This window comes from Phocoena phocoena, chromosome 15 (assembly GCF_963924675.1).
Source record: "Phocoena phocoena chromosome 15, mPhoPho1.1, whole genome shotgun sequence".
Taxonomy (NCBI): Eukaryota; Metazoa; Chordata; class Mammalia; order Artiodactyla; family Phocoenidae; genus Phocoena; species Phocoena phocoena.
In genome coordinates this window covers 59,423,194-59,540,708 of record NC_089233.1, presented here as the reverse complement: position 1 = coordinate 59,540,708, position 117,515 = coordinate 59,423,194, and the positions used below count along the sequence as shown (strand labels likewise).

The 117,515-nt window shown below is 50.9% G+C and overlaps 1 protein-coding gene across 1 annotated transcript; it reads left to right on the top strand.

The window, feature by feature from the left end:
* Nucleotides 1–53,397: 53,397 nt before the first annotated feature.
* LOC136135389 (tyrosine-protein phosphatase non-receptor type substrate 1-like) lies at nucleotides 53,398–92,928 on the top strand. Its single transcript, XM_065893270.1, has 8 exons — nucleotides 53,398–53,476; nucleotides 71,189–71,542; nucleotides 77,576–77,896; nucleotides 78,482–78,811; nucleotides 80,623–80,733; nucleotides 83,769–83,793; nucleotides 90,217–90,256; nucleotides 92,674–92,928. Exons 1-8 carry the CDS (start codon nucleotides 53,398–53,400, stop codon nucleotides 92,926–92,928), a joined length of 1,515 nt encoding a protein of 504 aa, XP_065749342.1.
* Nucleotides 92,929–117,515: the final 24,587 nt, after the last annotated feature.

The window sequence follows — 117,515 nt, the reverse complement described above, 5'->3', positions numbered from 1 at the left end:
CCAAGAGATCTTGTCTCAGTTGCTGGCTTTATGACTAGACACCTTCCAGCTGTGTGGACGGGGCAGGTCACTCCCCCTCCCTGAGCCTCCATTTTCTCAACGGTAACAATCACGTCACCATGTGGTCCTCAAAGTGAGGTCCTGGGGACAGCAGCGTCAGCATCACCAGGGGACCGATTAGAAATCAAAGTCTCAGGCCCCACCCCACATACACTGAATGGAAATTCTGGCTGTGGGGCCCAGCATTCTGGGTTTTAACAAGTCTCTCAGGTGACGCTGGTGCTCCCTCGAGTGTGAGAACAGCTGGTAGAAAGTGAGACTTAAATGAATTGAGATGTGCAAAGCCCGGGCACGAACCTGCTTTCCCTGCAGCTTCCCAACCTCTGTACATGACAACTCCATTCTCGCTCAAGCCAAAAAGCCCGCAGTCATCCTGCATCAGGGCTCTCCTACCCCAAGCCTGCAGCTGAACCTTTAAAATGTATCCAAAAGGTCCCCCTCGTCACCACCCCCTCCACCCCAGCCTCCATCGTCTGACACTCACATACCGCAATAACTTTCCAGTTCACCTTCCTGGTCTCGCTCACTGCAGCCCCTCCTCACCCCAGCTGCCCAAAGCATCCTCTTAAGAACGAAATCAGATTATTCCACTCCTCCATTCAGAACCTCCGATGATTCCAACTCACTCCAAAGAAAATCCTACTGGACGCTGCTGGTCTGATACCCACTGACCCCTCCACCTCCTCCCCGCCAACTCCCTCCCCTCGCTGGCTCTGCCCCAGCCACGAGGACCTGCCCTCTACTCCTCCAACATGCCAGACACACTCCCACCTCCGGGCCTTGGCTCTAGCTGTTTCCTCTGCCACAAAGCCTTCTCTGGATATGCTCACATGGCTCACACCCTCACTTCCTTCAGATCACCATTCAAATGTCACCACCTCAGAGAAGCCTTCTCTGACCCTGCCATCAGGCACTGTCCCCACATCCTGCTCTGTTTTTCTCCATAGCACTTATCAGCACCTGACATACATCTCTATTGTTTTCCTATTTATCGTCTGCCTCTCCCCACTCAGAGGGAGGTCTGTGAGGCCAGGGACTGCCTGTTTTGTTCACTGCTGTATCCCCAATGCCTGGAATATTGCGTGCACAGAATAGGCCCTTAATAAATATTTGTCAAGTGAATGAATGAATAAATAAATTTTTAAAGCAACAACAACCAAAAACAGGTAAATGCTGTTTCCTCTCCCTGCTCCTACTGTCAATGCTTTGGCCCGGGGCCCTGGCTGCATCCAGCATGAGCCTGCCCCATGGGCACTCCCAAGAGTTACACTATAGAAAGATCCCAGGATTAAGGACTGGGGCTCTTGAGTTCCACTCTGGAATCAGCAGACCTGTGTTCACATCTCTGCTCTTCCACTGTCTAGCCCTGTGGGCAAATCATATCATTTCTCTGGTTCTCAATTTTCTCATCTCTAAAATGGGGATGGGGCTTTCCTGGTGGCGCTGTGGTTAAGAATCCGCCTGCCAATGCAGGGGACACGGGTTCGAGCCCTGATCTGGGAAGATCACACGCCACAGAGCAACTAAGCCCGTGCGCCACAACTACTGAGCCTGCGCTCTAGAGCCTGCGAGCCACAACTAATGAAGCCTGCACGCGTAGAGCCCGTGCTCCGCAAAAAGAGAAGCCACCGCAATGAGAAGCCCGTGCACCGCAACAAACAGTAGCCCCCGCTCGCTGCAACTAGAGAAAAGTCCGCACGCAGCAACAAAGACCCAGTTCAGCCAAAAATAAATAAAAGAAAATAAATAAATTTTTTTTAAAATTAATTAAATTAAATTAAATGGGGATGATGCGAATAATGTGTACCTTACACCTTAAAGGGCTGTTGCAAGGACTAAATAAGGGACAAGTGAAGGGTCCAGCACTATACCTGCTACCAACTAAGCACTCGTTACATAGAAATTGCTATTGTTTTTCTTTCTTCTACCCAAATAGCCAATGGCCTGAGGTATTTGGGCAGCAGGAGGGTTTATTAAGAGTATAACTGGCTTCAGGGAAAGGGGGCCTGGGTTTGAGTCCTAGGAGCCGCCATCTTGCTATGTGACTTTGCGTGAGTCACTAGTCCTCTCCGGGCCTCCATGTCTCCATCTGAGCAGTGGGAGTAAGAGGTGTCGCAGGCGGTAGTCTTGATGGTCCTTTCAGCTTCCTCCCCAGGTCCTTCTGGAGAAACAGCCCCTAAGGCTGGGCTCACCGAACCCTCTGTGTGGCCCACACCGTGGAGGCCCCTGGGCTGAGCGGTCTGGCTCAGCTACACGCTGTCCTCTCTCACCATCTTCACTGGCTCTGTGGTGGGGGAGGTGGGGGTGGAGGGGCCGACAGGGACAAGAGGCAGTACCAGGATGTGGCTGAGAGGAGCGGAACTCCAGATCTAAACTGGAACTCTACGTCTTGGGGCAAGTCACTTAACCTCTTGTGCCTTGGTGTCCTCATCTGTAAAATGGAGATAATTGATTGGGAGGATGAAATAAATTGCTATGTGCAAAGTATTTAGGCAAGTGGTTGGCACAGAATAACAGCTATTATTAGCTATTATTATTACTAATAGCCGCAGCCAGTCTTTGAAGACCAGGCCCATGCTAAGCGTTTTACAAACGCTGATTTGATTCGCACAAAAACCATATGACAATTTGGTCACCATTTTAGAGATGAACAAGTTTGGCTCAGAGACTTAAGCCACTTGCCCTAGGTCACACAGCTTTCAGATGGAGCTGAGTTTGAACATAGTGCTCCCTCAAGCCAGCCACTCGCCATGCTGTTTCCCTTAGCTCTCTGTTTTACTGATGGGAAACTGAGGCTCAGAGAACTCAGTCTGGGCTGGAGTCCTGCTGGGCCTTTCACCAGGGCATTCCTGAATCCAGGCAACCTGGTAACTGGAGGCAGCGCTATGGGGCCATTCTTACTTTCATTAATGGAGAAGGAAACTGAGGTTCAGGAGACAAAGGAGCTCTCCAAGGCCACTCAACATGCGGGCAGAGACAGGACCCAGGTCTGGTTCCCTACTAGCTGGATGGCAAGGTCTCTGAGGAAAGAGATCCCAGCACCCACTTGGGCAGCAAGCCCCTCCTTCAGCCCTGCAACCCCCTCTCCTTCTCCCATCCCTCTGCTTTATGACCTGTTTTATGAGCCCGGCCTGGCAGCTTCCACGTTGCCATGGGAACCAGCCCTGTGCAGGCTCCTGGCAGCTCTATCTGAGATTGGCAATTTTAAGTCAGGAGCCAATCGTGGGGTGGGGGTGGGGGGCGCGTCCGAGGATTGGGGTTATGGGACCCCAGGGATGCATGGTGCCTGCCTGCCCCTCTGCTCTGCTCCAGCTCCCATGTGCCAAGGAGCTCAGGGACTTCACAGCTGGGAGACCATGGAGCCGTTAGAGCCCTGGAGGGGACTGGAGCTGGCTGGGAAATGAGATGGGCCACCAAGTGGGGTCATGGAAAGCTAACAGAGCTAGAAGGGTGGACACACATGCTCAGGCACACACAGAGACGCAAGGACAGCCAACACAAAGGTCCTCACAATGGTATACATAGACACACACAGACTCAGACACACACACAGAAGCAGAGATACGCACACAGCAGCCTCAGGAAAAGGCATACATAGACACACAGAAATCCAGAGGGATGCTCAGGTGCCCAGACACACGGACATCCAGAGGCACATAGAGGACACCCAGAGACACATGCAGGCACACACAGACACACAAAGGGATATACAGACACACACACCTCACCAGCTCTGTGAGCCAGGCACACTGGCCAACCTCTCCAAGACCTAGTCTTGCAAACTGTCAAGTGGGTGTCATAATCCCCAGCTTGTGAGGATAGGGAAGGAGTAAGGGGCAAAATGCTTACAAGTGCTTAGATGTCTTCATTCATCTGCTCAAACAATACAGACTGAGCACCTACTATGTGCCAGGTATCTCCTCTGAGCTGCTAGAGAGCTAAAAAGGACCAGCTTAGGAAGCTCACAGGCTAGTCAAGGAGAGAATAAACATAAACACACAAACAAAGCAGTTTTAAATTGTGAGACTTGCTATGGAGACAATAAAACAAAATAAGAGTGACTCCGCAGAGAAATGAGTTAGGGTAGTCAGGGAAGGCTTCTCTGAGGAGGCAATATTAGTCTGAGATGGATGTGATGGAGTTGGCCATGCAATGGTGTAGAAAAGACCAGTCCAGCCAGCAGGAACAGCATGTGCAAGGGCCATAAGGTCCAAAGGCAGGGCTCCATGGGTCCAGGGAGCACCAAGAAGGCCAGTGCAGCTGCTGCAGAGGGAGAGGGGCAGGTGATGAGGCTGAGGAAAACCGGGGGCCAGATCAGGCAGGGCCTTGAAGGCCAAGTTATGGACCGTGGGTTTCATTACACATGAGGTGGAACCCACAGAAAGGTTTCCTTCGGGAGATGACCTGGTCATAACTGCATTTTAATAGGCTACTTGGGCTGCTGGAAGGAGACTGCCTGGATGAGGCAAGACTGGACATGGGGAGCCCAAGGTGGGGCTGTGGCAGCATCCAAGCAAGGGATGACTGCAGGCTGGACCAGTAATGGCAATGGCAGTAGAGAGAGATGGTCCATGAAGTCACACATTTAATGCATTTTTATTGGGTTTCTACACTGTTCCAGGCACTGGAGACACAGCAGCAAACAAAACAGACAGAAATCCCTGCCCTCTTGGGGTGTAGGATCTAGAGGGAAGACAAAGGTCGATGAGTAAATAATTATAACAGAATACATCAGCAGGTGATGGTGGTGCTGAGCGCTACGGAGAAAAACAAAGCAGGGAAGAGAGGGGTGGAGAGGTCAGGGAGGGATGAGCCGGTCTGCAGTTTTAAACCTGAGTTTTGGGAAAAGCTTCACTGAAAAGGTGACATTTGAGCAAAGATCTTAAGGAGGTGCAGGAGTGAAATTGGGGGTCAGGGGAACAGAGAATTCCAGGCAGAAGGAACAGCAAGTGCAAAGACCCTGAGGCAGGATCATTCCAACGTGTTTGAGGAAAGCAAGGAGGTCCATGTGACTGTGGTGAAGTCAGATGTGGGGGGAAGCAGGCAGATCACTGCAGGGAGAGGAGGAAGGAGAGAGGAAGGAAGAGAGGGTGGGGCTGAATGGTTGGGAGAGATCACAGGACCTGGATGCCTACGCTGGGGAGGGCAAGAGCTCCAGGTCACCATGGCCCATCTCCATTCTGCCCAGGGGGCCCTGGTGCAAGGAAACAGAATCTCCTCCATTCATCCCCAAACCTTCATCAGCCATAAAGCAAAAAAGTAGGGGGAGGAGGGAAAAGATGTCTCCATGAAAGGAAACCAGTTAGAGGGTACCCTCATCCAGGACAGACTCCTGCCCAGGTCAGAAGGAACTTCTCGTGGCTTTGTCAGAACTCCCACTGCCCTCAAGAGCAAAGAGGGAGGTAGTGGCAGCCACATCGTCGGAATCAGGAGGACCTGAGTGGAGCCTGCCTCCAAAACAAGTCACCCCATTTGCTGCTGGCCTGACCCTACTCTCCCTGGGGAGAATAGGAGTGTGTACATACAGGACAGGACCCGGGAGTTCAAGGAACGCTGGTCGCTCACATTTAATCTCCTGAGCAGGTATCTTAAGGTGGACTGGGGCTGGGGGTGTGACCTCCATGGACTGGTCTGATGGGGCCTCAGAAGGCACAAAACAGGGCGCATGGCCCTCAACAACTTGTCTTCGGGCTCCCCAGCCTTGACACAGTGCAGCAGGTGGTTCTCAGGGGTGAGCCCCTAAGCTGCAGGTGAGCAGAATGGATTTCCCGTGTGGCAGGTGGTTAATAAGGGTACTGCCTCGCGTGGCTCTCCAGGGCCCAATGCCCTAGGCTGGATTTCAGGCTCATTAGCATCTTGGAACAAACACCTCTTCGCTGCCCAGCCCTGACTGATGGGAGCTGGGGTGCTGGAGGGGGACTCACAGTGCCACGGTCCACCCACCAAGTCAGCCCCAAGGCAGACGCCGGTTCAAGGCAGCTGGCTGAGAAGCCCTCCCTCCCTCACATTCTTATCTGTCCAGAGGGGACCATAAGCCTTGCTCACCTGCCTCCCAGAGCTGGGTGAAGTGAATTAAAGGATGGGAGTGAAAGTGTCTGAATAATTAAAGAGTCGGGAGGGCCTCTGCCTGCCCCCTGGAGGGATCCAAGGTGAGTGAGGAAAAGTGCCCTGTGCCTGCTGCCCCCCACCCGCTTCTGCCCTTCCCTGGGGCCCCTCCACCAGCAGCCCAGCAATTCTGTTCTGTAAGACACTAGATCAGAGAATGACCATAGGATCCAGCAATTCCACTTCTGTGTATAAATCCAAAAGAACTGAAAGCAGGGACTCAAACAGGTATTTGTATGCCGTGTTCACAGCAGAATTATTCACAACAGCCAAAAGGTGGAAGCAGCCCAAGTGTCCATCGACAGATAAAAAGAGGTAAACGATATGTGGTCTATACGTACAATGGAATGCTATGCAGCCTTAAAAAGGAACTTCTGACACCTGCTACAGCGTGGATGAACCTTGAGGACATGGTGCTAAGTGAAATAAGCCAGCCACAAAGAGACACGTACTCCGTGATTCCACTTACATGAGGCATCTAACGTAGTCAGATCCCTAGCGACGAATAGTAAAATGCTGGTCGCCGGGGCAAGGGGGTGGGGAGTATAGGGAGTTATAGCTGAATAGGTACTGAGTTTCAGATTTTCAAGATGGAAAGTGTCTGGAGATTGATGGTGGTGGTGGTGGTTACACAGCAATGTGAATGCACTTAATGCCACTGAACTGTACACTTAAAAATGGTAAATTTTAAGTTATATACATTTTACCACGATAAAAAAATTGCAGGCACATACACACACGTGCAGACACACACACACACGCGCCACCACCACCACCACCACCACCAGATCAAGCCTCTGCTCAAGATCCTTCTGTGGCTCTCACCACACGTCCCACAGCCCTGCATGCTCTGCACCCCAATCTCTCTGCCCAGTCTCCTACCCCTCCCCTCGCTCATCCGCTCCGGCCCCACTGGGCTCCTTGTCCTTTTTCCAACCCACTAATTTCATGCCAACCTTAGGGCCTTGACACCCGCGAACACTTTTGCCAAGAAGGCTCTGCCCCAGAAATCTACAGAGCCTGTCCCTTCTCATCTTCCAGCTCTCACATCAAATTTCACCTCCTTAGAGGTGCCTCCTGATCACCTGGACTAACAGCACCCCCAGCCCCACTCCTTTCATTCTTTATCCCTTTACCTGAATTTATGTCTCTTCACAGTATCCATCACCACCTGAAATCACACTTTATACTTATCCACTCTCTACTTGATTAGAACGTCAAGTCCGGAGGGCAGGAATCTTATGTGAGTAGCCCTAGAACAATACGTGGCACATAGTAGGTGCTCAGTAAACAGCTGTTGCATGAATGGAGGATGGATGTACAATATTTGTTTATGACATACACGTTTTGTTATGTAGGTGCAGGCCTGGAAGTATTCCCACAGGCCTACAGTGGTGAACCAAGGAGAGTGGGCAGAAGGGGCTGCAGGCCGTGCCTGGCAAAGGACCTTCCGTGGTTTACTCAACGCACCCAGGTATTGCCTGACACTTACAGTGGAGATTATGGTCATGTGGTACCTCTGTAATTTTTTTTTAAAGAGCTCCGAGATAGCGATGCTCTGTTCCACATAGTAAGTGTCCAAGTGTAATGTTCTCACCTCACCTCCCAGCAAGTCCTCAGGTTGTTATGATCACCCTCATTTCACAGTGAATCTCATTCTCCATCCCCCTGACAGTCCCTGCGCTCCTGTTACACGCCAGGAGTGTGTAACCATTCTTGGCTCAGAGACACCACAGTGTAGAAACAATCCTGTCTTCACAGAGCTTTAGTGGGGAGGCAAGCAATAAACACATAAGTAAAACTTGTCTGCAGGGGAAGGACTCTATGGATGGTGTAAAGGGGTGACAGGTGAGAGTAGGAGATCAGGGAAGGCAGTGGAGGAGGGGCTGCAACTGAAGGAGGGAGACCAGGCAAACCTTCACTGGGAAGGTGACATTGAAGCAATGACCTGAAGGGGCCAAGGAGGGAGCCATGTGGATCCGTGCAGGCAAGGGTAAGCGCAAAGACCCCAAGGCAGAAGCATCCCAGTCCCCTGCATGCTGGAGCGCTAGCCAGGAGGTCCCTGGGGCTGGGGGCAAGCTTGAAGGAAGGGAAGCTCAGAAACGTGAAGTCCTTTGCCTCACAAGGAGGAGGGCCGCCTGTCTGACTGTAAAGTCAGGGCTCTTAACTGCAACGGGCCTGACACTAGTCCTAGAACAGGAAGCCGTAGGGGTTGAGCACGTCGTAGGTGCCAGGCACTGCACTAGGTGCACTGGGGAATCACAGGGGTGAAGCCCCTTCTCCTGGGGCTGCCGCTCCAATGGAGGGTGGAGACGAGCCTGTGAGAAGTCAGCAGAGAGCCAGGCAGATTTCTACAAGAATCACGTGATTGTTTTTTCCATTTCTGTGTGTGTTGAGGGGGGTACACGTGCACACAGCACGCGTGTGCCTACCTCCAAGTGTGTGTCTGCCAGAGCCCACATGCTCCTGCACAACCGTGCAGGGGTCTCGAGTTCGATGGCAGTGTGCTTAGCCCTCTTCATCCGGGTGAGTGTGAGGGAGTGGGCTCCTCGTGTTGCCCTTGTGTTCGCGAATCCTGGAAGGGCTCCAGGTCCATCCTGGGGCTCGTACCTGTGCCTGCACATCTGAAACTGGGAGTGTGTCACTGCACATGTGTGTCTGGGTGTGTGGAGTGGTTCTGTCTCTGGAGCATGACTCCCTGGGTTGGAATCTAGGTTCTGCCATTTATTTGGTACGACCTTGGCAAATCACCTAACCCCTCTCTGCCTCACTTCCCCATCAGTAAAATGGGGACGTTAATAAGACGCACCCCATACAATTGTTGTGAGGATCAGATAAATTAATATATGCGGAACGCTTGGAACAGCACCTGGCAGATGTGAAGAGCAATGTGGGAGCTGTTATTACATCAGGGCTCTGTCTGCATGTGTGCATCTGAGTGCATGTCCTGTCTGTGTATCTGTCTGTGGGCACAGCCTCAGTCTTATCCCTGCATTCGCTACCTTCCTCTCTGGCCAATGAGAGCAAATGTGCCGGCTGGGGTGGGGGCCTGGGGAAGGACTGGCAGGAGGGGGCTCCCACCACAACCTGGCCAGCTGGACTTTTCACAGCCCAGTGACTCTGTTCCTCTGAATGGCCAAGCGGCTAGATGGGCAAGCAAAGGAGGGGCCCCTCCTCTGGGTTTCCCCGAGCCTGTGCTAGAGCCATCTCTAGTCCTGACCATAGGGCCTGGACTTATATGTCTGATGCCCCTCAGGATTGGGGGATCTCAGAGGGCAGGGTCATGTCTGAGCCACCTCTGTGTCCCCACATCACAGCATTCACTCTTAGTGACAGCTGACACTCACTGAGAGCTTGGCTGAGTGTCAGGCCCTATACTCACACATGGCCTAATTCTCTGAATCCTCACATTGGTGTATTGAGATTGCTCCTCCCATTATTCCCATTTTACAGATGAGGAAATTGAGGCCCAGAGAGATGAACTGCTTACTAAAATCACACAGCTGGTAAGTGGAGAGACCAGAATTCAAACCAGGGTGTCTGGCTCCAGAAGCTGTAATCTTTTGTCATGTCTCTTTTACTGAGTTAAATTTACTAATTAAGTATATATTAAGTGAGTGAATCAACGACCAAGAAAAGAAAGAATGAAGTTTAGCGTGGAATGAAGAGGCTAAGAAAAAGGTGGATAGTGATTCTGGCAGAGGAAGGGACCAGCTTGGCTCCCTGCTGGGAAGCCCTGGGGATGGGAGAGGAAGGTGGATGGGGCCAGATGGTGGGGGTCTGGAAGACCAAGCAGAGGGGCTTGAATCTGAGCTGGCTCTGCTATTCTGAGACCTGACCACAGTGAAGTGCCACGGGGACAGGCCACCTGGATCCTTCCTTGTGGATAAATTGGTGAGCTGAGTCCAAGCCTCTAGGAGAACTCATGGCTGAAGGTGGAGTCACAACAGAGTTGGTTAGAACAGAAGTCCTGCTGTCAATCTGAGGTTGGGGCCACAGTGCCCTTGCTTCCTGGCCAGGGGACATTGGGGCAAGTCAGTGAGCTTTAAGTTTCTCATCTGAATCAACTTGTTGAAGAGGTAAAAGTCATTAGCCCAATGCCTGACACAATAAATGTACTCAATAAATAATCATTTACTATCTAGCAAGAACTTTAAAGTAACTGTAATACGTTGATCAAAGGATCTAGTGGAAAAGGTGGACAACATGCATAAGCAGATGGGGCGTTCAGGAAGAGATGGACACTATTTAAAAAAAAGAGCTGACGGGGCTTCCCTGGTGGCGCAGTGGTTGAGAGTCCGCCTGCCGATGCAGGGGACACGGGTTCGTGCCCCAGTCTGGGAAGATCCCACATGCCGTGGAGCGGCTGGGCCCGTGAGCCATGGCCGCTGAGCCTGTGCGTCCGGAGCCTGTGCTCCGCAGTGGGAGAGGCCACAACAGTGAGAGGCCCGCGTACCGCAAAAAAAAAAAAAAAAAAAAAAGAGCTGACTGGAAATGCTAGAACCATGCTAGAAGAGAAACTACCACAGTGGAAGAATTCTTTTGATGAGATTATCAGCAGACTATACCCAGGAGAGAAAAGTGAACTTGATGGTGGGTCAAGAGTAATTCTCCAAACTGAAAATAAAAATTCATAGCGTAGTCTTCCCAGATTTGTTAAGACGGTTGAAGCCCAGAGACAGAAACACGATGCTCAGCGGTATCATTCCTTCAGTCATTTAACAAATATGTATTGAGCTCCTAATATGCATCAGACAGTGTTTTCAGACTAGGATCTCAATAGTGATCAAGAGGACAAAGGCCCCTGCAATCATGGAACACACGCCTCAGGAGAGAGACAGACTAATAAATAAGTAAAACATATAGTTTGTTACATGATGATATGTCCTGTGGATAAAAACACAGGAGGGGGTCAGAAAGAGTAGAGGGAGATACAACTTTAGATAGGATGGTCAGGGAGTCCTCAATAGGAAGGTGATATTTGAGCAAAAGTCCAAAGGAGGTAATGGAGAGAACCATGTGATTATCTGAAAGAGCATTCCAGGCAGAATGGATGGTTGGTGCAAAGGTCCTGGGGCATGAATGCTTACAGTAAGTTAGTGGAAAAGCCAGAAGGTCAGGGTGGCCAGAGCTGAGTAATCAAGAATGATAGGAAACAAGGTCAGAGAGGTAAATGGGAGGTGAGGGCCACCAGTAGGGAAACAGATGATAATGTTGGGATTTTTACTTCAACTGTGAGTAAGATGGGATCCATTGGAGGATTTTGGTCAGAAGAGTGGCAGGATCTCTCTGTGAAGAACGGACTGGAGAGGGCCAGGTGGAAGCAGGGAGGCCAGTGGGAGGTCTCCAGTAACTATCCAGGTAATATTATAGCACCTGGAACAAAGGTGATGGCAGAGGAGGCAATGGCAGGCTTTAGATTGGGGGTGCATTTCGAAGGATGGGCTGATGTCAGGAGCGTGGTAATTGTTATTGTTGCTGTCATTAGGGCCCCTCACAAGCTTTCTCAGGGAGTCCCCGCCTAGACAAGCAGGAGCAAAGGTGCCCACCTGGTTCCTCCTGCCAGGAGAATCTCATTGATCTTGTTGGGTGGCCAATTGCCAAGAACCATCTCCCGGTGCTGGGTGGGGCAGACGCCTAGCCCCCCCAGGGAGCCCCGAGCTAGAGGCAGGCTCAGGTGTGCTCTGCGCAGCCCCAGCTCCACAACGGCAAGGCTGAGTTGTTTACTCAGAATCAGCAAAGGTCAACAGCAGATTCATCTGAAGAAGCTGGTCCCTGCAGTGCCAGGCAGCCCCCTTCTCCCCCTAAACCGTCATGGAGAGAGGAAGCGGACAACCTCTCCAAGACACCCCCAAACGCTCAGTTCCCGGGCCCCTCCCCCTCCTTCTCCACAGCACTGCTCATTCTGGCCCCTGCCCCCACCTGGCTGGCTGTCACGGGCTCCTTGACGGTGCCTCTGCATCCATCCCACCCTCTTCCATCCATCCCACTAAGGGCAGGAGAGGGGCCTTTCTGAAAAATACATCAACAGCATGGAATCCTCTTCTCACTTTTCTATGCTCAGCAAACTCCCACTGGTTCATCAATGCCCTCTTTTCCAGAAGGTCTTCCTCGGCTACCCCCAGGCTGGGTTTTCCTCTGACTCCTACAGCCCCTGCACTCACTCCTCCTTATTCCATTCACATTGTGTTACAAAGACTAGACAAACAGGCAGGCGTGTGCCTGCCCACCATCCACGGCAGACATCACTGTATGGTCAAGGCGCTCTTCCGCACTGAGCATGGATATGGCCTCAGGATCACAGCATTCTAGGACTAACAGTGCTAGAAAGAGGTGAACAGATAGGATAAAACCTTTTATTTCATCTCCAGTTGTTAATCATATGCACTACACACACACACACACACACACACACACACACACGTGCACGCACCATCACCTTTAGACAATTGCTTTCTGGAGGGCAGGGTTAAATGTCCTATTCATCTTCCTCTCTCTCTCTAGGACACCACCGAGGGTCTGGTACTGAGGAAGTGCTCTCAAAGGCTCATCCTACACCAGCCCTGACTGCGGCCTGGGACGGCTCGGAAGAACATCACGGACAAACTGGCCCTCTCTGCACATTTCAGATGAGACAACTGAGGTCTGGAGAGAAGGCATCAGCCCAAAGCCACCCAGAAAGACAAGCTGTACCACCCAGGACTAGGACTCCAATCACCTCCACCTCCTCTGCACAGCTGAGGCTCTCTGTGCTACACCGAGCTTCCTGGAATTTCCTTTGTACCAAATTCCAATTAGCATTTGTGTCTGATCCCTTTGACATTGGACTTCCCTCGGAGGAAACACACAGACCATTTGGGGAAATTTGAGGGAATCAAAACCTTTACCCTTTCTCGACTCTCTTTGTAACTTTGTCTACATTAACTGTTAATTTCCATCTCATGTTAAAAGCCAAGGTCTACAGTGTAGGGGTTAGGCTTGACAGGTCCCAGTGATGACCCATGTCCCGTAATAAAAGCCCTCTGGGGACAATATGTCCTGGAAATGCTATGTGAGATCTTCCCCATTGTGAAGCTTCACATTACACATTAGCATATATGTAAAAGAATCTAACTGAAGCCAAAAAAAAGAAAAAGCTTGTCAAACTTTGCTTAATCTTGTTCTTTAAAGTTATTTAACCACACAACTTTTTTTTCAAAGTTCTTCTTTGCGTCTCTATCGGTTACGATTCTTTGAGTTATATCAGAAACCTCAACTGAGCTCATTTAATACAATAAGGAGAGTATGCTAGCTTTTGTGACTGAAAAGTCTAGAAGTAATGAGGGCCTCCGGTATAGTTGGATCAAGGCCTTGGCTCCATTTCTTGGCAATTCCCTTTGGATCTCTATCCCCTCCCCTGTGCATTTGTCAGCTTCATCCTCAGTTTGGCTTCCCTCATGGAAACAAAAGGGCTGCAGCAGATCTGGGCATCACATCTGAGTACCCCATGGCACAGAAGAGGAGCCTTCTCTTCTCCCCATTATGGACTGGATGTCCTCACCCTATTTAGACCAAGTGTTCATCCCTGAGCCAATCACCAGGCAAGAGGGATGAGCCTCAGCCAAGGAGAGGCCACCCCAAGGATGAACTTAATGTCTTCCACAAAGCCCATGGCAATGTCCCCTCCCTGTTAACACTCATCCCACCCACCCACACCCCTTTTTTCCCAGCTAAGAAAACTGATTTTTCCCATGGCACTGACGTTCCACTGTTCTCAAGGAGAATAGGTCCCTACCTGAGCCCTGAGGGTGAAACTTGATTGTTCCAAAGGGCATATAACCTTATTCCTCTTCACCAGCAAATTAGTTCTGGAATGGCTGTATGACTTGGTTCTGGCTCATGAGATGCAATTAAAAATCTGCTAGGTGGGGCTGCTAGGAAAGCTTTTGCCTTTTTGATGTAAAGAACAGACCTGGCTGGCATATCCCTTTGCCCCATTACCATTCCTTTTTCTTCAAACCTAGTATGAGGATTTGATACCTGGAGGTGTGGCAGCCATCTTGGGACTACGAGGCAACAACCATGAAAACAAATGCCACTGTGCCAGAGATGGCAGAACATAAAGATTGAGCCCGAGGCACAGAGAGCATCATTGGGCAGCTGTGCATACCCTGGACTTCTATTTTAAGTAAAAAATTAGAAATTCATATTTGTTTAAGCCAAAGACATTCTTAACTGACACAAAGCCAAGTCATTTTTTGCAAACTAGGACTTGTGAGAGCATAAAGACACAGGCTTGGAGACACAGCTCAAGTTTAGTCAAATTCCAGATACTTTCTTAAACACATTCTGCTCCGGGGATGTTTGTGAGAGAGCAGATCATCGAAGCCTTCCACTCCAGCACAGAGTTGAGTAGGGTGTCGGGAGCCACGAAGCAGCAGGCTACAGAAGGGGGCCACTGCCTTATCTACTGCCATTGCAGGACACCCCAGGGTTGCTTTGGGGCTTATTTCAGAAAGTTTTAGTTATGACAACACAAAAGCACATTCTTGAATCCAGATACCAAGTTGGGGTTCAGCGAAATCTATCCATAGCCTCAAACTTATCTCCCCTTTCCGTCCCAGTCATCTTACTTCTAGAATCTCCCTTGAGAAAATAACCCAAAATCAGAGCAGAAAAAGCCAAGAACCTGCCATCATAGCCACATATACAATAGCAGAAAAAAAAAAGAAAACTAGATAAACATAAATGTCCTAAAAGAGGGGAATGATTAAGAAACTAATGGACTATTATATGGACATGAAAATGATGTTTACAAAGTTTGCAATAGCAAAGGGAAAATAGTCATGACATTTGTTAATAAAAAAGCCAGTTCTAATATCATATATATATATATATATGTATGTATATATGGTATGATCTCAATTATATAAAAATTGCATTGGAAAAAATAAACCAGGAAAAAGTGTACTGATGTGTTAATAGTGATTGTGCCTGGTTGGGGTATCATGGGTATGTTTTGGGGGAATTTCTCCTGCTGTTCTGTATTTTCCCATTTTGCCTATATGTTCTACTTTTGTAAGCAGAAAGAATAAAATTGACTTTTCTTTTTAAAGCTTCCAGGACCCTCTACTGTGTGAGATCATTGCTGTCATCTCCCCTCCAGTAAAGCAGATAATCAAGGGCTTCCTAGAATGGGTGACCCCCTTCTGCACTGAGCCAAAATAAAAACAGCTTCCAAACCTGGCGTATTTGATTAATAGCTTGACATTTTTTCAACAGGCAAAGGGAGTGGTGGGAAAAGGGGAAGATCAACACCCTATTTTTAAATGGTGACGTGAGCTCACAGGAACTAAAGACAAGAAGAGGTACACACCATTCCAGGCCTTATGCAAAGCTATGCAAATGAGACACACTCCCTGGCTAAGCAAGAATTCTGGGTCTGAGTTCGCACCTGGAATCCCGGGTCTCACTGAGCTGAGCGGGAAGGCAAGAGGGAGAGGAGGGAATAGTGATGACCATCATTGTTGAACACCTACTAAGTGCCCAGCTCGCAAAGCACTTTCACAGACTGCAGCACTTCTGGCCCTCACCACATCTGTGCTGTAGGTAAAAAAATCATCTCTACTTTACAGATGCATCAAGTGGAGTTCACAGAGGCAACAGCCAACTCCAAAGCTGCTGGTGTTTGTGACCAGGCTAGGCAGCCCTGGGGAACAAAGAGTGTGGCAGCTCTGAGGGTGTCAGTCCTCAATGGGGAGGAGAGGAGGGCAGAAGAGAGATGCAGGCTGCTGAGGGCCCACGGAGCACAAAGGTCCAGAACCCCTGGATGCGATGCCATTAGGCTTGCAGGTGGGATGCATGCAGCGACGTTGGTCCCCACCTGGCCTTTGTGCTCTCTATGCCTTCTGCCTGGAACACCCTCCCTCGCTATACCTCCTCAGTCAGCTTTTCGCTCCAAGGTCACCTTATCAGAGGGGCCTCCTCTGACTACTCTACCTAAAAAAGCATCACCTGCCCGTCTCTCCCACCCGCAACATCTATACCCTGGCCTGCCTGGTTTCTTCTCATAGCACTTCTCACCTCTCTGACTTACATAAATGTTTGCTTATGGCAAGAAAGTGTGCTCCATAAGAGGAAGGAGTTTAGCTTTTGGGTTCACTTCTGTGTTTCTAACACCTGGTACATACTTGATATTCAAGGCATATGTGTCAAAAGAAGTAAGGAATAAATAAATAATGAATGAATGAATCTCAACTGCTCCAGAACCAAGTTACACACCTTAGACAATGACCCAACAATAATAATAACATCATTATTAATGGTACAGTGTTATTATAACTAACATTTCTAAGCACATATTTTTACATTCCTTTCCTCATTCAATCCCCACATCAACGATCCAAGGCAGGAAACATAATTATCCCCGTTAGACAGCTGCGGAGACTGAGGCTCCAAAAAGTCAGGTAAACGGCCCAGAATCAGAGAAAGTAACCAGCAGAGCCAGGTCTTGAGTCAAGCATGTCTGATTCTAGAACATACTTCTCTACCCACCACGCGGTGCCCCATGTGAATGCCACCCAATGAGAGGGCAGGTGCTACATCCGCATTATTCATCACTGTATTCCCCGTGCCTTGCAGCGAGTAACTTGCCCTGGATGAGTATTAGTTAAATAAATCAATGTTTCTCACAGCACAGTCCCTGGACCAGCAGCAACAGCATCACTGGGAACCTGTTAGAAATGTTGGTTCTCAGGTCCCACAGCAGACCTCCTGACTCACACCAATATGTGCTGGAGTGTGAGAACCACGGGGATAAATGAACGGGGGCCTGCAATCTATTGCCCCATCCCTAACGCAGGGCTGATTACCCGGTAGGGTCATAGTGACGGTAAAATGAGAATCTCACCCAGCACTGGATCTGGCAGGGGTTCAAGCTCTCCTGATTCCCTCCCACACACAATTGGAGGAAAAGTTTTCAGCTATAATTTCAGGCCTTTGATTTCGGCCTCATCTGGCCGAGAAGATGCCAGCTTGTCAGAAGGAGCAGAGAGCCGGGAGGATCTAGTATTAATTACCATGTAAGTTGATTAAGAGCCTACAGGGCACTGCAGCTGGGGAGCTTGGGAGAAACTCCACTCCTGCCTGGAAGCGTAAATGATTAGCAACATTATGAAAGGAAATATTCATCCTGTAGCAGCCCTGAGCAAACCCCTCCAGGGGTGGGTAATTTTCCTTTCCCACGATCTCTCTGGGAGAAGGCAGCTGCTTCCAGAGCCCGGGGCAGGTTTGTTGGGGCAGGAGGGTGGACTATTTGGCCTCCAACCAGCCTGCAGGCCTGGGGTGGATGGATAAACTAGAGAGCACACGCTCCTCCACCCAGTTCTAGGGAGCAGAGATGCCCAGCCTGGCCTCTTGAGACAGCAGTTTAAGGTGCCGAGATCTTTCTGAGTTCTTGAGAGATAGAGGCAAACTGGATTTAGATGTGTCAAATCTCCTAATTTTTAAATCTGGTTAAGACAAATTCTGGGTTGGCAACTGTTCTAGCTACTCAGCTGCCAGTGTCAGGTTTAATCCTTTCGACAACCCCATCTCCATCTTCTCTATGAAGAAAGTAAAGGCTCACCACTCACCAGCGAGTCGGGATCCAAGCCCATCTGTAGCTGGGATCCAAGCCCCCACCTGTGCTTCCTGAGCCCTTGCTTGCTCCAACAGACCACTCAGGCACCCTGTCCATGTGCTTTTCTGAAAATATTTCAGAAAGTCTGTCCTTGCCCAGTCCAGGCTACACCCCTCCAAACTCTGTCTCACATCAGATACAGCATAGAAACGCTTAGTTCGACAACACATCTAGGTGTTCGGATTTGAACACCTGGCCATCCCACCTATACTGTATTCCTGGAGGTAATTCCCTGCTCCTCCCAGAACCAAGTGCCCATGAACCAGCTCCACTCTCCCACGGGGCCTGCTTCTTGCCTTTGACCCCATGTTTCCCAGAGTGTCAAGTGAGACTGACCAATTACCTCTCACTTTGCACTACAGAACTCTATTCTTTCCTGCCACTGACTAGGTTCAAGCTTTAAGCTAGACTCTACCCTTCTCTGGGACTCGATTTCTTCTCTATGCCAAAGAGAAGAATTCTTGGCTTTGGACCCAAGACGCAAGTTCCTGACCTCATTAGTTCCACAATTAAGCCACTGACCAAATCATTCCTAAACTCTGAAGCGAGAAGATAGACTTCATTGGTGGTGATGATGACATTGATGACGATACCAGGTACTAACATTGTTTTGATGCTACCTATGTGTCAGGCACTTAATGTGGATTATCTTGTTTAATCCTCACGCCAACCGTACGAATGAAGTGGTATTGTAAGTGCCATTGCATAGAAGATGAGGTCAAGGCTGAGAGTGGGAAATGAGTCCAGAGCCCACTCTGAGCCACCACCCTGATGTCCACCCTGCATCCTCTCCCATCGCCCCAAAACATGAGGCTTGTTGGCCCCCTCTAAATTTCTCCATCTATAGTCCAGACCACACCAGGTCTGAGACTGGGGGCTGAGCAAGCTGCTCTGTTTCCCAGGAAACCATTTTGAGCCCTGAGGACTTATTAAGGAGTCCATGAGTTCAGGGATGAGATTTCAAACTGGTACAGCGGACCACAGATCCCCAGAGAGGGAGTGAGCTCCCCATCCCTGCCAGCGTACAAGCTGAGAAGAGGCAATGAATTTGGGAGAATGTTGTAGCAGGGATTCCAACATCAGATGAGGAGGCAGAGGGGATAAGCTAAATCTGTAGCTTTCTGGGAGAAAACAGTAGTGAAGAGGCAGCTGCCTGCGTTCAGATTCTACTTACTTTGCTGTGTGACCTTGAGCAAGTTCCTGAACTTCTCTTTGCTCAATATCCTTGCCTTTAAAGTGGAACTAGTAACAGGCCCTACTTCGTTGCACTGCTGTAAGATTACACAAATTAATATGTCTGAAACATTTAGCAGAGCACCTGGCACGTGGTAAATCTTTAAAGCATTAGCTATTACTTCCAAACTTTTAATTTTAACTTGGGAGTGCTCTTCCAGTCAAAATTTCCGCGGATGCCAATACGGGAAATAGATCAAAGAGAAGCTGCCTGCCTGAGGAGGTGGGGGCTGGGGGCCCAGGAGCTCTGTCGGATCTACCGCCCTTCCCACAACAGTCTCAGCACCACATCAAGGGTCTGTGGGGCCAGTGTGACAACCACAGCTTATGCCACAGCAGGCCCTCCGCCCCAGAGGCTCAGAAAAGCTCTCTGCCTCTCAAAAACCATGGCGTTCCACCACCACATGTCACAGAGGGGGAAACAGAGGCCCAGATAGGAGTGGGAGCTTGCTGAGGTCACAGCCAGTGGAGGGACGTATTCCCCCGGGGAGGGCAGAGGGGCTCCCCAGCCCCCTTCTCAGAAAAAAACAAACACCGGGTCACAGAGGGGCCAAGGCCTCGTGGACACACCTGCCCCAGTGCGGACCCTCCCACTGTGGGAAGCTGGCTCCGGGGACAGTCGTTGCCTGCTAGGAAGTCAGCAACAGGAGGTAATTTCTGGAGAAGGAAGGAGGGTTGGCAGGAGACCGGGAGAGAGAGAGGGGCACGGAGCCTGCCATGGGGCGGCTCACACCTCCCAGAGCACAGAGGGGCTCTGCCAGCGCCAGACACCCGGCCTGGGAGGTAGGGACCTGGAGTCAGCAAGCCCAGAAGAGCCCCCAAATTGGCAAGGTTTCCCCTCCCCTGGACGCTGCTGCCGTCCACAGCGAGACCCACTCTCAGGGAAGGGATGATCACTGGCTGCCTGAGGTGTTGCGTCCGAGTCCCATCAGGGGAAGCCTGTGATGACACTCGGGTTCCAGACCCTCCTTATACAGAGGAGACTCCAGCCCAGAGAGGGGCAATGGCTTATCCAAAGTTACACAGCAGGTGGGGGTAGAGCTGGGCCCACCTCCTCAGACATTTGGGGTCTTTCAACAATAATGAAAACATTATTGTTTTCACCGGCATAAAAGCCTTATCCTAGGAACTGTGGTCATGATAATGATAACAACAATAATTTAAGAGCTACATTTTTTGAATCCCTACTATAGGGCAGGTACAATTCTAAGTTCTCATAAAACAAACCCATGGGGAAGGACCATGATCCCCACGAGGCTCATCAAAATAAGAGACCCTGAGGTCACACAGTTGGTACTCAGTGGAGCAGTAGTCACACAACCCACATCTTGGTCAATACTCTGTGGGGAAAGGGCCTCTCTAGAAGTTCAAGCATTAGTGTGCATGGGTACACACAGGGAACTTCAGGGCTTGGGGAACCACCCTACAGCTGTTGAAACTATGTATGGGCAGCTGCTTTCCACACAGATGACAGCTCCTCTCACAGTGGCTACCAAAAAAGAACCCCAGAAAACTAATTTTCCCAGCTTCCTTTTTGGCCAAGAGTAGCATATGACAGTGATCTGGCCAATAGATTTAGGTAAAGTCCCAGAGGCAGCATTCCTCCACAATTAGAAAGCCCTTTCCTTTGCACTTATCCCTACCCCTTCTTCCTACATGGAACAAAGACACAATGCCTGAGTTGTGGCAGTCATCTTGGAACCACGAGGCACCAGGAATGAGGACAAAGGGCTACACGCTAAAGATGGCAAAGACACTGGCAAGCAGAACCTGGCCACCAGTGACAGCAGTGAGAGTCACACTGGTCCCAGTGGCCCTCCCTGGACTTCCTGCCATAGAGGGCAACAAGCACCAACCGGGTTATACCTCAATAGTAGGGTTTCTGTTATATGCGGCTGAGTATGTTCCTACCCCTCCTAATGATGGGCATGAGATGGGATCCACGGCCTGGCTGACCCCAGACTCACGCTCCCACCATGGAATCACACTGCTTTCAGGGGCCACTCTTTCTGCCTCCCTCTCTCCCCAAATGCACTAGCGTAAGCCTCTGCTCACATCAGGCTCAGAAAACTGAGCAACTGCCTCTCAGGCCACATTGTCACCAGCCACCAGGCTGACTGATGTGAACCCAGTTGAGAACTGAGAGGAACAGAGTGGGGGGTCTTGCCCTGAACCATGAAAATTCCAAGTATCCAGCAAACTGAACCTCCAGGCAGCGCATTTGACTGGGCTCACAATTACCACCTGCAACCACCCTTCATCTGACCGTTAAACAAACATGTATTATGGGCAGGCTGAGTTCCAGGTGCTCCCAAGTGAACATACCAGCCAAGCCCCACCGTCAGAGCTCACGTCAGAGGCAGACAGTAAGCAAGTGAGCGATGCGTTCCTCTTGATGCCACCCTCGGCTCTACAAGGCACTTTACGGTTTACATCACCTAACTTCATCCCCTCAATGACCCTGCAGAATAGGGACTATTTTACAGATGAAACAGAGGCACCGAGCGGGAACTAAGAGGAGACTTCCCCACAAGCACCCAGCCTGTCCAAGAGGCAACAAGATTTGAGCCTAGCTCGGTCTGGCTGCAACTGTCCCCAGCAAGGTGTGTCTTCTGTCCACCAGAACAATCAAACAGGCCCCTGCAGACCCAAAATAAAGTCGGGCTGGGATGCAGTGTTGCCAGCTACACAGCAACCCCCCGCCAGCTGGTGGTGCCTGACGGTGCTTTCATTATTCATCCCCATTGAATGTGCAGGCCCAGGGCTTCAGCCATGCTTTTCAGAGCTCGCCCATGGGGCAGCTGGGTAATGAGTCCAAGCCTGTCAGGAAGCTTGGGATCTGTCACCCACAGAATGTTCCCTGGTCCTCCCACAGCCACCCCGTCAGACAGAGTGGAGGATGACAAGAAGCCAGGACACTTCAAAGACACCAGGGCCCGGGGTGGGTTGCAGTTTTGATGGCCTGATTTCCATTCCTTGCAGGGCAAGATCTTTCAGACTTTGGGCTAAGCAGACTGTCAGGCAAGTCGGGAGGGTTGGTGAGGGGTGGGAAGGTCATTTCTTCAGGGGAATGGGTGGGATACAGTGACTCAAAGAAGCACCAGACAGGGAGAAGATCTCCTTTTTCAACATGGACAGAGCCAAGCAAACCTAGCTTAAATGTTGGCTCTGTTGTTTGCTAGCTGTGTGTCCTTGGATGAGCCACTCACCCTTTCTGATCAGGTACCTTGAATACAAAATGTAGAGTCACTCATATCATAAATGAGCATTGGGCCCATAATATGTTCCAGGCACTGGGGATACAGCAGTAAGAGTAACAGACAAGTACCTGACCTCACAGTGGGGCTTTTGTAAAGATCGGAATGCATATGTCTAAAGCATTGGGTCCCATACATAATAAGGACTCAATGCATGGTCATTATTATTACTTGTATTATTATAGAGAATATAGGTTTAATATATACAATTATTTTCTCTAACTCACCCTATATGGTCATTTTTTACCACAGCAGAAAAGAATTCCCCCATGCCACATACACAGGCACACGTGCACACACACACACATACACACACACACACAAGCACCAGCCATTCTGAAGGAATTTATTTCATCTTTCAAAATTGCCTCTGACATTCATTTTCCCTAGCCTGTGAGGTTTTTGCCCCATTCATTTCCCCTAAGTCCTAACTTATCCTAACTTGTCCTAACCTAGCCTGATATTTAGCAGGGGACAATAAATGTTTTCTTCACTCACTCATTCATTCAGTTGACAAACATTTATTAAGACCTACAGTGTAGGGCTTCCCTGGTGGCGCAGTGGTTGAGAGTCCGCCTGCCGATGCAGGGGACACGGGTTCGTGCCCCGGTCCGGGAAGACCCCACATGCCGCGGAGCGGCTGGGCCTGTGAGCCATGGCCGCTGAACCTGCGTGTCCAGAGCCTGTGCTCCGCAACGGGAGAGGCCACAACCGTGAGAGGCCCGCGTATCGCAAAAAAAAACAAAAACAAAAAAAAACCCCCAAAAAACAGACCTACAGTGTGCCAGGCCCTGTCATGATCAAGACAGACAGAGTCCCCACCCTCCTGGAGTTTACATCCTCTAAGGGAAGACAGACAGAAAGTACACTATACCCCCAGGCGTAGGAGAGAGTGTAGTAGACGGGTTGTTTCAGATGACTGGTGAGGGAAGGTCTGGATGAGAAGATGACATCTGAGCAAAGACCTGGCGGTGGGGGGAGTGGAGAAGGGGGCCTTGTGGACTTCTGGGGAAAGAGACCACCAGGCAGAGGGAAGGGTAGGTGTCAAGGTCTAAGGCAGGAAGAAGGCTGGCAAGGAAAGGGAGCCCAGGGCAGGCTGCCCTGGGTCCCCACCCTGCCGCAGTGGGCAATCAGGCAGAAGCACACAAACAGGCACCAGTGATGCCTGGCAACTCCTTAGACTCACTTAGAGTCCTGGGGTGGGGGCCTGAGGGTTACCTCAGACTCCAGCCCCTCCCTGATGAATTGGGAGAACAGGGACCAGAGAGGGAAGGGGCTTCCCAAGGTCACACAGTCAGCTATGGCTGGTCGGACCAGGTCTCACACGTCCTAACTCCAGCCAGTGTTGTCTCCACAAAACCACTCATTTTCTTTCTGGCTGTCAAATTAAGGGGTCTGGGAAGATCCCAGGAGACACAGGGGGTCACAGAGGTTCAGAGACGGACAGGAGAGAGAGAAACTCGGCCTCCCTCCGCCCCCAGTGGTGCTTGTCCTGCCGCTCAGAGAACCGCGGGGAACTGAGAGGGATGCGCCCCCATCCTGGCTCTGCATCTGGGAACCATGGTTACGGCTCCCTTTTGATTGGCAGGGGGTCTGGAACGACTTCGAGCCACGCCCTGGTTCCTAGATGTTGTGTCCGAAGCAGGAACGAGGGCCAGGGGACAAGCCGAGGGTCACCAGTTGCCCCGTGATACCACTCGCTTCACCTTCCCCTCCCAAGCCGTTCATCCGGGCACCCTGCACCACCGCGAAATCTTTTTTGGAGCTCTGAATTAAAAATAAATTTGCAAGCACATAACCAGATGTTACATGGGGAAAAGATAAATAACTCAGCCTGTCAAGGAACTGCCTCATCTCAGTCAACCCTCTCTCTTTCACAAGGTTTTAATTTTTAATTTCACAGCGGTAACTATAGCAACCTGCAAAAATAATATATTCCAAAGCAAAACAAGTTTCTTGGCTCTGGCTCAGCATCTCTGTGTTCCCTCCTTCCCTCCTCTCTACCAACTTCATGCAGGTCTGTGCCCTGAGTTGATGAATGTTCTCAGCTTTGAACTCTCTCAATCGTTAAGTAATTAATGCATTCATTTACAGGTATCTCTTGCCACCCACGCCCACGCCACTCAGTTCAGGGGGCAGGATGCTGGACAATGGATTCAGAATCGAGAGGGATGCCATGTTATCCTCATCTATTTGGTTACTAAGTTTTGAGTAAATAGGAGCAAGAGTTTGGCTAGCGAGGGATATCTGTATTCACTGGAAACCTAATTTGTTCCAGGGTCAGTGCTGGGCATCAGGGAGAGAATGTTGAGGAGGGACTGAGCTCGCCAAGGGGAGACAGACATTTAAACAGATGATTATAAGAAGGCAAGACAAGTCTTGAATTAAAGGGGTGAATAATGTACCAAAGAGCACAAAAGAAGGGGGGGGGTATTGATAGCTAGGGTGGTCCAGGAAAGCTTCAGAGAGGAGGTGACTTCTGAGATGGGTCCTGCCGGATGAGTAGAAGTTTTCTGAGTGATCAAAATAGGAAAGGGCATGCCAGGCAGATGGAACAGCAAGTGCAAAGGCAGAGACACGAGAGACACGTTCACAGGGCCCAAGCACCGGGTGAGGGTAGTGCCTGAATGGGATGCTGGAGGGGCCGATGGAGCAGAAACACAGAGAGCCTGGGACGCTGTGCTTAGAGGCAAGGGGAAATCAGCAAAGTAGTGGGGTGAACAACACGTATTTTTAAAGGGTGACTTTGGGGACAAGTATGGGGAATGGATTGGAGGGGAGAAAGCCTGTGGGGTATGTGAGTGGGAGAGGCCAGAAGTGGGTGGTGGCTACAGGGAAGAAGAAGAGGGTGGATGTCTTAATTTGGGTTCCATGAGAAGCAGACCCTGAGCCAAGGATTGGAGCTGATGTGGGAGGGCGATCCCAGGAAGCGCTGATGGGGGCTGGGGAAGTGAGACAGACAAGGGGAGGGAAGGAAGCCAATGAGTGGTTGTTATCAAGCCAATTACCACCTGAGCAGCTGGGGCTGAGCCCTGCTGGGGAGTTCAGGGAGCCAGTGCCCAGGATGCCTCAGAGTCGTGCCCCCTGAGGGCAAAGGAGCTGGAGTATTTAAATACCAATTCCTATATTAATTGGCTGAGGGCTGCTCCCAGGAGACATCAGTTCCCTGGTACTTCTGACCTGCCATGCATGCTGGAGATTAGAGCAGGCTCCAGGGGCCAGAGAAAGTGCCCACAGACTCCTGTGCTGGCAGCTGGACGAAGGCCAGTGTGCCCTGAAACAAGGAAGAAAGGCCCAGGGGCCAATGGTGGGGCCTCCCCAGCTTCTGCCCCAGTATGTATGCACAGTGGACGAGCCCGACATCCGGGAGGGTGGGCAGGGACACTGGCACACGCAGCCTGGTACGGGGATAAGGCAACACGCCCCGAGGAAAGACGGACCCAGGGACGTGCTGGATCAGGCCGGCTAAGGCTGGTCAAGTGGAGACTGACCAACGCTGGACAGCAGGCCCAGTGCAGCCCTCAGGACCCACAGCGGGTGGGCCAGACCTTCCTTCCAAATGGAGAGTCCTGTCTCAGTGAAGCAGAGCTGCCCCCTCAGTCCCTGATTAAAAGTGGAACGTGGCAAGAAAATGTATCGAGTGGGAAAAATGCATGTTCAAGGGTGTGTTCTTGCAGAAACATAGCAGGGATGTATGACCTCAGGGGAGGGACATTACCTCTCCCGGCCTCAGTTTCCTCATCTGTAGTAAGGTGTGGTTCCCAGAAGTGCCAACCGCATAGGCTTGCTGTAAAGACATAATTAGATGATGCATCGTGATGCCTAGAAGTCACCTAATAAATATTACCTGTTATTATCGGTTTTTTTGACAGTATTTTTTGAGCATGGCACACATGCTAGGCCCTGGGGCACAGCGGTCATCCACGAGACATGGTTCCTGCCCCCACCCTCGTGCTGCCTACGGCCTCATGGACGTGCTGAAATGCTTTATATAGAATGTTAAAGAAAGCAGGATAGGAAATTATGCATAAAGGATGAGTCTAATTTTGTTTAAACACACACACTCACAAAGGCCCAAGGGATATACACCAACATGTAACGACAGTTAACACTAGATGGTGGAATTGAAAGTGGCTTGCATTTTTACAATTCTTTCCTCTGTGTTTTTTTTTTTCTTTTCTTTTAAAATTTCACAGTGGGTTGTATTATCTGAATAGTCATTTTCTGAAAAGAAAGGAAAACAAACATGCTTCTTTCTCGGACTCCCTGCCCCTCACAAATTTTATCTGCTTCTTCGGGAAGCAGGAGCTCCCCCCATTAGCAGACACTTGCTGGTTCTTCCCAGGGTTCTGGGGCCTGGCCTAACCCCCACTGTCGGGAAAGGGGGTGGGGACCACCGTGAGAGCCACAATCCTGCATCAGTGAGCGGAGAGCAGGAGTCGAGCTCGGGGTCTGAGGACAGTGGTCTGTGCTTGTCCGTCTACCTGTGACTGGGGAGGCAAGGTGTCCAATGCTGAGGGTGGGCGCTGGCACCTGCATGTGCCGGCAGGCCCAAGCTCCATTCGCTTTCTCCAAAGCTCATATCTGTTCACCTCTTGACTTCCATGTCTCCTTCTACTGATTCTGAACTTAAGTGGGGGAAAAAGAAAAGTCATGTTGACACTATAAAATCACATGGTCCAAATCTGGCTCCTAGAAATTGGCAACTAATAAGGATATTAATTAGCCACTGATTTTTCTCAAGTTTCCTGTCCCCTTTGACATCTAAGACAGTGTGATAGGCCTAGCACTCTTGGAAAGTTCTAGTAAGGTTCCCTCTAGTAGACTTGATGGTATTATCTGTCTGGGTCACTTTTTTGAGAAAATGACACCTCCCCCACACCACATGGGCTTCATGGGGCTTCCATCAAGACCACCCAAACAAGGGTGGTTGCAGGTCCCAGGGAGGACCAAAGTGATTTCCTGGGCTTGGTATGGAGACATACACATGGGTATATGATGTGTGGAGGAAAGTGCCCTCTCTTCTGCCAGGCCTACTGATCTCGGGGCACCTGTGAGTGGCCATCTTCCCTGCCACATATTGAGAGCCTGCTCGTAGGATAAAGCCAAGAACAGATGAGTGTGTTGAGTCCCTCTGTCCAGCTATTCCTGAAAATGCCTTCCTCAACCAGAACCAATAGATTCCTTTTTTTTTCTAAGTGAGTTCAAGTTGGGTTTTTATCAACTGAATCTGAAAGAATCCTGACTAGCATCATGGAGTGGACATCTATTGGTTAGAAGTTTGAGACCGCCCTCAAATCCACACCCCCTTCCTAACCATACACCACTCCTCGTTCACTCCTAGGTCACTACCTGGATCCCCAAACAGAGCAGGTGAGTTGGTCATAAGTCCCTTCCAAGCCTGCCAATAAAACCTCCTACATGGTCCTCCACACCCTGTCCTTTCCTCTCCTCTGCTGGGGGATGCAGAAGACCCAGAAATCCAAGAATCCCAGACCCCAAAGGATGACAGAGGCACCGGGGGGCAGGGCCTGGACCTCTGAATAACTGTGAAGACTTGACCCACGTAGGGCGGACATGAGTGAGAAGTAAACATTATGGTGTTAAGTCCTTAAGATCCGGGGGCTGTCTGTTACAGCAGCCACCCTGCCCTGACCAATACAGTACAGCAACACTTTGGAGATCGTACCTGAGAGCTACGATCCTGCGAGAGGCTCAGAGCTTTGCAACCGCAAATACGTATTGGGCTCCTATTCTGTGCCTGCGTGGCCCCTGGGTTTCTCTTTACTCGACCCACTATTGCCTCCTTCCTCATCTGTCTTCTCCACCTGGACCATAAGCTCCCCAAGAGCCAGGTCCTCATCTGCCCTCTTTCTCTATACTGGGTCCCTGGGATCTAGCCTAGTGCCAGGCTTGATAGATATTGATTGATGGGCTTTGCAAAATGACCAGACGCACAAAATTGTTGTGAGGCTTAAGTGAGGCTCTGATGGTAAGGCTATAGGACACTCAGTAGGTCCTCAGCCAATAGCCCCAGAGTAAAAGGGAGCTATCTAAAGACACATGTGTTCTGGGGAAGGCTTTCAGAGGGAAGGTGAGGACTTGTCCTACCCCAAACCCTTCAGAGTCAGTTCTCTCTGGTCCCTGGCTGGCCCCAGACTCAAAATGGGAGACGGAGCCTGGGCAGAGCAGGGGACGGGAGGGGACCCACTGCTTCTGTGAGGGAGCCCCAGCCCCAGAGTGTTTGGGCTGTAATAATGGTAAGGCGACACTTCAGAAAATCATATTCCAAAGGCTTTTGCTGTGCCAGCAGACTTCTCACCCTTGCCTCGGCGTAGAGGTGGGTGTGGAATGACTGATACGCTTCTGAGGTAAGGCTTCCCTTTCACAGCTTGAAATCTCATCTCAGGAAAGGTTAACTCCTTGTACCCAGTCCTACTTACTGGAGACAGGCTCCAGGGATCTAGAAGAAGACTCCTAGGATGACGTTCAAGGTGCACGCCAGGGCTGAGGATGAAGGCAGGCACCCAAGAAGCATAGTGTAGTAGCTAATAGCTTGAGCTCTGGACTAGAGAACCTGGCTTCCAATCCTACCACTGGCTTCTTATTAGCTATGGGATTTTATGAGATTTATGAGATTTTATTTTACTAATTAGATGAGTCTCAGTTTTCTCATCTATGAAGTAGGATGATAGTAATAGTAACCACACTAGAGGGTTGTTGGGAAAATTAAATGAGTTAATACAAGACAGGTTCATGATACCCTGTGACCACCGGGCCTTTCTCTGGTGGTGGTGGTGGGCGGTGTGAATTTCATGTCTTTACTCTTGTGGCACCGCAAACCAATTACAAGCTCTGATTTCATTAACCCTGTGATTGCCCTATGCTGCATTTTGGATCTTTGGGATTACATGATTGGATCTTTGGGGTTACACTTACTATGTCCCCAAAGTCGGGCAGTAAATCCTTCCTTCCTATGGGGGAGATGGGCACCCACCATATCCCTTTACTTGCTTTGTGATCTGCCTTCTCTGAGCCTCAATTTCCTCATCAGCAAATAGAGGAAATGACTTGCAGAGGGATGATGAGGATAACATGAGATCATTGTTGCTATTCGTATTTATTCAACAATTGCTCTTGTTGAGCACCTACTATGTGCCAGGCGCTGTTCTAGACTCTGGGGATATAGCAATGAACAAAATAGACAAGACCCCAGTCCTGATGGAGTTGACATTATCATAGGGGCTGCCAGACACTAAATAAATAAGTAAAATCACTTAGCATATAAGGTGGTGATAAGTGTTGTGAAAAAGTAATAATTAAACCAAGAAGGGGGATAGGGAGTGAGGTGAGGAGGCCATGCAATTTTAAATAGGATGGCCAGGGAAGGCCTCTCTAAAAGGAATTTGGCAAGGCGAGGAGGTCACGTACCTATCTCAGGGAAGAGCTTTGCAGGCAGAGGGGCCATGAGTGTGTGGCTGGAGCCAAGTGAGCAGGGGAGACGGACAGGAGGCAAGGTCAAAGGAGCGGCGGGGGTCAGCAGGACAGGGCGCTGCCAGCTGCTGCAGGGACTTTGGCTTTTCTCCACCTGCACCGGGAGCCAAGGGAGCAACTTGAGCACAGGAGGGCTCGACCTCACTTTCATCTTACTAACAGAGTGGAGCCCAGGTGGCCAGACGAGATTGCAGCCACCTCGTCCCCTCTGCGCGGGCACCTGAGGGGGCCCATGAACTCTGCCCACCCGGGCAGATGCTCTCTGCTCACTCGGCCCTCCGGACCTCCTCAGCCCCACCGGCAAGCCCACTGCTGGCTCCCCACACCCCACCCTTCGTGCTCTGGTCCCACTTCCCTCCCCCACTCCTACTTGTCTTCTGGCCTAGGCTACACCCACCTCCTCTGGGAAGCCACCCAGAGCCCTAACCTGCCCTCATCCCTCCCTTCCCAAAGAACCAAAAAGCAGGTCAGGGGACAGGTCTTAGCACTGAAGCACAAGGTTCAAATCCTCCCTTCTTAGAATTCCTATGCCTCAGTGCTCTTCATCTATAAAATGGGGGTAATAATAACAGACTCACCCTCATGTTAGTGGACTCCCAAAGGTCCAATCCTGTAACATGCAGCATGGGGAAGTCATAGAGTTAACGAACATCATCTCACACCAGTCAGGATGAACATCAGAGCTTTAATTGGTCTGCGCTGTCACAAGAGTAAAGACACGACACTCACACTACCCACCACCACCCAAGGCTCACTTCCTAACCTCCCCCACCCTACTTCCCACTCAGCCTAGGACCAACTACATTTCAGAACAGGTGCTGGGCCAAGGCTGGCTGTTCCTCACCACTCAAATTATGCTCACCACCTGCGGAGAAGGGTAATGAGTCCATACGTGAAGAATCCTTGGGGGTGTACCCAGCGTGTTTGGTGAATGTCAGCTGCCGTCACAGCACCCATCGCACCATGTGGGAAGGACCTCCTTCCCCCTCGGCTTGCCTCCAACCTGTGAGAAAGATGCAGGTAATGGCCACGTGTGTCACCAATGCCTGGTATACAGCAAGGGCTCAATAAATGCTCCTTGGAGGCAACCAGAGCACAGCTAGATGTGGGTGTGTGTCCTGGTTGTACCATTTCTGGGTGTTTGGTCTGGGGCGAGTCTACTCTGAGCCTCTGTTTCCTCATCTGTAAAATGGGAGGACCCATTCCTCCTGGCAGGGTGAATGGGGCACCCGCCAGGGCTCCCGTGCCTCAGCTGTGTACCTCACCAAGGTACCCAGAGTATCCCTGGCAGACGGACACAATGGTCCATCAGAGCCAGGGCAGCACCCGGGCAGAGAAGATGGTGTGAGCACTCAGGAATCCCAGGTTGGGTTCCAGATAAGACCTGGTGAGACTCGCAGGGGCTGAGGACCCATAGCAACAGATGGGAGTGTGAGTGAGTCGTTGTTTCTGCCCCAGCGATGATTCTGGGTTTGGTAGGTTTTCCCTGGGCTCAGAGAAGAGCAGGACTCCCTGGGAGCCTCTGCCCCTCCCTTGCCCCAGTTTAGGGCAAAGAGCCCCAAGAAACCCACCGTTAGTGAGGACCTTCTATACTGTCCCTGGGCTTCTAGATGCTTCCTGACAGCTAACTTCCTGACCATAATTGACAGTTACTGAGCACATACTAGCAGTAGGTCTGCTCTGTACACATCTCATATTCCATCTCGGATGAGGCCTCACAGCAGCCCTCGTAGCTCTGTCTTTCTAGTATCTCCAATTTGCAGGTGAGGAAACTGTGCCAGGGCCACACAGTAGTAAGCGCTGGAGCCAAGATTTGGGCCCATGTCTGAGACCCTGCTCTGTCCACCTGGCGGGAGACTGAAAGCAGACAGGCCACCAGCCTGTGGCTCCTGAGCTGGAGTGGTCGGCGGGTAGAAGGAGCTCCACTGCGCCTCAGAGCTGAAGCCTGACTCTCCACCCGGTTTCTCCTCCCCCTCAGTAGCTTTCTGCTGAGAGAGCCTGGCCTGATGGTTAGAGCCATGACCTCTTCCAACGCCAGGCACCGGGGTGCAAAGCCTGCCTCTGCCCTTTGTTCTCCATGCCTCACTTTCCTCGTCCAGAATGGCAGCGACAGGACTGCCTCATTAGGCTGTTGTGAGGGTCGAGCTAGGGCTGCGTTTAGAGTGATGGACAGTCCATGGTCAGCAAAGCCCGCCCTGGTCCCACCAGATCCTGGCCCTTCTCTTAGTCTGCAGACTCCTCGCCACATGTCTCTTCCTGCCTTACTCCTCTCCTGCTCTCTGCCTTCTCTTCTGAGGCATATATGTCTTGCTTTGAAAAGCTTCTCTTTGTCACTTTCCTCTCTTTCTCACTCCCTTCTGGGTCCTAAATCCTGGCTCTGCATTACATGTTGCATAAACTTAAGCAGAGGGCAGAACAGCCATCCTGACAGGGGACACCTCAAACTTTGCTCTCGAGAAAATTCTCCTGGGAAATTCACTAAATGCAGGTTCCTGGCCCCACTCCAGCGATTCTGACTCCATAGGTCCAGGGTAAGGCAGGGAACCTGCATTTTAACCAGGACCCTCTCCCGCCACCTCCCAGCTGAGATAGGGTGGCTCTTGGGCTATACTTTGAGAAGCACTGCAATTGCCCTCAGTTTCCACATCTGTAAAATGGTAGTAAACAGAACCCACCTCCCAAGGTTGTAAAGAGGAAACGAAATGATTTGTCTGGAAAATAGTGCATGCTTCTTCATTTTTTTCTGTCTTGGCTTTTGTATGATTTCTTTTGTCTCTGTCTTTCCCATTCTCTGTTTCTGGTGTTTGCCTATCTCTCCCACCCTCTACCTGGAAGTGAACCTGACTCCAGAGCCAAAATGGAAGAACTGAAAAAGAGTGGCCTTTCTGTAAGGGCTGGGGGCCTCAAGACCATCCAAATGGCCCACCAGCTCCTCCCTGCCTGGCACTCCGGCTGTCCCCCAAAACAGAGCATCTCCCGCCCCTGCAGCCCCCCCAGCAGCAAAGCCCAGGGAAGATGGGGGGAGCCATTGTGCAGGAATGGCCCTGCTGCTATGGAAACCAGTGCTTAGGAACAGCTCAGAGCAGATCCATTGGGGAGGAGCCCGGCCTTGGGGGAGGGGGAAAGGCCAAACTGCACCTTGGACTCTGCCCTCCCATTACCTGCCCTGTGACTCTGGGCAAGTCACTTAACCTCTCTGAGCCCTCTCTCCCTCACCAGGGTGGGAGCAACAGCCCCCATTAGCAGTGGACGATAACAGCCTCAATGACTGAACGCTGCTGCAGCTTTCAAGCCTGAAGACACGCCAAACTGCGGTTTGTTTTCATTACTACGAGCTCGAAATATTCTAGTGCCAGCTTGCTGTGCGACCTCATGCCACCCGAGGGTCACCAAACGATTTCCATGATAGAATTCCGTCTCGCAGAGGCGCAGGTCCGCTCTGAGTCACCCTTGGACACGCACGCACACGCACCAGCCACCGAGCTAAGCTCCCCAAACACCCCGTGATCCCAGTTGAGAAACAATCTGCGAGGAAGGGAAGAAGTGAGTGGGCAGTCTGCGCAGTGACTCCATCCACAGCCCCGGTGCTTGCAGCTGCCCTGCAGCACCAGGGCCCTTGTCTGAAGGCTCATTTCCCCTCCTCTCCCATCCCCGGCGCCCCGGGCTCCTCAGGCCTCCAGCCCTGTGTCTGGGTGCATCAGCCTGAGGCCCCCAGCACCAGCCTGAAAGTCTTCCCAGGGATGCTGCCCTGTCCCCCTGCTCCCTGGCATCACCTCCTGGACTTGGTCCCCACGAGGGGCTGGGAACTGCCCTCCCTCCCCGCGCTGAGGGTCACGAGGCCAGGGCTTTCCCCATCTGTGCCTTAGCTTCTTCCCACACAGTGCCCACCACGCTCCCACACACACCCCAGCACAAGGCCAACGTCGGTCCCACGGACGCCTGGCCATACTCTGAACAAGCCTCCTTGCCTTTGCACACATTCCTCCAGAACTCTCCAGGATCCTCTGCATGCCACCACCCCTCGTCACTAACCTATCTAGATTTCCAGAAGACACTGTGACTTGCCCAAGGTCACACAAGAAGTGTGTGCCTGAAGACCCTGTGTCAGATCCCAGATCTCAGCGGTACACTGAGTCCAGCTGCTCCAAAGAGCATCCATGCATTCACACAGCCAGCCAGGCATCTGTGTGTTTGTTTTCCCAGCAAACATTTATTATGCCCCAGGCAGGCTGCTCAGTGCTGGGGACCCAGCCATGAACAAGGCCAGCAGAGAGAGTATGCAGCCCAGAGAAGCAGACAGATGCTAACCAAGTAATTACAAGTGTGATGGATGCCGCGAAGGAAAAGCAGGGAGAGTCCTGGGAAGGGCCGGGAGGGGGCCACCAACGGCTCCTATTTGTACAAGGTTTTACTCCGGGGCATGGTCCTCCAAGCCCCTGTATCCACACCTCTGGGAAGCCTGTTTCAGCCCCCTAGACCTGCAGATCAGCAGCACTGGGGAGAGATGCTTCCTCCTGAACACATGCCCAGGGAAAACTGCTCTGAGGTGTGAGGAACACAACTTAAGGGGCCTGGAGGGAGTGGAGGGGTACGTGTTTTCTAATCACCCACCACGTCCTGAGCTCATCTGCCTCTTGCCAGGCCTCTGAGATAGAGAGAATAGCCTCAGTTTACAGATAAGTAAATTGAGACCCAGAAAAACCCAGTGACTAGTGAGTGCAGAGCAAGGATAACAGCCCAGGCCTGTCAGACGCTAGATCTCCAGAAAGGTCCTCAGAGATGGTCCTGCTCCTGGGTGCCCAGCCGCAGCCCTGCTGAATGTGAAAGAGCAAACAACCAGCCCCCAGTGAGCCCCAGGTTACTGATACAAGGCACCACCTGTACTTCACAATAGAGTATCTTCATAAGACGGTGATAGGAGGCTCTGGCATCAGAATGAGTGGTATCTGACCAGGTGCCTCTGTGTACCAGCTCTGCGGCCTCAGGCAAGTGGTCTCACCTCTCTGAGCTCAGTTTCCCTATCTGTAAGATGGAGATGATGATGGTGGGACCACTGCCGGGTGGTTGTGAGGAGTTTCACCCCTCTGGCTCCATCGCCTTCCCTCTCCCTCTCCATCCCTGCACTCCAGCTGTTCTGGCCTCCAGGCTCTTCTCAAACATGCCAGGTCCTCTCCCTGCTCAGCGCTTTGCACATGCTGTTCCCTCCTCCTGAACACTCTTCCTCTAGATGTTCACATTGTCTCTCTCACTCCACTGCATCCTTTGGGCCTCTGCTCAAGTGTCATCTTTTCAGAGAGACACTTGCTCATCCTTCCAGCAAAAACAGTCCCTGCACCATCACCTGTGTCCCCTCAAGCTGCTTTATTTTTCTCCCTTGCGCTGTCTCCAGCTTTTACGTCTCCCTGTGTGAGAACGTAGGCTGCATAGAGGCAGAGACGTAGTTTTGTTCACTGCTGTTTCTCCAGTCAAGTTGACTAGGGCCACCCAGGCACATGGCCTCGTGTATCCTCATGGCCTGTGCAGACCCCGGCAGCCCAGCATTCCACCTTTAGCCTGGGCGGACAGCAAGGCCCAGGCGGAGCGTGTTCGCTGCTCTGAAAACCTACTCAGGCCTCCTCAACCACAGCTAAGGCTCTGGGGACAGGAGCAATGAATCCCCCGGGGCCCCTCCCTGAGTGCCCTGGAACCGCCAGGCAGTGGAAAACCAGGCCCAGGCTTGGCAGGGTCTTGGCAGGGGCTCGGTGCCAAGGGGCAAGGCCCTGCCAACCTCGCTCCCCAAACAGCAACTGATTGTCCCAGCAGCTCCCAAGTCCCCTGAAGACCTCCCAGCGGCCACTCTCTCACAGGGACACTCACTCTGAAAGGGGCCGGTATCTTGGTTGCTTCCGGCCACGACAGGGCATGGTGGTCCCAGCCTCACAGGAGATCCTGGGACTTCCAGGCCTGCTGGGGACTCACAGCCTGGTGCTTGGTGGAGAGCAGGCGGGGACAGATCCCGGGTCCCGCCTGTCCTCTTGGCATTTGTATGCAGGTGCAGGCCCCAGACATGAGCTGGAATCAATCGTCAGAAAATAAAACACTCAGGGAGAGCAGGCCTCAGAAAACAAACGGCTGCAGGGTGAAGGTAACACCCACCCTGGCTTGCTGAGCCCTCACTGTGCCTCTCTCTCAGGGCGCCTCTGGATAGAGAAGCCTCCAACCCTCACAACAGGGAGGTGGGATCCCCACTTTACAGAGAGGAGAATGGGGCCCAGAGACGGGAGGCCACTTACCCGGAAGAAGGAAGTCAGGATTAGAACCCAGGCCTCCTGGCTCAGAGGCAGGGCTTTGACTGCTCTGCCACATCCCCAAATTTCCCTGCTAGTGCAGAGGACGCCGGTGAGGAGGGGCTGGTTACAGGAGTCATGTTTCCATGGCAAAGCTCTCCTTCATCACCCTGTAGAGCAGTGGGTTTGAGTCTGGCCTCAGACTACCTGCTTCAGAATGGAATGCAGAGAACTTGCTAAAAACTTACTCCCAGGCCCATCCCAGAACTGCTAGGCTGACTAACCTGCCTCTCTCACACAATTCTAATTGATTCTGATGCTCATCTGAGTTTGAGAACAACTGGCTTAGAGATAATTCTGACCTAGACAGAACTAGCTTTTTAATCGTTAGGTGAACAGACCTTTAGAAGAGTAGCTTATGTGGGATGTGGAGTAATAATAAGAGCTAATGTTTATTGAGCATCTACCATGTGCTAGGTACTTTTCTAAGTACTTTATGTTTGTTTCATTCTCAAAACAACCCCATATAGGAGGTAATATTATTATTTTGCCCATTTTACAGATGAAAAGGCTGAGGCACAGAGAGCTTAAGTTCCATTATACAAGGTTACACAGCTACAAAGTGGCAGAGCCAGGATCTGAACCCAGATCCACTCAGGTGGAGGCTCCAGAGCCTGCCCTCTTACTGCTAAGCTAAAGTCAGAGTCCCATCTCCAACTGCCGACCCCCCACCCCCACCCCACACACACACACCACCCCAACCCCAGCCTTGTCCTGGAGCTCAGTCTGGTGAGAAAGGAAGAAGCAGGCACAAGTTGCCACTTCGTGAGGATGTTCACTAGGAGAGGGGCATGCATGGGCTGGGGAAGCACAGGAAAGGGACCCCAACCCAGAACGGGGAGTTTGTTGGAAAAGCCTCCTTAGAGGATGCCCTTGAGAGTTGGGCTCTGACAGATGAGCAGGAGTTTGCCAGGCAGATGTGGCGAGAATGGTGCTCTTACACAAAGACCAGGAGGCATATTCGGAGAAATGCCATGTGACAGCCACAGGGTCCGGGGGGAGTACTTGATGACTTAGAAAGGACTTCAAGTCCTGGTTAAGGAGTTGGACTGCATCCCAAGGACAGCCAGAGTGCCCCTGAAGTGTGGAGGACACACTCTCGCATTTGGAAAGCCTGGCCTATGGCCTGGAGAGGCCGGATTGAAGTCAGAGACACTGGAGGCAGGAAGACCCTCGGCTCAGGGGTCGGGTGGGGCTGAGCTGGGGCAGCAACAGCGAGAATGGGGCAGATGGGCTGCTCGGAGAAACACTTCTGAGACAGACCAGGCGGGACTGGGGCTGGGTGGCTATGGAGAAGGAGGGAGGCAAACAAAGGGTGTGGGAACGTTCTGGAAACTGGGAGGACAAAGACACCCAGGAGAAGAGCAGGTGGGGGAGACAGTGAAGTCCTTTACAGGCACTTTGAGTCTGAGGCCCTGTGGGGCAGCCAGGAGGAGCGTCCAGGAAGAAGGTGGGGTTACTTGGGTGGGAGTCATCAGGGTGGACGGAGCTTCAAAGCTGATGATGGGTGAGGTCACCCACTAGAGGTGAAGTGAGGGGGGAGAGGCTTCACCCACACTGGGTGTCCCACCCAGACCAGACCTCTCCCCTGCACACCGTCACACACTTTCTCTCCTCCCCACATCCTCGACTGGGGATGGGTTGGGGCGGGAGGGATGAATGGGAGGGGAAACCATCACTTGTCCTGCTGTCTGTCCTCTGAGAGTCACACAGTCATCTGGAGGAGATCTGTCCGTCTTGTCTCTGGTGAACTTCCAGGTGTCTTGTACATGCTTGAGGCACTAAACGTGAACTAGACCAGGTGATTCTGGTAGTGTGGGGTCACGGGATGGAAGCGTCCAAGGGAGTGAGGTTTGGGGGCTCTCCTACCCCCACCACACCCCACACTCACACATCCACGTTCCTGTGCTCCCGAGCGAGGGCACAGAGTCCCACCTACGGACAGTTAGCAAGTTGCCCCATCTTCATCTATACATAGAGATGCCAACAGTACCTAATAGAGAAACAGGCTCTAAAGGGATCACACAGATAAAGCCCTAAGGAATGAACGGGAGATGGGGCCAAGCTGTGGAGTGCATGTCCAGACAGACCCTAACTGGACACCGTTTGAGGGTGACACAGACTTCCATCTCCAAGTCTGTACAATGGGGGTCGGAACTGCACACAGTCATGTGAAGACTGAATATGCAAAAGGCCAGCACACAGTGGGCTTCCTGTATGGTAGCTAGAAGAAGGGTTGGTGCCTCCTGACCCTCCTTCCTGGACCCGAGCACTGGACGGACTTCTGGGGTGTCCCCCCCCACCTGGTCTCAGATGGAGGCTGGAGCAGGAGGCCCATGGGCTCGGTCGCAGGGAGAGCTGAGCTGTGGAGCTGGCTCTGGCAACAAAAGGTATTTGCACCAGATAATGGATAAAGTGTCTTGTTATTCCATTAACTTGTATAACAATGACTGCGGCAGAGAGAAGGGAGTGATGGAAACCCACAGGGTGGGCAGGAAATAAGATCGCTGATCAGCAATCAGACTGGGGGCTTCCAGGGGCCTGAGAAGCCTCGACAGGAGCTGCAGCAGGTGGCCTTTGGACAGAGGGGTGTGGGTGAGGCTGGGCTTCAATCCTAGACCCTCAGCCCCAGCTTCAAGGCAAGAGACCCAGCCGGCGGCAAAATCAAAAAGCACATCCCTGGCACCACCTCGCCAGCAGTCGGCGGCAGGTCACAGGAAGAGGGAAAAGCAAGCACAGAGCCCTGGGTTGGACTTGACCAGCATGTTCGAGGACAGGAAGGAGTCCTGTGTGGCTGAAGCAGAGTGGGCAGTGGGGATGGTACCACCTCAGGATGGAGAGGACTGAGGGACAGGGCGTATTGAGCGATGCCAGCCGTAGGCCTTGGATTTGATTTTAAGCACTATGGCAGGCCCTGGAGGTTCAAAAGCAGGGAAGGGACGTGATCCAATTTAAATTGTTGAAAGGCTTCCTGGAGGCTGGTTGGGGATGGATTGCAGAAGAGCTGAGAGGAGGCTGATACAGCATCCCGGCGTGAGCAGATGGTGGGCAGTGAGGGTAGCACTGAGGTGGAAAGAGACAAATGGACCAGAATTGGGTTCTAAAGGTCAACAATTGTCGTAAATGGATAAGGGGGTGAGGGAAGGAGGGGACAAGGATGAAATTAGATTATGGATGTGGGTAAAGGGTTTATTTAACATGGCACCTTGCATATAGTAAGTGCTCGATAAATGTTGCCCATTGTAAGAGCAGAATGTTCTGCACCAAGCCCAACCTGCCACCCAGACCCACCCTGCTGACTCTGCCGGTGGAGTTTCTGGTCTCAGTTTCCTGGGTTGGGCCAGATGACCTCTAACAGGAGAAGGAGGATTCTCCACCCTGGCAGGGGTCGGGCAGTCATGCTGTGCAGTAAGTGCAGTGGCAGCGTGAACACTGGGCGAGGACTTGCCCGGACTTGCCCAGGGTCATTGGGCTTGCCAAAGGAAGAGAAAGACCTGGAAACCAAGTCTCCTGACTCTGAAACTCCCCTCTGGGATCTGAAAAGTCAACGATTCCCAGGTATGAATTCCAGCAGCACCTTCCCCCAGCATCTGCTGAGAAACTGGCTCTGAAGTTCATTTCCTGACCCTTCTCTGGACCCCAAGGCTTCAGCAGTACCAGCAGCCCAGCCTCAGAACCTTTGTGTTTGCTGTACCCTCTTCCCTAGCCCTCCCATGACTGTTCCCCACTCTCTCGCCCCAGCAACCCCGCAGAGGTCTGCTGCAGAGCAGGCCGGCTTCACAGTCTACAGGATTTCCCGGTGCTGGGCAGGTGCTTGAGCAAACCCAAGGGTCAGGTCATTACCATTGCCTCATCCCCTTCCACAGCCCACTTGGAAGGACTCCCCAGCCCTATGTCAAGAGAGGCTGGCACAGCTGCCAGCACCCACTCTGTGGTGCCACCAGCCCTCATGTGGCCTGGCCCTGGCCTCTGGGGGCGGAGCCACACAGGATAGACCCACCTTTCCTGCTGGCTCACAGCCCAGGCGGAATCCCCCTTTCTTCCCTCTTGCCCAGCTCGGATGTGAGTCAGGGAAGGTCCCACTGACATTTTTCCTCTCTCCTCCTCCCCAGCCCACGAGGGCATGAGGAGGCACAGCCCTATATGGCAGGGAAGAGAGGTGGAGCCAGCTGGAGCCAATGCCCAACCTGCCTTGCCTGGTAAGGCCATCCAGGAGCTCCAAGCCAGTGGGCATTCCTTCCTCCTACCTCTGAGGCTACCACCTTACGCTGGCCCCAGACTCAGGATATGGGCTTTACACTTAACCCCAGAGCGGTCCTGGCCTCACTCAGGGCCAAGTTCAGACAAGAGGCAATCAGGGGCTTAAGTGGCTGCCAGAGAAGGCTAGCTGTCTAGTTATTAAACGTTAAGTGGCAAGAGCCTAGGAACGTATAATTGCAAATGAGACTTTGAAGCAGATGTTCCCAACAGCTTGGACCAGCACGTGTAGTTGGGACCAAAAGGGGATTGCACATCACCAAGCTGGGCTGCTGGCAACTGCCCTGTGTTTACTGGGCACCTGCTGGGTGCCAGGCTCTGAATTGGATGCTGCAGGTAAACATTGACCAGACATGACCTCGGCTTCAAGGGGTTCCTCGTCTAGTAAAGAAGACAGACAACGTAAGCAAAGACCCATAGCCTAAGGTGGTAAGTTCTGGGTCCCAGGGAAATACCTGTAAGGGGTTGGAGAATAGAGGTTTCTGAGGAGAAATTGTGAAGGATACTTTCAATCAGTTAGTCATTCAACAAACATTTGTTGAAAACCTGTGTGCCAAACATTGTTGTAGATTCTGGGAAATAAAGTATTACATAAGTCAAACTTTTTCCTTCATGGCACTTACAATTGAGTGGGAGCTTGCGCTCCATGGATGAATGAGTTTGCACCCTGAAGAAGAGGCAGAGGGGAACAAGCCCATGCCAAGATTTGGAGGCATGAAGATGTAAAATAGATTCAAGGTGAGTAGGAAGTTCAGTGTGGCTGGTCACACGTGGGAGGGAGAGATGGGATGGCTAGTAGTTGGGGCCTGAAAAGCTGCCACGCCAAAGAGTTTGATTGAGTCCTGGAGTTCAAAGTGAGTGGAGTGAGCTCCCTCAGGGACCATCCATGGCTCCCAGGATCCCTGGGATGGGACATAATCTGACCCTTTAAGCTGTCATCTTGAGAAGTGATGAGAGGAAGGAGACACCTCAGCGGACATCCTGGGGAGGGTGGCTGCCTGGTTGGTGCCCACTGCTCCCCAGACTGGGTTACTGAGCCTCCACCGCTGAGGCCATCAGAGGAGCCCCGCCCCTAGGCTTTCCTCACACCTGCAGCCTGTTACACAAGTTCCTGAAAGGCTGAAAACATTCCCTGGGAACAAAGGCGCGTTTGTCTCGGATCCTGCAGAAGGTGGAGGGGTAGTATGAGCCCAGACCATTCAGGAGACAAGTCCTTGCGAGGGAAGATTCCAGTTCAACATCCCCAAAAACGCCCCAGCTGACTGGGCCTCTCTCTCCACTGCTCTGCCTGATGTTGGGGGGGTGCGGTGGGGGGCGGTGTCAGGGTGGACTGGATGAACCTTCAAAGTCATTCCCTGGCCATGATTCTATACAAAGAAAAGCAAGAGAAGGGGGAGGGAGAGGAGAACAACATTTGAAGATGCTAAGATCCCAAGAGGATTAGAGTTCTTGAATATGCTTCTAAGAGTCTAGAGTTGCATGAGGCTGAGATTCTAGAAACCTATAGATGGAAAATTCTAGGATTCTAGGATCCTGTGATTCTAAGACGCTAGGTTGATTAGGGGAAAGAAAATGTCAGCCATCGTGTCCTCTTAATAAAAACCATGCGTCTGGAGAGAACCCCAACCCTAACTCCAAAGCCAAGGAGGCTTGTTTTCCCCTTTCTGCCTTTAAATTGCCTTCTCTCCTCCTCAGTGCTGCTCATCTGCATACCCCCCCACACACACAGTCCCTCCTCCAAGCCTGGCAGCCACACATTTGCCATCTGCATGTAACCCAGTGATTAGCGCAGCCCCGCCGAGCAGGATAGGAGGGGTGTGGAACCCTTGCTGCCTGCCAGTCAGACGGCCTTAAGTCGACCAGGCTTCAGGGAGTTACCAGGCTCCCTGAAATGGCTGAGCAGGGGAGGGGAGACACACTCATGCAGACACACACACACAGAGCGAAACACACAAAGAAAGGCCCCAGGCACACAGGCACACAGAGACACAGAGAGAGACATGCACACCACACGTGGACATCTACAGACAGCATACACTCACACATGTGTAATACACACAATGCAAACAAACCAGAGGCAGACACACGACCCTACAGTGACACCCGCCCAAACACACAGACATGCAAAGACTCAGAGAAAGACATGCACAGCACACACGGATATTTGTAGTGCAACACACACACACACACACACACACACACATCCATAGAGACGCGCCACAACAGTAAAACACACAGTGGCAACTCACACATACACATATGTACAGACAAACACATGCAAACAAACACAAACAAATAGATGTACAATATATAGATGGACACACTCCCAGGAGGACACAGCACTGAGATGTTAGTATACCCTCCAAATGAGGAATGATAGGAATGTCACCCTTCCCATCCCCCCTCATCTCTCTGCCACTCCCACTCATACACGGGACATTATTGAAGGCCTACTATGCACACAGCCTAGCTTTGGGCCCTTGGGAGATTGCAGAGCTAAGACACATGAAGTGGGAGGGAGCAGTTCAGTTAGGTTGTGGGAGCTCAGAGGAGCTGAAACACAGGTAGGCACCGAGTTCAGGAAACTGTTCCCAGAGCTGTACAAACTGGATTGCCCATAAAGGTAGTGAGCTCCCCACTGCTAGTGGCAATCTAGTGTAACAGAGAGGTTTGCATGTCAGATGAGAGAGGGAGTGATGGGGGAACTGAGGACTTTGAAATTCTTTCCAGCTCTAATAATCTCTATTTCTATCAGTTCCACCGGGCTTTAAATCTGTCATCTTCAAAAATGTTTTAATCATATTCCCTATCAGTAAAAACATTTTAAAAATGCACCCCAATGTACATTTATTTGTGTATTTTATAAATGTACTATATACTTTTAGACTAATACATACTTCATAGACAGACACGAAAATAGAAAAATTTGAACTAATAAGATCAAAATACATCTTTTTACACACCTTAAAGAACAGGCAGAATTAGAGGGAGTGATGTTTAACATTTATTGAGTACAGCAGGGCTGGAGTGTGGACCCCAGCAGGCTGGCTCTGGAGTCCATTGCTCCCCGCAAGCTCCCAGGGAAGGGGTGGGGCTTGCCTGGGGCGGGAAAGAGCCACTGGTTCTTGTGAGCAACAGTTACAAGTTTCAGGCCCTCAGGCTCAAAGGACACCCCAAGGATTTAGGCTTGAAACTGAACAGCAGGTAGGATTCTCAGGCCACGGGCACAGTTGGGCACCTGCTACTCAAAGTGTGGTCTGTGGACGAGCATCTACAGCTTCACATGGGAGCTTGTTAGACATGCAGAGTCTCAGGCTCCACCCGGACCTACTGAGTCAGAATCTACATTTAACTGGGTTAAAGTCTGGGAAGCCCTGGTTGACGGTAACCTCCTCTGGTCTGTGAGCCTATCCATTGGGATGAGGGGAAGCAAGTTCACCCTTGGTCATTCTGGGGACTCCCTCCTCTCCAGAGTTTGCTCAGTTCCAGAGTCTTAGTGAGTCCCAGGAAATCTGAGGTGGTTTCCAGGAATCTGTCTACACTGCTTTTCCTGTAACTCCAAGTGAAAGCTGCGGGCCTTGCCGTGCCTGTGAGGCTGTGAGCCCTGCTTCCTCTCCAAGCTCACCTCCCCACCCCAGCCCACACAGCTGCCCATGTCCTTGACCGTGCCACCCCAGGGTCTTTGCACTGGCTGTTCCTTTCATTTTGTCGCTCTCCCTCTCACATCCTTCAGGAAACTCCATTCCCTGAGCAAGACCTTCACTGCCGCCCTGCACAGGATAGCAGCACCCCTCACCACCATCAGTCTGTGTCCCTCACCCTGCTTCCTTTTTCTCAGCAACTACCGCTGCCCACATGGCATGCAGGGTATTTCATGACTCATGCGTTCATTTTCCCATCTCTCCCACTAGAATGTAAATGCCTCCAGCACCCAGCACAGCCCCTGGACCAAGGTAGCTGCTCAACAAATACCTGTTGACTGAATGCAGGCCATGAGAGTTGTCCCACTCCAGGGGTCCGCTAGCTCAGCAGCGCTGTGGGACTACAGAGCCTGTGTGGCGAGGCCAGAGGCCTTGGAACCCGGGTCTGGCCTCCCAGGGCCACCAGGAGGCCTGCCCTGAGGACTTGTCCACGCCCCACCCCCATCCTGTCGGGGGAAGGGCAGCACCCTCTCCCATCTGGGACCCACCAGCAGCCACATGAAATATATCTGCCTCCCTCCAGCCTCTCCCACTTCTCTCTGGCAACTTCTTCAGTTTCAGACTTTACAAAAACCAAGAAGCTCTTACTCTGGGCACCCTTCTGCCAAATCCCTACGATAGCTGTTTACTAAGTCCCAGTATTTGCTTGAAACTGGGGAGAAGAAACACTAGGAGGACAAACACAGACTAATACCTTCCAATTTGGCCTGTCAGCATCTAGGTGGGGAGACTTTGGGTCACCCTGTTTCCCTCTCTTCCCCTCAGTCTTCTTATCCATTCCATGGGGACCATTATTACTTTCTTTCTGGTCAGGGAAGAGGGTGGATTGTGGACAAAGATGAGGAGTAAAGGATTTGGTATCAGAAGATCTGGGTTCATCACCTTGCTTCCACTGGCCCGATATGTCGCCCAGCAGTTTCTGCCTCTCCTGGAGCCTCTGTTTGCTCATCTGTGCAACTGGGTAGACATAAGTGGAACGAACTCCAGCTGGGCAAGGCTGACATGCAAGCCCCGTCTTTGCAGAGCATGGCTGTGAGGCTTCCATGGGGTAAGAGGCCAAGGAGCTCTGGAAATGAGTTCTGGACGGACCTCCATCCCACCGCCCTCCTCCCTCCAGGGGCAGTGGCAGCGTGGTACCAGCATGGACACCCGCTGCCCTGAGGCCACAGTGCCAGCTCATCAGAAGCTGGGAGCAGGGAGTGTGGTGTGTGTTGCTTCACCTTCCCCTGAGAGCCAGGCCATTTCCTGCCCAGGGACAGATACTTCCTCTTGGGAACAGGAATGAGGCCAACTGGAGTCCTGGCCTCCCCGCCTAGGAAGGAAACCCAAGTTCAAGGAGGACATCTGTTTCTTGAGGAAACTCAGGCCAAGCGGGGGCAGGGGGCAGAGGAACCTGCACCCCTCAGGGGAGCCGCCAGCGCCTGTGGACAGAGCTGCTCCCTGCCGGGCTCCTTTCACTCTGTCAGCAGCTGGTGCTGGTGCGGAGGCCCCGCTCTGCACAGACAAGTCTCCAGGTGCTAGACAGCAAACACAGAGACCCGCATGGAGCTCGAATGGGGTGGGGGAAAGCTCCAGCGACCAAAGAGTATGTCGTAGTTACATACCACCAAGAAAAATAAAGTGGGTTGCAGGGTAAGAAATGATAGGACACTTTTAGAAAGAGTGGTCAGGACAGGCTTCTCCCAGGAGGGGACATCTGAGCAGAGACACAATGAAAGAGACGGGGCAAGCCGGGTGGTTAGCTGGGGAGAGTGGGTTCTAGGCACAGGGAGCAGGAAGTGCAAAGGCCCTAAGGCAGGCACCTGCTGGGTGTATTTCTGGAATACGGAGAAGATGAGTATGGCTGGAGTGGAGCGAGCTGGGGGAGAGGGGGTAGGCGAGTTTGGAGACGGAGGAGTGGGTGAGATCACAAGGGGCCTTGTAGGTCACACGGAGAACTTTGGGGTTTATTCCAAGAGATAAGAGGCAAGGCTTTTGGAGGTTTTGACTGAAGGAAGGACAAGATGAGGAGTCCAGTGAGAGACAGGAAACCAGTGAGGAGATGGAAGGAAGCAGGTGGGAACAGAAGATAATACGGGTGGTAAGAAATGATCAGATTCTGGCTATCTTTTGATGGTTGAGCCAAGAGGACTGGCACGCAGGACTGTGAGTGGGGTGGGGGCGAGGAACAGAGGGTTCAAGGAAGACAGGAAGGTATTTCGCCTGAGCAACTGCAGGAATGGAAGAAGATGGGACAGAGGCAGGTGCCAAACCGGCTTCTCACTGCCATTTGCACTCTCCCCCTCTCTCTCTCTCTCTTTCTCTCTCTCCCTCCCCCACTCCCTTTATATCCATTAATCCTGCCCTCAACCTGTTTCCAGATGAGGAAATGGAGGCTGAGATCCACCCAAGATCACACAGCTAGTGAGGGACAGAACCTGGAGTTGAAAGCACACCTCCCAGCCACCGAACTGTATTGTCCCATCACAACTGGAAAGAGACTCATCTGCTGATTCATTATTTCATTCACCAGATACTTTCATGCCTGCAACACGTCAGCAGGCGTGGTGCTCAGGCACCACAGAGAGGCCTGGAAATCAGCAAGCCCCTCCATGGTGATGGAGACCCAGGGAGTGTGCTGTGGGGCTTCCAGGCTCACAGCAAAGTACTACAGAAGTCAGAATGTGCAGAGGTTTGGAGCAGGGGCTGGGGAATGAGAACTCCTGGATTCAAAGTCCAACTCTGCAACTCACATGCTGTGTGCTCTTGCACAAGTCCCTTAACCTCTCTGCGCCTCGGTATTCTCATCTGTGAAAGGGGGATAAGAACGGTGTCCACATAAGAAAGTTGGAGTGAGAGAAGCGTGAGAGAATCCACTGAAATCCTTCAGGCTTGGGGCTTAGTTGACAGTCCTACATTTTAGCTGTGATTAGTATTATCATCGGGCAGAGTCAGCACTTGAACACAGGTCCCCCAGTACACGCTGAGCCAATCAACTCTGTCCTGATGCGACCCTGCAGGGGACCCCCACCCAGAGGTGTAGGGGGAGGCTAGGCTCTGCACAGCTGGGCTCAGCTTCGGGCAGAGCCAGATCCCCAGAGCTTGAGAACAGCGTTTAGGGCCTGGCAGTGCCGTCCCACCCCTGACGAACTCAGGCGAGCTTCCTGCCTGCCAAGTCGCTCAGTCGCTGACTTCCCCTGGAAAGCACTAATTACAGCACGGCTCCCCCAGGCCCTGGCTCTGTGATCTGTCAGGGCCCCGCAGCTTTGGGGCAATAGCTGCAGTCTCTGAACCAGTACTGTTGCCCCCTCTGCTCTCCCCGGGGCTGGGAGGACAGAAAACAGAGGGATAGACAACAGGAAAGCTGAAACTGGGCTCACGAAACAGTCCCACCCGTCCATTCAGTGGTTCTTTGAGAACCACTGGACCAGCAGCAGCAGCATCACCTGGGACCTTGTTAGAAATGCAGATTCTCAGATCTTACCTGAGACCTACTGAATCAGAAACTCTGGGGGTGGGGCCCTGGGATCTATGGTTTAACAGTCCTTCCAGGTGAGGATGATACCGATACCTGCTCAGCTCTGATTCCTGTTCAGCTGTGGCCGGAAGGTGGGGGCTGTGGAAAGGTGATTATAAAGTAGGGTGCGTTGAAGTACAGGCTCAGAGAAACTCCTTCAAATCCAGACTCTGCCATGTCTTAGATGTCTTACCATGTGATCTTGGGCAGGTCACTTTTGTAATTGAATAGATATTTACTGATAACCTACTGTTCACTGTTAAGGCCCTGGGGCCGCAGTGCTGGGAGAAGACAATGACAACAGCCAACATCTTTTCCCAGATTAACTCATTTCCCTTACAAGAGACCTTTCAGGTCTGGTTCCATCAATCCCTGAATCTGGGTAAGTGAGGCACAGATGGGCACAGTAACTTGCCCCACAGCTGGTCCGAGGCTGTGCTGGGGTTTGAGCCATAGGATGTGCTCCCACGGCCCGGCACTGGTCCCCAGGGCTAGGCTGACCTGCAGCTAGTTAAGGAGATGGACAGCATGCAATGTAGATGCACAACGCTGGCAAGCTGTGATGCATGCAATGAAGACAAAAGAAAGTAGGGAAGGAGGTAGAGCACATTGGGGTGGGGGGAGATGACTTTTATTTATTCATTTTTTTAAACATCTTTATTGGGGTATGATTGCTTTACAATGGTGTGTTAGTTTCTGCTTTATAACAAAGTGAATCAGTTATACATATGTTCCCATATCTCTTCCCTCTTGCGTTTCCCTCCCTCCCACCCTCCCTATCCCACCCCTCCAGGCGGTCACAAGGGAGATGACTTTTAAAAGGGTGGTCTGGCAAGGTGACCTGTGAGCAGAGACCCCTCTAAGGCAGCTTAGAGGAATTATGAGTACCTAGGTGTGGTTTGAAAATGTCGCAAAAATATGCCTGTAAAGCATAGGAGATGCTGAACAAATGGGAACTGTCGGTATTATTTGGAGAACTGAGTTCGAATCCTAACCGGCTTGGTCACTCACTAGCTGTGTGTCCCATGTCCCGAGCAAGTCACTCCATCCCTCTGAACTGCAGTTTCTGTGACCTCTGGAGATGAACTACCTAGGGGTCAGAGAACAGAGCCAGACAGTGAGGACAGTCCCTCCTCCGACCCCCACCAGCTTCTCTCCGGCCCCTCAGCAGCTCCTCTCTGGGGCGGTTGGTTCCCCGATGAGGCTGCCCAGGAGTCCTTGCTGGTTTTATTTTTATTGCTCTGGCTCCACAGCTGAGGCCTCTAACTCCAAATGGCTCCTCTTGCCCAGAAAAATAGGTCGTTGGCAGCTCCAGCCTCATGACAGGCTCCACACAAAGGTGGCTGGCGGGCCTGTGTGCTGACGCCAAGCCCAGGGTGACGGGAAGCGAGGAGCAGAGCCCACAGGGCTGGTGCCCAGCAGCACTGGGTCCCTGCAGGTTCCTGCGTGCCCTGGCAGTGACCCTGGTCCAGTTGCTCTCTGTCCCTGGGCTTGTTTCCTCACCTCTGGAGACACAGTGGGGTTGCTAAGGCTTCGAAGACATCAAAGGGCCTGGTACACACGGGGCACCATCACCCCACCTGCGGAGGCAAACTCCAGATATGCTCCCACCACAGTTGCTTTCACATTTGTGCCACCACTGACCCCTCGAGGAGGGGTAGACCTTGTTATTCCTGTTTCACAGATGAAAAGACTGAGGCTCATAAAAAAATTTTCCCCAAGTCCAATGAGTCAAATAGGCAGTCTTGACTTCAAGGCCCTGACCCTCCCCTCCACACACTCATTCAAATCTTCTTTCCACCGATGCTGGACAACAGGAGAGGGACGTGGGCTGACCTCTGGCTGCTGAGTGGAGAACAGACAAGGGTGGGAAGAAGGAGCCCAGGTGGGAGATGATGGAGGCTCAGACCCAGGTGGTAGCAGGGAGGGGTGAGGGGTGCTTTGGTTCTGGATGTGGAGGGAAGGTCCAGCCCGGGGATGTGCTGACACATTACTCCAGGGAGTGAGAGAGTTGAGGACCGATGCCTGGATGGAGTCACCTCTGGCTCCAGCTCACATTTTCCAGGTCTTTGCCCAAATATCACCTCTTCTGAGGCCTCACCTGACGCCCTCCTCTCTCATTAGCCCTGGGCCCCTTCCCTGCTTTATTTACCCTGCAGCCTATCCCCATCCCACAGACTAGCTATTTTAGAGACTGACTTGCTTGCCCCACCAGAACGTCAGTTCCTTGGGGTGGGGTTTTTGTCTGTTTTTCCTAACTGCTGCATCCCCAGTGCCCAGCCCAGTGCCTGGCACACAGCAGACGCTCAATAAACATGGATAAGCGTGTGAATGAATGAGATAGGTGCGAAGGCAGTTTTATTTTAATCTGGGGCAGCCCAAGATGCCTGCTATGAAGGGGGCTGATTCACCTCAATTATCGGCCATAATCTGTGTGACCTCAGGCAAATTGTCCCCCCACCTCAGTATATTCAGCTGCCCATTGGTCTCAATGACCTCCCAGCCCTGACAGTCAGCCACGGGTGACTTTTATGTGGATGCTGGGTCAGGAGAACAAGGCCAGGGCCCCCACCTGGGGCGGAGGTGAGGGTGTTGGGAAGTCCTGCTGGGCGCCCTGGTCTAAGGTGCTACATATAAATAGCAGCTGGTTCCACTATTATCCTTCCCTAATCCGCAGTTTCCTAATCCTGGGCAGGTGTGTGTGTGTGTGTGTGTGTGTGTGTGTGTGTGTGTGTGTGTGTGTGTGTGTGTAGTGAACAGCAGAGCCTTCTGGAAGCCCAAACCAGAGGCTGCCTCATCTCTGACCTTCAGTAGAGGCCCCGGCCCCCACTTCCACCCAGATGGATTTGGGGGATGGATTTTCCCAGAAGCCCCACTGGTCACCTTCGTGGTCTCAGTCACATGTGGCCTTGAACAGCTAGAGACTCCCTACCGTCACCTCAGATACTAGGAGGATCCCAGAAAAACTCCTCACTGGTGTCCTGATTCCACACTCCCTGCCCTCCAGCCCACTCTCCACTTATAGCCAGAGTGGCCTTTTAAACACATAAGTCAGACCATGCTTAACACCCGCCAACGATTTCTTTCCTGCAGAATAAATGCAGGCACTTTACCAAGGCCTGCAAGGCCACCCAGCTGGACCACTCTCCCCCATCCTTCACTCGTTCCCCTCCAGCCAAGCTGGCCCCTGGGCCTTTATATGTGCTGGTCCCTCTTCCTGGAACAAATCCCCAAATCCTCACCTTGCTGCCCCTCTTTGTGATTCAGCTCCCAGCTTCTCGCGAGGCCTTACCCTTATCTAAATGAGTGCACCCTTCTCACTGTGTAAGCTTGACCTTCTGTTGTTCATTAATTATTTCTGCTTGTCTACCTATCTGTCTCCCCACTAGAATGTAAATTCCTTGTAGACAGGGACATGGCGTGGGTCACTGCTGTACTCCCCCACCCAAAGAAAAGAAAATCCCCTTGCACTTCAAATACTGCCCAGGTCCCTGTGGGTTCCCAAGGACTGCTGTCAAATGCTTGACTTATTTATCAAATGCTATGTGGCACTTGGTACATGCCAGGCACTTTTTAAAGTGTTGTATAAATATTAATTTATCTAAACCTCACACCAGTCTTTTTAGGTTGCTACTCCTATTGGCCTCATTTTAGATGAGGAAACTGAGCCACAAAAATGACAAGGTATTTTCTCAAGTCTTCACAGCTCACAAGAGGTGGCTGGCAGGATTTGAACCTAGGCAGCACCCTGCCTGCCTCCTTGTCTTAGCATCATACAAGGACCAGGCACTCGACAGGGAGGCTGGGGTAGGGTCCGGGGAGGCGGGGGAGAAGTGGGGGCTGTCACCGTACAAAGATCTTTAGCCTGGGAATCAGAAATTCAAATCTGGTTTCTACCCAGGCCTTGCTGTGTGGCCCTGGACAAGTCCCCTCCCTCTCTGAGCCTCAATCCCCACACAGTTTATAGAACTGGCCTTTCTCCCACCTTGCTTCATATCTTCCTAATGGCTTTTTGAAGCCAAACGGCTATTGTTATTTACAATTAGCAGAGGGTCTTGGTCTCCCTTCCCTCCCACAGTCTGGAGCCTTCTTTGGCCAGGTGACCAGAGGATTCCCACCTGCTATCTCTGGCCTGGCTGCTATTGGGTACACAGCTTTCCCTCAAAGAAGGGGAGAAACAGAGAGAGAGATTGAGAAAGGGAGGATGGTTGCTTTTTTCTCACCAGCAGGCTCTGTCCTGTCTCCAGGCCTCTGGCCCCTGCTCTCCTCCCATCCCCTCATCTTCCTCACCACCGGCCATCTTCCTGAAGCCCAGGCCTTCAAGTTCCCCCTGGCCCCGCACCCCTGCCTGGGCCTTCCGCACCCCTGAATCAGCCGTCCTTGACAGAGAGGAACCTCGCTAAAAGAGCCCACTTGCCCAGGGAGGCCCGGACCCTTCCCTTCGGGTTTCCTGGCCACAGCCCCTCTTCTACTCCCTCTCCTCCCCGCGAGCTTTTCCAGGCGGTACTGAAGTCCTTCCTACACACACGCTATTTTTGTACCATCACTCTCTCCTTCCTCCCCCCTTCCCCCTACCTTCACTTACTTCCTGCTTTTCCTTCACCTCGGCCCAGCTCTGAAAGAATCGGGGCCCCTCTGGCCCTCACCCACCCCGAGAGGGGCCTTCGGCTTTGGGGCACAGGAGCAGGGCCACTGGGGAGGGGCGAAAGGCAGGCTCCCCCTTCATTCACTCCCCCGCTCCTTCGCCGCCTCCAGCCTCCCGCGGCCGGAGTCCGGAGGCGAGGGGAGGCCGGCCGCAACTTCCCCAGTCCACCTTAAGAGGACGATGTAACCGGCTCGCGGCGCTGACCTTAGAAAAACAAGTTTGCGCAAAGTGGAGCGAGGGGCCCGGGCTGTGGGCAGCCCCGGCGGCTCTTCCACCGTCTCGCAGCCCTCGCCGGCCCGGCGGCGCAGGTCCGAGCCCGGCTGGCCGAGGGAGGGGGTGAGGGGGAGGCGGTGCGGGGCCCGGGGCCGCCGCGCGGGCTTCTTAACTGGCATATTGTCGGAGCCCGGGCTCGTCCAGTCCTGAGCCGAGAGGGGCGCCCCCGGCGGGGGCCGCAGCCTGGGCCCGGGCCGGTGTGCGGGGGTGCAGGGGCCGCGCGCGCCGCCCTCCCTCCCGGGGCGCGCAGCCGGCGGGCGTTCGGCTGAGGTGCCGGCCGGGCTGGAGCCCCGCAGCTTCCCGCGCGGCCGGCGGGAGGAGGGGGAGGGGAAGGAGGGCGGGGGCCGTGGCCGGGACTGTGGGCCAGAGGAGGCGAGCCACGGCGCCGCAAGGAGCCCGGGCGGGGCAGGTGGGCAGCGGCGGGGGCGGCCGGGCCCGATGCCCCTCGCCCTGCCCTCGCGTCGGTCCTCCCTCTCCCGCGCTGTCTCGATCTGCGCGCCGCCTTGCTCACTCCGAGCTCGCTCGCTCGCTCGCTCTCTCCCCCTCTCTCGCCTCTCTGTGTCTCTGGCTCTCTGCCTGGCTCCCTTGGGTCTGTTTCCCTCTCCTGCCGCTTCTTTCGGGCCGTCCCTGGCTTCGTTTCTCGCGTGCTTGGGGTCTCTCCCCCTCTCCGCCTCTCGATCTCTGCGGGGGGCGGGGGGTTCTCCGAAAATCGCGGCGCTGACGGCGGCTCCTAAGCCGCTCCAGGCACCCGTACCGGGGAGGTGGCGGGGGGGGGGACCCGGCCGCGAGGAGAGGAGAGGGGGGAGCCTTAGTCATTTCCCCGCTCCAGTCCGCGCCCGCCCGAGCGCGCACTCACGGCCGCTCTCCCTCCTCGCTCCGCAGCCGCGGCCCATGGAGCCCTCCCGCCCGGCCCCCGGCCGCCTCAGGCCGCTGCTCTGCCTGCTGCTCGCTGCGTCCAGCGCCTGGTCAGGTAAGCACCCCCACCCCCCACCGCTGCCGTCCCCAGATTGCGGGTTCAGGCCTCTCAGACCGCCACTCGGCTAATGTCGAGCAGTATGGGGGAGAGGTGCCCCGTAACCAGGGTTACAGATGCGGAAACTGAGGCCCAGAGAGGGACAACGACTTGCCCAAGGTCACACAGCCAAGGATGGAACACAGTCTCTCTCGACTCTGACTGTGCGGCACTATGCTGGGCACCAGGACAGACCCAGATGAGTTGGTTCACCAGCCCCTGCCCAATCTGTTGGCGGAGGCAGGCTGTCAGAAGCTTTCAGAGCAAGGCGCCCCCGGCTTCTCTAGAAGCTCTTATGTTTCCCACATGTTTGACTTCAGGGTCTAAGAGAAGGGGCAGAGGTCCTTCCAGTACTGACGGGATGGAACAGAAGCAATGTTGCAATTAGGGAAGAGTGAGCTATCCCTCTTGTGCGCAGAGTAAAACAGTGTTAGTATGGGGGAGAGAGAGGACGGGAGGCCAGGGTAACCCTGGGGTGAGCTGCTGCAATCCACAGATCCTGATGTGGAAACGGCGGATTGTCCCCGTGGTTGCCAAAGCCTCTCGCTGGATGGTCTTGCTCCCTGCTGCTCTCCGGCCCCTCCTCCTTCCTCCTCCCTTCCCCAGGCTTCCAGGCAACTCCCCGCAGCTCAGGTGCTCTGTGGGGCTGTTACCTGTGGCTCTGAGTGTGTCTTTTTGTTGGCCTACATCAAACACCTGGCTGTATCCAGCAGGCGGGCTCAGAAGTCTACCGTGTGTTCGCCAAGGGGTGAGGTCACCATTCAGGAGCCCTGCTTCTTAAAGGGGTTTTGCAGCACCCTGAGTATCCTGGGAGGGGGTGGGAGGTGGAGAAACTGCGTTAAAGGAGTTGTTGGAGGGAGAATGGGGATCTTGTTTTTTTGGCTCCTTGAAGCTGTGTTGTCAGCAGAGGGGTCTCTGCACCTCCCCTCCCCTGAGGAAGGAGGTAAAGATGAGCTCAGTATGCACCTCCCCCCTCCTGCATTTGCCTAGAGACTGGTAACCATCTGATAGCTGTGAGAAACAGAGAACTAGCAAACAGTGGGTGGAGGGAGTGGTGGGGGTGGACAGCAGCTTCTCTCTGGCCCACAGTTTCCCCTGATCCCCGGAACCCACGCAGGCATCCCCCCACCTCTCCTCTCCCAGTCTTTCAATTACAGTTGGGTCCTCGCTGGACAAGAGGAAGTCCTGATAGATTTCATGGCTCTCTGGTGAGCCGGTGGCATCTCTGATCTACTCCTTCCTGCCTGAGCCAGCCATTTACACCCAGCAAAAGTCCAAGGCCCTGCCCTGCCATCCTTCCTGGCCTGGAAGTGCACGAGGGTCTCTCTCAAGTGCTTAATTTTCCTGAAGCAGGGAACTGGGTCCAAGTTAATTTCTAAATGTCTATTCCAGACCCTTCTCTAACCAGGACCCTGTGGTTCCATCCCTGGCAAATGAGGGGTGATGCTGATTAATAAGTGGGCAGCTGCCTTTCCCAGGGCTACCTGGGAACACCAACACCCTTCTCGGGAGGAAATTCTCCCCCTGTTGCCTATAAAAACAATCTATAAAATGGTAAAGTTTAGGCCATAAAACTTCTGTTCCAATCCATTCAGCATCAATAGCCTGAAAACATGGGAGCAGCAGACGGGCAAAGATTAACTTTGAAATAAATAAATCTTAGGAGGTAAGAATAAACTTCTTGGTTGAGGGTGGTGGGGAGGGGGTGCCACCGCCAGAGCTCAAGCATCCCAGCATCCTTCACTCGGTTCTACGGGGTCCTGGTCACCCTCGCCCGTGGCATGGAATTCACCTGGTTTGGCTGAAGGATGGGTCTTCAGACCCTTCTCTCAGGGCTCCAGGCATGGACTTTATGACAAAGCAGAAGAGAGGCAGGACAGAAAGGCAGGTAGGTAGAAGGAGGCAGTTGTCCAATTTTCTAAGAACATGGATTTGTTTGAGAAACTCAAATGTCAGGCTTAGGAAGACAGCTTTGGATTGAATGACTACTAGTGTCTCTGGCAGAACTGTCAGCCTGGGAAGTGTCACATGATTGCTATGGTTTCACATGATCACCGTTTGGAGGGGGCTGGTCATGTGAATTATCTTGGTTGGGGGAGACAGGGAAAGAAGTCTCTAAAGATTGCTCTCAGCACAAATGCTGCCAAAGGGAAATTCTGAAAAGAGGCTGGTGAAGTCACCAACCTGTGTTCTTGGAGCCAACGTGAGGCCTGTTTCCGCAAACAGCTTCACGGAGGGAGATTGTGAGGCTGGCAGAAGGGCAAGGGGCCGGGGTGGGGGCAGCTGGGCAGCCGGATTCTGCAGCACAGCAGCGGTGCCTGACACTGAGCCTGCAGGCTCCTCACTTTGGCCCCACCTAGGTCTGGTGACCTCTGGGACCCCTGCTGAACAGACTTCAGATAAACCCCCATTCACTCCTCGCTCTGACTTGGAGAAGGCCAGGCCAAAATGGGGGTCAGGCTTTGGGGGACAGCTGGCCCTCTGCTGAACCTCTCACCTGTCGGAAGAGGGTAGCGTGCTGGTGACTCCTCTGTACTTTCCTAAGTGGTGAAGTTCATCTCACTTCCTCTTTCACAAGGAGAGAAAGGGGGGCGGAGTGCTTGGCCCCAAAGATCAGTCTGTGGAAGGTCCTTCAAGGCCTTGGTGTTCTCTGGGTACTTTCTTGCCATTAATTATTCCTTTACCAACCCCGTGGAGACTCGTGGTGTGATTCATTCCTTTACTTGCTGTCATCCAGCACGTATGAAGTCCTGATGGGAACCGTGTGTTGAGAGAAGGGAGGAGAACCAATGTTCCTTGAATGTTACCTGTGTTCCAGGCTGTGTGCTGAGCGCCTCATCTGTGTAATCCCATCAATCAGCGAAGCAAAGCATGAGTTGGCTGTTATCCCCATTTTGCAGATGAGGAAAATAAAGTCCAGAACTGGGGAAGTAACTTGTCCAAGCAGTAAGTGGTAGGGAGCCTGGATTTTGAATCCTGGCCTCATGGCTAGGCAGCCTTTGAGGGAAGAAATTCAATGACTTAATCAGGGTTACTTAGTCCAAGCTGAAGAGAACCAGAGGGGCCCCCACCCAGCTCAGACAGAGGTTTGTGGAAGGGTTCCTTCTGGGGCAGAAGTTGTTAACTGAGCCATGGTCATTTCTCTGAAAGCGCCCAGAGGATGCAAGCACTGGCAGCCCCTTGGTCCTCATAAACAACAGCTCTGGGAGCAGTGTGGCTCCCGTCAGAGCCCCCGATCTGGACAGCCGAGCTCTGGAGGACCCAGAGCTGGAATCTTCCTCCCTGCATCTTCCTGGTGCCCTTTGCGACAGATGGAGAGGGGGTGTGTGAGAGGAAGGCAGTCTAAAACTGTTGTACAGATCCCACACACGCTCGCTTGCTGCTTCCAATGGCTCCGTGCGACAGATTATTTTCTTATTTGTAGTCCTGGACTGATGGAAGGTGCCCCCCGCTCCGCCTCTTTTGAATGTGCTCAGATTTCTGGTCTGTCAACACAATTCTAATCATGTCACTCCCCTGCTCAAAACTGTTGAGTGGGTCCAAGTTTTCTTTTTTTAAAAAAAAAAAAACCTACAACAAGGCCTGGGCTCCCTCCCTGACAGGCCCTATTCCTCAGCTACATGCTTTCCAAAGAGCTGACCTGTTGAGATGCTTCTAAACGACCAGGCTTCCTCCCTGCAGCCAAAGCTTTCCTGGCAGCTCAAGTGCATTGGCATCTAAGAGACCCTGAGAAGGCCTGCAGTTGTAGAAGCCCCAGCCAGGCCTTGTTTACTCCAGGGTTCCCTAGACATATGAACAAGAAGCATTGGGTTTGTTTAATGCCCATTAACACGCAGCCTAACCCAGTTTGGTAAATGCCTTTGTACAAATCCACACCCTCAGCTGAACTTTCTCATCTCTGTGCCTTCACTTATGCTGTTCCTGCCACCAGAGATGCCCTTCCCTGTACGTCCCTATCTTCATATGTCGGAATCCTACTCAGCCTTCCATTTGTGCTGCCTCGTGTTCCGTGGGATCTCTTCCTCCTCTGAACATTCACCCCAGGATTTATCTAAAGCTACTCATCACTTTCCCCTTGCTTTATCACATATGAGTGCATGTTTAACTCTGGTTCACATAGTGGTTCTGCATTGTAGCCTCTCCACGTACAGACACAGCATACCCTACTTGGACAATTTATTGAGCTCTGTGTTTCGGTTTCCTCACCTGTAAAATGGAGTTGACATCAACAACTGTATTTCAGACACTAAGTCAGCCAACCCATGTATAACACTTGAAGCCACGCCTGGCAGGTAGTAAGTGCTCAGTACCAGTTTACTGCACGTTACGTTCAACCAGTGTTGTAATCGTCATTGTTTCGTTCTGTTGGGTATTCTCACCTATGGGAGTGGGACTGGTGTTGGAAAGCACCCAGCACAGCTCCTTGCACACAGTAGGTGCTCACAGAACAACAAAAGCTGTTGAGAGCGAACACGAGATTGACACTTTTCCCTGTGGCTTTTGTGCGGTTGGGGAGGACAAGTTGCGCAGAGACCGACCGGCTGGTGTGATGGAATAGTTACTGGGACTGAGCGGCCGCCATGGGCACCGCCATGGGCACAGCCTGCCTCTAGGTGTCTCTGTCCGGATCCACAGGGCTGGAATTGCCGATTCCTAGATCAGGAAAGCAGGAGGGGGCCTGAGAGAGCCATCAGTCAGCACCTCTTTGCACAGCTGAGAAAACTGCAGCCCTGAGGGAGGAAGGGACCGGCCAGGCTCACACAGCAGGTCCCTGGCAAGGCCTGGGTGGCATGCCAAGCCCCCTGTCATCCAAGCCAAGGCTCTTTAAAACTGAGCTGTGCTGGAAGTTTCCATCGTTAAAGCTAGAAATCTGACAGGATCCCAAATTCCCTGGAAAATACCAAAGTAATAATAATGGGAAACATTGTTTCTGGCCACTTACTGGGCTCAGCACTGGGCATGTATGATCCCAGTGGGACTCACAGTTACCCTGGGTGATGTGCATGGTTGTAATCAAATCCATCTGACCAGTGAGGAAACTAGGCTCAGAGAAACAGACCAACTTGCTCAAGGCCACACAGTAAGTGGCAGAGTCAGGATGACCATAGCACCCATGATGTACACTCACTAGGCATCACCTCGTCCTGACAGGTAGAAACACCGAGGCCCTGGGGTACTGGCGTCCTGCCCTCTTGGCACTCCTCGCATATTTCTGTCAATCAGTGTATCCTTCTGGGAGGCAGAGGCGGCGGGTGTTCCCAAGATGTGTTTCTGTCCCATACTGAAGAAGGAATCATCTGTTTTCACAACTGAAACTGCTTTTCTGTTAACTTGGGCGTTCCTGGGACAGGTCTTTTGATGGAGCCCTCCACAAGGTGGATTTTCTCTGCCAGGTGTCCTGCCAGGCCCTCAGTCCAGAGAGATGCAGAACAGCTGAGGTGGAAGCTGGCCATTATACAGAATTGGTTCTTTGTGTCTGTGAGATTTCCTGGCACGTCCGACTGGGGGCGCAGAGTGTGAGATGGCTGCAGAGTAAGCCAGGAGCTGAGGGAGATCAGGTGCCCAGATCAGGGGGAGATTGGAAGCCAGGAGTGAGGGATGAGCCTTTAGGCTAGGGGCCCGGAGCCGGAGCGTGTGGGTGACGATGCCACAGTGGGTTCTAGTGCCCTCATCCTTCAGAGCCCACATTGTCCTCCAGAAGTGGCGGCCCATGCTGGAAAAAAGTAGTGCGTGGTGTGCTAGGGACTAGCTGAGCTGTGAATCTGTGCTGCCTCTTCCTTATCTTTCTATTTTGGAAAATTTCAAACATTTGCGAGATGAGGAATGGTGTGAGGAACCCCAGCTTCAACAGTCATCGGCCATTCATGTTTCACCTGCCCCTCATTTTTCTGGGGGTGGGGGCAGGAGGGAGGATTGTAAAGCAAATGGTAGACATCAGGCATCATTTCATCCATCAATGCTTGGATGTGTGCCATTGTCTAATCCTTACAGTGAGCCAGAAAGCATAGAATCCTTCATCCCTATTTTATGGATAAGGAAACTGAGAGTCCCCAAAGCTGAGCTGGACTCCTCCCAAGGCCACATAACCAGTGAGAGTTAAATAAAGCTGGATCCAAGGCTTGGTTTACTCAGCCATTTTTCTGTCCTTATTATGGTCATTTTAATTACAAATATTCATTCAACAAATATTTTTGAGCATCTGTGTGCCAGAGGTGGCTCTAGGTGCTAGGGATACAACTGCAAACAGACAAAAATACCTGCTCTCATGGCACTGACACTAGTGAGGAAGGAAAAACAGACCCAGGTAAACATTATGTCAGGTGGAGACAAGTGCCGTGAAGAGAACTAAAGCAGGTCGAGGGAATAGAAGGTTGAGTGGGGAGAGAGGGAGGGCCTCTCTGAGGAGCAGAGGCCTGCATAAAACTGAGGGAGCAACCATGAGAATATCAGGGGAAGAGCAGGCCACACAGAAGGAGAAGCAAGTGCAAAGGCCCTGAGGCTGGGATGGGTTAACTGTGTTCCAGGAATAGCCAGTGAGTCTGGACTTAAGGGAGATAGGCAGTAGGGGAGTTAGGAGAGGTCAGGGCCAGACCAAGTAGGATCTGGTTCACTGAGCACTTGACATTGAACATGTGAGGTCATGTGGTATGGTCACTACTCTGTACATCATCTCATTTAATTCTCACCACACAGTTCTATAAGATGGGAACTATTATTATACCATTGGACATATGAATAAAGAGAGATTCAGAGAGGTGAAGTGACTTGCCTAAGGTCACACAGCTTATAAGTGCAGAGGTAGGATTTGCGCTCAGACCACTAAACACTGTAGCATCCTCATCACTGCTTTCCTGTTTTCACTCTTACCCCCTCCAGTTTCTTTACCCATAGCAGCTGGAGTGAATCAAATCCTCTTCGTCCTTCTCCAAACTTTTCAGTGGTTCCCACTCTGCCCTTAGAATAAAATCAAACTCCTTACAATGATCCATGAGACATGGCATTTTCTGGACCACATCCGTCTCTCCAGCCCCAACCAGTACCACACTTGCCTTCCTCCATGGGCTTCAGCCACAGCAGTCTTCTTTCTGGCCTTCATGTGCACCAGCTGCTTTCCTACCCCAGGGCTTTTGCACTTGCTGTTCTCGCCTATTGGAACACCTTCCTTGGTCTTTGCATTCTTCAGGTTACAGTTGCAATCTCACCTCCTCGGAGATGCCTTTTACAACTGCCCCATTCTAAAAGTGGTTCTGCTTGTTATTCTCTATCGTGGCACCAAATTCGTTTGCACTCCTAACCGTTTCTATATTTGTTTAATTATTTCAGCCCTGTCTCCCCCACTAGACTATAAGCTACATGAGAGTAGGAACTATGTCTTATTCACTGCTGGGCCTCCTGGGACCTTACACAGGGCCTGGTAACAGTAGGCAAATTAATACATATTGGTTGAATGAAGAAAGACACTCATTTTAAAAAGGGAGCTCAGAGCCATGAGGTCCCACAGGCAGTAACCTGGCTGGAAAGCAAACCTGTGCTCTAACCACTACACAGTCCTACCTCTGTAACGGGGGCCATGACCACACTGCAAACCCCTGCCTATCGTGCTGAAATAGGGATCCCTGAAATATCAGGAAGCACAAGATATCAGTGCCAGCTGGGATGGAGGTAGGGGCCCAGAAACCCTGGAATTGGTACTTAAACTCTGGCTATATAGAACAGCTTGCCCCAGTGTATACACCCTGGTGAACGAGCAGGTAAACCGTGAAACGTGACACAGTTCGTGCTACGCCCTTTTGGCCTTGATTTGGTTTGGAGGGCCTGACTCGGTGCCAGCCTCACCCAGTGGGTCCTTCATTGCACAAGGCTGTGTGGTGCAGTGGGTGAAGTTGTGGGTGGAGTCAGACTGCTCCGCAGCCCTGTGACCTCGGCCAAGTGGCTGTACCTCTCTGAGCCTCAGTCTTGCCCTCTGTGAAGTGGGGGTGATGACAGCCTGTGTTGCTGGGTCCCTGCGGAGGCTGGTGAAGCCTGTCGTGCTCCTGATAATAGCCGTGCTCAATGCTCATTAACCATCATTACTATTCCTGTTCTCTCTGTGTGATCACCATTTTATGGTTGGAGCTCTACAGAGCAGGTGGAGGTCCTGCTCCATCACTTACCAGCCAGGACTTGGAACTCAGTACACTGCCCCTCTGGGCCTCAGTTTCCCCTTCTGTGAAGTGGAGGCTCAGCTTAGCTGCTCTCCTGCTGGTCCCTTCCAGCTCAGATGCTCCAGCCAGGATGCCTCTCTCACCCTTCATCTTGATGGTACCCCAGACCCCCTCTCTAGCAGGGGAGGCAGTGGAGAGGTACCCACTTTGCGGCACATTCCTGAGTGAATCCAGCATGTGCTACTTCTTGGCTGTGTGCTCTGGAGCAGGTGTCTTGCCCTGCTCTGAGCCTCAGTTTCCTCATCTGTAAAACGGAAATGCTACCACTCTTTCCTCCTGCACAGGGACTGTTGAGGGTTAAGGGAATTAAGAGCTGTGGAAGGTGCTTTTGTGAACTGCAAAAAGCACTGTAAAAGGCATCAGCGGATAGTGTCAGCTTGGGGAAAAATCTTGTCCAGAGACTGTCTGCTGTGGGCAGCATCGTTTAATAAATGTGCGTTCCTTTTAAGGGGGCCTTTATCTCAGCTGGGAAAATGTGTGTACGTCCTTGGTAGCCTGAGAATCCAGAATCCTGAGCCAGAGGGGACCCAGTCACAGGGGGAAGAGGTCGCACGTGACTGACCTCAGTGTTATGAGTCCTGCCTCTCAGGGTCTCAGCTTCCTTACCTGTAGGAAGGGGCTGGTGACGACAGCACTTGCTTCACTAGGCCGTCATGACAGTTAAATAAATGAGGGCTCCCTGTTATGTGACCTCATCCACACGTTGTACCCATGACGCCATGGCCGGGCAGCACCAGGGCCTGTCCTAGAGTAACAGCTGGGCCTGGAGGTTGGAAGGGCACCGCCTGGGTTCTCAGCCTCTCCAAGCCTCACTTCCGGTCTTCAGTTTCTCCCTCTGCAAAATGGGGAGGTGGGAAGGAGGTCCTTAGGTTGTCAAGGACGTGGATGGTGGGTGTTAGTGCCCCTGCATGCTCTCCCAGCCTCACCTGGGCCCCACCAGGCCTGGCGAATATGAAGGGTGCTTACAGCACACACGTATCCATAGTTCTTTCCCTGCTGCTTTGCAAAGAGGGCTGCGCTGCGAGCATTTCTTCGTTGCCTCCAGATCCCGTCTAAACCTAGCAAATGCTCACCAGGGCTCTGACCCTCCCTGCCCACCCCCCCGGCCTCCCGCAAACAGCGCATATAGCCTGCCCACAGGTCCAGCTCCAAGTGGTCTTGTGCAGACATTGGGGCAGAGCTAGTTCTGCCTCAGAGAGAATCCTTAGCTTCTCAGGCTTAAGGCTGGGATCCTCTGTCATCCTCTTCATCCTTAAATATCCACTGCATGGTGACACTGCCCTGCGCGAGTGCTTCCTCTGTGCCAGGAGCAGCACTGAGCTCTTTACACACATTAGCCTGTTTCATCCTAGAAGAGCCCTAGTGTTATTATTATTATTATCATCGTCATCATTCTCATTCTACAGATGAGAAACCAGAAGTCCAAAGGGGTTAAGACACTTCCTGCGGTCTCATGAGTGGCAGAGTTAGAATCCAAACCAGAATATGCATTCAACAAATGCCAGGCACTGGTATAAACCTGAAGGAAACTGCAGGGAACAAAACTAAATCCCTCTCAAAGGGCTTATAAGTGAATCTAGGGTAGGGAGATAGATGCTAATGAAATTGACAAATGCTTGTAATATGTCAGGTGATATGTATTGTAGATACAGGGTGATATGTGTTGTAGAAAAATAAAGCAGAGCAAGGGACGTCAAGGGGGGTAGTGTTTTATATACCATGCCAAGGAAGGCCTCTTAGGCCAGAAGGAGGTGAGGCACCCAACATGCAGATATCTATGGGATGAGAGTGCCAGGCAGAGAGAATGGCAAGTGCAAAGGCCCTGAGGTGAGTAGAGAATCTGGCATGGTTGAGAGCAAGACTGCAGGGCCCTGGGGGCCACCGCAAGGATCCTGAGTCTCACTCTGAGTACAGTGAAGGGTGCAGGAGGGTTTTGCACAAAGGAATGATGTTACCTTAGGTTTTAGAGGCTCCTCTGGCTACAGGGGAGGATACATGTTACACAGAGGTGAGGTGGAGCAGGGAAGCCGGTTTGGAAGCTGAGATAACGATCTAGGTGAGGGACAGTGGTGCAGTAGAGGTGGTAGGGAGAGGTCAGAGTCTGGCCAGATCTTGGAAGGTGAGCCAGCAAGCTCTGCTAATAGCTGGCTGTGGGTCAGGAGAAAGATGGGAGTCAAGGAAACGTACAGATCTCAGGCCAGCTCTTCCAACCACTGAACATTTGGCCTTGGGGAGAGAGACGATGGTACCCCATTGTTTACAGGTGAGAAAGTGGAGGCTTAAAGAAAAGTGACTCTACCAAGTCACTCCACTAGGGCTGAAATATAAGGTCTTCTGGCTCCAGAGCCCAAGCTATGGACTGTCCTGGCACCTTAGGAGTTTACCTGCTGCATGGAAGGGGCTACCAGGGTCTGCCCTTTCGCTGCAAGGGTATGGACAGTACCCAGTTCTCTGAGTTGCCTGGAGTGGGGGTGAAGGAGAAAGTACCCTGGGCCCACTGGGCCCTCCCCCACTTTATTCACAAGGCCATGTGTATCCTCTTTTGTGCTGGTTCCAAGGCAGGTGCTAGTTTCCACCGCAGAACCTGGGGCATCTCCGCCCAATGGGTACCAGTAGACCGCTCCCAGTGATGACCTGCTGTTCAGATGGTAACTGAAGCCATCCTTTCAGGTGCTAGGTTAGCCCAGTCCCTAGCTAGCCCTTCCCCAGCTTGCTCACAGCCATTGAGCATGTCCCAAAGACTGTGCCCTGGTCCTTGAATTGTGCCAAGCCCTTTTCTCTCCTCCTCACCTTTGTGCAGAGGAAGAAAAGTTCCACCTTCTTGAATGCCTTCCCTTCTCCCCAGCCTCTGTCAGCTTTCAGGATGCAGCTCAGGGACCACAACCTCCAGGAAGTCTTCTCAGATCTCACCCCTCTTCCAATACCCTATCCCCAAGCCTCTTCTTGCTCACCCATCACCCTGCACATGATCACTGCCTGTGTCCGGGACTCTGCCCCACGATGGTGGGGATCCATCTTACTTGGCTCTGTGTCCTGTGACATCTAGGACAGGGCCTAGCAATAGAGTGAGGTTTGAAAGGGCATGAATGAATCATTCTGACTCCAGAGGAAAATCAGTGCCTAGCTGAATCAGAGCCCCAAGCTCCCCAGATGGGAACTGCAGAGTCTACACAGCCATCACCCATGCAGCCCCCTCCTGAACGCATCCTGGGGACCGTCTGCCCCACCCAGGGTCATGAGCTTCAGCAGGGCATTTCCAGGCTGGCTTCTTTACCACTGTGCCCTACGGCTAGCACCCAGTCAGTAGGTGCTCAGGAAAGGTTTGAGTCTCTGGTCAAGGGCAGGACCCTGTGCCAGGGGCCACGCATCACTTTCCCACCAGGAGCGAGATTTGAGGGAAGCATCTCCCCTGCCCTGCTTCCTCTCTCACCACGCTGTATGTGCCAGGCATGTTCACCACTGGGTACACTCACACACTTGGGTGCATGGACACACGGTGTACACAGACAGTGGTCTCCACACACGCTGGGCCCCTGCTCCCCAGCACTTAAAGCACACACCCCCTCACATTCACACTCATGTATACAGCATTTCCATCGCACACGTGCCCTCCCTGCACGCACACACACACACACTTGTGCGCACGTCCCGCTCCTATCCTCCCCTGCCCACACACATACTCTATGCACCCACATGCTCACACCCCTCCCCGATATCTGTCTGTTCACACCTTAGGTGCAGACAGACCCTCTCATGCCACCAACAGGTTCACACCCACATTCAGATACTCTCCTGGGCACAGTTCACGCCCCGCTCCTGCCGCGGTCCCTGGTCCTCTTCTGACACACTTCTGAGCTGCGCCAGAGCACGTTCCTGCTCACACGAGCGCCTTGTGCACATGCCCACCCATGCACACGTGTGTGAACACTTGTTCTTGGCGCACTTGTGCACTCGTGTACCCACTCCTGCATCTGCCCTCTTTCACTCCTGTGTGCATACTCCCATCCACGCCCCTGCACTACACACTCTCGTACGCAGACACCAAAGATACCAAAGGCAGCACCTGATGAGGTGCTGCTGTGTTGGGGGGATAAACCAGCAGCCCCCTGAGGATGGCCGAAAACGATCGAGGTCAGGAAAGGGGGATGCTGAGCTGTCCCGGCTGTGGGGGCCGCGGTGGATGCCATCTTGGGATGCCGAGCCCTGGGCACTGCCAGACCTCCGGCCATAGCCTCCCAAGCCCCGGGGTCCTTGAGTTTGTGGAAATCTGAGGGGTAACCTCCAGCCTGTCCCCAAGACCCCTGCCCTGGTGACCCACTGCTTCCAGGAGCAGGCAGGCTCCCATGCAAGTGGCAGTGAGCACCCATCAGGGGAAGGCTGGCTCTTGGGAAATGTGCGTTTCAGCTTTGCCTCTGCATCTTTATGAAGCAGGAGGGATCACACCCAGAGATCACAGTGGCCCTGTTTCCCTCCCGGCAAGTTTCAGTTCTAAGTTGATTTGTTTGTTCCATTAGAAAAGCATCCATGCTTATTTTTTCACTTCTGATGAAATTGTTTTCATCTTTTCTTAATCTCAAAAACTACACATGATCGTTGTATTAAAAAAAAAATCAAATATTTTTCCAAGTCCAATGGTCAGGTTTCAGTCCCCATCTTATTTCATCTCTCGCACCCTCCTTGGCCTATTCGTGGAGGACAAAGTGGGTGCGGTGGGGGGAAGCAGGTCATGGGGAGGGGGCAGGAGATGGGGTCAGAGGTGCCAGCAGGAGTCCCTGTCTAAAGGGTTGAGGCTCAGTCCAAATGTAGCGTTAGGGTTGTTTCTTTAAAGTCTATCTTGTCTGCTCGTGTGCAAGCCCCATGAGGCCAGGACACAGCCGTTCTGCAGCCCTGAGCTGAGGGCCTGGCTCACAGCAGATCCTGGTAATTCATCACTGTCCAGCCATGCTGTGAGCTCCCTGCATCCTGTGGACAGAGTTCCTCGTACAACAAGTACACGGGGCAGTTCCACCCACTGTGCTGACTTCTTCCATTAGATAACTTACGTGTTTTATTTCATTACTTAATATTCTTCCAAAAGCAACAAATGTTCACTACAAAAAAGAGAGAGAGACTTCAATATATTATTTGCTATAAAATAGAAAATATGCCTATCCCCGTGTCCACCCTGGTCCACGCTGGTCCCATTTCCCAGTCGTAACTTACCTCAACATCATGATGTTTATCATTCTAGGCCTTTTCTCTAGACGATTAGATCAGTCAGTCTGCAGATGTTTATTGAGCATCTGTTCTGCGCCAAGCACTGTATTTTCTTATTACCAAATGGGATACTGTAAATATTCTTTAATAGGCATCCAGTTTAGAAAATCTGAAAATACCCAAAATAGAAGGAAAAAAAGGAAAAACCCATTAGATTCATGATCCAAAGAGAGTTGTGTTTTATAGCTTTGTAGTTGTTTATACCTTGCAGTTGTTTATCTGTACGTAGTTTTAGTTTACAATGTCATGATCATACTGAAAGCAGTTTTCCTGCTTTTTTATTGCACAAGTAACACAAACAGAAGACGTAAAAGCAAAATCCCTTGGAAGTCTACTACTCACAGTTAATTACTACTAATCTTTAATATCAGATATACATTTTTTTCAAAACTAGAAGTTTGGGATCACACTGAAAACATCACTCAGGAACTGACTCTGATCTTGTAGTCTATTTCTGTGTCCATAATTATAATCCTTACATGTAGGCTTGGTCATCACGTGGGTTCATCATCAGGGGATCAGCAGCCTCCTTTTCTTGGAAATTAGAATATTTCCAATTTTTTATTTTTATAACAACACCTGAATGAATGAAGCAAAATGTTTGCACATATCCTTAGTAACCTGAGTATGATTTTACATATTTATTCACTCATATTTTAACAACATCAAAACGTTGATCACAGTTATCTTTGATGGTATTCTATGAGCTTATTATTTTCCTTTTATACTTTTTTGTTTTCTCTAAATGCTTTGCAATAAACAGATTTTATTTGCTAACCACAGTATCATTTAAAATTATGCCATGCAAAAATTTCCAGACTGCTACAGTTTCACAGTGATGGTTTTTTATGGCTGCCTGTAATTCCATCTAGTGGACAGGCTACTGTTCACTTAACCTTCCTCTGTCATTGGCCACTTGGGTTTTTTCCCAACTTTTTCAAGATCATTACATGGGAACCCCACTCCATATTCGGGGTCATGTCCTCATGGAACAGCCCAGCAAGGGCTGGAGAACAGGTTTCACACCTGTGGTACCTCCTGCCACACCGCTTTCCCAAAAGGATGTGCCACTCTCCACTCCCACCAGCATCACGTGACGATGCCCAGCTGCCCTCCTCTCCCAGAGACAGTTCAGGCCGCTAAACCATCGCTTTCTCTGCCAGCGTGATGACCCCAGGCCCAGAACCGCGGGAGTGATTTTTAACAAGGCCGATTCCCAGAACAGAACCTGCCGAGAAAAAGAAAAGCGAGCAAGCGAGGGAAAGACTCTGCTGGAAACACACACACACAAGCAGATTAAAATAATATTTGGCACTTCTGTCGCACTTTTAAAATTCTTCAAACGCTTTATAAACACTAGCTAATTAATTAAGCCTCCTAAATCTGGCTGCAGTTGGTAGAGAGAGCTCGAGAGGAGCTAAAAAAGGCGGGGCGGGGGGGGGCAGCCCCACACAACTCCAGATTTTATTGTGGCCTCCTGGCTGTGACTGCAGGCCTCCGGCTGCACAAGAATAGCCCTGCCCCAGCCGCAGGCCTGGCTCCGCACCTCCTCTTCTGCTCCCGCCTCCCTCGCCAGCTGCTGACTCACAGCCCTGTGCGGTGGTATTGATAAGGATAATAATAACCACCATTGATTGCGTGTCTATGGGCCAGGCACAGTCCCGGGCTCCAGGCTCGCCGTCTCCCAGACCTGCCTGTGACAGCCCCTTTAACAGATGAAGAAAGAGCCTCAGGGAGAGGATTTGCCCAGGAGCAAGTGAAATCCCTCCTTCCTTCATTAATGCGTTCATTCAACGTGTATTTATCAAGGGCCCGGTGTGTTCCAGGCAGTGTTCTAGGTAGGGGACTGGAAACACTTCCTTGTGGATCCTTCATCCTGCTTGGGGGGAACATGACAATCCAGAGAAAATCAAGTCTATAATAATGTATCTGTGATAATAACGGGAACAGAAACTAAAGTTTAACCAGCACCTGTGCTGCAGGCACTTATGTCCAACTGTGTCCTCATGACTGTCTTGGGGGTGTGGGTGCCAGTACCCCACTTTGTGGGTGACAGAGTGGAGGCCCAGGGAGGGCGGGGGCTGAACTGGCTGAGGGTGGACCGTGCTCTCACCCAAGCCTGCTGGCCCCAGCGCCCGTGCTTCCTGCCAGTGGCATTTCTAGTCCAGTCTCCAATGTGGAATGCAGCCCTTCGGGAGTGGTCCTGGCTGGATGCTCTTGGCAGCTGTTGATGCTGCCTGGGATCTCTCGAGGTCCCTGCCTGCCCCTGTGGGCCTCCTCCGTGTGCCTCTCACACACCTGGTCAACCGTTCCACCCCAAGCCCCTGTCCTCTGCAGACAGTGGTTTCTTCCCTGCACCATGAGGGTCAGGCTGTCCTCAGGCTGCCACTCTGCATTTCCACTCACTGGCCATGAGAAACGGGCAATCCCTGGCATGGGAGTCAGGGCTGGGACCACAGGAAGGGGATGAGAGGCCTGTCCCGAGGCCCTGGGCTTACCTGCAGTGAAGGAGTCTGTGGCTGGGTAAATACACAAGGTCTCTCTCCAGCTCAGCCAGAGGTGAGGGGCTGCTCGGGGCATCAGCTGCAACCCTGTCCAATGTACAAGGCAAGGCGGCCTCGGTCGGGACAGGACAGGGTCACATCAAGGGCCAGTGGAGCAACCAGGCAGAGGCCAGTTGGCCCATCTGCACCTCTGCCAGGCTGCTGCCACTCCGTGTCTGTCTTATTCTCTCTTCCCCCCGCCTCCTTCTCAGTCTCTCACTCCATCTCTGTCTGTCTGCCCCTCCCTCTGCCCGTCTCTGTGGTTCTCTCTCTGTCTCTGTGTGTGTGTGTATGTGTGTGTTTCTCCAAGGTCTTCATGATCTGTCCTTTCTGCCCACGCCGCACCTTGTTCAGAATCAAGGCCCTGGCTGCACCTCCCTCCGAGCCTCTACAGCACCTCTCACAGCATCCTCACCAGGCCTGTCCATCTTCCTCCTGTGTCCCCCTCCCTCCCAGCCTCCTCTACTGGGAGTCCCTGCTCATGTGCCCCAGTCCTCTCCAATATGGGGCTCGGGTCCCTCACCACCGCCAGCCTCTAGGACCCCTTCCAGCTGTCCAGCCTGGGAGCCCTGGAGGCCCGACCTGGGTCCAGCCCCTGTGTGTCCCGGCACCCAGCCTGGGCCTGGCCTGAAGGAGCATCAGCGAGATCTGGTGGGAGTGAAGTTTGAGCAGCTGACCCTCCTCATTTATTCATTGTGTGATGGCAGTAGGTTCCCCTGCGCCCAGCTTGGTGCTAAGTGACTTCTGCGTGTGATCTCATTTTCTTTTCGGAACACGCAGAGGCCTGGGGGTGGTCTACCCATCTTGTAGACGAGGAAACTGATACTAAAGCAATGCATAATCAGGTCATGGGTGAATAAAAAGTGAGCCAGGTCTCAAACCAGTTCAGATGGCTCCAAAGACCAGACCCTTCTTTTTGACACTGTCCTGGCCTAGGCATGTTGTTTGTTCCTACTAGAGATCCATGGAGACGGGCCCATAGTAACTGACAGATAAGGAGACTGAGGCTCAGAGGGCAGTAAAGGGACCTGCCCAAACTAAAGGTATCAAGCAATAGCAAGTGTGCAGTTATCGAGCATACTCACGGGCCTCCCTATGGGATCTTCACGGTCGCCTGAGTGATAGCCAAGGTCACACAGCAATAAGCCTTGAGCCGGGACTCACACCCAAGTCCTTGTACTTCACAAGTCCACGGCCCGGACGAGCCCCAACTGCTGAGTACTTTTCCAGGGCCTGCTTCCTGAGCCAGACCCAAAGCAGAATCTAAACTCCTTCTAGAGCCCCCCGCACACCATGGTGCCACCTACCTCTGAGCCTTTGCCCAGGCTGCTCCCCCTCTCAGGAACACTGTGCCCCTTTCTTTATTCCTGGTAAATTCAGATTTGAATTGAGAGCCCAGTTCAGACATGACTTCCAGAGCAGGCTCGAGTACTCAAACCTACTCTCTGCCGCATCATTTAAGCTGTCTGTGCCTCACTTCCCTCTCTTGTATTAGGGTCTCACGTTACAGGCTCATTGTGCGGGTTACATGTGATACACGTGCAAGGTGCTGAGGTCAGGTGTGACTCATGGTGCGCTAGGTCAATGAAAACTTGTTGATAAACACTTGAGAAAACGTACAGGATCACCTAAGGATGAATAAGTAACTGGATTGTGTTTCCCTCCAGGAGTGGCAGGTGAGGACGAGCTGCAGGTGATTCAGCCTGACAGGTCAGTTTCAGTTGCAGCAGGAGAGACGGCCACTCTGCGCTGCGACGTGACCTCCCTGCTCCCCGTGGGGCCCGTCAATTGGTTCAGGGGCACAGGGCCACACCGACAGTTAATCTACAGTCTCAAAAATAGCCCCTTCCCTCGAGTAACAACTGTTGCAGATACTACAAGGAGAAACAACATGGACTTTTCCATCCGCATCAGTAACATCACGCCAGCAGACACCGGTATGTACTACTGTGTGAAGTTCAAGAAAGCAAGCCCTGACGTGGAGATTAAGTCTGGACCAGGCACTCATCTCACTGTGAGTGGTGAGTATGGCCTGGGTCTCTTTTGTCCCCCTGGTCTGTGACAACAAGTCAACAAGAATGCCCTCCACCCTTTGAGAAAAAAGAAAAAAAAAAAGGATCAAGTGCGGCAGTGGGTGTTTATATCATGATCTGATTTCACTCCCTTCTACAGATCAGGGAAACTGAGGCCTGCAGAGGTCATGCTACTTGCCAAAGGCCCCACAACTGGTAAAGCTGGGAAAAGTCTGGAACCCCAGTCTGCCTGGCTCCACAACCCTTGCCTTTTCCATCCCGTCTAGCCCTTTGGTTCCAGGGATGAGGGAACTGGAGGTCTGAGCGACTTGCCCCATCACAGCCCAGGTATCACCTCCTGCCTCCAGAGAGTGCTCCCCTCAATGTGGCTGAGTCTTCTCTTTATTTAGCACCTATTGAGCACCTACTGTGTACCAGGCCCTACTCCAGATGTTATGGAAGCAGCAGTGAACAAAGCAGACAAGGCTCTTCTCCCGTGGAACTTATGTTCTCTGCCCTTCCAAAGAGAAGTCTATCCAGGGCAGGGTTTCTTTATTTCCTCTTCAGAAACATCACACTGAGAAGAAATTCCTAGAGGCATAGGTTCAGTGTTTACTCTGATGGCCCAGGCTAGAGGAGATGCCCAGAGGTTGGGTGTTTCCTGGGGGTCTGTTGGGAAAACCCTCCTGCGATTCAGGGACTGACTCACAGAGTCACTGAAGCCTCCCAGCAGAACTGGGTCATCTCAGAATGTCCCTCCCCAGAGAAGAGTTTCCCCATGTGGGTGACTTAGGGGCTGCCCCATTGAGGTAGCAAAGGCACTCATTAAGAGTTTTCTGGCAAGGACCCTGGATCCTCTTCCTAACTCCTGAATCCCGGACTGTGACACAGGGAGGACCTTATACACCATCCAGTGCAACCCCCAACGTACACATGGGGAGCCTGAGGCCAAGATGTGACAGGGACCTAGACCGCAGTCACATGGTCAGTGAGGGAATCCTTCCAGAACCCAATCTGATTCCAGGCCAGACTCCTTCCTGCACCACCATTGGAACTGGTTTCATGGAAGAGCCTGGCACATAGAGGGGACAAGATTAAAGCTCCTTGAATTAACCATTGAACAGGGAGCCTTTTCATAGGTTTCCCCAAGGTTCAGAATGCCCCTCACATTCAGGCCCTGAGGCCCAAGGTGACTGGGAACCTCTCCCTATTTTTAGCCACAATTCCCTCATTCCATATCAGCACCTGGAGCTGCCCAGTGTTTCAACAGCTGCAAAGCACTCAGCATATGGAGACAGCGTCTGTCAGTCTTTTGTTGACAAATATCAAGTTGTTCCCAAACTTAGGATATTAGAACAGCACTGCAGTGGATAATCTTGTCCTGCATCACTCTACGCAAGTGGGAGATGCCGCTGGAAGTGGCATTGCTAGATCATGGACTATGCATATTTTAATTCGTGTGGATATTGCCAAATTTCCCTCCTAGATGTGGTAGCAATCGAATCTCCCCATTACCCCTGGACATAGGGAAGGTGCCTTTATCCTGACTTTGCAGCTATTACTAAACTTCCCAGGTGGTGGTTCCCTTGCTCAGCCAATCACAGCTAGTAAGTGGCTCCACCACCACTCAGATCTGCTGCCTCCCAGGAGGCTGCTCGTCCTCTTCCCCAGGCCGCCTGCCCAGAGGATTCCCTGGATGAGAAGGGAGTGAGGGGAGGGGACCAGGGAACAGCAGCCTGACAGACGCTGAATGTTCCTCATGGCCTTTTCTCCCTATAACCAGTGCTCAGAAGGAAGGGCTGTCTGTTTTCCCTTCCACAGATAAGGACACTGAGGCTCAGAAAGGGATGTGGCTGGTGAGCAGGTAGGGGAGCCAAGACTGAACCCCCAGCGTCTTGACTCACACCCTGCTCTCTGCACCCTCACTGTGCTTGTCAGAGTTTAGAGGAAGCTTCAACCCTCTCCTATAAAATCCTGTATTGTTCTGTTCTTCAGTAGTAACTAGGAGAAAAAGTCCCGTGTGAGAGGCAGGACTACCTTTACAAGCAGATCAGACAGATACTACAGTGTCTCGTGATGTCCTGAACATGTTCCTAAAAGACACACTTAAAAGCACCAGGAATCTTTTTTCCACCATTGTTGTGATCTTGCTTCTTCACTAGGCCTCATGGGGGAGCAGCTCCGGGAAGTGTAGCGTGGACAGCCCAGAGAGGGGCCAGTGCAGTCCCAGCAGCACCATGCACGCCCATTCCTGGCTCTGCAGGCCGAGGATGAGGAGGGGGAGGTGCTCCCTAGAGGGCGCTGGGGGCCCCGCGCGAGCGAGAGTTCATATTCTAGACTCAGGTGTCAGGGGCCCATGTCTTCCCTTGTTGCTACAGGGTCCCCAGGCCTGGGCACTCAGAGGCCACTCCTCCCTGTAGCTGCTTGAAGTCAAGAATCTCAGCGGGAAAAGGGGAGGGTGGTGGTCAGTGTGGGGGCTTGTGAAGGTGGGGTGCTTGCTCTGCTGATGGCCATGAAGGCTTGGAGGTGACAGGAAACACTTCTGGGACACAGTGGGTGGGGAGGGTGAGGAGACAGTCCCTCCATTTCTCTCAGCCTCAGTTTTCTCATCTGTAAAATGGTGATCATCATGGTCTCCTTTCAGGAGAGTTGGAATGAGGTGCTCTGTCTAAATCACCAGCACAGAGTAGGGGCCCCCCAGTCGAGGTGTTTTTTTCAAGGCTGTGACCCAGTTCCCTGTACTGGGCCCCATTTCCTCACGTGTAGAAAGAGGATAATCACACAGCCTTTGCATTATGTCCTGAGGGTACAACGACCTGGTGACAGGACAGCCCCTCAGGGAGCGATGGTGCTGGCCTCCCAGGCTGTGTGATCTTGGGCATATCTCAGTTCCCTCTAGTCCTCAGTTTCCCCATCTGTGCAGTGGTGGTAATCACGCTGCCTTTCAGGGGTCTGTGATGACTCGAGAGCATCTGGGAAGGCCTGGATGGGGTGGACTGGGTATCACTGAGCTCAGTGCACAGCAGTTGAGAGCCTGGGCCGAGCCCCCCCTGCCTGGGCCTCCATCCCAGCTCTGCCCCGTCCCGGCTCTGGGACCTCTGACAAGTCCCTCCCCACACTGGGGCTCAGTGTCCTCGTCCATCAGTGACAGCACCGCCCTTATAGAGCTGCTGCAGGGACTGAATGAAGGATACATGTCAAGAGCTTAGAGCAGAGCCTGGCACCCGGAACGTGTTCCACCAACGTGAGCTCTAATGTGCTGGAGCCAGAGGACCTCAGATGGGTCACTTTCCCTCCAGGACCAAGTACAACTGGAGTTGGGGTGGGGCTGGGTGCCTTCCAACCTCAGCTGCTCATTTGAATCACCTGGGAGACAGTGAAGAGCTCCCGCGACCCTATCCGCACCCTAGAAATTCTGATTTAATTGGCCAGACGTGGGCCTGGGCAGGTGAGCGTTTTAACTCCTGTGGAGGACGCTCGTGCCCAGCCTGGACAGAGGAGCCCTGATCTACATGTCCTCTGAGGTCACAGAGGGAAGGCTGTGGTTTTTCCCTGACAAAGGTGGGTCCCCCGTGGCGCCTGAGTTGTAAGAACAGTTCTTCCGGGTGTGGGTGCTTCAGAATAGTCCAGGACAGTGACAGCTTTTAGGAGGCCCAAAGAAGTCAGCCTGAGTGGAGAGGCAGAGACACCTCCCCGGTGAGCTCATCTGGGCTGAGAGGGGCTTCCTGTCCACTCAGACCACCCTATTCAAACCCGAGCTTCATCTCTGGGGAAACTTTCCCATATTTTAAACACGTGTGTGTGTGTGTGTGTGTGTGTGTGTGTGTGTGTAAACAGGTGCTAGAATCCCTGTAGACTCTGTGCTCAGCCCTCCTGCCTCAGTACACCACAGTGACACTGACCAAGTCTAACGTGTTCCCTCCTTTCAAAATGCTTCCAGCTTCTGTAAAGGGCTGACCTGCAGGAAAATGCCTATGATCCCTTGTGTGTTTTGAAAGCCGGTTCCCCCACATTTTTCCCTGAGGGGATTATTTTTAAAAAGGGGGAGAGAATCATTATTTGGTGGTTTCCTGCTCCTTTATTCATGTGGATTTTTCATGGCAACTGCAGGGAACAAGATTTGAGACTTTTCTTGCTTTTTCCATAATACTTTTGTTTTGCCTTCCTACTTAGAGAATAAATACATAGTTTCAGACGTAGGAATGACCAGATCTTATGATTAAGATGTTATTGTATTATTGATTAAGCAACTATATGCCAGGCTCTGTGTTTTACATACATCCTCACTCATCTTACCAAGTGGTGCTTTATCCACTTTGTCTAGAATCAGACACTGAGGCTTAAGAATAAAGATCAGAGACCCTAAAATCAGTCAGTCCTGTGTGCAGTGAGATGAGCTCTGACCTTTCCTCGCTGGGTGACCTTGGCCAGCTGCATCCTCCCTGAGCCTCATCCCATAAATGGGGCCACTCTCGAGCTTCCCTCTCAGGACTGATGTGGGGAATGAGAGAGCTGAGGTTCCTAGAGGAATCAGCCAAGCTCCAGGCTCCCCAAAACTCTCTATAAGTGCTAACTGATCACAGTGTCTGCTCCCTTTACTTACGTCCAGGATGCTGGTGTTTTTATGACTTGATTTATTCAAGTAACACCTCCTTACTATGTCCTCAAAATGTCTGATGAGTTTTAGGAAGCAAGTTAAATATTTACAAATGCAAATATTTATAATAGTTGCTGTCTGCCAACTTTTACAGGAGGTGTTACGTAATAACGAACAATTTGGAAACACCCTAGAGGACCCTTCTACAGGGAGAAACTGCCCTCACTTTTTTTTTTATATATATAAATTTATTTATTTATTTATTTATGGCTGTGCTGGGTCTTCGTTTCTGTGCGAGGGCTTTCTCTAGTTGCGGCGAGCGGGGGCCTCTCACTATCACGGCCTCTCTTGTTGCGGAGCACAGGCTCCAGACACGTAAGCTCAGTAGTTGTGGCTCACGGGCCTAGTTGCTCCGCGGCATGTGGGATCTTCCCGACCCAGGGCTCGAACCCGTGTCCCCTGCATTGGCAGGCGGATTCTTAACCGCTGCGCCACTAGGGAAGCCCCTGCCCTCACTTTTGATTTGCTGATTTGTGTACATTTTCAGGACACAAGAGGTGCTTCTGCTGCTTCATAGGCCTGTGTCTATGTCTCTTCTGATTTAATAACAATTAAGAAATTAACCACCTTTGGTTTCTTAGCACTCAATGATCTTTGTTTCAACCTAAAACTGACCCAGGAGAGGAACCCAGATTCAGGAAAACATCCCTTTGCTCCCTTCCTTTCAAATTCAAGGATTGGCACATTAGTCCTACTGGAATATTTGTGGAAAGAATGAAAACTATGCAGTAAATTCATAAACACCTGAAGGGACAGCTCTGGATATAAATACAGTCTGGGTTAAAGAGGGATCTGTGTTTGTTTAATTTTGAGAATCATCTTGTGTTTTACTCATAGCAAAAATCCTCCCACTGCCTGATTTAACCCTCACTGCATCCCAGGAAGGGTAATGCCTGCTGTCCCCTTTCACAGACGAGGAGCTGGGAGGTGCCATGGCCACAGCTCTCGTTGGACGGTCAGCCTGGTTCAGCTTCCATGTGGTCCCGCTATGACCCCGCTTCCCCTGCATTTATTTCTGGAAACACTTCTCCGAACTTACCTAAGTTTTCCAGGGGGAGCCCAGCTAGCAACAGTTAATAGGAGAGTAAGACCAATCTGTACTTTTGTTCCTTTGCCCAAACTGGTGGGAAATCACCTGGCAGATGTAAGAAGGTGGACTTTGAACTCAGGCCTGGAATTCGATGTCAGCCCTGCCCCTGACTCAGAGTCACGTCTGGGAACCTGTGTGTCTCCTCTGTCAGATGAGGTTGATGACACTGCCCTCCCAGAACTATTTGAAGAATTTAAAACATAACATGTGTGGTGGTTCTTAACTGTGTCACATTTTTATCATTAGTGATGATAATGGCAATCATGTTCATCATTTATAAATGTTCCTTTTGTAGCCAAACCCTCTCCTCCTGTGGTATCAGGCCCCACAGTGAGGGTCGCACCTGAGCAGACAGTGAGCTTCACCTGCAAATCCCACGGGTTCTCCCCCAGAAACATCTCCCTGAAATGGTTCAAAAATGGCAATGAGCTCTCAGCCTCCCAGACCGACGTGGAACCAGAGGGAAACAACGTTTCCTACAGCATCTCCAGCACAACCAAGGTGGTGCTGGCCCCGGGGGATGTTCGCTCCCAGGTCATCTGCGAGGTGACCCACATCACCCTGCAGGGAGACCCTCCTCTTCGTGGGACAGCCAACTTGTCTGAGACCATCCGAGGTAGAAGCCCCTCACGCCAGCCTAAGCCCACACCTGCCCTCAAGGCCCCAGCCTGTTCCTCCTCCCTGCTTTTTGCTCCAGGCCTCAAATTGCCTGGAATCTCCTTCCTGACAGTCCTGCCCCATCACCAGGCTCCTAGATGAGCTGGTCACTAACTACTGTTTTAACGGCAGCTGCCAGGTGGACACCCATCATGTGCCAAGCACTGTGCTAAGTAGTTTCCTTTACTTTATCAATAGTTTCTCCAGCTACTGAGCACCTACTATCAGCCAGGCCCCTATGTGCTTGGTGATTCCGTATATTTTGCTGCAGTTATTATATTCCAACTGCATGCCAGAGGCTGTGCTTGTAGATGGCACACGTTATTAACCTACTAGGAGCCCAGTCCTTGAGCACCTACTGTGCGCCCTGCAGTGTGCTTATGATTTCATTTATATGCAAAGAGACCCTCGGTGTTTGAGCACCTGCTGCGTGCCTGACTCTGTCCTCTGGTGACTCCCTTGCTGTGCTGGAAGCTGTTATCCAGCCCCTCTCCTGTGACCTGTTGCTTCCATAAGGTCAGAGCTTCTGCCTATGCTGTTTCAGTTCCGCCTACCTTGACGATTACCCAACACCCCAGGGTGGGGAACCAGGTGAATGTCACCTGCCAGGTGAACAAGTTCTACCCCCAGCGCCTACAGCTGACCTGGTTGGAGAACGGAAATGTGTCCCGAATGGACATGGCCTCGACCCTCATAGAGAACAAGGACGGGACCTTTAACCGGACGAGCTCGCTCCTGGTGAACTCATCTGCCCACAGGGAGGCTGTGCTGCTCACCTGCCAGGTGGAGCATGACGGACAGCCGGCGGTCACCAAAAACCACACCCTGGAGGCCTCTGCTCCCCAGAAGAACCAGGATGCAGATCAACGTATTGGTGAGGCCTCCACTCCAACTGACCCAGTTCTTTACCTTTTTTTTAATACTAAAGGTAGTAATTCATGCTTTTTATAGAACAATCTAGAAGTGAATAGATGTAAAATAGAACTTTAGAGTGAGTTCCCGCCCCCAAACCCCACACCCCCAAGAGTGACCACTTGTTAGAGTTTGGTATATTCTTTACAGATCTTTTGACATAAATATCCATGAAAGAAAGAAAGTAGGGAAGGAGAGAGATCGTCCAGTCCATAGCATCCTACCTCTTGCTTTCTTTCACTAACAGTGATTGTTTTCACCGTTCCATGTCCGCCCTCCTCACTCTGGCTTGCTCTTTCTTTCCTGGGCCTTGTCTCCCTGGCTGCCATCGCAAGGGTGCCCCACTGGGAGGAGGGATGGGGGCTTCAGGGTGTCTGTGGCTTACCTCAAGTAAAATCAATGCTGCACTAAATGTCCTTGTACACATTCTGTTACATGCACAGCTATTTCTGTGGGACGATTCCCAGGGAACATTTCTAGGCCCATTTAAGGTGATGGTGACGCTGCCATCCTTCTGGGAGAGTGAAAGGTGTCAGCCCCCATCCAACCTGTTGTCGATGTGTCTCCCTTCTTTCTTCAAAGCGGCAGCACCTAGTTGGCGTTTTGGTACCACTGTGGAATGTTCCATCACCTGTACGCTTGTATGTAGCGACCCCTTGAATGGATTAGAATAGAGTCCATTTCCTTCCTTCATGCATCCTTGAAGGAAACAGCTCTAAAGAAGCCTTGGGGCCTGTCACGGTGCCCTTTGGTGCCACCAGTGGCTGGTTTTCACAGGATGAGCTCTGCCCCTGGAGACAGCTTGTGTGGATCCACTCCGCCTGTCACAGTCTTGCTGGGGAGCTTGGACAAGTCAGTGCCTGTCTCTGGGCTGCTCTGCCTGCTTCTGGCAATGTTGAGGGAGGTGACCCTGGTGATCCCCCAGCTTTGAGTCTCAGCTGCTAGGACCATAGCTGTCGCAGCATTATAGCTTCAGGGCTGGGTATGCAGTAGACACTCAAGAAATACTTTTAGAAAGGATGAAAGAGTGAATTAGCTGGTTGATGTGCGAGCAGGTTTAGTTAGTGAGGTAATCCTCAGAGCTATCCAATGAGGTAGAGATTACTATTGGCCTCAGTAACATAAGCCAATGTGTGAGGGGGGCTTAAATGACCTGCTCAAGGTCACACCACAGAGGACAATGATTTGAACCCACGTGTCTGAGACCTGCTCCCGGCCTCCCACTGTGCCCTCATGTGGGGTCCCCTGCCTGTGCCCGGCGCCACCCCTTCCCTGTCTCCGTGTTCCATGTCCTGGGCTCAGCACTCCTAGGCCCAGGCCCTGGGCACGGGCCAGGGCACAGTCTCGGGGCTCTGCATGTCCAGACGCACGTCCAGCACTCCTCGCCACCCCTGCCCCCTCCCTGCGCTGTGTGATGCCCCAGCTATGATTAGGAGCTCCCTGTGTGGCTGTCCCACGGCTCACTTAGATGAGGAGGAACATATGTCTGTTCCTCGGGAGGGAGATTCCCGCCCATGCCCTGCAGCTGGGCCTCTCCGAGGCTGACGGCAGCGTTTTCCCCCCTGTTACCTCAGCACGGTTTTTGCACTGCCGGTGGGTAACCCATGAGGAGAGGTGTGTGCAGACCCATGGACGTGCCCATGTGGCCTGAAATGTCTGAGCCAGATGTTTTCCGTTAATGAAGCCTGCCTCGTGGTGAATAGGGGCAGTGGGTTTTCCTTTTTTGTTGTTTTAAATTTTCCTACAAGAAGCCTCTATTTTGTGTGGTCCTAGACAAGGCTGACAACTGGAACAGTATCTTCATCGTGGTGGGCATAGTGTGTGCCCTGCTGGTGGCCCTGATGATCGCCGCCCTCTACCTCCTCCGAATCAGACAGAAGAAAGGTGGGTGCATCTCTCAGTTCCTCCTTATGAGTTTGCCCCTGGGCTGTCCTTCCCAGAGGGGGAGGCCTCATGCAGTTTAAGCCATAAAGATGTCCAGTTACTCCCGGTAACAAGAAGTCCAAAGGTAACAGTGCCATGGCTGTGTGGGCCCTTCACCAGGCTGGAATCTGGGTGGGTCAGCACCCCCGCAGCCATCACTGCTCCAGGCCTCACATCCTCATGGGACCAGTACCAAGGTGGCAAGCAGGGAGATGCCAGGGTGGCAAGAGGGCCTCAGGGAGGAAACAGTGTTTCCCAGGAGCCCCAGGCAGACTTCTGCTTTCCCCTTACCTGTCCAGGTTACATGCCCAGCACCCTGGCAGGAGGCTAGAAGGGAGTGGGGATAATACCACAACTTACTTCTGAGGCCGTTGGGAGGATTAAATGGCTGACTGTGGGTACAATGTTAGTAAGATGCCCAGCACACAGCAAGTGCTCAATAAATGTTAACTCCTCTCGTCAGTATTGTACATGAGCTGGAAACATGAGCCACCTCCCTGGAAAGCTCCCTTCACTGCGGCAAGATGTGTGGCCTTGGACTGCAGCAGGAGGGTATAAGTTCAAATCCAGGACATCGTCCCCTTGTTTGCATGCCCATGCATGTGCGTGGGCAAGCACGTGTGTGTGTGTGTGTGTGTGTGTGTGTGTGTGTGTGTGTGTGTGTGTGTGTGTAGTTGTTGCTGTAGCCAGACCTCTGACTCTAGAGTCAGACAAACTGGGGTTCCAGACCCTTGTTTTATGCTCTAAACAACTTGGCCTCCATTTCCTCACCTGTAAAATGGGCGTGGCAGTGCCTGCCTTGGAGGCTAGTTATGAAACAAATAAGCTCATGTGAAACAGCAGCTCTGACACATTCTCAGACCTAAAAAGATACATGTTCTCTTTCCCACTCTTGAAGGAGACTATTTTAAGCCAGTGTTTCTGAAACTTTTTTGGCTACAAGTGATAGAAATACATTTCATGTCTCAACCCAATGCACACACACCCCATCTATAAAATTGGAACTCTGATATTTTCCTTTTTGTCATATTTTGTACTATATTCTTTTAAAAATGCCGGTTTTGACCCACCACATGCCGCAGCTTATAAAGTGCAAAGTGTGGTCCCGAGCTGTGCTTCTGCACCCAGACCTCCAGGCAGAGCTCAACGGGCGTGTTGTGCATCAGCCACGCACCCCTCCTGCACCCCCTTTCCTCTGGTCCCCAAGTTTCCCTCCCCGCTGGGCTGGCTGGAGGGACTCAGCTCTGAGACACTGCCTGAGCCTCCAGCTCCCGCCCAGGAGGGCTGGCGTCAGGGCCTGCATCTCTGGAATCCAGAATGACGCCAGATGATCTACAGGGTGGTTTCCCTAACATTCCTGGCGCCCCCGCACAGGAAGGACTCCTCCTCAGGTGGGGAAGCAGGGTCCGTTGCCCACCAAGAGCGACAAGCCAGCCCTTGGATGGAGCGTTCACGGTGTCCACTAGTGTCCCAGTCCCCTTTGGAGCCTCATCCCTGGCCACCACGTCAGGCTCCAGCACATGTGAGCTCATTACCATGGGCCTGGGCATCAGTGACCCAGTGTTCCGGAGAGGGAGGGGGGTTGGAGGACTGCAGATCCTGGTGAAGGCCACCCAGCCCTGAGTGGTGCGTCTGCTTGTGTGCAGAGCCCAGCTCTCACACATAGGCTCTAGAGACAGTGACAACTGGCCCTCAGTCAGATCTTCTGGTGTGCCAGGCACTGTTCACAGACCTAACCCCACTTTACAGATGAGGAAACTGAGGCATGAGAAAGTTATAAAACTTGCTCAGGGTCTCGCAACTGGTGAGTGCTGAGGCCAGGATTCACACCTGGACAGTGGGTCTCCAGGGACTTTGTTTGAGACCACTCTGCACTTCACCTCCATCCTAATGAGACACCCCTTCTCCCTCATTGGTCCCTGGAGGTATCTCATCCTCTACCTCATACTCACAGTGAAATATCCTAATTTCAGCTCTGTCACTTACCAGTGGTGTGACCTTAGGGAGTCATCCAGTGTCCTTGGTATAAAACGGAGATGATTGGTCCCATCACTGGACTCCCTGAGACGACTCATGACCCAGCACTTGGCAACCCATCATCTTCCATTCAAATGCTAGATGCTGAGCTGCAGCATCTAACTGGTGTCACTCACCTAAACATCCAGTACTTGCCCAGGCACCGAGCGTTAATCTGGCAGTGAGAATTCTTGCATTGTGGCAGCCTCCAGCCTGTTAAAATGCGGTGCAGAGCACATTTGCCTGTGCATGTTGCTTTTTAATTACAGTTTTACAGCAAAATGAGAGTCAACTGGTGGCTGATCCCCAGTGGCTTCTCTGTGGGATGCCCCATATCACAGGCTTAAAATCTCTGAGCCAGATGGACCCTTTCTTTCCTCCCAAGATCCTTTTTTGGAAAGTGGTGAGATGAAAATGGATGTCCAGCCCAACCCTGTGAGTTAAAGCACTGAAATCCAAGCTCAGAGAGGGAAAATGACCCACAGAGGGTCACACAGCAAGTGAGTCGGTGGCAGAAGTGGGATTCCCATTTACTCCCCTACCTAGCAGACCTGCTAAAACCTGTTCTCCAGCAGTGAAGGGCCCTGATGGGGGCCCAGGCTTGCTGTAGGGTCTCTGGTAAGGTGTGTGATGGATGGAAGTGAGGCTCAGACAGAGGTAGGGCAGTTGACCCCTCCCAGGCTGAAGGCTGCTTTGGGATCTGACCTTTGGCAATTCCCAGAGATGGGAAAGCAGGAAGGCCCAGCTCACTGGTCTTCCTCCATGGAAGATAATGGGCCGCCCACCCCAGTGGGGTGGACACGGGGTTTCCTGTGGTTTAGAGGTGATTTCAGTAATTCCTCCCAACATCCTTGGAGGTAAACCTCTGCCTCCGCCCCTACACACACACACACACACACACACACACACACACACAAAGTTACGTGAGCAAAGTGTGTTTCTAGGTTAAATAACTGGCTTTTGTTTCTTCTCTCTTTCAGCCAAGGGCTCCACTTCTTCTACAAGGTAAGTGCGTCACTGGGCTAGGGTGCTTTTGTAGTTATTTTGTTGTTTGCCTCCAAAACTGCAAAGCATAATGCACACCCACTGCACCAGTCAACTACTTCTTTCCTTTATAAGCTCTTCTCACCAGGTCCATCTTTAATTACTATCTAAATGAGGGGATTTGAGGGGATTTCTGCACACAGAGGCACTGATCTCTTGCTTGCTGTCCACAGACAGTGAGACCCTTATCAAATCCCATTTGGACTGTGGCAGAAAACTCCTGCACGTTCTGCCCCCGAATCCAAATTGTATACTTTGCTCTTTCCTTCGTTCACTAAATATTCATTGAGTGCTTTGGCACAGATGGCCCTGGCAATGCCGGCATGAGTAGGATAGAAGCATCTGTGCCCTCCTGAAGCCCGTGACCTGGTCAGAAGCTAAGCCGATGACAGTACATCACAGATGGTACATTAGTTTGTTGATTCACATTATCGGTGATTTTTGCTGGGTCTCTACTGTGCACCAGCTCTGTTCTGAGCACTCAGGATACAGCAGTGAACAAGAGTCAGTCTGGGCCTTCATGAGGCTCAGATGCCAGTGAGAGAAGCAGGCAGTAAGCCTGGAGGCAAAACAGTATGATGCCCCGTCAGGTGGTGACGAATCAAACACAACAAGGGGATGGAGACTGCGGGGCAGGGAGGGCAGGGGCAGGGCCTCCTCTGAAGGGGACATATGAGCAGGGACCTGGAGCTGGGGACCTGTGAGGGGACACATGCTGGGAGAGAGAGCAGGCGAGGCAAAGGCCCAAGGTGGGCAGTACCGGGAGGATAGGGGAGGCCAGCCGTTGGAGCAGAAGGAGTGAAGGGACAGGAAGGGATGAGGTCAGAAGGTGCAGGCCCACATACCTTAGCTGTGGCCCATGCAGCAGATGGGTGACTAATCCAGACTTTGCAGCTTTAGGGAAGGCCCCCGACATTCACCCCAGCAGAGTAGAGGCAGCGCCCCATCATCTACCACGTGAATGTACCTGCATGGAAACATGAACGTCCACACCAAGGACGATAAATACAAACTATAAATAGCTTCATGTTGGTTCGGGACAGGTTTTGCCAGCAAATGGGTTTTGAAAATCTTTTGGTATTTTTAGAGCTTTGTGGATTTCAGAATTGCAAAGCGGAACTGAGGATCTAGAGGGGAAGCCAGGGGTCTAGGGCCTGTAGCTGTTAGGACTCAGGGTTTTACTCCCGGCTGGATGAGGAGGCTTAGGAGGAAGATGATCTGACTTTGTTTTAAAAGCCATCACCCTGACCACTGTGTGTGGACCAAGGTAAAGGAGGTGAGGGTGGAGGCAGAGAGGCCAGAGAAGAGGCTGCTGCAGTTGTCCAAGCAGATGGTGGTGGCCTAGACCAGGGTGATGGGATGGGCTTAGAAATGGTCAGATTCTGGGTATATTTCACAGGTAGAGCCAAGAGAACGTGCCGATGGATCGTAGGGTCCAGGCCAATACCAAGGTTGGGGCCACAGGGGTGCTGTGTCCTGTGCTGGGGACCACAGGTGCAGTGGGGAAATACTAGGCACTGCGGCTGCATACAGCAAGAGCATCTGACCTGTCTGAAGGGCCCTAGGAAGCACTATGTGTCCCTCCTGCCCCACAGCGGGAGTCTGTGGTGCCCTTGGGAGAGAGCCTTGCTTTCTGCTCTGACCTCCACAGGTGGCTTCCTGCTCTGAGCCCTGGCCAGCCTCCCAGCTTCCCCATCCCTGAACAAGCAGAGCCACCACTCCAGCAAAACCAGGCTCCTCGCTGCCCCCAGGGAGACGTGCTTCCTGTTGCCGGGCCTTCAACTGTCACACTTCCCACCGAAGTACACTCTTTCTCAAGGGCAAGGCTCAGCTTCCGTCCTTTGCCTAAAACCCCTCAGGGGCTCCCTGTGGCCCTCGAGGTAGTCCAGATGCCCTCCTGAGGCCCTCAAGCACCTCGTGGTCCAGCCCTGCTGCGCTGGACAGTTCTACTCCCAGCCACTCCTGGGGCTCACATTCCGTGCCTCAGCCAACACTGGCCCCCTTCACCTCCTCCCTCACGCTGCATCCTCGCTCTCCTCGCCCTGTGCGCTGGGCCTCTCCCTGAGATGTGCTCCCCACCCCTGCTCCTGAGCCACCCAGGGTCTGCACAGCTTCAGGGGGCGGCAGTCACGGCCGGCTCTGAACAGCGCCCCCTGGAGTTGTGCCACATGGAAGCTAGTGTAGGTGCCCCTCCTTTTACCTGGTTACCTCTTGCTCTTCCTTCTGGGCTCAGCAAGGGTGTTACCTCGTCCAGGGACAGAGGCCCCTCCTGGGAGCTCTCCTGATGCCCCTGGATGGACACCCCAGTGTGTCCAAGTTGTCTCTGCACTTGTCCCCATAGTATAACCCACCCCTCTCGAAGGCAGGGGTTACTTCCCTCACGTTCACTGCTAATTGCTGCTGAACTTGGCACCATGCCCAGAATGGACTGGGTGCTCAGTAAAGGTTTGTTGAATGAATGAATGAACAAATGCCATCCCAAACCACCACAGCAATCCCCGATCTCTAATTTCCTGAATCCCTAAAACTCTCCCTGTCAGTGGCTTCGCAGCCCCAAATATGGAAGGATCTCTCTTTTTTGTTTTGTTTTTATTGTTGTCACCATTTTTTACATGTCATCTCCTCAATTAGACTACATTTCTGGAAGAAAAGGGGTGTGTCGATAATAATAATGACAACAGCATCAGCGGCTAACATTTATTGAGCATTCACTGTGTTCCAGGCACAGATCTATGATTTTACCCATTGGTGATTTAATTATTGCAAAAATCCTATGATTTACTCTTGTCCCAGTTTAATTCAACAGAGGTTCTGAAACTTGAGTGTGTAGCAGAATTCCCTGGAGGGCTTGTTAAAATGCAGATTACTGGCGCCACCCCCTGAGTTTCTGATGCGGAATTTGTATTCCTAACAAGTTCTCAGGTGGCGCTGATGCTGCTGCTTCCGAGCTGGACTTTGAGAACCCCTGCTCTAGAAGCTTATTATTGTCCCCATGTTGTGGTTGAGGAGACTGAGGCTCAGAGAAGTCGTGAGACCTTCCCAAGGTCCCGCAGTTCGTAAGTGCTGAACCACGAGTCAAGCCAGATTTCTCTGACGCTGAAGCTGAGGCTGTTCATCACTGATCCAGTGCCTCGTGCTGCCTGTTTCTTCTTCCCCAGAGAAGCCAACCGTTTTCTGCCTGTTTTTTATTTCTCCAGCATGAGCCTACCGAGGGAGCCGTGAGATCACTTGCTCCCTTTCATCTCTCTAAGCCAAAGCGTTAGCTAGTGAGCGGTAATGGTGCTTTCCCATGCAGCCGCCAGCTTCAGCTGGCTGACTGGGATCAGACGCTTTCCAGAGGACATTGGCATGGGTAACAACCCAGCACCCCGGGAGGGGGCGGAGCAGGGGAGGGGGCAATGCCACCACTTTGAGCTCAAAGGGCCCATCAGATTGCAGGACCAGCGGGGGGACTGGCTATTTCTAACTCCCTAGGTTAGGAACGTACAAGAGAACGTTGTAATCTTCCTCAGCTCAGATGAGAGAAAAATGTGGCTCTGCTCCCTTAATTGGGCACTGGGGTTCATTCGGTCGACCATTTGTTCACTTGTCAGACATTCACTGAATTTATTCTTGGAATATTTAAGGCTTCCCTGACTCTTTTCATTTATTCATCTGGATTGAGCGCCAGGCCTTAAGCCGGGGGATTGCAAAGAGTAGCAAAAAAGACACTAGCCCTGGTCTCGTGGCACTTTTGATCCCACGGGAGAGATGTTCATTCATTGAGCAAACATCTATGGCATGCTAATGGTGCACCGGCCCATTACTAGGTGTCAGGGCTCCAGTGGTGAATGACACGGGCCTAGTCCCTGCCTACATGGAGCTAGTGGTCCACAGGGAGACAAGTTACCAGACAAGCTAGGAGGTTAATACACGATGTGCTGCAGGCACTGACTAAATAACACAAAGTCAGGCGCAGAGCAGAGGTTGGGGGGCAGGGGGTGGTGTGCGGTCGGCGGTCAGGGAAGGCCATCTAAGGAGGGGACATTTAGGAGAGAGCTGGGAGGCGAGAAGTCTCTAGGCGTGGGAATATCGGGAACAAGAGTGGACCAGGCAGAGGGAATGGCCAGTGCCAAGACCCTGAGGCAGGAGCAGTTGGACGTGTTCACAGACCATGGAGGAGGCAAGGGGGCCAGAGCTGAGTGATCGAGGGCGGAGACAGAGGACTAGAGCATTTGGTGGGGGCACATCACGCAGGCCAGGCAGTCAGGACTCGGAGATGGATTTCACCGCCTGGTGGGAAGGAGTTGAGGGTTTTAAGCAGAAAGATGATGTGACATCGCAGATGCATTTTACATGTGGGAAGTGGAGTGCAGGCAGGGCAGGAATAGAGCAGAGACGCCAGAGGCTCCTCAGAAATTTAAAACCTGGGTGGTGGTGATGACGGAGTGGAGGGGTTCGATATGTACTTTGGAGGCAGAGTCGACAAACCTTGCAGTGGATTAGACACAGGTTTTAAAGGAGGAGGGAGGAGAATCAGGGGTGATTCCCACTTCCTTAGCCGAGCACAGGGATGAGTAACAGCAATGCTGTTCACTGAGACAGGAGGGACCGGAGGAGAGACAGACATGAAAAATGGATAACTGCTTCTGTTCTGTAATAATTGCTCTGAGAGAGGAGCCCAGTGTTCTGAGAATGGAGTTCGGGATTCAGTGAAGTTTTCCCTGAGAAAGAACTATTTGAAACAGCTCTGAGGGAAGAGAAGGAGTGAATCAGATGAAGAGGCAGGGAGGAATGAGTGTGCAAAGGCCCTGGGGCAGCCTGATGGTCATTCATTCCAAGTCAGTTTTGAGCACCCATACCTATGTGGTGAAGAAGCATGGCAGACAGCCAGACACACAAACCAGATGGGAAAATATGCAAGAAGTTTGAAATTGTCACGGAGGGGCAGCCCAGCCAGCCCAGCACTGTCAGAGCCTTCCCAAGGAAGTGACAACGTAGTTGAGTCTTGAAGGATGAGCAAAGGTTAACCAAGAGGAAAAGTGGTTGAGGGGGTTCTTCGAGGCTGTTGTTGACATGTAAAGTGGGCCACATCAAGTAGCCCTTGAGAAATATTGGGTGAGTGAATAAGTGGGTGAATGAGGCCGAGGGAGTGAATGACCCCTAGGGAGGTCAGCCAGGGACAGACTGCACAGGGCTTACCAGCAGGGCGAGGCATTGGACTTGAACCAAAGGCAGTGGGAAGCCAGACCCGTTGGAAGCAGGAGGGGTATGCATGGAGCTGAGTGAGTGATGGTCCCCTCCAGACGGTGTCCCTGCTCCTGGAGGGCCGTTGCTTGGCCGCGTGGGGCCCGTCCTGCCCCAGAGCTGCTTTCTGAGCCAAGTGCTCATGCCAAATCCATTAATAACCCCACTGCCAAGCCCCGTTGCTCATTTGTGACATGATCCAGGCTAACATCCCCAGAGTGGCCAGCTTGAGAATTTACACAACTCCTGCAGAGCCAGTGGCTCTGGTTTGCTCACCACCTTGACTGTGACCCCGCAGTGAGCCAAGCCATGGCCTCCAATTACAGAATCAAGTGCTTGAAGAGCTTCTTTGATTAACCAGAACACTTGGTCCTTCTCTTTTCCTTTCTTAATGGTGACTTAGATGTGTATAATATAGAACATTGGGAAAACATGGGAAACTAAAAAGAAGAAAAAATACCACCCAAGGACCCCTGCTGTTAACATTTTGCTATGTTTCTTTCCAGTGTTATCCACACATTTTTCATAATTGAAATCATTCCACAGAGAATTTTGCTTTTATACTTATCATTTTAATGTAATTTGTAATTAAAAACAAAAACTTCCTCATAAACCTTTTAAGTCTTTATCTACAAATCTATCCTAATTTCCTTAACCAGTCCCAGTTGGTGGAGCTGTGAGGTGTAAACCTTCCTCCCCCATCTCGTTCTGTGATAAATGCCTCTGTGCATAAAGCTTTTTCTATATTTTGAATCACCCCCCCCCCGCACCTGGCCAAGTGTGTGATTATGAGTCAAAAGATGAGGACAACTTCCAAGCTCTTGACTTTGCCAAGCGGCTTCCAGAAAACGTTGTGTCGGTCGGCCCCTCCCATCAGCAGTGTGTGAACCCGCCAGTTTCACTGCACCTTCCCCAGCACCGAGTATTATAATTTTTAAAGATCCTTGATGATAAAGTAGGTTAAACAAAAAAAAGGTAGTACATGCTGAAAAGCCCTTTGGTCCAAACATGTGATAAGCAGTGGTGTTTCTGTTGGGAATCGCTCATCCACGTCCCCCACCCATATAGGAAGTGGAACCTAAATGTTATTCTTACCCATTTGCATGAGCACTGGAGATAGTGAGGGTATTTTTATCTGTGCGTCTCTTTCCTTTTTAGGTTGCATGAGCCCGAGAAGAACACTAGAGAAACAACCCAGGTACGGTGCTTGGTGAGATGCCCTTCCTGGGAAACAGGAACAGGCTGGGACAGACTCTCCCAGCTGGAGCAGAGGGAGGGGGGACTCAGGAAAGCAAGGATCCTCCACCCCTGGCACCCGCCCACCCTGGCGAAGGAGTCTTAATTTAGAACAGGATCTGCAACTCCTGTTGATGCAAGGAAATCATACCACCGAGAGTCTGTCCCCGCCTGTCTGACTCAGTGCCAAACACTGCGCAGCTGGGAAGGGCACCGTCCACCATGTGTTCTGTCTAAACGGTGCCCTGGAGTCGGGCTTAGTGTCCATCACGCCATCCAGCCTCCGTGCACGTGCCCAGCCAGTCCTTCCACCAGGAGCACCCTTGCGGCCCTGCGCCTCTCGCACGGGGTAGCACACAGCACTGCGCTGCATTTGCTGATGGGAAGACCCCATGTCTTTAATGACCTCATGCAAGGGCACACTCCCTTGAGCTAGCACTTTCACCCCAGCATCACTGAGGGGATTTCAAGGCACCATGGCTGGCCTGTTTCCAAGAACTCTGGCCCTGCCTGCACCAGCTGACGCTGTCAGACCTTGGAGGCAGAGGGCTCCTCTGAGCCTTGTAAGGAGACAGGCCCTACCCTGAACCTGGAATGAGAACATGGCAGCTGTCCTCGACATCTCCCCGGCAGTTGTCATCGTCGTATCTGTAGTCTGTTGAAGAGAGTCAGGGCTGGCGAGAGGCACGGTGCTTCTAGGCCAAAACTCTCCTGACCCAGCACAGCCCCACCCCACCCTTCCTGCCTCCAGCAGGTCCTGGGCATGAGCTCAGGTGGTGATTAGAAATCCAAGACCATTTCCAGTCATGGGACAGGAAGGCCTTCTACCCCGTCATTTTACTTTCTGGGGCTTTCATAGTCAAAGTTCTTTCTGGAACTTTGCAGGGAAACAATGATGGCAAAAAGAGCACCGAAACCTATACAGAATTCTGTCAGTTGGGACTTCCTGAGCACCTACTATGTGCCAGGCCCTGGGCAGTGAGCAAGGCTCTTGTGGAGCTTGCAGCCCTGTGACTAGGACTCCCAGTGCTGTGGGCCGTCGGACCACAGCTTTAGAGGCCAGCAGACCTTGGCTCTTTTCTAGCCGTGTGACTTTGACCCAATTATTTAACTTCTCTGGCTCTCAGATTCTTCACCGTAAAATAGAGTAAATAATTCCTAGCAAGCAAGGTTGTGTTAGGGCCTAAATTGGGTGATCCACATGAGAGCAGGGTGCCTGTCAGCTGTTGGGGACTGAGGTTACTTTTGTGCAGCAGGTAGGATCATGGGCGTTGGCAGCTCCCCTCCACGTCTACAGCGCAGGTGCCAGGCACAGAAGGAGCAAAGTATGTCATTCATGATGGGTAATTTCACGGCGGCAGTTGTGGGTAATAAGATGAGCATGTGGGAGAGGTTCAGGTTTGCCAGGTGGCAGATGACAGTTGACACGTGCTGAACATATGTGCACTTGGCATGAGCCAGGCTCCGTCCTAAGAGCTTTACCTGGACCATCTCATCGGATCCTCCCAGTGACCCTGGCAATAGATACTATTATTAGATCCACTTTCCAGATAGGGAAACCAAGGCCCAGAGAGGCTAAGTGAACTGCCCAGTCCCTCAGCCAGAGAGAGCAGAACCAGGATTCATACTCCGACTTCTGCCTACAGAACATTTACCTCCTGTTCACTGCTGGCCTCATTCTCACACACCCCTGTCTTCTGTCCCCCAGTCCCCAGCTTCACCAGAAGCGGGGCTGAAACTGTTGCCATCCATTTATCCATCCACCACTCGTTCGTTCGTTCATTTAACATCCATGGGGCTTCTTCTGTGCCAGCCTTGGTTTCTGCATCATAACGGATGCCTAGTGAATTTTTGTTGAATAAATGAGTAAATAAGTGAATGTCTGCTTCCACTGGGGGGTCAGCATCTTCTCAGACCTCCAAACGGGCACAGACAGTCAGTCCTAGGTGGTGGGTGCTGTGATGCAGAAGCACAGACTGAGGAAGCACAGAGACAGAGCTCTGGACCCAGCCGAGAGGAGGGTCTTAGGATGAAATTGACAGGGTGGATTGGGTTTCATTACAAGAAGAAGGAGGGCTGGACACTGTAGGCAGAGGAAAGAGCATCAGGAAAGGCAGGCGAGAACTGCAGGAGGGGGTGACGTTGAAGCAGGGATGTGAGGCCACTACACTGACGGTTAGGAAGACCCTTCAGGCCGTGTGAGGAAGAGGCTGATTGGAAGGGCAAGGCTGGAGACAGGTGACCTTGGCCGGAGAAGATGGGGCATGAACTAGGGCTGAGCCAGTGGAGGCCAAGAAGAGACAGAAGCAACCAGACTTGGTACTGAGGGTGAGTGAGTAGCTGGGGGCTCGAGAATGACCTTCTCTCCATCTCACTTAGATCCAGGACAACAACGACATCACATATGCAGACCTGAACCTGCCCAAGGGGAAGAAGTCCACCCCCAAGGCCGACGAACCCAACAACCACACGGAGTATGCCAGCATTCAGGCCTGCCCACCACCTGTGTCCGAGGACACCCTCACCTACGCCGACCTGGACATGGTCCACCTCAACCGGAACCCCAAGCAGCCAGCCCCCAAGCCTGAGCCATCCTACTCAGAGTATGCCAGTGTCCAGGTCCAGAGGAAGTGAACAGGGCCGTGGTCATCTCTAGGGTCTGTCCCCATGAGCCTTCCTGTCCCATTGCGGGCAACCTTGACGAGGACAGCCAGCCCAGTTCCTGGAGGGCCAGGGTGGGACAGGACCCAACAGTGAGGGTAGCTCTTGTCTCCCCAACCCAGCTGGCTCTCCAGCATTTCCATGGGAGCCATGGCCCCTCTATGTGGCCACACAGGGAGGCTAGTGTTGCCAGACTAGGCAGGGAACCGACCTGGGAACTGGCCAGAGCCATCAGGGGTGCAAGAACTCTCACGCCTCTGTCCATCAACTGTGGGCCTTTGTCATGGTCTTGGAGACCAAGATGCCTCCTTGACACTGTGCAGCCCGATCTTCCAGAGTGAGGAGGGAGGAAACCCACCTCCTCCTCCCAGCACCACCCACCTGGGGCTTTGGGGAAAGTTTTCCCTTTAAACCGAACTGCCCATCCATGGAGAAGAAGCTGGACACGCATCCCGAGACTTGGTGCCGTGGCTGCCAGCTGTCCTGGTCTCCCCTCCCTGCACAAGCCACAAGCCCCGGGGAGGAGAGGACCGTCTGAGGAACTCCTCCGCCACCAAGGACTGAGACAAAACGCCCCTCCTCCTCACGGCCCTCGAGACCTGGAGGACCTCCGACGGTGATACTCCACGTGGCCCCACCTCTCCCTTCCATACCTGAGCTCGCTTCCTTCAGCAAGCACTAACTCACAACCTCTCGCTGTGGACGCCTGTAAATTATTGAGATGTGAAATGTGCAATCTTGAAACTGAGGTGTTAGAAAATTTGATCTGTGGTGTTTTGCTCTGTATTTTTCTTAAAACAACAGCAGTGTTATCCTGGCTCTTTGTCATGTGTTGAAGTGTGTGGTTGGGTCTTGTGCAGTCTTAAGGTTGAACGGTCGGTTGTCCTGGAGGGATTCTCTTACAACGGAAACTGAGTTCCTCCCAGTCCCAGAGGCTTGAGGGTGGGGAAGAAGGTTCCAGGTTGGCTGCTTCATGGAGACATTTAGCCCTCTCTCCACGAGGCTGGTACTTCTGCCTTCCGAGCCCCCAGTGTGCTAAGTCTGAACCTGCCCGTGCTTCTCCAGGCTGCCTCCTTCTCCGTCTGGCCAAGACCCAATGCCTCAGTCTGCTCACCTGTAAAGAGGGGAGAGGAAAGATGCCATCCCTCCCCTCCATCGCTCACAAGCACTTTAGGGCCATGCAGGGTAGGAAGCTGTGCCTGGATGTTTTCCTCATTCCAGCTCTCTGAGCTCATCTCTGAAGGTGGAATCTTCCATTTCTGCTCCCAAACCCTGTCGAAATCAAACTGGAATAAATCAAAGACAGCCAGGAGGACTGGGTAGCTGTGAAGCCAGGAATGACCCACCTTCTGTCCCTCTGTCAAGAGGTTGGGCAGAGGCCGTGACCCTGTTATCCTCGGACCCCGCACCCCTCCATTTCAGTGTGGGGGCCTGGCTGGGCCCAGGGCAAGAAGATGTCGCAAGCCCTGTTTATTCGGTCTTCACGTGTAACTGATCAGCTCTCAGAGCTGAGATGCGAATCTTCACTGCCCCCTGGGTCCAGCCATTTGATGCCCGAGGGATTCCTGGCTCAGGCTGTCAGAGGCAGAAGCTGAGCCATCCTGCCCATCAGCAGGTCCTCCAGGTGGAACTCAGGGAGCCGAGTGCAGACCCAGCTCTCTGGGGGACAGTGATCTGTTTTACATGATGGCATGCAGGAACTGGCTGAGCCAACAGGCCATGTGGGCAGCTCTGGCCCCACAAGCCAGAGTTTCTCTGTGGCATCTAGGAGCACAGTGGCCCAGCCACCTGGCTCAAGCTATTTCCATATTCCAAAAGCTTGGCTTGTAAACCTTGATCTCTCCCTCTCTTCTGCCCAGAGACAGCACACGCATGTGAGCACACACACGCACACACACAGAATTTTAAAAAAATGTTTTCTTGGTGCCATTTTAATTTTATTTTATTTTGAATTTTGGAAGGGGAGTAAGGAATGAGGCCAAGAAAGTCACGTAGTTTAGCTTCAGCCTGGCAGCCTGGAGATTCCCATACCTTGTGAACCGAACCCCAGGAAAAGGAAGCAGTCGAAACAACAGTATGGAAGGAGCATGGTTTCTGGAGTTTATTTTCAAACTGCGGGAAAGGAAACAGGCCCTATTTTGTATATAGTTGCAACTTAAACTTTTTGGCTTGCAAAATATTTTTGTAATAAAGATTTCTGGGTAACAACGGCCCCTCTGGGTGTTGAGTGTCCTTGTCTCTGTGAGTTTGTCCCCGCGCCCACGAGCCTGGGAGAAGATCATGTGGGCCCCCAGGGCTTGGAAGTGACTTCAGCGTTTGATCCTCTCTTGTGTTTTATAGACACAAAGACTTTGTTTCCCCTGGCTCAGAGGGAGTCAGGGTAAGGCAACCCAAACAACTGCTTGAGCAGAATTCCAACAGAAAACCAAGTTTGAATCCCGGCTCTGCCACTTTGTAGCTGCGGGAACAAACCACTCACCTCTCTGAGACTCAGGCTGATTATTGGCACAATGGGGACAATAATACCCCCTCTAGGTTTAGTGTGGGGATTAAAGGCGCTAGGGTGCTCGGCACATGGCAGGCCTTCACTAAGCGTTGGGTCTTCCTGCCCTAAACGTTGCACAGTGGGGTCTGGTCACCCCTCACCACCTGTGGGATCTTGGACAAGCAGGTCACCCTCTCGGGGCCCCACTTTCCTCCTCTACCAAATGTGGAAGCTAATGCTTGTCCTACAATAACCCTGCCAGATGATTCATGTCTCGTGCTAGTATATAGTAGATGCTCAATAAATGTTAGTTTCTTTATGTCCCCTCCATAAGAATATTAATAATATTAATGACAGTTATATAACGATGGCAACATAACATTCATAGTTAGTGCTTACTGTGTTTCGGCACTTTCCATTGATTAACCCCTTTATACCTTACAACGCCAGGTAAAAAACAGTACTGACCTTGTTTGATAGACAAGGCACAGAGAGGTGGTGTAACTTTTATGGGGTCACACGACTAATGAGTGATGTTGCTGAGACTCAAACTCTAGCTGCCAGCTTCAGAGCCCAACTTCTAGCCACTGAGTTAATATCAACACATTACACATTGTCACTGACTATGCAAAATTATTAGCAGTAATAATAGCTAATGCCTGCTGTGGTGAGTAATATGCCAAATGCTTTACAGTTATTAACTCGTTTAATCCCCCAACCACCATGTGAGGTAGGAACTCTTATTATCCCTGTTTTACAGATGAGTAAACCGAGACACAGAGAAGCTAAGTCATTTCCCTAATGCCCCATGGCAGAGCCCAAGTAGTCTGCCTCTTCCTTCTTTCTCTTTTTTGTTTTTTCTTTGGCTGCATCAGGTCTTTAGTTGTGCCACGCGGGATCTTCGTTGAGGCATGCAGGATCTTTCGTTGCGGCGTACGGGCTTCTCTCTAGTTGTGGCGCACAGGCTCCAGGGCGCATGGGCTCTGCAGTTTGTGGTACATGGGCTCTCTTGTTGAGGTGCGCGAACTCAAGAGTTGTGGCTCGCGGGCTTAGTTGCCCCGCGGCATGTGGGATCCTAGCTCCCTGACCAGGGATCGAACTCACATCCCCTGCATTGTAAAGCAGATTCTTTACCACTGGACCGCCAGGGAAGTCTCTCCATCATGTTTAATTCTCCTAACTGTCCAGTAGTGGTGGTGGCTGTGCCCATTTTGCAGAGAGAGACAAAAATTTGAGGCTCAGAAGTGCACGTGACCTGGCCAATCTCACACAATGAATCTTTAGTCAAGCTGGGACTTGCACTTGGATCCACAAGCCCACCCGGGATCAGCCCTGAGCCCTTGGCCTGGTCCATGTGACCACACAGGAGGCAAGGAGCTTCCTGCTAGGCTCAGAGAGGTCACCTGCCTCACCCTCCAGGACCTTGGCTGTGACAGAGAACTCAGCTCTCCTCCCTTGGCCCCAACTTGTGAAATACCTGTGCTGCTTGCAGGATGAGGTGTTCCAGGCATGAATACAGGCTGAGCAGGTGGGGAAATGCCTTCGTTCTCTGGGAAGGCGAGAGTGGGGGTGCCAACTGCACATCCAGGCGAGGAGACGGGGGGATGTAATTCACGCAGCACCTGGGCCTCACTTCTCCACAGCCCGTATCTCTAGGGCTGAGGTTGGCAGGCGAAATCTAAGTTCATGGGACCCAAGTGACCCTCTCCCTCCTGCCGGGAAATAAGTTAAGCATAAGGCATTTATCAGGCACTTCCTGGGTGTTCCTTGTGCAAAGGAGAGCGATAGGACCCCCACAACCCGCCCCCATCCCTGAGGACCCGTGCTCTCCCTTCTGCAGCCCCTGCCCACTTTACGTTATAATCACGAAAATCTCTGCCCCTTCTCAAGGTTCTAACGCCCAACTGTAAAAGCGACTGCGTCTTCTAGCATATTCACACCAGCCAAGATTGGATCCACATTAGTTTATTTTATTTAGTTTTAACATAAGCCCTTATACATATCAGAAAGTCTTCTAAACTCTGTACAAATATTAACTTATTTAATATCAGTTCACTCCAGCCTCTTAACACACCTGTAAGGTAGGTCCTAAGATTATCCCCAGTTTAACAGAGAAACTGAAGCACAGAGAGATTATGAATTTTGTTCAAGAGCCACTGTCCATCTGGACAGTGGTGCCACTGTGGGTATGGGTGGGCACTGGACGGGCGTGATGGGGACAGGGGGTTGCTGGAGAGACAGCAGTGGCCACATACAGGGTTGGGGTGCACTGGACTCTATTGGGAGCCAGGAAACATCACGCGGTCTCAGGGTGGTCTCGCTCCCTTATCCGGTCACCAGCCAGCCAATGTACCCTTGGGCCTCCCCGGGGTTCAGCCTGCCACCACTGTGGTCCCCTCTGACCCCCCCTTAACCATGGCACTGTGTTTGACTGGAATCTGGGTCTGTTTTCTGAATACAGGATTATGAAATTTAAAATGCTTTCCAAAGAGACATGGGCCCCAGATGTTCATAAACAGGCAACAGCTTGGTGAGAAAGGTCAGAGGGGGGGCTATCCTTGGGGGAAGTAGTGAAGGAGGGAAGGCTCAGAGGCTCTCTGGGGGCCCTCTAGGGGTGATGGGATGCTGTTTCCCCACCCGAGTGGTGGTTATGTGGGGACTTGCAGATATAAAAATCCATCAAGTACATCCTCAATATCTGCATTTCTCTGCATACAAGTTATACCTCAGAGTTTTAAGAAGACTGGTGCCCTGGTTCCCTGGGGATTCAACCCCACCACCAACTTTGATGCCTGCCCCAACCTGACACTTTCTTAAGATGGAGCCCACGCCTTATCTTTTGTCCAGGAGCTCAGCCCAGGGCCTGGCCCAGGTGAGATATTAGGGAGCATTGCTGAATTCCTTTGAAAGATAACATCCAAGTGACCTCAACAGCACGAGAAACAGTGAGGAACCATTTATCTGTCATCACTTTGTCTACTGAGGCTCCCTTAATTACACCCCTCCTTCCCTCCTCACCCTGCGCCCAAACCCCTCCTCTCTCCACCCAGGGGTGTCAAGACAGCTGCGCGGTCCTCACCCTGTGACCTTGGGCAAATGGCTTCGCCTCTGAGCCTCCATTTGGTCACCTGTGAGATGGGGGAGTAGTAGTCTTCAGCTCAGGGGGCTCCAGTGAAGGTTAGATAGAGAATAGATCAGCCCTTTGCAACTGTGTGGTGCAGATGGCAGTCAACACACACGCATATTCACACACGCTCACACGCCCACTCACACACATATACCTTCACACACATTCACACCCACACCCACATTCACACCCCCACTCTCACATGCCCCCCACACAGATTCACACACATTTATACACACAATCTCAAACACACACACACACACACCCCAAGGACAGGTTCTCAGAGGAGCTCAACAATGGTAGCTCTCCTCTCCTGGCTGAAATGATTTTATCAAGTCCCTCCCTCCCTCATTAGCCTAGGATGGCTCCCTCTTACCAACTTTGGGGAATCCAACACCCCACCCTACCTGGTCTATTTAAGGCTACTTCCTGCTCTTCCCCAGCCAGGCTGGTCTCTCTGTCCCAACAAATACCACATGGAGCTGCCTCTGGCTGCCCTGGCCCCACAGAGAGTCACCTTCCCTTCCTCCAGTGACTAAGTACCACCCCCAACCAGACCATGAGCTCCCCACGCCAGATCTTCATTTCCTACCTTTGGGATCCAGCCCCCTGGGAGAAGGGGGACTGAAGCCCCCAGGATTACAGGAAACTGAATTCTGTATTTCACTGAAACTTTACTTCCTTTGCAGATGGGTGCTATGATGTCCATTTCACAGATAAGAAAATTGAGGCTCAGAGAAGTGAAGAGATAAGGTCAAGATCACTCATTCAGCCAATAATTATTTCTCAGGCTGTGAACCTGGCCCTGTGCAAAATTCTGAGGATACAATGTTGACAAAAGATGACCATACCCTTGTGAGCCCACGAAGGGTGAGGGAGCCAGAGCTCCTAGTAATAATCCTAACACTGCATGAGCACCACTAGAACAAGGCGGTGTCAACTTGACATTTCAGGAAATGATAAAACATGACAAGTACAGAATAGCAAAGTCAAACTCGGGTATATATCCCACAAAGCTAACTAATCCTTTAGTGGGCCTTTTAAACAATGCCCCAGTATGGCAACGAAAGGAAGTGCCACCTTCTTTGCCTTATTTCTTAGTTTTGGACACTTTTTCCTATTAGGAGAAAGTACACAGGCCTCACTCAACCTGCATAGGGCAGAGAAGCTTCCCGGAGGGGTAATTCCTGAGCTGAGCCCTAAAGGATGAGTAAGAATGAGCCAGAGAAAGAGGGTGTGGAGGCACCGGTGCAGGCTCTGCCTTCCCCGTGGGGGAAGGCCCTGTGTTACTCTCCCCATCACTCCCTCCACTGGCAACTCCAGCCTCCCGACACTTCCTGGCAGGAACCGCAGGGCCTTTGCACGTGCTGTTCCCCCTGCCTGGAACACTTGCTACGTCTTTCTGGCTTGTCTTCCAAATCAAAGACGGGCTGAGTTCCTTTGTTGAACACCACGGTAACAACCTGTCCAGAACTTCTCCGTGGCAGCCCTGGTCACAGTTTGTAAGTATACATTGACCTTGTGGTGACTTAACACCCCTCTCCTCCACTGCCCTGGGAGCTGCCTCAGGGCAAGGGGGTGCCAGCTTTGCTTACTAATGTAACTCCTGTGTCCAGCTCATAGGCTGTGTCCAATAAATATCTGTTGGATGGATGGGAGGAGGGATGGAAGGATGGGAGGATGGAGGGAAGATGAATGGATAGATGGATAGATGCATGGGAGGATGGATGTCTGGATAGGAAGGAAAGAAGGATGGAAGGAAGGGATGGAGGGAGGGAAGAAAGGTGGGGAAAGAAGAGCATGCACAAAGGTCCCGAAATTGGAGACTGCGCGGCGTCTTAGGAGAACTAAAAGTGCCCCAGCTGGCAGGTTTGGAACTAGGACTCAAACCCCGGTCCGTCTGACTTTCTCAATGAGCCACTCTGCCTCTCATCATGATCCAGGGTTCAGAGCGATCACTTTTTAAAAAATTGATGCACGCTCCCCAACAGGCAAGGAGCCAGGGACCCTTGTCTGAGCCTTTGATGCCTCATCTGGGGAAACCGGTACCACACTTGGAAAACAGAATGAGAGATTGCAAGATCTTTCTCTGCCCTGAAATTGGGCAACACAAGCACAGCTGGCAACTGGCCCGATGTGGAGAGCCGGTGGGGCTTGGCCGCTCAGCAGACATGTCCTCCTGGCCCCACTTCAAGGACGACAGGCCAAACCTTCGTGGTGGAAGGGGCTGTTCCCAGGCGCCCGGGCCTCCTGCCCCCGCAGGCCCGCTCGGGGCAGGGTCAGCTGGTGTGGCAGCCGGCCGCATGGATCTGGGCCACAGACCTGTCTCCAGAGTGAGGCCGGGTGAGAGTTTAATGGTGAGAAGGCGATGGCCCGACTGAGGCTGTCGGCTCCGTTCTGCCCTGACTCCTTCCGTGCCAGTAAATGGAACCCATGCACATGCAGATGAAGGCATTACCGCTAATATTATGTGCGAGATGCAAAGCCTCTTGGGCAGCCAGGCCGGGAGCTGCCATTACTGCAAGACCTTTCACTGGAAAATTTTTCTTGGGGCAATTAAATCTTCAGCTGTCTCCTTGCAGGGAGTGCCAGCTTGCATTTTAATTATCCTTGAAAGAGAGAAGTAGGGGAAAGGACACAAGGAGAAGAATTAAAAAATAACAGTCTACTTTATAAACACAGCCATCATCTCACGGCTGTGCATCTATTCAGAGGGCCCTCCCCAGTCGATCCCGCAAAGCCCTTGACCCTCTGGGCTCCAGTCTCCTGGTGACATTGGAAGGGCCCCTCTCTGGGGACCAGGGGGAGGTGGTGGGAGAGCATGGCTTGAGTGCAGGATGCAGGGTCCTCTGTGCGGGGATCGGTGATGCGGCCACACTACTCAGGGTCCTGTTTCTCCTTCACCGCATTCTATGAGGTGGAAATTATTAACCTCATTTCACAGAAGAGGAAACTGAGACTGAGAAAATCACCGGTAATAACATGAGTTACAGCAATAAAAGGAACAAACTACCGATATACACAACAGCATGGATGAAAACACATTGAGAAAAAGGAGCCAGAGGCTGGAGCACACACTGTACGACTCCGTTTATATAAAGTTCCAGAACCATCAAAACTGAGCTATGGAGACAGAGAGCAGACAAATGGGGGCAAGGGGAGAGGGGGTTGACCGAATGGGCAGAGGGAACACTTGCGGAGGTGGGATTGTCCTCTGATTGAGGTTGTGCTTACATAGGTGTATATATATCCATCAAAACTCATCAAATCGTATTCTTAAGATGAATGCCTGTTATTGTTTGTAAGTTACACCTTAATAAAGTTGATTTAATAATAAAATAATACGAGTTAATATTTATCTAGACCTTACTCTGTGCCTTGCCTTATTGTAAGTGCTCGCCACGTGCCGAGCCATTTATCCTTCACACTGATCTGTGATGTAGGCACAGCGAGGGCCCCATTTCCCAGATGAGGAAACCGAGGCACAGAGACGTTCAGAAATCTCCTCAGTTGATGTGACTAGTAAGAAGAGGCAGAGCCTGGGTTCAAACCCAGACAGGCCGGCTCCGGAGCCTTATCGCCTTGAAAGCAAAGTTCAAAGTTACCCAACTAGTCCTAGAAGCAGGATTAAATCCCAGGGCCTTCGGCTTGTGCACTTGCACCAACCATACTGGTGTCCTTGGTCTTCCCTGAATTTGCCACACGTGCTTCTACCTCAGGGTTGTTGCCCTTAGTGTTCCTTCTGTCTGGAACGTTCATTATTTCCTCCCAGTCTGTGTCCAAATGTCACTATATCAGAAAGACCTTTCTTTATTCTTGACAGATGCCAAAACATGTAAAGACCTCCCGAAAATTTATCTATTGATGACAACATTTTTTTAGGTATTATGTTGTATATGCATTTTTGGAAAGTGAAAGGAAAAATTAAACTCTGTATTGTAATTTAAGCAATTAAAAATAGCTATCCTTTATAAAGTTCAGTTATGCTAGGTGAGTAAGTTTTAAAGATGTGCTGTACAACGTAGCGCCAATTGTTAACAGTATGGTACTGTGCGCTCCAAACAACGAAAACAAGAGGACACAAGGGAACTTTGGAAGGTGTTGCATATGTCTATTATGTTGATTGTGGCGATGGTATCATGGGTGTTTGCACATGTCCAAACTCATCAAATTGCCCACATGAAATATGTGTATTTCTTTGTATATCAATTAGACTTCAATAAATCTGTTAAAAATCAATCAATCAATCAATCAATCCCAGGGCCTTTCCAACATGACAAAACTGGCGGAAGGGGGCAATCCATTTATTCGAGAAATATTTACTCAGCACCTACTGCAAGTCATACTGTGTATACAGAGAGAGTAGCTGACAAGGTCCCAGGCCTTTGCGGGAAATGGCGGGGGGTGGGGGGAGGCATGAGGGAATCACCAAATAATTACAAAAATAGACGTGAATTTGCCGCTCAGAGGGAAGGCGCAGGAGACCAGATGCACAGTCCAGACTGGGAGCTGCCCACGAGCACTCCCTCACCCGTCTGTGCAGAAGCAGCTCTGCCCGGCAGCACCAAAGGCCTGCCACCTGCTCCTCACTCGACCTCCCTTTCAAGCTGTGTATTCCGCTGAGGCAGGACAAGCTTTAGAGTCACATCTTTCAAGAGATGCAGCAAAGGCCCTTTGAAATTGCCTGCCCCGCTCTTAGCACCTTGTGCCCAGAGCTCAGCTATGTCAAGAATGACCCCTGCGCATTCCCCTGGCTGGGCCACCCAGGGAGTCACATTCCAGCACGGTGGGAGCAGCTCGATGGGCGACAGCTGGGAGCCCCGGAGCCCCACGTGGACAGTGGCCTTGAACCAAGTACCCAGGCCCTGGGGAGACCCTGTGTGGCCTTGGATGCCGGAAACGGAACAAGGCTTTCAGGCAGCCAAGGTCAGGTCTGCTTCCCCAAACATTCATAACATTTGCTGTGAGCTACCCTGTCTTGAGGCCCCGAGCTGGGCACTCTGGCGACGTTATCCAATTGATTCTTCTCAGTAGCTCTGGCCCACCACCCTGGGTTCCCAGGTGAGCACCAAGAAGGGAGCTGACTTGCCTGAGATCACACAGTGCCCTAAGAAAAGCATTGACATCTGGGCCCTTTGCCTGACATCCCAGGGTCTCCTGAACCTCAACTCACCCCTCTCCGCCCCCTGAAATAATCACTCTACACCCATTTAGTGAGTATATTTTTGGAAGTCAGACTCTGGATTCATTTTCTGGCTCTCAACTTTCCAGCTGTGTGATCTTAGGCAAGTTTCCTAACCTCTCTGTGAAAGTTTCCTCCTCTAAAGAAAGGTGCCTAAAACTGTGCCTACCCCAAAGCGTTGCTGTGATGATCAAATGAGACAAGACAATGTAAAAGTGCTTATGACAGGGCTTCCCTGGTGGCGTGGTGGTTGAGAGTCCGCCTGCCGATGAAGGGGACGTGGGTTCGTGCCCCAGTCCGGGAGGATCCCACATGCCGCAGAGCAGCTGGGCCCGTGAGCCATGGCCGCTGAGCTTGCGCGTCCGGGGCCTGTGCTCCGCAGTGGGAGAGGCCACAACAGTGAGAGGCCCGCGTACCGCAAAAAAAAAAATAAAGTGGTTATGATGGGCCCAGATGATCATTAGCCCTCAAAAACTGGGAGATATTCTTATTGTATAGGCTATTTTTTTTTACATAAATGGGTTCATATCCAGCTACTTTATACACTTGGGGCAGGCACCTTTCCAGGTAACACATAGAGATACACTTCCTTATTGTAAAACTTCATAGTATTCTTTTTATTTTTTTTAATTTTATTTATTTTTTATACAGCAGGTTCTTATTACTTAACTATTTTATACATATTAGTGAATACATGTCAGTCCCAATCTCCTAATTCATACCACCACCACCAAACCCCCACCCCACTTTCCTTCCTTGGTGCCCATATGTTTGTTCTCTACATCTGTGTCTCTATTCCTGCCCTGCAAACTGGTTCACCTGTACCATTTTTCTAGATTCCACATATATGCGTTAATGTACGATATTTGTTTTTCTCTTTCTGACTTACTTCACTCTGTATGAAAATCTCTAGGTCCATCCCTGTCTCTATAAATGACCCAATTTCATTCCTTTTTATGGCTGAGTAATATTCCATTGAATATACGTACCACATCTTCTTTATCCATTCATCTGTCAATGGGCATTTAGGTTGCTTCCATGACCTGGTTATTGTAAATAGTGCTGCAATGAACATTGGGGTGCATGTGTCTATTTTTTTTAACATCTCTATTGGAGTATAATTGCTTTCCAATGTTGTGTTAGCTTCTGCTGTATAACAAAGTGAATCAGCTATATATATACATATATCTCCATAACCCCTCCCTCTTGCATCTCCCTCCCACCGTCCCTTATCCCACCCCTCTAGGTGGTCACAAAGCACCGAGCTGATCTCCCTGTGCTATGCAGCTGCTTCCCACTACTTAACTATTTTACATTTGGTAGTGTATATATGTCCATGCCACTCTCTCACTTCTTTTTTTTTTTTTTAAATTATTTTACTTATTGAGGGCTTCCCTGGTGGCACAGTGGTTGAGAGTCCGCCTGCCGATGCAGGGGACACGGGTTTGTACCCCGATACGGGAAGATCCCACATGCCGCGGAGCGGCTGGGCCCATGAGCCATGGCCGCTGAGCCTGCGCGTCCGGAGCCTGTGCTCCACAACGGGAGAGGCCACAACAGTGAGAGGCCCGCGTACCGCAAAAAAATAAATAAAATAAATTATTTTACTTATTTATTCATTTTTGGCTGCGTTGGGTCTTCGTTGCTGCATGCAGGCTTTCCTTAGTTGCAGCGAGCAGGCGCTACTCTTCATTGTGGTGTGCAGGCTTCTCATTGTGGTGGCTTCTCTTGTTGCAGAGCACGGGCTCTAGGTGCACGGGCTTCAGTAGTTGTGGCACACAGACTCAGTAGTTGTGGCTTGCAGGCTCTAGAGTGCAGGCTCAGTAGTTGTGGTGCAGGGGCTTAGTTGCTCTGTGGCATGTGGGATCTTCCTGGACCAGGGCTCGAACCCATATCCCCTATATTGGCAGGCGGATTCTTAACCACTGAACCACCAGGGAAGCCCTCACTCTCTCACTACTTCCCAGCTTACCCTACCCTCTCCTCGTAACCTCAAGTCCATTCTCTAGGTCTGTGTCTTTATTCCTGTCCTGCAACTAGGTTCATCAGAACCATTTTCTTGTTTTCTTTTAGATTCCATATATATGTGTTACCATATGGTATTTGTTTCTCTCTCTCTTTTTTTTTAAGGAATCAATGTTTTTCTCTTTCTGACTTACTTCACTCTGTATGGCAGACTCTAGGTCCATCCACCTCACTACAAATAACTCAATTTCATTTCTTTTTATGGCTGAGTAATATTCCATTGTATATATGTACCACATCTTCTTTATACATTCATCTGTCAACGGACACTTAGGTTACTTCCATGTCCTCGCTATTGTAAATAGTGCTGCAGTGAACATTGTGGTACATGTCCCTTCTTGAATTATGGTTTTCTCAGGGTATATGCCCAGTAGTGGGATTGCTGGGTCATATGGTAGTTCTATTTTTAGTTTTTTTAAAGGAACCTTCATACTGTTCTCCATAGTGGCTGTATCAATTTACATTCCCACCAACAGGGCAAGATGGTTCTGTTTCCTCCACACCCTCTCCAGCATTTATTGTTTGTAGATTTTTTGATGATGACCATTCTGACAGATGTGAGGTGATACCTCATTGTAGCTTTGATTTGCATTTCTTTAATAATTAGTGATGTTAAGCATCTTTTCATGTGCCTCTTGGCCATCTGTATGTCTTCTTTTGAGAAATGTCTATTTAGGTCTTCTGCCCATTTTTGGATTTTTTTTTTTTTTAATATTGAGCTGCATGAGCTGTTTATATATCTTGGAGGTTAATCCTTTGTCCACTGATTCGTTTGCAGATATTTTCTCCCATTCTGAGGGTTGTCTTTTCATCTTGTTTATAGTTTCCTTTGCTGTGCAAAAGCTTTTAAGTTTCATTAGGTCCCATTTGTTTATATTTCCATTACTCTAGGAGGTGGGTCAAAATAGATCTTGCTGTGATTTATGTCAAAGAGTGTTCCTCCTATATTTTCCTCTAAGAGATTTATAGTGTCTGGCCTTACATTTAGGTCTCTAATCCATTTTGAGTTTATTTTTGTTTATGCTGTTAGGGAGTGTTCTAATTTCATTCTTTTACATGTAGCTGTCCAGTTATCCCAGCACCACTTACTGAAGGGGCTGTCTTTTCTCCATTGTATATCTTTCCCCTATTTGGCGAGAATATACAACTAATTATAGTTGGATAGCTGAGCATAGGTGCGTGGGTTTATCTCTGGACTTCCTATCCTGTTCCATTGATCTATATTTCTGTTTTTCTGGAAGTATCATACTCTCTTAATTACTGTAGCTTTATTGTATAGTCTGAATTTAGGGAGTCTGATTCCTCCTGCTCCATTTTTTCCCCTCAGGATTGCTTTGGCTATTCAGGGTCTTTTGTGTCTCCACACAAATTTTAAGGTTTTTTGTTCTAGTTCTGTGAAAATTGCCATTGGTAATTTGTAAGGGATTGCATTGAACCTGTAGATTGCTTTGGGTAGTATAGTCATTTTCACCATATTGATTCTTTCAGTCCAAAGACATGGTATATCTCTCCAACTGTTTGTGTCATCTTTGATTTCTTTCATCAGTGTCTTATAGTTTTCTGCATACAGGGCTTTTACCTCCTTAGGTAGGTTTATTCCTAGGTATTTTATTCTGTTTCTTGTAATGGAGAATGGGATTGTTCCCTTAATTTCTCATTGTTAGTGTATAGGAATGCAAGAGATTTCTGTGCATTAATTTTGTATCCTGCAACTTTACCAAATTCATTGATGAGCTCTAGTAGTTTTCTGGTGGCATCTTTAGAATTATCTATGTATAGTATCATGTCATCTGCAAACAGTGACAGTTTTACTTCTTTTCCAATTTCTATTCCTTTTATTTCTTTTCCTTCTTTGATTGCTGTGGCTAGGACTTCCAAAACTATGTTGAATAACAGTGGCAAGAGTGGACATCCTTGTCTTGTTCCTGATCTTAGAGGAAATGCTTTCAGTCTTTCACCATTGAGAATGATGTTTGCTGTGGGTTTGTGTATATGGCCTTTATTATGTTGAGGTAGGTTCCCTCTATGCTCACTCTCTGGAGAGTTTTTATCATAGGTGGGTGTTGAATTTTGTCAAAAGCTTTTTTTGCATCTATTGAGATGATCATATGGTTTTCCTCCTTCAATTTGTTAATATGGTGTATCACATTGATTGATATGTATATATTGAAGAATCCTTGCATCCCTGGGATAAATCCCACTTGATCGTGGTATATGATCCTTTTAATGTGCTCTTGGATTCTGTTTGCTATTATTTTGTTGAGGATGTTTGCATCTATATTCATCAATGATATTGGTCTGTAATTTTCTTTTTTTTGCAGTATCTTTGTCTGGTTTTTGTATCAGGGTGATGGTGGTCTCATAGAATGAGTTTGAGGGTGTTCCTTCCTCTGAAGTTTTTTGGAAGACTTTGAAAAGGATGGGTGTTAGCTCCTCCCTAAATGTTTGGTAGAATTCACCTGTGAAACCATCTGGTCCTGGACATCTGTTTGTTGGAAGATTTTTAATCACAGTTTCAATTTCATTACTTGTGATTGGTCTGTTCATATTTTCTATTTCTTCCGGGTTCAGTCTTGGAAGGCTATGCCTTTCTAAGAATTTGTCCATTTCTTCCAGGTTGTCCATTTTATTGACATAGAGTTGCTTGTAGTAGTCTCTTAGGATGCTTTGTATTTCTGCAGTGTCCGTTATAACTTCTCCTTTTTCTTTTCTAATTTTATTGATTTGAATCCTCTCCCTCTTTTTCTTGACAGCTAAAAGATTTATCAATTTTGTTTATCTTCTGCAAGAACCAGCTTTTAGTTTTATTGATCTTTGCTATCATTTTCTTTGTTTCTCTTTCATTTATTTCTGCTCTGATCTTTATGATTTCTTTCCTTCTACTAACTTTGGGTTTTGTTTGTTCTTCTTTCTCTAGTTACTTTAGGTGTAAGGTTACATTGTTTATTTGAGATTTTTCTTGTTTCCTTTTTTATATATAAATTTATTTATTTTTGGCTGCATTGGGTCTTTGTTGCTGTGCGTGGGCTTTTCTCTAGTTGCAGCGAGCGGGGGCTACTCTTCTTTGTGGTGTATGGGCTTCTCATTTTGGTGGCTTCTCTTGTTGCAGAGCATGAGCTCTAGGCACACAGTCTTCAGTAGTTGTGGCACGCGGGCTCTGGAGCCCAGGCTCAGTAGTTGTGGCACATGGGCTTAGTTGCTCCACGGCATGTGGAATCTTCCCAGGCCAGGGCTTAAACCCATGTCCCCTGCATTGGCAGGCAGATTCTTAAGCCCTGTGCCACCAGGCAAGCCCCTCTTTTTATTTCTTGAGGTAGGATTGTTTTGCTATAAACTTCCCTCTTAGAACTGCTTTTACTGCATCCCATAGGTTTTAGATTGTCGTGTTTTCATTGTCATTTGTCTCTAGGTATTTTTTGATTTCCTCTTTGATTTCTTCAGTGATCTCTTGGTTATTTAGTAACATATTGTTTAGCTTCCATGTTTGTGTGTTTTACGTTTCCTTCCTTGTAATTTATTTCTAATCTCATAGCATTGTGGTCGGAAAAGATGCTTGATAGAATTTCATTTTTCTGAAATTTACCAAGGCTTGATTTGTGACCCAGGATGTGATCTATCCTGGAGAATGTTCCATGTGCACTTGAGAAGAAAGTGTAATCTGCTGTTTTGGGGTGGAATGTCCTATAAATATCAATTAAATCTATCTGGTCTATTGTGTCATTTAAACCTTGTGTTTCCTTATTAATTTTCTGTCTGGATGATCTGTCCATTGGTGTAAGTGAGGTTTTAAAGTCCCCCACTATTATTGTGTTACTGTCAACTTCCTCTTTTAGAGCTGTTAGCATTTGTCTTATGTATTGATGTGCTCCTATGTTGGATGCATATATAGTTATAATTGTTATACCTTCTTCTTGGATTGATCATTATGCAGTGTCTTTCCTTGTCTCTTGTAACATTCTTTATTTTACAGTATATTTTATCTGATATGCGTATTGCTACTCCAGCTTTCTTTTGATTTCCATTTGCATGGAATATCTTTTCCCATCCCCTCACTTTCAGTCTGTATGTGTCCCTAGGTCTGAAGTGGGTCACTTTTAGACAGCATTTATATGGGTCTTGTTTCTGTATCCATTCAGCATGCCTGTGTCTTTTGGTTGGAGCATTTAACGCATGCACATTTAAGGCAATTATCGATATGTATGTTCCTATTACCATTTTCTTAACTGTTTTGTATTTGTTTTTGTAGGTCCTTTTCTTCTCTTGTGTTTCCCACTTAGAGAAGTTCCTTTAGCATTTGTTTTAGAGCTGGTGTGCTGGTGCTGAATTCTCTTAGCTTTTGCTTGTCTGTGAAGCTTTTTTGATTTCTCCATTGAATCTGAATGAAACCCTTGCTGGGTAGAGTCATCTTGGTTATAGGTTCTTCCTTTTCATCACTTTAAGTATATCACACCACTCCCTTCTGGCTTGTAGCGTTTCTGCTGAGAAATCAGTTGTTAATCTTATGAGGGTTCCCTTGTATGTTACTTGTTGTTTTTCCCTTGTTGTTTTAATAATTTTTCTTTGCCTTTAATTTTTGTCAGTTTGATCACTATGTGTCTCAACGTGTTTCTCCTTGGGTTTATCTTGCCTGGGATTCTCTGTGCTTCCTGGACTTGGGTGGCTATTTCCTTTCCCATGTTAGGGAAGTTTTCAGCTAAAATCTCCTCAAATATTTTCTTGGGTCCTTTCTCTCTCTCTTCTCCTTTATAATGCAAATGTTGTTGCATTTAATGTTGTCCCACAGGTCTGTTAGGCTGTCTTCATTTCTTTTCATTCTTTTTTCTTTATTCTGTTCCACAGCAGTGAATTCCACCATTCTGTCTTCCAGGTCACTTATCCATTCTTCTGCCTCAGTTATTCTGCTATTGATTCCTTCTAGTGTAGTTTTCATTTCAGTTATTGTATTGTTCATCTCTCTTTGCTTGTTCTTTCATTCTTCTAGATCTTTGTAAAACATTTCTTGCATCTTCTTGATCTTTGCCTCCATTCTTTTTCTGAGGTCCTGGATCATCTTCACTATCATTATTCTGAATTCTTTTTCTGGAAGATTGCCTATCTCCATTTCATTTAGTTGTTTTTCTGGGGTTTTATCTTGTTCCTTCATCTGGTACATAGCCCTCTGCCTTTTCATCTTGTCTATCTCTCTGAGAATGTGGTTTTCATTCCACAGGCTGCAGGATTGTACTTCCTGCTTCTGCTGCCTGCCCTCTGGTAGATGAGGCTATCTAAGAGGCTTATGCAAGTTTCCTGATGGGAGGGACTGGTGGTGGGTAGAGCTGGCTGTCGCTCTGTTGGGCAGATCTCAATGAAACTTTAATCTGCTTGTCTGCTGTTGGGTGGGGCTGGGTTCCCTCCCTGTTGGTTGTTTGCCCTGAGGTGATCCAATGCTGGAGCCTACCCGGGCTCTTTGGTGGGGCTAATGGCAGCCTCTGGGACGGCTCACGCCAAGGAGTACTTCCCAAAACTTCTGCTGCCAATGTCTCTGTCCCCGTGGTGAGCCAGAGCTGCCCCCCGCCTCTGCAGGAGACCCTCCAACACTAGCAGGTAGGCCTGGTTCAGTCTCCTATGGGGTCACTGCTCCTTCCCCTGGGTCCCGATGCACACACTACTTTGTGTGTGCCCTCCAAGAGTGGAGTCTCTGTTTCCCCCAATCCTGCTGAAGTCCTGCAATCAAATCCCACTAGCCTTCAAAGTCTGAGTCACTAGGAATTCCTCCTCCCGTTGCCAGGCCCCCAGGCTGGGAAGCCTGACGTGTGACTCAGAACCTTCACTCCAGTGGGTGGCCTTCTGTGGTTTAAGTGTTCTCCAGTCTGTGAGTCACCCACCCAGCAGTTATGGGATTTGATTTTACTGTGATTGTGCCCCTCCTACCGACTCATTGTGGCTTCTCCTTTGTCTTTGGATGTGGGGCATCTTTTTTGGTGAGTTCCATTGTCTTCCTGTCGACGATTGTTCAGCAGTTAGTTGTGATTCTGGTGTTCTCAAAAGAGGGAGTGAGAGCATGTTTTTCTACTCCACCATCTTGAACCAATTTAGGGACACACTTTTACTAAAAACTTATTTGTTGTTTATCTGAAATTTAAATTTAAATACAGGGCGTGGGCATCCTATATTTTATCTGGCCATCCTATCTTCATCTCCCAATAGATGTCTTTCCAGGGAGACCCACATAACTGAGTCTCTTCCACTTGCCTGACACGACAAGAAGAACATTCCTTTTAAGCACTCTATCAGCATGTGAGAGCCCTGGAGGATGGAGTAGGGCAGGCCGAGGTTAGTCCTGGCAGGGCTCAGTTTCCCCCTCTTAGGCTACAGTGTGAAGCTGGGATGTCCCCACAGAACCTCAAGTCCATACACTGATCATCGCCACCTACAGGATAAAGTCCCGGTACCTTAATTGTGCATCCAAGGGCCTAGGCTCTCACCCCACCTCACCTCCTGCCCAACTTACACAACCACCTAGGATCTGATATTCCCCAAAGACGATCTCTTCTCACCTGTCATTCTTTACCTCTACTCTTCTCCCTGCCTCAAATGCCTCTCCCTCCCTTGAACGCCATTTAAACTCCTATTGGCCCTTTACCGCCTCCTCCCGGAAGCTTCCCTGACAACAGCACTTCAGTTCTCTGTCCCTTTTGGCTTCTTTCACACCTTGATTCCAGTGGAATCACTGCTTATTTGTGTTTAATATGGTTTTAAGACAAAAGAAAAGATGAATAATTAAGTAAGGCACCAGTGGCTCAGTGGGCTCGTGTATGTCTCAAGTGGATGGGAGATACAAGCAGGAAACTGCTCTCTGGGCCTTGGTCCCCCAGAGTCTCCCATCCTACAACTATCTGAGGATAAGTTTTAGACTTTAAAGATACGTGTATTTTGTTTCTTTTTAAACTAGCAGTATAGAATGAGGACTCTGGCAGACCAGACTTGCCCAAATTCAGACTCCAGCTCTGCCACTTACTAACCTCGAGCAACTTGCTGACCCCTCTGTGCCTCCGGCTCCTCATCTATCAAATGAGTGTAAGAAGAGCACCAACTTCATAAGGCGGTTGAGAGAATAAAAGAAGTTTACCACATATGATGTGCTCACAGCATTACAACCTCACATTACACCAGGCCCGCGAACTCCTGGGAAGGAAGAGCACCCTCTCTGGGGCTGTGGGAATAACCCGACCATGCTGGACCCAGTGGGGGATGATGTGTTGGGCTCCAATCTGCTGTCTCCTAAGGACATGTCAAGTGTCATGTTTATGCTGCTTGATCTTTGCTTTCTAAGCTGACTCCACTGAAGAGCACCCTCAGAGTATGACCAGTGGATAGCCCTGGGCTAGGAACCTCATTCTGTCATTCCTAGGTGTGTAACCTCGAACAAGTCACGTCAGCCTTGTTCATTTCACCTCTCAATAGACGCTGATGCCCACCTTGCAGGGCTGTGAGGAGTCAACGCCTAGGCTAATACGTTAAATACCTTGCTGCTTTGTTATTTTACTGTGAGTAGTAAATGGCTGTTATCACACGGGGTTGCATTTTCAGTTTACACGTGGTTCCTCACCTCCCCCCCCCCGCCGCCCGACAACCTGGGAACCTTTGGGGACAAGCATTAGTTCCAATTAGCCCGGGTTTCCAAGGTCAAGTGTGTACTCAGAATCAAGGAGGCATCCACATATGTGGAAGGAAAGAGGGAAGGAAGGGAGGAAGGGAGGGAAGGAGAGAGGAAAGAAAAGATCGACCTCTTTCTCCTTCAGCCCCAGGCTTGTCTGACAGGCTTTGATCAGAGGAATGGATCAACAGGCCCCGTTCATTCTCATATCTCTTTCTGGAATCACAACTTAGGTTCGTAGCTGTCTAATTTATTATTATATGGTACAGTGCAGGGTAATTATATGCTGTGGTATAATTTGTTATAACTTAGGCTAAGGCCTATAACTGTGTAATTTATTATTGTACAGTACAGTGTTGAATAATACGAAGAGTATGTAATTTATCTCAGGCTTATGAGCCTAACCTGTAATCCAAATGCAGCACACAGCCTCTGTGGATGAGTTAACGTTTCTAAGGAAACTTCAGCTTAAAGATTTCTTCATTTCTAACTGCTTTCCTTGGTTTCTCAGAACTACTCCTGGCCGTGAGTAGCTAAGCTCCTGGGACTCTCTGTTTTGAGTGCGGCTGAAATCTCAGGCAGCCCTGGGCCAGGCTGAGTGGGATTTACACATCAGGTCATAGAGAAGGAGGCCCAGGGCTGTCACCCTGCCCCCTGAACACTAGGAGGCCACCACTTGCCCAGGAGGGTGCCGGCAGCAGGTACAGAACCATGGTCAAAACCCAGTTTCCTGGGTCCCCAGCAGGACCCTTGGGCTTGCGATTTCTCTATGCATTTATTTGGTAACTATTTTTTTTGTTGTTCTCAGAACACTGGGAATATATCATCGACCCAGAAAAGGCTTCCGGAGCTTGAATTCCAGGAGTTGAGAGCTTACATCTCAAAGTTTCTCAAATTGTGGTCCCTGGATCTGCACCATCTGGGAGCTGTTTGGAAATCCAGAACTTCAGCCACCTTGATCTGCTGAATCAGAGTCTGCATTTTAACAAGACCCCCTGGTGATTCATACGTACTCAGGATGCACTGCTTGAATTTCTACAAGATTTTGGAAAACTATTTCCTTTTGTATCTCCCCCTACCCTGCAAATATATACCCACTCACTGAGCTTTAAAGAAGAGTTCCTTCTCCCTGGGGACATTTTTTCTTTTTTATAAGAACACGTCTTTTGCGCTTCCCTGGTGGTGCAGTGGTTGAGAGTCCGCCTGCCGATGCAGGGGACACGGGTTCGTGTCCTGGTCCGGGAAGATCCCACATGCCGCGGGAGCGGCTGGGCCCGTGAGCCATGGCCGCTGAGCCTGCGCGTCCGGAGCCTGTTGCTCCGCAACGGGAGAGGCCACAACAGTGAGAGGCCCGCGCATTGCAAAAAAAAAAAAAAAAAAAAAAGAACACCCCTTTTGCCTGGTCACAAATGTTCATTGTGAAACTTCTGGAAACAACAACAAAAAAACCCACAAAGAAGAAAATCAGATCACCCAGAATGCCACCATCTAGATATGACGTTGTTGATATTTTAGGGACTAATTCATCAGACCTTTTTTTATCCATACACATACATTTTTAAAATCCAAACTGCAAGGAAAAGTGGAATAGGGTAGAACCTGAAAGGCTTTGCTCAGACACACATTTCTGGGCCCCACGCCCAGGACTTCTAATCAGAAGGCCTGGGAATTAGCGTTCCTAACAAGTTCCAGGTGATACGAAGCTCTTGGCGCAAGGATCACATTTTGGGAATTGACTCTGGGATCTGGTGTCAGGGGTTAGACCCCTTCACCGGCTGCCAGCCTGAGGGGAAGTCAGTCGGCCTCTCCATGCTCCAGCTTCTACCATCCACAAGGACAGCACCTGCCTCAGAAGATTATTGTAAGGACTAAACGGGTTAATTAAATAAGTAAAGCACATGGGAAGAATTAATTATGATTAATATGTGTATACTTTTATAATTGAGTTTTCTTAACTCAGAAATTGTTCATAAACGTTTTAAAGTCATTCTTCTGCGTATTTGTTTTTAAAGGTTGTGGGGTTGTTGTTTGAATGGATGCATATATCAAGTCCCCAGTTTTCAACTTTATAATATAAATAGTGCTGCAATGAGCATTCTCCTGGATAAATCATGGTGCACCTGTCCGATTATCTCCTTAGGATAGAATGTTCTAGTTGTGAAATTGCTTAGTCAAATGAGATGAACATATTTAAGACTTCTGATAAACTTTGCTAAATGGCCTTCCTGAAAAATAATACTGAGTTATAATGTCAGCAGCAGCATATAAGAGCATCTTTTCCTTATACTTTCATCAGTACCTGTGCTTTTTTAAAATTATGCTAATATTTTGTTTGTTAATTTGAATTTTTTTTTTTTGTGCGGTACGTGGGCCTGTCACTGCTGTGGCCTCTCCCTTTGCGGGGCACAGGCTCCGGACGCGCAGGCTCAGCGGCCATGGCTCACGGGCCCAGCCGCTCCGCGGCATGTGGAATCTTCCCGGACCGGGGCACGAACCCGTGTCCCCTGCATCGGCAGGTGGACTCTCAACCACTGCGCCACCAGGGAAGCCCTAATTTGTATTTTTTTTTTGATGACTATTGAACTTGAATAGCCCCCCTCCGATATCCTAGGACTTGAAAAATTTTTTTAATCCCTCAAAGATTGAGTTTACGTGACATCAACCAGCCCTTTTCCCCTCTAATGAACCGACTCCATCTTGGCATCACTCCATGCTCCTCACCCCTGTGGTAGCGGAGGCCTCATCTCACGGTTAACAGCCGCCTGATTTGAATCCCACCTGAGCTGCTGGTAACATACCTCTCACTGAATAGACAGATGTGGACTAGAGAAGACATGAAACATTAAGAAAGCAAACAGAAGGGGAAAAGTCATTTGTTCCACAAAACTTTCCTCATCATCTCCCATAGGTCAGGCCCTCTGCTGAACATGAAGGGGTGGGGATGAAACTACAGGAGTTTCAAAGTCGGAGGGGGAAGGGAAGAAGCATACGGGAAATACACAGAAAACACCACAAAATGTAATAGTGCAGAAGGGGACAAAAGGGTAGGAATTTCACATAAGAAATGGCACTGGCTTTGAAGTCAGAGAGGACCTGGGTTCAAATGCTGCTTCTTCCAACTTCTCACGTTGAGCAGGTGGCCTAACCTCTCTGAGTCTTAATTTCTTACACCTGTAAAACGTGAAGACTATTTTGAGGCTTAGTTAAAAGAAGAAGTAAAAAACCTAGAAACAACTAGGTTATGAGTCTCAAAATGGCGCCCAGTGGTCAAATTTAGCCTGTGGAATGTGTTGTTTGCTCTATCCATTGCTTTGTTGTTGTTGTTTTAATTTAAAGAGTTTCTCCATCCTACTTGCCCAGTAGAAACACTTGGAGCTATACTGATTCCTTGAGAAGTGATCTGGGCTCATTCATTGACTTTCTTTCTGGCCAAGATGGAGTAAGGAGTGGAGTTTGTCCTCTCACCTGAAACAAAAACCTGGGCAAAATATATGAAACAACAGTTTTCAAGACTTTGGACATCAGACAACAAAGGTAGTGATCACTGAGGGATAGAAAACAAAAGAGGGGAGGGCTTCCCCGGTGGCGCGGTGGTTGAGAGTCTGCCTGCCGATGCAGGGGACGCGGGTTCGTGCCCCGGTCCGGGAGGATCCCACATGTGGAGCGGCTGGGCCGCTGAGCCTTCGCGTCTGGAGCCTGTGCTCCGCAATGGGAGAGGCCACAACAGTGAGAGGCCCGCATAACGCAAAAAAAAAAAAAAAAAAAAAAAAAAAAGAGGGGAGCCCCCAGCCTACTATCTGGAGAGAGCTTTCAGACCACCATGCAGGAAAGCAGATCTAGGTGGAGCCTGGTGGTCTCCTTGAGAGAGAAGATGAAGCTAGGAGGCCAAGGCGGCTACAGTTCACGGGGCAGAGTGTCACTGAGGAGAGAGCTGTACAGAAAGAGAAAGAGGAAGTGGGAAGGACTGAGAGGAAAGAAAGGAAGAGAAAGAGCCAGCTCTGGAGATCTGCAGAGGAGCCCTCAAGTCTTCTGAGAATCGATGAGCACATTTGTATTAGCCAGGGTTTTCCGGAGAAACAGAAACAATAAGATATATAGAGAGAGA

What these genes read in the sequence shown, in the direction of transcription:
- LOC136135389 (XM_065893270.1), top strand. Translation starts at nt 53,398, where the DNA reads ATGGAGCCCTCCCGCCCGGCCCCCGGCCGCCTCAGGCCGCTGCTCTGC. An exon ending in GGCTCCACTTCTTCTACAAG is followed by an intron (nt 83,794 to 90,216) that starts GTAAGTGCGTCA and finishes TTTCCTTTTTAG; the next exon opens with GTTGCATGAGCCCGAGAAGA. An exon ending in ACACTAGAGAAACAACCCAG is followed by an intron (nt 90,257 to 92,673) that starts GTACGGTGCTTG and finishes CATCTCACTTAG; the next exon opens with ATCCAGGACAACAACGACAT.